The 110,742-nt window shown below is 41.1% G+C and overlaps 9 protein-coding genes and 1 long non-coding RNA gene across 17 annotated transcripts in view; 6 read left to right on the top strand and 4 right to left on the bottom strand.

Annotated features, from left to right (window-relative positions):
* The window catches only part of pcca (propionyl-CoA carboxylase subunit alpha), a 30,355-nt gene extending 26,004 nt beyond the window's left edge, over window positions 1–4,351 (bottom strand). The window contains exons 1-5 of the mRNA XM_062527487.1: window positions 4,231–4,351; window positions 3,235–3,312; window positions 2,159–2,206; window positions 1,777–1,845; window positions 225–338 (exon numbers count right to left, since the gene is read on the bottom strand). Coding sequence (XP_062383471.1) covers window positions 225–338; window positions 1,777–1,845; window positions 2,159–2,206; window positions 3,235–3,312; window positions 4,231–4,284 — 363 coding nt within the window. The 5' untranslated portion in view covers window positions 4,285–4,351. The remainder of the gene's footprint in view (window positions 1–224; window positions 339–1,776; window positions 1,846–2,158; window positions 2,207–3,234; window positions 3,313–4,230) is intronic.
* Window positions 4,352–5,293: 942 nt separating this feature from the next.
* On the bottom strand, window positions 5,294–7,346 carry LOC134071264 (zinc finger protein ZIC 2-like). Its single transcript, XM_062527910.1, has 3 exons — window positions 6,324–7,346; window positions 5,937–6,100; window positions 5,294–5,807 (listed from the first exon to the last, which is right to left on the bottom strand). The coding sequence occupies exons 1-3, from the start codon at window positions 7,219–7,221 to the stop codon at window positions 5,637–5,639; spliced, it is 1,233 nt and encodes a 410-aa protein (XP_062383894.1). The 5' UTR covers window positions 7,222–7,346; the 3' UTR covers window positions 5,294–5,636.
* A 12,571-nt stretch (window positions 7,347–19,917) lies between these two features.
* tm9sf2 (transmembrane 9 superfamily member 2) lies at window positions 19,918–43,307 on the bottom strand. Its single transcript, XM_062527607.1, has 17 exons — window positions 42,991–43,307; window positions 42,219–42,286; window positions 39,914–40,007; window positions 38,913–39,040; window positions 38,308–38,437; window positions 37,468–37,592; window positions 37,068–37,173; window positions 35,452–35,531; window positions 33,825–33,933; window positions 30,793–30,925; window positions 30,036–30,155; window positions 28,252–28,309; window positions 26,428–26,587; window positions 25,868–26,019; window positions 25,474–25,585; window positions 23,690–23,861; window positions 19,918–21,217 (listed from the first exon to the last, which is right to left on the bottom strand). Exons 1-17 carry the CDS (start codon window positions 43,141–43,143, stop codon window positions 21,150–21,152), a joined length of 1,968 nt encoding a protein of 655 aa, XP_062383591.1. The 5' UTR covers window positions 43,144–43,307; the 3' UTR covers window positions 19,918–21,149.
* Window positions 43,308–45,628: 2,321 nt separating this feature from the next.
* On the bottom strand, window positions 45,629–46,384 carry dleu7 (deleted in lymphocytic leukemia 7). Its single transcript, XM_062527608.1, has 2 exons — window positions 46,011–46,384; window positions 45,629–45,908 (listed from the first exon to the last, which is right to left on the bottom strand). Exons 1-2 carry the CDS (start codon window positions 46,314–46,316, stop codon window positions 45,699–45,701), a joined length of 516 nt encoding a protein of 171 aa, XP_062383592.1. The 5' UTR covers window positions 46,317–46,384; the 3' UTR covers window positions 45,629–45,698.
* Window positions 46,385–48,570: 2,186 nt separating this feature from the next.
* Window positions 48,571–54,513, top strand: LOC134070829 (uncharacterized). 3 transcript variants are annotated; one of them, XM_062527291.1, is made up of 7 exons: window positions 48,571–48,684; window positions 51,808–52,080; window positions 52,206–52,457; window positions 52,769–53,041; window positions 53,136–53,174; window positions 53,340–53,374; window positions 53,704–54,513. In XM_062527291.1, exons 1-6 carry the CDS (start codon window positions 48,624–48,626, stop codon window positions 53,360–53,362), a joined length of 921 nt encoding a protein of 306 aa, XP_062383275.1. In that variant the 5' UTR covers window positions 48,571–48,623; the 3' UTR covers window positions 53,363–53,374; window positions 53,704–54,513. The 3 variants fall into 3 exon arrangements, with proteins under 3 accessions (XP_062383275.1, XP_062383274.1, XP_062383276.1); XM_062527290.1 differs by having other exon boundaries at window positions 53,336–53,374; XM_062527292.1 differs by lacking the exon at window positions 52,769–53,041 and having other exon boundaries at window positions 53,336–53,374.
* A 4,126-nt stretch (window positions 54,514–58,639) lies between these two features.
* Window positions 58,640–62,006, top strand: LOC134070828 (uncharacterized). 4 transcript variants are annotated; one of them, XM_062527287.1, is made up of 7 exons: window positions 58,640–58,815; window positions 59,333–59,599; window positions 59,732–60,004; window positions 60,140–60,388; window positions 60,797–61,069; window positions 61,202–61,474; window positions 61,611–62,006. In XM_062527287.1, coding segments are annotated over exons 1-7 (1,401 nt in total). In that variant the 5' UTR covers window positions 58,640–58,751; the 3' UTR covers window positions 61,613–62,006. The 4 variants fall into 4 exon arrangements, with proteins under 4 accessions (XP_062383271.1, XP_062383270.1, XP_062383272.1 ...); XM_062527286.1 differs by having other exon boundaries at window positions 61,607–62,006; XM_062527288.1 differs by lacking the exon at window positions 59,732–60,004 and having other exon boundaries at window positions 61,607–62,006.
* Window positions 62,007–65,889: 3,883 nt separating this feature from the next.
* Window positions 65,890–67,415, top strand: LOC134070831 (uncharacterized). The gene is made up of 3 exons (XM_062527293.1): window positions 65,890–66,185; window positions 66,329–66,574; window positions 67,128–67,415. The coding sequence occupies exons 1-3, from the start codon at window positions 65,987–65,989 to the stop codon at window positions 67,316–67,318; spliced, it is 636 nt and encodes a 211-aa protein (XP_062383277.1). The 5' UTR covers window positions 65,890–65,986; the 3' UTR covers window positions 67,319–67,415.
* Window positions 67,416–79,350: 11,935 nt separating this feature from the next.
* On the top strand, window positions 79,351–82,405 carry LOC134070827 (T-cell surface antigen CD2-like). Its single transcript, XM_062527285.1, has 5 exons — window positions 79,351–79,490; window positions 79,955–80,230; window positions 80,355–80,603; window positions 80,834–80,986; window positions 81,295–82,405. Exons 1-5 carry the CDS (start codon window positions 79,427–79,429, stop codon window positions 81,369–81,371), a joined length of 819 nt encoding a protein of 272 aa, XP_062383269.1. The 5' UTR covers window positions 79,351–79,426; the 3' UTR covers window positions 81,372–82,405.
* Window positions 82,406–83,974: 1,569 nt separating this feature from the next.
* Window positions 83,975–92,997, top strand: LOC134070826 (uncharacterized). 3 transcript variants are annotated; one of them, XR_009936990.1, is made up of 12 exons: window positions 83,975–84,112; window positions 84,759–85,022; window positions 85,198–85,443; window positions 85,634–85,765; window positions 86,154–87,050; window positions 87,603–87,905; window positions 88,407–88,652; window positions 88,857–88,988; window positions 89,412–91,195; window positions 91,576–91,848; window positions 91,971–92,216; window positions 92,591–92,997. It is a non-coding gene; the product is annotated as an uncharacterized LOC134070826 (long non-coding RNA). The 3 variants fall into 3 exon arrangements; XR_009936991.1 differs by having other exon boundaries at window positions 86,154–87,905; window positions 88,449–88,652; XR_009936989.1 differs by having other exon boundaries at window positions 86,154–87,905.
* Window positions 92,998–96,725: 3,728 nt separating this feature from the next.
* Window positions 96,726–103,786, top strand: LOC134070825 (T-cell surface antigen CD2-like). Its single transcript, XM_062527284.1, has 5 exons — window positions 96,726–96,933; window positions 97,478–97,744; window positions 97,880–98,131; window positions 98,505–98,657; window positions 102,309–103,786. The coding sequence occupies exons 1-5, from the start codon at window positions 96,870–96,872 to the stop codon at window positions 102,584–102,586; spliced, it is 1,014 nt and encodes a 337-aa protein (XP_062383268.1). The 5' UTR covers window positions 96,726–96,869; the 3' UTR covers window positions 102,587–103,786.
* Window positions 103,787–110,742: the final 6,956 nt, after the last annotated feature.

The raw sequence follows: 110,742 nt of genomic DNA, 5'->3' as shown, positions 1-110,742 counted from the left end.
TACATGAGCATAATTTAATAGTAACACCATCACACATCACAGACACACTTGATTATAGGTTTAACAGGACCAAGAAGCCAATCGCAACAGAATAGAAGCTATTCCTTAGATTTTCACGTGACCAACTTCTCAAATGTCTCTTTGGGCCTCTAGTCTCTTGACATAACTTCCAAACTGTGTGTGTGTGTGTGTGTGTGGTGTGTCTCTCTCTCTCTCAGACTCACGGCCTGTGCTCCAGTCTGCCTGATAGCATCCATGATGGCGTCCATGTTGAGGTAACTTTGGTTGGTGGGGGCGGGACCAACGCACACGGCTTCATCAGCCATCTTTACGTGCACCTGGAGGAGTTTGGAAAAGAAAATCAATCAATCTATTAGATTTGGAAAAGAAGAACCTAATTTCATGTTCTTCGTGTGAGCAAGAGTGTATGTCATTATTTGTGTTTTTGTCTCCCTCACAGACACAGACCCTCACACTCACACACTCATACACAGACGTGTTGACAGACCAATCAATTAAGGATGAGACAGCACTGTGCTGAGGTGTTAAGGTCACCAACTGGATCAACATGAGGTGTATGAGTGTGTGTCTAGGCATAGGAGGCATTTAAGGATAATCAATGTTTTCTTACACTTAGTCCTCCATCTCACATATGTGTCAAGAGACAGCGTTTTGTTTTTTTAACACACTTTAAATAATGTCAACACACTCTTCATAAACACATTAACTCCTATAATTATCTAAATATCTAGTATTGAATTTAAAATAATATTTAGCTGAAATTGAAGAATCTGCAAATATGCAGCAACAGAGAGTCTAATAAATAATAATAAAAAAAAAACACCTAAACCCATTGTGTTGGTAGGCATAACCAAGCCGGAGGCTTTACCGCAACCAAGAGAGACATTCCAAAAATGTAAACACACAGACACATTGTCTACCAATGTAGCCAACCGTCTTTAGGAGAGCTTTTAAAACAATAATGAGGGCTCCACTGTCAAGAGCACTGCTCATATCTTCACACCATTTGTCACACGACACCAATAAACCCAGTCATCTGTCAGACTGTCACAGTAGACTGACAACCTTCCCACTAAACTTTAGAAAGCCAGGGGAGAATCAACCCGTCAATAAGACACTCAAAAACACTTTATGGTCCATGTAACATTTACAATTATAAATCTGTCATCTGTTTGTAGTATTACTGTCCAGTATGTATGACTGTTAAAGCTCACGGGATGATAGTAACATCAACCGACTACAATTAACTGATTGAGGTTCATTCAGGTATAGATAGATAGATAGATAGATACTTTATTGATCCCCAAGGGGAAATTCAAGGTATGAATTAAAAGGAAGTTTTAAATATATATGCAAACACGACTTCAAAAGATGAATAGCATTAACAGGAGCTTTGAGGGTAAGAAAAGAATCAGGAGAATTAAGTGATTGGTAGGGGGGTTGGCAAGAGGGCCATTTCAGCAGACCACCCCCACAATCCTCCACTCCTCCTCCTAGCTACCTCCCCCATCTTTCCATGCCTAAGCTGGCCAGGGCCTAGCACAGCAGGGCTACCTAACTAACCCCCTCCGGACCACCCCTCCCCTGCAGAGAGAGGGAATGAGGGGAGAGGGGAGGGAGGGATGGAGGGAGGGATGGATGGATGGAAGGGGGGATAACAGCACAGAGAGAAAAGAAGAACAAAGAAAAAAAAGCAGGAATGAAAACTCCATTAAAAAAGGTGAGGAAGGCTTAAGCGAGGCGGAAGGGGCTCACCGCGCTGGAGTCCACGTCGCTGTGCACCGCCACGGTCTTAATGCCCATTAGTTTACAGGTCTTCATCACCTGAGCAGAACACACAGGCCTTCATTATGCCATCATCAACACTGACAAAATACCATATGATTATGCAATCAAAGGATTAACAAGGCCATAGATCATTTCAAGTACAATACAGTAGCAGTCACTTGTCACTTGTCACTTGACAGCTATTTATATATATATTTTTTAAAATAGACATTATAATATTTCATTAGTCCAAAAAAAGAAGCTGCATCAGTACGTTAACTCATTGAGTGGGTATTTGTCCTGCTTAGTTTCACCTACGTGCACACATTCTCCTTGATGTGAGGACATGGTCCCATACACACACACTTACCCTGCAGGCGATCTCCCCTCTGTTTGCAATGAGGATCTTATCAAAGGTCTGAGCAGAAGGAAATGGAGACACAGAAAACACAAAAGGAGTGTTAGAATTTTGTTTTGTCAACAGGTAAGGGGCTTTTGTTTTCCAGGGATGTGTTCTGCGAGCTTGTATTGGTGAGCATAGACAGAACGCTTTCACTGACTTGATGGTATCTTTACATGCAAGCAGGAAAACACTTGTCTATGTGAAATTTAAGCAACTTATTTTTCATATCACATTTCTAGGGTCAGCAGTTTCACTTGGTTAATCTCAGAAGAACAGCCTGCATGAAATGAATAAATACCAAGGCTTGAACAAGTTCATGGAACAAAAAACAGAAACAATTGAATTGATAGATTGCTAGGAACAAAAACGGAACCAGAAACTTTATTTATTTTAATGTTCTGGAACAGAAACATGTATTTGAAATACCGGTAACCAGTTAATAATGTTATTTTTTAATTATTTTGTAATTACAATGATTAAAATATGTTCCGCTTGATGACTGGAGCAGAGTTTGCGCACGTCTGGATGGTGATCTTGCTGGCTACAGGTAGTGAACTGTGAACGGTCTCTATAAAGTTGACCAGAAAGTGAAATGTGTCTCCCTATCTACAACCAATAATAAGGTCATAAAGAGACCTTATTAATGTTGGTCTTAGACATCAACTCATTTAATGTTTGAGTCTATCATGTAACTGGAATTGATGTGGACCACCCCTCACTGAAAGCAGCTCACTATGTATTTCAAGGACATACACTACTCACAAAAAGTGACAGATATTCTGCATTTGGGTAAAAAAATTACTTTCTGCGCTGAAACATTAAAACTCACCCAAAACCAGATATCCCTAACTTTTTGTGAGTAGTGTATATGAGAGGGAAATAGACGCTCTGGAGGACAAGTCGCCAGAGAGGTGCTTCAGTTGTGTGGGACTATACTCTGCACATCTGAAAGTCAAGTTCAGGCAGCATGGCAACTTGTGAGAGAACCGTTTGTAGGTACAGCAGATTATAGGAACTCATAAACAGAATCACTGTGACCTTACCTTCTCATTGTGGTCAAAGGCAGTGGAGTACTGAACACGACTGAGGACGACACAGCAGCGCGAATGGAAGGATGCATGCTAAAACCAAAACAGAAATCTCAGTGGAAACTTGCAAATGTGATGGTGGCAATACAATCATATCCATTTACTTAGAATGAGGAGTAGATGGAAAGGAAGTGAACTGAGGTGAACTGTGTGTGGGAACCTTACTGATGATCTGGTCCAGTATGTCATTATAACAAATACAATCTCTTAATAAGCATATTTTTTTTTCACTGCCATCATGTTATCTATGTCTGTCTTCAGCGCAGTGTGTTGAGGGGGCGATACTTCTGCCACCAATTTCTATCATAGTGCTCACTTGTAATCTACTTCTGTGTTTGAATGACAGGTATGCATATGGATTTGTAACTATCTGCTGTCGTAACATTGTGTAGCATTGTAAGACCGTACGTCGGGCAAAAACCTCCACCAAAGGACTCAAAGTATTAGGATTGAGCGTGCAAAGATTGATGCAGACTGTAACTGATGGATGACTGGTAAAGAAACACAAACTAATGTTAGCAAGAAAAGTTATAGCTAGCATTATATATTCAGTGCTGTACGTTGTTGCAGCTACGTCTCGACAACCGATTTTTTGTACTTTGACATTGACAACGTTTCATATCCTGGGGAGAAGATAATAATGGTATGTTTTGCTAAATGGACAGATAACAGTATCACAAACGTTGTACAAGGCGACATACGCCCTTTAACACATCACCAAAGGACACTTAACCAGCTGGTTCTTCTCGCTTGCGCTGTTTAGCTAGCATAATTTGGCCAGCTATCTAAGCTATCAGTTAGTCTACTCTGTACTGCAACGTTAACGTATAAGTCTTCCGAAATAACACCTAAACTCACAAGAAAGGTGCCGCACTAAGTTGTTTTGAGATAAAGTTTTATGCCAGCTTTGACAGTCAAAACATATTCTCCCTGTCATGATACACCGCTCACCTTTACAGCGTGCAACAGTCTTTGCAGAGCTGGAGTGACTCTGTAGGCCGCCATGACAGTCGTAGAGTAAGGATACGGCGCTTGCGTAGTTACGTTTTGTGCAGAAAAGGGGGAGTATGCTCGGTCCTCCAATCACATCTCTGTGCGTCGGCTGAGAGTGTCCAAATGCAACTTTGAAGGAGATTCATTACGCAAATAGATACTGTCTGAAATCCAGTATTATAAACTTAAGAAAATTGCAACACAACATTTAGTGTTCACTAATGTAGACCTAGCCTCTTTCCTTTGTGTGTTTGTTTATTTGTTTGTTTGTCTGTTTGCTTGTTTGTTTAGACTATAATTGTAGCTTATATAGGACTAATTCACATACCTGTCCAATATTTTACCCTAAAAATGCATATTCTGAAGGGTTTTTTTTTATTATTATTCGGTTCTAGGCTTGTAGGTTCATGTAGCCTACATTTTAAAGCCTACTTTTTAAATCTTAAAAAATATTTCTCAAAAAGGTTCATCTCAAGCTAGCAATATGAGATTCATGAGTAGCCAAGGTTTACAGGCTTTCACCATTATTTTTTTGTTTGTTTGTTGTGGGCTCAATTCCCAGTTTCTATCATTGTGCACTTAACCAAGTTACTCCCAGGACAGTGGCCCTTGTAATCTAATTGTAAATTGCTTTGGATAGCAGCGTCTTCTTGATGAATAGATGTGAATGTAAAATGCCAGTTATAAAAAGCCAAGGGGGTAAACTAAACCAAGGATTCTACTTCCAGGTCAAGTTCCAACACTCTTAAACTGGCATTTGTGAACACAAGTAAAATATAAATCTGCAAAGTTTGTGTCGATTTTGTCTACACAAAAAGAAAGACATTGTGTAATTTAAACTTCTTCAATCAATTGCATAGATGGGACAGAGAAATGTTCAACATTGTTTGCAAATTGCAAAAACTTGCAAAATCTAATTTATTATCATCAAGACGTAAAGAAGATAGAAAGATGGAAGAAAGATTCATTTTATAAATATCTTTAATCTGTATCATATTAAATTACAAAACAAATAGGAGCATGATTTATTCTTACAATTCTGCAGTTTCATGGCATTATATCTGCAGGGCATTACCATCATCATTCAAAAATATACATTCACAAGATATAACTCTTTAACTTTGGTCTGGTCACACAATCATATGCATCAACAGTTATGAACAGATTTGAGACAGAGGCACAGAGATATACACCTGAGATTCACTGTACAGCAAAGCTGATGATTCAGAAAACAGTGTTTAAGACAAGCCACCAAAAGAGGCATCCATCTTATATTTGGTCCATAACCAGCATACATTTCTCCGCATAAAAAAAAGAGAAATTGGGTCCATCTCAGTGTCGCCATTGTGGGGAAAAGAACAGGCTCAGACTGGGACGTACCACTCGCTAAAGTTGCTTTGACCACTGAGGATAACAGAATCGGGCGACATGTTGCCATGCGAGGATGGGGACACCAAACTTGAGGGCGTGGATGAGTCGTAACCGGAGCTCTCAGTAGGGGATGCATCTGGTGCTGAGGACGAGGACTCGTGGACCTGAGGATGAGATGAAATCGTTAAGCATCGTCAGAAATCAGAGCTTCATACGTCCACATTATTCTAGTACAGAGGCGCATTTCCCTCCCATTGGCTAATCAAAAAAAAAAATATCAACAATATATTCACCTTCATGTGTTTCCTCAGGGAGCTGGGGTGGGTGTAGGATTTGTCGCACAGTTTGCACAGATATGGCTTGTCAGATGTGTGAACGTGCATGTGCTTCTTGCGGTCACTGCTGTTGGCAAAGCGGCGATCACAGCCGTCAAACTCACACATGAACGGCTTCTCTCCTGGAATTGCAAAAGGGATCATTAGAACTCATTGTTATACTCTCATTTTCTGTCAGCAAGGTGGAGCAGATGGGTAAAGTAACATATTTGAGATTAGGCCTAATAACCATAGCCGCTCTAATGACAGAAAACCTGGACGATTCAGCCATGTCACACTCATTTAGAAATACAAGACATAAAAAGAATGAATTATAGTCACACATAGCCTATTAAAAAAAAGTACCTGTATGTGTGCGTTTGTGGATCTTCAGGTTTTCTGATCGCGCAAACACTTTGCCACAGCCCGGGAATGGACATGGGAAAGGTTTCTCCCCCGTGTGCACGCGAATGTGGTTCACCAATTTGTATTTGGCTTTGAATGGCTTGCTCTCCCGTGGACAGTCGTCCCAGTAACACACGTGGTTACACTGCTCCGGGCCGCCAACGTGTTCTACGCTGACGTGCGTAACCAACTCGTGCATGGTGCTGAAAGTTTGGCAGCAACCTTTCTTGCGGTCTGTGTGCTTGTCCGGGTCGATCCATTTACAGACGAGCTCTTGTTTAATGCCCTGACGCATGTAACGGAAAAACGCGCCCGGGTGATGGTGCGGCGCCATGTTCATACTCATGTTCAGTCCCATTGACCCGTACTGGTTGTAGTGATCGGCCCGGGGGTTGGACACCTGGTGGTACTGGTCAGCCCTGCTGAACACTTCCCCCAACCCAAGTCGACCGTTGAGCATGTTTGGAGAGCTGTGGTGCGCCCCGTGTTGGTCGTGTATCCCTGGGAATAGTAGATGTCCCTGATTCTCTGCGTGAGAGTGATGGATCGAGCTCGCCGTTGGGTTGAAGATGGGGTGCTGCTGACCGCTGTTCGGGCTGGAATCTCCGAATCCTCGGCTTCGCAGGATGAAATCCCTGGAACTGAACGACGAATTGGCGTAGGACGCTGCGTGAGCAAGCGCAGCAGCGGAGTATCCCGGCGCCTGGGAGGCGAATGCCGCACTTTGGTCATGGCTCAGCTTGAACGCACCCATGTGTGCAGACTCCATGAAGCTTAAGTCTCTTTCTTGGCTTTCGTGGTGCCTGGCGAATGTACCAACACCTAAACTAGATAGTTGGTGGCCTGCATCCAGCAACATCACTGCGAATACTGTACGATCCCGCGGCGCGTAAAAGGGACTTCAGTTGCGCACAGCAGAAACACTGTGTACGCTGTCGAAAACGGCCTTAAGTAGAGCTTCTGGATTTCAAATAAGACTCCTTGAAAACATATTCGAAACTTGTCTGTGAAAACTTACAGTTGTTTAAAAAAACGTAGCTTTGAATAAATAAATGTTGACTCTTTGGGATCAAATGAATTTCACCGGTGGTAGTCCGCTAAACTCAGTTGTTCAACTCAAAGTAACAGTCAAGGGGGTCCTCGTCTGCGTTTATGTGTGGGGTGCTTCACACCCCCTTTTACAACCGCTGTCCCACGATTTACACACGGCAATTTCATTGGCTACAGCATCTCACCGATTCACCCTATTGGTCCAATCACACGGGTGCTTCTAATGGCTGTTGAATGTCCCATATGCAGGCCACTCAAGGGATATATTTTACAGGGAGGGAATGGTGTCTTTAACCATGAACGCTTGTTTTGTTGGATTTAAAGCAAACCAAAACGTGCATTTTCCTGTTTGTCTTAAAATTCGTAAATTGGTGAGCTGGTGATCAGTCTGGCCAGTCAAGGTTGATTTAATGAAAACGTGCCCAATAAATATTACCATAATGAAATTAGAAAATTGTCAGTTTATAGTGGCTGTCGCAGGACTTTTTTTTGTCACAAACACTCTCGGCTAAAGGACGACATTTTGCATATCTGCAATCTATTTATTGGACACAATGAGACAACACAAATTAAAGTAGATGCCGTATAATGAATTTATTTATTAACTCATTGTCAATTTGTCAGCTCTGAATTGTGAATGAAGTAGGAAGTAGCCTATAGGCCAATTTTAAAAATGAAAAGGCAAAGTGACAACGTGGGTTGACACTTTTGTTTTCCTTTTCCATCAAACATTGATCGAAATACGCTGTTCTTCTAAGAGACCCAAGGCCTAATCATGGACACAAACATAACTTTGACATAGGCCTACTTGTTGCTGGAGGACGCTTTATGGGAGAATAAGTTCACCACAGCGACATCGATGGCGCAGGCTTTTGATCATTTAATCTGGTCGATTAAACGTTTGGAAATGTCTTGTTTGGTTACGTTATATCTCACCTTTCCCACTACAACATATTTATTTAATTTATTTCTACAATGTAATTAATTGTAGACCGCAAACATGTAAAACATAAAGGCTTAGCCTATAGCCTACATGGGGCCGACAACAAATGAGTCTTATTCTGGTAGACAATGACACATTTCAGGTGTGTTTCCTATTTTGTTCACACCCCTGATTTGCTGTTAACAATGGTCAATCGACATTAATTGCTTTTTGGAAAGTCAAGTCTTCATGTAACCCTAGGACCTAGGCCTAATTCTCCATTTACCCGAGTAAGAGGAGAAATGCCTAAAAACGATATTCTTCAACTTTAGCATGATATTGATCGACTAAACAAGCATAGATATATGAACAATTGTGGCATTTGTGTGACCGTTTCATTATGCAAAAGTTTTTTATTATTATTATTTTTTTAAAAAAATGCAATTATTTTTCCATTAACATTTCCTGAAGTTTCATAAATCTACAGTTATATTCGTCATCTAAAAACACATATAGGCTATCAACAACACTTATGAAAGCTATGAAACAGAGGCCCATACAATTGTCTTATTCCTAAAACGTCACCTTACCTCAAAATTAATTAAGAAGACTGAAGGCTTCTGATGTTGCGTGTCAGTGGAAATTAGGGCCTAGGTGTTTTTTGTTAGTTTTACATCTCAGAGTTATAATGTCAGAGGTGCTACATTTACAACAATTGTGAAATTAGCCCCCCCTTGTCATCACAATCAGATAAAGATAGCTGTGAAATTATTTAGCAGCATGTTCATGCCCTCACTTTGCTCAATGTTTAAAGGCTATTTTCCCTGTATCTCAGGCTAGGCCTATATTTCCTTTTATTTTAGTTTTCACTTGTACTCATTAGGAAACCATCGTTAGGCTATTCTGTTCATCAAAATGATACCCATCCTTTCGTTGATAGAATAGAATGTTGACGAAATCCCTAAAATTCCATATGCTAGCCTACTGTCAGACTGGTTATTTAAGCATCGCTGACATTTTGAAGCAATACTCAAACGTTCAACCAAACACTTTAAAAACCAAAGCTTCTCTCAGCAAAATTCGACCTGAGCAACAGCGGAAATGCCCTGCTATAGGTTATCTAAAGTTATTATGTGGAAGCACACAAACGTGCACGCTTCACGGGATGCCTTAAGCTTTTCAAAGGAGAGTAAAGTTCAAGGAAAACGTGTAGCCTGGAAGTGAGTTCTGAGGCACGTTGTGAACGAATAAGATAATATGAGACATGTTTTTTAAAATCGACCGTGGGCCAAAAGTTCGTAATGTATATCCTACATTACATTTCTATTATTTTGTCTATCAATAATTTATCATAGCTTTAACATGTATTAAGACAGCTCCATTGTTATTGTGGAATTTCCCCAGTGGTCCACTAAGCCACCAGATGCATCTCTCCTGTTGGGAAGACACTGCCATGGCAACCAAAAAAGAGACGATCAGATTTGGCCCCTCATATCCTGCACATACCTGAGAGAAACAAACAGCAACAGAAAAATGAAAATAACATGTCAAACAGCTAGCATTTGCAACAGGCACATCTTCCCCAACTGGAAAAGAGTCCAACCCTCTCCCTCTGTTATTTTCACACACACATGGCCCATAATAACACAGCCCATCAGTGTGTTATCTGCCTCCCAGATAGCCAGCAATTCACACTGGAAACCATCTTTCCCTGGTCTATCAACCACTACCTTGATTTGTTCAGGAGTCAGATCCTGCATGTGGGCTATCAGAAAAGGCTATGCCCCTTCAGAACCCTCTTCAGTTTAGAGAAGGCTCTATTGGTGAACATTTCTTTGCATGGAAAAGATTATAATTATTCCACATTCTTAGAAAAAAAGTGCTACAAATGGTTCTATTGTATGCTGCATTGCACCCTTAAATGGTTATTTAAACCATTTTGAAGGAGTTAATCACAAAGGGACCCCTTAAATCCTCTATGGTTCTATATAGCACAGCAAGAACCTTTTTTTTTAAAGAGTGCATGTCTTGGTGGAACAGACATTTTGTTAGTGTTCTTGAGACACGACTTGGTTCATATCCACACATCAGAAACATAAGAACAACGACAGCTGTTAACCCTCACCTGGCTGCATCCCTGTGTGTTTGTGTGTGCCTGTGTGTTTGTGTATGTTTCAAAAGAGGGAGAGAAAGATGTTTGAAGATGATTGTTCCCTTGGTCCATCTGTTCGAGTAGGAACAGGTTAAAGTTTGCCCAAAAGCTGGAGTAAAACTCCTCCTGTTTTGCTAACAGCCAAAATAAAAACCAAAAGCCCCATACATACTCCTACCAAATTACCCATCCTGGGGCAAATAATGACGCATAACACAATTAGGGGTAAAAGTGTTGTGGCCCATCTTCTGCAACAGAACTATGAATAACATGTCTATTTACCAAATGCTCCTATCAACACATATGGAAATGCTGCATTCATGAGATGGAAATACCTGCTCATGGAGAACAGGCTGTGAAAATAAAGAGCGGGGTGGGGGGGGTGGAGAAGTGAACCAGCTTCAATTAAAGCTCTCAGCTGGAGAGGGAGGGGGGAGGGAGGGATGAAATGTTTCCGGATAGCTGAAGAGATCATTTCACAGTGGGGGGGTCAGTGGAGGTGGAGGAAAATGTGAGTGTGTGTGTGTGTGTGTGTGTGTGTGTGTGTGGGTGGCTGGGGGGTTATATAAAGCATTGAAAGGTTTTTTTCTGGTATAAAAAAACCTTCTTGAGTTATTTCAGAATTGTATGCATGAAGATGCAGAAACTCTCTCTGTCAAGCAGAGAAACTTTCAAATTTACCCCGCCAGGCTATGTGTTCTATACTCTGGGCCAGAAATGACAAATCATACCAACAAGTAATTGCACACAAACTGTTGATTAACCTTTGCAGTATGAGTCTGGTAGTAGGTTCATACTGCTTATTTCCACACTGAAACGAAGCACTGTCATTTAATTGTGAGAGAGCAGAACAGGGCCTCAAAGGCCGTCCTAACTATGGAGAGTTTAAAGAGAACTTTCCAGTGTTTTGTTGAGTTGATACATATTTGAGTAAAGTCCCTAACAACCCTGCATGGGGCATCCATTCAGAGCAGGAAAATGTTAATATTAGTGTGGCTCACACACACACTCACCACAAGTGTCCAGTGCCAGAGCTCTGGCAGAGGCTGGTGGTGAGAACATCAGTGTTGCGTCTCGTTATACACCAATAAGCCGCAACAAAAGCCACAACAAGCAGAGCCATCTTTTGGTGATAGTTCAGCCATGACTCTCTCTCCCGCTCTCTCTCTCTCCCTCCCTCTCTCTCCCTCTCTCTCTATCTTTCACTTAATCCTTCTCCTTCTCTAATTTGACGATAAAGACGGAGGGAATAAAGGGAAGGGCAGAAGAGGGAGAGAGAATGAGTGTGGGAGAAAAGGAGAGGGGAGTGAAAGAGGAATTTATGACTTTGAGCCCAGGAGGGGTTAATTAATCCCACAATCCTCCACCGCGGATCGGCTCTCGCACACAGCAGCCACAGCGCAGGGAAAAATCTGGAATGATGTATCAAATGGGCCAAGGCGCTCTCACTTTTCCGTGCCTTGATTCCCAGGATGGGATGGTGTGTGTGTGCGTGTGTGTGTGTGTGTGTGTGTGTGTGTGTGTGTGTCTGTGTGTGTGTGTGTGTCTGTGTGTGTGTGTGTGTGTGTGTGTGTGTGTGTGTGTGTGTCTGTTTGGATGGTGTTGTTAGGCTGAGCAGCCACTACCACCACCACCTCAGCAGAATAGAAAATAGAGTGAGTGAGGAAAGGGAGCACCTCCATCTCTGGCAAATGAAGGAGCTCCTGTTAATAGGTTCCATATATTACCCATAAAACAGCACTGAGCAGACCGGAGGTGGAGGTAAAGTGTGTGCGTGCACACACACACACACACACACACACACACACACACACACACACACACACACACATAGACACACACCCTTCTGAGGAGCCCATAAGGCCTTCATGTCTTATTATTCCAGCCATAAAAAGCCTCCAAACAATACGAGCTTGATTATGAGCCTTCCTGTTTGTGCAGAGGCTTTGATCCATGCTAATATTGGGGCAAAGGAAACATAGACCCCCCAGAACACACTCTCACACACACGCACACACACACACGTCAACACTTTCATACACCCACACACCCAGCCCCATCTGTGATGCGGACAAACACATACGAGTGCACACAGACACACACACACACACACACACACACACATTTCAGGTAATGCCCCCTCTCACCTTTGTGAAGTTTTTATCCCTCGTGACGACTAACTCAACCCACATAGAAGAGTGACAGATTAACCATATTTGGTGTGTCATATTAATTTTAGTAGTGTATTATTAATAGTAAGTAGTAATAATTCAATTCCCACTTTCAAACAAACAAACTACACTTTCACAGAGACTACATTCCTAAGGTGTCCACATTTTCCAAATGTGACAGACAAACAGGCAGCTGCCAGTTCCCACAGTGACACGTGGGTCGAGAAGACTGTTTGAAGAATGTTAGGAGATTTATAACGGCTGGTAATTAAGCCCCATCTGAGCTGTCCCCTTAGCTGCAGAGCTGTGCGCGTTAATGTGTGTCAGGGCCCTGCTATTGGGGGATAATGCCCATGTAAAGGCTGAGAAGACCCCATTGTGGCCTGGCACGATCACCTGTTGTCCACAGACGCCTGCGAGACGCAGGTTTTGATGGCAGCACCCAGACCAGCGCCCGGGGGCCAATGTGCCGTCCATCTCGGGCCTCGACCTCCGCATCCCCAGGCTTTGTGTCATGACCCCTGAGCCCCCTGCCCCCCCCCCCCCCCACCATGGAAACTTCTCTTTATTCTCATCCCTTCTTTATCACTACACACACACACACACACACAGATGTACAGACACACACACACACACACACACACACACACACACACACACACACACACACACACACACACACACACACACACACACACACACACACACACACACACACACACACACACACACACACACACACACACACACACACACACACACACACACAGGGGTTATGAGAAGGATGTCATGTGGAGTCCTGCTGTTTTGCCTTAATGGCTAGGCTGCGTTGCTGCAATACAAGGTGAAAAATTGGATTCCTCAAATATTATACATACTTCAAGGCTGAGGGTTAGTGAAACTGATGGCAGACACTGTCTGTTACGGAGAGAGGCTGTCACTGGTGCCCCTAAAAATTGACAAACATTTCACTCTAGGCAGGCTTCATAATTAGCGAGTCAGTTAAGCGAAACCTACTCTGTGACATTAAAGAATACAATGGGTATTGAACTCCTAAGAGGTGAAAGTCTGTTAAAACCACAAATGAAGTGACCTCTCTCTTTCTCTTGTCTTTGTCCTTTTCTCCCCTCTTTCTTTCTTTCTTTCTTGCATGTCTTCCTCTCTTTTAGTCTTTTGTTTTTGTGTTCCCACAAAGGGAGCTGCGGCCTCTGTGACGGGTTCCAATCCTGTCAGGCCCAGAGGCTGTAGGCTACTCGCCCTGCAGGCAGACACTGCTGTGTTAACGCTAGCGCACGTAATGGAGCACCTCCATTAAACAGCCACAGAGAATGAGAATTAACCACTGACTGACTAACACAGGGACTGCTGATAAAAATCAGCTAAGAGTAGCAGCCAGGATGAAGATCAGCTGTTGCTTAATGTCACAAAAAAAGTGTTCGAATGCCGATCGATACACCAGTGTTCAAAACAAAGAAAGAATGCCTAAGAGATGAGGATGATGACATTAATGATATCTTAGTAAATTAAAATAGAATGATGGCAAGTGGAAGTAAAGATACAATGAGATTTAGTTACAGAACACATTTATTTCAAATCCCCAACACATCCATGAAAAGATAACGTCCTGTCATTTAGCACCATTCTGAGCTAGAATCTCAGGTAATCCCACTACTGTCGTAGGAAATTTGCAAATATGGATAGAGTGAGATTGGGAAGAGGCAGAGGAGGATGACGAGAAGGGGGGAAGAGCCATTGTGAATTTGGGCTGCATGGGGGATACAGTACATCACCTTTTGTGTTGCCATAAGTAAGGAGTTCTATGACCATTCTAGGCCTCTATATAATACAGCACACATACAGTAGCCTACAACCAAGTGCCTGCCTGCCTGCCTCTTCTGCAAACAATGGAAGAGACTTTGAGGAGGGGTCAGTTCATGGTTGACACAGACTATGATCATTTCCAAGTCAGTTGGGAACTGAATTGCGAGATCAAATCGGCAAATCATTATACATGTCTTACAAAAACACAGTTTTCGCAAACTCTTCTCTCTCTTTTGAAGGTTTTTTTTTTTATTTTTTATGTCAAAACAGTTTACTCAACCATCATATGAATAAGTGAACAAAGCACCAACTATGCACTGAAGTAAATTAAAACGCCTGAAGCTTTTGTTTTGTTTTCTGTGGGTAGGGCATAGCAGTGTCATACAAGCAGTACCATAAACATGCAGATATCAATGTGTCTGGATGTTTACTTCAATATAAATAAGTGAAGTGGGGTCAAACAAAAATATTCCTTTTAGCTACAAATAAATGGACTAGATTTTAGATCCTCTAGGTCTGGGTGTGATATTTGATCTACATCACAGGCAATGCGTTTATGTGTTTTATCTTACCATATTCCATATTGCATAATACTGTAATATGTGAGTTTACAGTAAAATATTATTGTGTGACTATATATATATATATATATATATATATATAATTTATTTATTTTTAAGTAGTACATCCGTGTATTGCTGCTGATTTGAAAGAGTAATGTGTGTAGGCAAGAATTTTGAAAACAAAGCGTGAAACAAATTTCACTATGAAAGAGATGTGTTTATTTATCTCTAAGCTTCTTTGTTTTATTTGTGAACTAAATTTGACAAAACTAGTCGAATTATGTTAAAAGTATTAAAACAATCATTTAAATAGTAGTAAACCAAGTGATATTGAGAAGAGGAAGCCCGCATAAAGAATACATACAGCAGTAGAGTATCCAGATATTCATTACTCAGATGTAATGAGAGAAATCCAAAAATAATTTGTGATGTAATACAAATTATTGTACAGACTCGGTTTTGGTGTTGCTAATTTCCTTTTCTTTAAACCCTTCAGTCTGTTCTTCTTCTGCTTCTTGTGACACTTTACATTAAAAGTCAAGAAGTAAAGATCACGTTGAAAGAAGATGATATCCACATGAATAGCCAGTGGAGTATAAGCAGATGAAAAGCTCTCCACAGCATGAATCAGAGCTGGGGAATCGCTTCACTCAGACAGAAGCAACAGCTGTCACCCTATAGTTATTGGTATGGGAGGAGAACCCCACGGCAGGTGGAAGACTACTAACTGGCACATTTGGGATTTTATTTCAAATTTCAGATTTAGAATTTAGATCATTTTCTTTTGTCTTTCACATACTTTGGTTCTCTTGGTCATCATGCATCATAGGAGAATTAATTATGACTAGTTAGGATCAACACAGCAGCATACAGATTTAAACACCAAAATTCCTAATATTGTGAACCTAGAAAAAAACGATGAACATTCTTGCATTAATTGCATTTTGCTGCACAGGGTAAGATGCTGGTCAACTACGTTATCTTCCACCGTAATGGTTGTTTTGTAATCTAGTAATTAAGTGGATGGCTAAGCATACTACACTCTTTAATTCCTTTATTGAGAAGTTGTTGATAAGCTGTTCAGCTGCAAGTCCTTTTACATCACAAACAACACTCATTCGACTGCATGACAGGTTTTAGAAATCCTGGACCATCGTTATATCAGATTATACCCCTTTAATCCACACAATAAGATTAAGGCACTCTCCACGATTTACTTTAATCCCATTCAAATGAGTTTCTCCACTAGAAAAGTGCCCTATATGACTGACTCACACACTCAACTTAAAAACCTAAAGCACAGAGCAAACACTCAAACACTTTACACTGCTTACACAGTTGGAGAGGCAAACACTCCAAGGTCTCCTCTACATCTGCACCCATATGGCCTGGATCAGTTCTGTTTACAAAATGTCTTTGCTACTGTTCACGGGCCAGTTGTGTGCCCAAATTCATATTAAAATCCAATTACCATCACATTTCCCAACCTCCAGCACAAAACAAGGGTGTCTTCATGCAAGGCAGGTGAAAATGGGTGAATGGGGAGAATTCACAGTCAGTTAATTACCCCACCTCCATGGATAATGTCATTTTGCGAGGAAAAAAAATCCTTTGTGAAACACAAAAGGGCCCCAGCAAGACTCCAGAACTCTCCAGGCTGTGCTGCAGAAGGGCAAGAATGCATGACTCGAGTACTGGCCCCCGCATATGTCTTTCAAAGTAAAAGTCTACAATGTGTACTGTTATTTCTGTTACACAATGTTTAATCTGATCACAAATCAAATCAGGAATAATCACAAAATAAGTTTGATAGTCAGATGATTATTTATTTGCATAATGATTTCTATTTCTTCCCTATGTCCCACTGTTAACATGGAGAACAACAGAGAGGAGTATCATAAGTTAGTCAATATAGACCTGCCAGGAGCAGAGAATCCACACAAACACACACAGACACACACAAACACACACAAACACACAGATGTGGCAGTCTCAAGACTCCTGGTCAATCGGTAACCAAACTGCATCTGTGATTGAGTGAGAAGGAGTAAACAGCAACAAAAGGAAGGAGGAGAAACAAGTGTAAGGGAGGGGCGGGGGTGGTTTTGGGGAGGCGCAAGAGGTCACCTTTTCAAAAAAAGAAAAAAAGAAAAACTCCCAGCGTTTTTATTGACTCCCCGAAAGCCAAATAAGCAGCCTGCGCGATCCGTTACACACACCCCGGCCATTGTCCAAACCCGGCTATGGACACGCTGGCATTCGGGGCGGCCATTGTGACCCCGCTGAAAGGGGACAATGGGGCACCCCGCCGGTCGGAATCTGACAGGACACTGGGGCCCGGAGGGAATGGGATAGGGGGCGAACAACTGTTCCCCATCCAGGTGAAAGGGGTACAGGGGGAGGGAGCTGGGGGCGTCCGTCTGGAGAATGACGAGGGGGACAAAAGAGCCCATAAGGCCTCGCGGTTGGGGATGAGAGAGAGAGAGAGAGAGAGAGAGAGAACGAGGGAGAGTGAGAGAGAGAGAGAGAGAGAGAGAGAGAGAGAGAGAGAAAGGGGGGAGAGGGATGGAGGTATAAGAAGGAGGGAGGAGGAGGAGGGAGGAAAAGAGGAGAAAAAAAGAGGGAGTGACTGACAATAGCATTTACCGCGGTAATCCGGAAGATCTGAAAGACTGGACACGGGCTGTGTGTTTTCACAGTGACACACACGCACACACACACACACACACACACAAACACCCACAGACTCCTGAGGGGGCAGACAAACAGACTCTGGGGGAAGAAAAGGAGGAAAATGAGCCGGAGCGTGACCAATGCGTGGACAGGAGGCTACAGGCCTGATCTGAGAACAGCGTTATATGCTGTGATGAGAGTGTCATGGGTATCACATAAAAACTACAAAGATCTGAGAACAGCGTTATATGCTGTGATGAGAGTGTCATGGGTATCACATAAAAACTACAAAGAGGTTTGTCTTTCAGTCTTTCAGTTTTCCTCACCATTCTCTCTCCTACCCTCCATCAGTCTATCAGTACAGCCAACCATAGACTTCACCAACAACATTGCTTTCAGGGCAGTCAAACACTTCAACACTTAACCATTAAGCTTTTCCTATGCTTTGGTTATCAATGTGATAACATGGGCCTCCAGAAGAGGTCAAGACTGGACTAAAGAAGCAGGCAGCTGTCCTCTAAAAGCACATTATAGATAGGAAGAGGTCATACTTCCAGCCCTTTTCATCTTAATGTCAAAATGCTATCAGAATACCCGTAATTTCCCGACTATTAGCCGTGGCTTATACATTGATTTTGCAAAATTTCTTCAGCTATGAGGTTAATACAGGGGAGCAGTTAATATGGAGTTAATATGGTTTTGTTTCTTTTAACTTGCATAAAACACTGTCCTGCGGCTTATACACAATGCGGCCTATATGCAGGAAATTACTGTACTCATTTGAGGGCAGTAGTGGAAAATATTAGGCACTGACCAATTTAAATATCTCAAGACTGAAACAGGAAATCATCAAAAATGTATAAGAGGTCTTGGGGGAAAAAACTGTCTATATCATAGCGACGAGTGCAAAATCATAGGAGCCATAGTACATGAGGAATATGTAAGCATTACTTTAAAAAGGACAGGAACAGGTGACAGAATACCAGTAAGTCCGATTCAGCAATGACCACATCTGACTTGCCAAATGAGTCTACAAACCCTTTCCCAGGATCACAAGCACTTTCTTTTCCTTCATTAACAAAGGGGTGAGGTAAGCCGTTCAAACTCCGAACACTTGAGTCGGTGTGATGACTGTGCCTGTTCCATCTCCTTGAACCAACTGAACCCTCCTTCTTATTCTTCACAGGTATTTCAGATTAAAGACGCAACAACCACAGTTTCGGCCCCTTAACACACAAAAGAGAACTTCTGAGTCACCGAGGCGAACAAAACAAGTGAGTTTTCCCCCTCGAGAAGCGTAAGGGGGCAAGTGAATCAGTGGCCTTATAAAAGCCCTGCTGAGTCAGTCAGGGGAGAGAGAGAGAGGGGGCGATCACTCACTCTGGATGAATGTGGACGACAGGGACTGTCCACCCACCCATCTGAGCTGTCCTCCCACCAAACTAACCCCGTCTGGAGGAACGCTGGTAGCAGGACTCAGGGGAGTGGTGGTGTGGGTGAGCCATTTTAGCACTCAAATGCCAGGAGAGACGACATTCTCTCTTCATCTAAAGCAAATGAAGAGGTGGACAAAGAAGTGACGCAGGTCCAAGCAAATGGTGGCATCAAACACAAAGAATGAGGTAAATGAGACAAGCCTCATAGTAGGCTAAGTGAACTGTCACAGAATTATTCATCTTCAGATAAAAGACAAGTGGCTTCTTTGATTCATGGTGAATAGCAAACCATCAAACTGGACGTCAATTTAAATTTAACCTCATTCCTTACATATATCACAGGTATGCTTTGTGGCTTAATATTAGCATCTATCACTTAATCCGTGAAGTTATCGTAGCTCTGTGCCAGGGCAGAGACTTGTATGACTATATTTTACCAGAGTGCATGCTTCATCAGCCTCTCTCTGGTTACTCTGGCTGCAGTTTGTTTTTCCTAATCAACCACTCTCAGAGCAGAATCCTACCTACAGAATGAGATGGCCGTCTTAGAGACCGTTGAGGCACCCTCTTCTGGTCATCACTAGTAACTGCATTACTGCAAGTACACCAAACCTTTCGAAATCCGCCGATGTTCTATCCACATCAATGTCACTGTTGATCTACACCCAAGGAGTTCATGATGAACTGCTTACATTTAGGATGTCGTTCTCGTTCTTCTGCTAATTTCCATCCTAACTTCACAGGCAACAGACAAAGAAGAAAAAAGATTTTGGACAGAACATTTGGTTTTATTTTCCTACTGATTTCAAGGTATTTTGTTTATTTGCAATCCCATGGTATTTTTCAAAATCAGTGATGAGGAAAAGAAAAACAAAGCTAGAAGATGACAGAAATGAGGCCATCATAATTTATGTATGTGTGTATGTATGTATGTATGTAGTATGCATACCATACAGTCAACAACAGAAAAAAAAAACATCTTCTGCTCTCATCACTCTCTTGGGAGGCTCTCCCATCACCTGATCCTTCCTGGCTTTCAGTAAGAAAGTCAAACGTAACCAAACACCGGGACTGCATAACTGCTTGAATGAGGCACAGAAGAGTGTTGAGGCAACACAAAAGAGATAAATGGAAACAAATATAAAAAAAAAGGTAGTTAAATAAACACAAGTAGCTCAGTCGATTAATAAACACTCGAGCGTTTCTTTTCTTTATACAGCGAATGAAGGACAGAACAGGATAAAAACACAAAAGAGAAGGATGAGAAGACCAAGCATACACACTAATAACAACTCGAGTCAAGCTCTCCTGAAGAATGAATCACATCAACCTTTTCACCCCACCCCTCCATCAGTTCTTAACCTCGAACAGTACCAGATAGACCTCGGCCCAGTTTTCTCAGAATAAGAAAAGTTATTTACAATCAAGATTCTGATGCCTCTTATGTTGGTTTACCTAAGTGACATACCTCAGCTACCTACGTTGATGCTAGATGCATGTAATTTTTCGATTTTAAATGTTAGCAAAATGTAAGTAGTATGTACAAATGTTACCATTTAAGTTTACAATCTCCTTCTGCAGCCCACTGTCATGTAACGCAAAAGGGCTTATTCATATAGTATATTGCCTTGTGTTTGTGTATGTTTGTATGTTTGCAAGTGTCTGGGTGTTCATACTGACAAAATGTGAATCTATTGATGACCTGCAGAACTAGTGATGCTAGATGCATTCTACAAGTTCAGGTATGTACCTTTACACACACACACACACACACACACACCTATACATACAAACACACAGTGCACACACACTCATACATGTCTTAAAACTGTGTTGGTTGATGTCAGGCTTATGGAGTCAGGGTTGCAAAGCGAAGGGGCAGTCTTTAAACAGCGCGCAGATCCTTCTCTGTCTTTTTCTCTCTCTGTCCAGACGTGGTGACCAGTGTGACCAAGAGGGCGGAAAAGAAACAAGAGTCTCATCTTAGTGTCCGTGATGCTCAGTCCACCTTCACCACACTGTAGATCTTAGTGACGAACCAAAAGCACGCAAAGAATCCAATCGTTCCTATACCAAAACAAACACATGAGGAAAAACGTTAGTTTCACATATTTTGAAAGATGTGTTGTCATTTAATATAACATCATGTCTTTAAGATCTCAAACCCTAAAGCACTAGTCCAACTAGAGTACAGCCTGACAGTATGTGCCAGCGCTAGAGATTTCGGTTACATTGCTCCTTTGTCAAATATTAATAGCCCAATACAGACACTAAGGCTGTGTCTAAATTAAGGCAGGAAAACAGATATGCCTATTTGACGTGAAAATGATCTCCGTCCACATTGTCTTATTGCTTTTTAAAAAGTTTTGCATCTACATTAGAAGACAGAAACACCACAGAAGAGCTTGTTGTTGATGGTGTCTGGAACACAACATTTTATCAGTCATGACAACCGCACATTCTCTGAAGCTCTCGCTTTCCACTGTACACTACAGCGTGTTTTCAGTGCTACAATACACCGTTTCAATGTGAATGTGATGGGCTAAAGAGAGTAATAATAATGCATTTGTATATTTACTCAACTTAATGCAAATAGGACTTCACTAAGGACAAAATGTTTAAGGGTTTATTACTTGAAATATGACATACACAATGTAGTGCACTGTTCCAAACTTCAGCACCACTCTAACGGACTATAAACAATAAAAAGCAACTTATGAGGGTAAGGCCTGTTGTCACAAGTTTTGGGCAAGGTCCATTGGCTATATAGTTACAGTGCGAACACTTCCGGTGGATGCTTCTTTGTTGGTGTTCAGCGGTTTCTTCTTCCGGTCAGCGTACTGAGAATCGATACTAGGTATTGAAATTTAAACTTTTAAACGATTCCGGGTATATCGGAAAGCCGGTTCCGGTTCCAATCGATTCTCGATTCTCGATACCCAACCCTAGCGGCAACAATGGGATAGTCTATCCCGTATTAGTTACAGATCAGTGAGAACGAGCCTGGAGGACCGAGCATCGAGGATCAAGGAGAGAAGTTGAGAGGCACCCTATGGGTCTGTCCGAAAGCAGACGGCAGCTGTCTGCTGTCTCACTGCCTTCAGCTCTCCTCTCTAACCAGTCACTCGCCGTAGCAGACTAACATCAAGGTATCAGCTACTAACTTCGCTTCAGACAGCCTAGCAAGATAGCAACATAGAACACCGTTACCGTTTCAGGATACCAGAAAGCAGAATAACGCAACGTTCGACTTCAGCAATAGCTGCTCACAATACAATTTTAAATATAATTTTTGACGTTGAAGGCAGCATGAAGGATACATCTATGGTGTCTTCAAAATGAAGGCAGCATTTTATAGAAATATTTGATTGAGACATGCCGCAATGCCTGTTAAAAGGCATCTAAAAAGACAGTTGAAGACACAGCCTAAATCACACTGAAGAATTTCTGAAAATTGAGAGAAATAGTTTGAGGTATCTAAATTATATGCAACAGATGTGCCATACAATTCTCTTTCTAAGAGCCCATTACATCCTCATTCAATCAATTCTGTTCCGCCACTGAAGCACCTTCTGGAACCGAGAGTGATGCGTCTCAGTGCACACTAGAACATGTGCACGACGGGGTCAAAGTTCAAGAAGTTTCTGGTAGTGCAGTTCCCCATGCTGCTCAGAGAGAATCACTCCACTGATGTGAAAACAAACACGCTGGCTGGAGCTGTCAGCACCGCTTACAGAGGGGGCTGTCACACACACACACACACACACACACAGCTCACCAGGAACAGTGCACACACTCCTCAGCATGTGCGTGCATGTGTGAGTATGTGTGGTGTGTTTGTCTGTATCAACAAGTGAGAGTGTGTAGGTTAGTAATAAGTGATTGTATTTATGGAAATGTTTGTTGGCAGATGAGTGACTATGTGTATGTGTGAGCGATAGAGACAGACAGATACATAGAGAAACAAAGAAAATGCACGAGAGAGAGAGAGAGAGAGAGAACGAGAGAGAGAGAGAGAGAGAGAGAGAGAGAGAGAGAGAGGGAGAGAGAGAAAAAAAATAAAGCTTCAGTTTGAAACTCTGGAAACGGTCTTAATGGTCTTCTGGAGAAGCTCCCCACCCAGCCCCCCTCCCGACCAAAACCTGTTTGCTTCACTCCATTACCCTGCATTAATGAGCCAGCCTGGACACACAGACACATACACACCAGTGTGGCCTGCTTCACCCTAGTTACTCAAAACCAGACCCCCCCCCCCCCCCGCCCCCTCCCAACACACACACACACAAATGTGAGTTAGCCTCTGCAAATCTCCCTTGTTCCCTCACTCACACATTATGTAGGCTCTTTAAAACTTCAAATCACCATTTCCAAACTAGACACACACAATTACTCACTTATGAACACACACACACACACACACAGACTCACTCACAATTATTCACTTACTAATACACACAGACAGACAGACAGACAGACAGACAGACAGACAGACAGACAGACACACACACACACACACACACAAAGAGTGGTCAGACGTGCCTGTGAAGAGGAAGAAGATGAGGGCCATGATCATGGTGTAGCCGAAGTAGAGGATGGTGCTGGCCAGACCACTGATCTGAAGCTTGGAGAAGAAGTAGTGGACGGCGTACACCAGAAAGTAGATGGCCGTGAAGCCACTCGTCAGGAACGAGCGCCACTGCCAGTGGTAGTCCTGTGGACAGACATTTATTCGCTTATTTAGCAGACACTTTTGCCAAAGCAACTTACACATGTCAATTACATGACACACACACTTGTGCACAATTATGAGTCACACACACACACACACACACACACACACACACACACACACACACACACACGCGCGCACACACACACACACTTATGCACACTGTTAAACCAGTTACAGCAGAGCAGTGCAATTTGTCTTTTCTTTTTTTGAGTAGCCCATGGAAGTACACACATTAGTAAAGATAATGGTCATTTACAATTTGAACAGCTCTTTGACAAACCCAAATGTTTAGAGTACATTTGTCCCTTAATTGTTTCAACACTGTGCTTGTTGTGTGTCTCTGCTGTAATTCTTGCAGCAGTTTTCCTAGTGTCCAAAACAAATGTATCCGTGGGGAGACTAATAAAAAGATACGTTGTCTTTTGACTTTGATCGTGTGTGTCTGAATTGACGTCACAACTTCATGCGGGAAGACATGAAACAACAAAGATGTCTGAAGCAGAGTGCACTGGCTGGGCATGAAAGGAACGTCTGAACTCTATTGAGCTGTGTCCGGTTAGCCGTTAGCTGTGAGCTTGTGAGAGTGCTCCAAACCTGACTCACTGCTTTCAGTGCTGAGTCGGATCATAAAGCACATCCATGTGAATACACATAGAAATCACTTGCTAGAGGGATTCAAGTATTCAAGATGAACATTGCGAGGGCTGAGAAGCAAGCGGGCATAAGTGACATTTCACCAAACTTTACAGGAGAGCCAAAACAAATCTAACTGCTTCTGTATGTTCACAAAGACCTTTGGTTTTTGTTCAATAACTTAATCTATAAATATTTTACTTCTATAATTGTGTCAGTTAGAAAGAGCTCCTCAAGAGCTTTCAGGTGATATAACTAAATTTTGACCAAAATGTCAATTATGTCCTCTTGCTTCTCAGCCCTCGATTGTTTCCATCTTGTGTCAGCAGTAGTTATTTCTCCTGTTATCCCCACACTAATGAATTTCATTGACAGTCCCATCGGCTGTCATCGCTACATCTCCTGTCGGAGGCCCCGTACACACGTACACACTGTACACACTGCTTAAACGAAGGTATTTGTCTACGTTTGGACCGGTCATCCACATGACAACGCATATAAACGAATGTTTAAAAAAAAAATCAAAGTGTAGATCTGCGAATTCTCCGTTAATAAATTGGCGTGTAGCCAGAAATAACCGGAGATCTGCGGTTTCGAACGTCAGAATATGCGCCAAAACAACAACAAATCTGCTCTTGCTTCTCAGCCCTTGATTGTTTCAATCTTGTGTCACCAGTAGTTATTTCTCCTGCTATCCCCACACTAACGAATTTCATTAACAGTCCCATCGGCTGTCATCGCTACAGTTATTTCCTGCATATAAGCCACATTGGGTATAAGCCGCAGGACAGTGTTTTGTACAAGTTAAAAGAAACAAAACCATATTAACTGCGCCCCTGTATTAACCTCATAGCTGAAGACATTTTGTAAAATCATTGTATATAAGCCGCGGCTAATAGTAGGGAAATTAGGGTCCATCTCCTGTCTGAATGTGGCCTGTATTGAGCGAGCGTCTCACCTCAGCGCACAGGTGGAAGTAGCAGAGCAGGATGGTGGCCTCAGAGCAGGTGATCACCAGAATGATGAAGACCAGGAAGAGGAAGCCAAACATGTAGTACATCTGATGGGACCTGGGAGGAAGAACCACACAACAAAATGAACACGTGTATCAGTTTGTTTCTACAAGTAGTACACTGAATGTCATTAAATAGGCCTTAAAGGTGCCATCGTGACTTGTGTCTGGAAAAGTGAAACACTGACATTGTTATGATCTATGGGACATCAACCAATGAATTCATGAGAACAGTTCATGTTCATGACTTTTTCCCTCACGTGTCCATATATACACACGTACTGTACGCAAGCGCACACACGCGGATACGCACACTATGCTGTCTGGCTGAGCATCTTACCAGATGCTGTTGAGTATGAAGAACAGCTGGATGAAGATGCAACCAAATGGCAGGATTCCACCCATGACAATGCCGGGGAATGGCTTTGTGTAGAACGACTGCTCTGGAATCTGACGAGGGATCTGATTGGTCCGAACCGGATGCTCAATGGCCTGTAGTCAATAAAATGATCTTTTACATGATATGTTGCGTTCAACTTTTTTACATACACTTTTGTTTCAACAATAAAAAAACAAGATGGAAAAAAAAAACTAACCGTAGTACAAATTAAAATCTGTCAGTATTTAAATTCACATCCATGTATGACTGCATGCCTGTAGCTGTGGTATGAGAGGTTATGAAGTTAGTTGTGGAATGTGTTCATCATAGTAATATAAGGGAAAAGGGTTTAGTGATGGAAGAGAAAGACAGAAGGACAGAAAGTTAAAGAGGCTCGCGGAGAGAGAAACCGAGCGGTTCGCGTGAGGAAGCAACGGATGATAAAGGCAGGCAGATCATGAGGTCACAAGGTCACGGGAGGTCAGAGGTCAGTGGTGAGGTTGGGGTGGGGGTTCACTCACGCTCTTCTTGAAGCCGAAGTAGGCCCCGATGAAGGTGAGTGGCACGGAGATGCAGAACCACAGCGCCAGGATGGCCACCAGCGTGCCAAAGGGCATGGCCGCCGACGAGCCCTCGCCCCACAGGATCAGATTCATCAGGAAGAAGTCGGCAAACACCACGCTAGGGGGGGGACACAGGGCAGGGGTCAAGCGAGGGGACACAATCCCTTATTTTATGCTGTTGCTGTTTTTTTTTTTTTGGGGGGGGGGGGGGGCGGCTTTTAGGCATTTTAATCAGATAGGATCAGTGCTTGAAGTGGGAAAAAATAAGTGCAGGAACTCTAATTTTCCGACATTTGTGCGGTGAAAAAAAGTCTTTAGGATGTGTTGGTTCAAAAACACTTTCAAGCAATAACCTATAGGCCTAGACTACTTTTTTCTAATTCACAAATGAATACTGAAAAACCATTAGGCCTACTGTAAAACAACATGAACCACACCAGTGTGATAGCCTACTTGTAGGCCTAACAATAGACTGGGGCTAAAGTCCCAGTTGAAGAAAACTGTGAAATAGGCTGTAGCCTTGTTACGTTGATTTAATTAACAATAACATCTGGCCAAGAACAGAGATTCAAGGTAAAAAGTCAGAACAAAAGAGTGTGACTGTAAGTGTTCTTTCTATTACTATTTTGGGTTCTGAAATGGCATATCAAGCATCTGCCATCGCTATGACAAACAGGTGTTTGAATACAACTTCTGATTTGAAAAATAAATTCTTTTGAAGTGGGGGAAATGGGGAGGTATAAGAAAAATGCAGAAATTTGATGTGATTTCAAAAAAGGATATACAGAGACATTCTATACTCCATTGGAATCAGTAGGATCTCCTGTTTATTTTGACATGTAGTTTGCCATAGGGCAGTTTCGAAATCGTGAGCTATTTCACAGAGAAGAATGAGTATGACGCAAAACTGAAAGTGACATTATTTTTTGTCTGTAACTGTAATTTTCAACGCTAATTATCTCGCGAACCGTTCATCATAGAAACTAGCGGCTAGTGCCGTTGGAAAGGTCAGGTTCTGCAGTTTCATATGATATGCCTGTTAATTCTGTGCGACAATCTCGCGCAGCAATATGACTGAGAAGAATGGGTTCGGCCGCGGCCGCATGGTGCGTTTCAGAGAGGTTCGGCCGGCGGCCCGATGGTAGTAATCTTCCCGCGGCCAGGTACCGGTCCGTGACCCATAGATTGAGAAACAGTGTGATAGGGCACTGTCGTGGCTCGTGGGTAATGTAGTGTTTTATCAGTCTTGTGATATTGTCTATTAGTGGGCCACTGTCGCTGCGTCGGATCAGTTCAGTAAGTACCGGAACGCAGAAAAAAGTGGCGGAACCCAAAAGACGAAAATACAGAAGTTCCGGAACTGCGTTCCGCTGCGTTCCGGCCCACTTCAAGCACTGGATAGGATAGTGTGGTGGAGAGAGACAGGAAGTGAGTGGGAGAGAGTGTCAGGGTGGGGTCCGGAAAGGACCACGGGGCGGGAATCGAACCCGGGTCGCCGGCGTGTGGTGCAGGCTGGGGCCATGCTGTTGGTGTTTACTGATCATGATACCCTTGACATACACAGTGACCACACCATACCATTTTTTACATTCCTTGTTAAATGGTCGTTTTGACCGAAAGCCAGGCTGCCTATTTGATTCTCGGTTTTTGTTTGTCTGGCACCTTCGCTATTGTGAGTGCAGTCTAACTCCTTCAAAAGATATTCCCTGTAAAAACACCAATGACATACTGATGTGTGCTATCGATTATGTGCTACTAACGGAGTACTAATGAGGAGCTCACCCCGGGCACAGGAAAGCGGTGAGGAGAACGTTGGTCTTCCACTTCTCTCCTCCGAATGCTGCAGAGGGACACGAGGGAGACGAGAGAGCTCAGAACATGACACACACTTGAACACCGACGCTTGAACAAACTGGACCATGACTATATCACCACCAACATTCAATAACATGAATACATAACATCGGAATGCTCCACATGTCTTAATTCAATGAATGCTTATTCCAATTATGACCTTATTTGGATTAAGGCCATCAGAAAATGCTGTTTACATGCCAGAGTCTTATTCAGAATATTGTCTAAATTGGCTTAATTGGACCATGACTACATCACCCACCAACATTCACATTTGATATTTTTGAAGGATTTTGAAGACTTTTTCACTCTCTATTTCCACCCCACCCATCATCATTATCATCATCAATAGTTCTTCTATTGGGACATGCATGGAAATATCGCTTGCCCTTAACCATTGATGACAATGCCCTCTTGACTCTTGGCCTATGGATGGATTCAATCAGCACTCCGTCGAGACCCTATTGACTATGCTTACATGGACGTCAATATTACAGCTATTGACCTCATTCAGAATAAGACAATATTGAGATTATTAGGTTTCCATGACTTGTTGATGGACTATTCCATTCATATTCCTGTTTACAGGTAGCAAAGCATGGTCCGATTTTTACTAACAAAGACTCTGATTCTGTGAAAGTTTTTTCACTATAAATCGTAACAGCACATAAAGCGATTAAGGTGTATACATGCATACATTGTACCTCAATAACATGATTATTATTCTTTTTCATTATTATTTCCAGCTTTTTGCTTTGCCCTGTCTTGTTTCTTTTTGCTGTTGCTGTTGTTGTTGTTGTTGTTGTTGTCTTCATGAATGTATGTCTACTTTGTTTCCCCCAAATCTGTTATCCTTTGTGTCTTCTACCCTCTATATGGCATGTATGTGTTATTGTCTTATGTGTTCATCAAATAAAAATTAAAGTAACAAAAAAAGAACATGATCAGAATGCTCCACATGTCTTAATTCAATGAATGATTATTCCAATTATGACCTTATTTGGATTAAGGCCATCAGAAAATGCTGTTTACATGCCAGCGTCTTATCCGGAATATTGTCTAAATCGGCTTAATATCAGAATATTAATGTCCATGTAAACGTACCCACTGAGAATGACAGAGTTGTCTCAGTGGAGGTGGACTTTGTCTCTTGTCTTGTCAACAAGCCAATATCCAGCTCCACATCCATCTGTGAGTGTCAAACACCCTTTGAACTGGCCACCACACTCAGTAACCCTATTTTTATTCACTGTGACCTAATGCTGGCCTACTGCTGGACATCTGATCTATGCTGCAGTCTTTGCCAAGTTTTGTCACTGCTGTGTACTACTGTCATTGGCTGCGTTTCCCAGATTCGTTAAGAAGCTCTCACTCTTAGAGCGCTCGTAAGAAGCTCTTAGCACATTAGAGCTTCTTAACGAATTTGGAAAACCCGGCCATTGTGGTGTGCTGTATGTCATCTTGTCCCTGCTACATGTTGACGTGTTGTGTGTGTGTGTGTTTTTTTTTTTATATGTCTTTTTTTCCTGGAATTGCTCCATACGAATAAATTTTTGTGAACTGAATTGAACTGAACTATCGCCTTCATGAGTTCAGACAATAGGGCAGTAGCACTCTGCATCACGCTCCAGTGGCGCTTATGGCTCCTAATGAGCTTGACCTTGAGGGGTCAAAGGTTGGGCAGAGTCAGGCTAAGATTAGGGTCCACTCACACTTGTAGAAGCGGGCTGCCACGTAGCCGGCTGGCGTGCCCAGGAGGACCCACAGCACCACGGCACACGTCATCAGAGCGCCACGGTTGGCCGGAGATAGGAAGCCCAGGCAAGCGAAAACTAGATTGGGACACACACACACACACACACACACACACACACACACACACACACACACACACACACACACACACACACACACACACACACACACACACACACACACACACACACACACACACACACACACACACACACACACACACACACACACACACACACACACACACACACACACACACACGCGTGAGCAGTACATCTATGATCAAGTGCACATACATACACGTGATGATGACCTGACAGGCAGGCAAAGTCACACGCACACAAAGACACACTTGGACACATACACAAGCACAAAACTGGTCAAACAATCACAAAAAGTGTAGTAATTTACAGTGTATAAGACCCATTGTGCATAAACTGCATCAGTTTATGTGTTTTATGAAAAAAAAAAAAAGTTTATTAAACATTACTTTATTGTGTCACATTTCAAGCGGCTACTGACATCAACCTATCTGTGACATGTATCAAACCACTCAGTTGTGTGTTGAGTGCCCACAGGGTCCCCAATAGCCCAATGAATTACAATCAGTTTGAGCTTCAATCCAAAAGAAGAGTAAAGTAAGTAAGTAAATAAATTCATTTTCACGCAACTCGTGTATGAAGCTTGCAGCTGTGCTGCTGCTGCGGTACTCACAGAGTGTGACGAAGGTCATGATGAAGATCTGCGTGCCCGAGCCCAGGAACACGGACAGCAGCATGCCCTTCCGTGGCGGCCGGAACACGTCGCCGTGCACCAGCTTCCAGCCAAACTCCTCCTGGGCATCCTCCTGCAGGGCACATGGGCATAGGGCATTACATATAAACACACACACACCTCTCCTGGGCATCATCCTGCAGGACACATGGGCATAGGGCATTACATATAAACACACACACACACACACACACACACACACACACACACACACACACACACACACACACACACACACACACACACACACACACACACACACACACACACACACACACACACACACACACACACACACACACACACACACACACACACACACACACACACACTCCTGGGCATCCTCCTGCAGGGCACATGGGCAAAGGGCATTACATATAAATAAACACACACACACACACACTCCTGGGCATCGGGCATTACATAGGCACCCATAAACAAAAACATAAACACACACACTCCTCCTGGGCATCATCCTGCAGGACACATGGGCATAGGGCATTACATAGGCATCCATAAATATAAACACACACACTCCTCTGAGCGTCTTCCTAGAAACGAACAGTCTTCCTAAAAAGATCAGAATCATACTCGCACATGCTTGCGCGCACACGCGCGCGCACACACACACACACACACACACACACACACACACACACACACACACACACACACACACACACACACACACACACACACACACACACACACACACACACACAGTGGAGATGAGGTTGAGGTCAGTACGAGGTCATGAGCTGGACAGAGTGTGTGTGTGTGTGTAGGGCTGCTCAGTGCAATAACTCTGTCTGTCAGTTTGGGGTTAATGAGTCTGATCCAGATTGAAACGCTTGCAAGGGGGGGGCACTTCAAAGACGAGAAGGGGGGAGAGGGAGGGAGATGCAAAGGAGGAACGACAGGGAGGGAGGGAGGGGGGGGAGGGAGAGAGATAGTGTGAGTCAGTGTGTGTGTGAGTGGAAAACTTTTACAGTCATGCCAATAAAGGTCCCGAAATTTCAATTTGATAGAGACAGAGAGGTAAAGACAGGGACGGACGGACAGAGAGAGAGTGAGTGAGTGAGTGAGGGATGGATGTATGATGTCTGTCTTTATTTGATTTCCTTTATATACCACTAAGTGTCTGTTTAATTAGAAATGCTTTGGCAATGCAGCCTGTTTTCGTCATGCCAATAAAGCTCTATTGCATTGAATTGAATTGGGGGAGGGGGGCAGCGGCATTTATGGGTGAGTGACCTTGTGTAGCCTTAACGTACAGCGTATGCTGGGGTAACCGAAACCCCCAAACCATCATTGGTCCACCAGCTGCCCAACCAGACAACGGGAGGTGTGTGTGTGTGTGTGTGTGTGTGTGTGTGTGTGCTAGTGCAAGGGCCACGGGGGCTATGACACAGACTCGGACCCCAGTCACTCCTAATCAGTGTAAAACCATTGTCCAGGCCTCTGATCACCCTTAATTACATGCATGCATGTATGCGTGTGTGTGTGTGTGTGTACATGTGTGTGTGTGTGTGTGTGTGTGTGTGTGTGTATGTGTGTGTGCGCGTGCGTGCGTGCCCTGTCACTCAGCATCACACCAATACTGGTGTGCTCATCCCCGGTGCCCTGATCAGTTTTAAATGGGAGTGACATGCACATGCTATATGTAAACAAAGCCATACAGGGAACATCACACACATGCACACACACAGATAACGCTACAGCCATTGCATAATAGCTGATGAAGAATGAATAGTGAGCTTAAGGGCTAAACAATGGAACCCGAGGGCTATTTCATAAAAACAGAATTAAGAAATCCCACTCGCAAAGCAAGTGGTCAACGTATTCCGGCTATACGCGGTTCACGAGGGTCATCTCAGTTGTAAGTGATTCTGATAAATGTGGGTTCTTTGCGTTCTTCAAAAGACCTCATGGTTGAAATAGAAAAGCATGTCGCCCCGCATAGCCCATTTCACATTAAATCAGTAACAGCCGTTAGAAAACAGCATCCTAACACGGCGAGAAAAAGAGTGGCAGATTGACTGAATGCATAAGAAGACTACGCACATATGGAATATGTAGTCTATCCATACATGCATATGAGCTTGTCGTACGCACAAATAGTTGTAAAAGAAACATGAAACTGTACACATATTTCATTACCTTTTCCATGTGTGCAACACTACTGTTATGAAACTGAGTAAAGGCTAAATTCAGCCAGGAACACTATAACAAAAATCAGCAGATTAAGCTGGGATTTGCTTGAGGAACACGTCAACTTTGGGGTGGACATTTGCTTATTTACTCGCTTAGCATAATTCAGGGACTGATACTAGTTTAGATGTTCCTGTATCCTGTATGCTCATTGAGCTCAATGCAAATCAGACAGGCTAATAGGCTCACTGGAAAAAACACCAAGCCAATCTCTAGCTATGGTGAAGGGTATGTGATGATGTGGGGCTATTCTAATTCCAAAGGCCAAGGGAACTTTATCAGGATGCATAATATCCTGGATCCATGAAATAGCTGGCATTAAGGCATTAAGATCAATTGTCAAATGATGACTTTATATTCCTCTTTTTAGGCAACTTGCATGGTATCAAATACATGGGGGGAAAAGGGGTAGAACATGGAGCATGGAGGGGCCATGATTCCAGGGCATGCTCTTCTGGGAAAAAATGGCAACATTTACTTTACATGTTAGTTTCTAGTTATAAATACTTGCAGTGTCCTTTTCGCGAAAAAAAAGAAAAGAAAAAAAAGAGCTGTCTACCTCTCAGAACAAGTTCTGAGGCTTTTCCCAATGGGATTTTTTTTTTTTTTTTTTTTTTAGCAGAATGTGGATGGGGAGAAAAGCAGTACAGAGGGACTTCTGTACTGTAAGGACGTCTGTTTGCGTAGTACATGAGGGCTACTGCTCACACTGGTGCATCCTAGAGCAAATCATGTGATCTCTCGTGCGTCAAGATACTCACCACTGAGTCGATCTGGTTGTAGCGGGCAATGTCCTTATGGAGCGTCCGTAACATGATCATGGCCACCATGCCAGATAAGAACAGCACGATGACCAGCGAGTTCATGATGCTGTAGACCAGAAAGAGAAGAACAGGTTAACTACTTACAAAACTAATTCAGAAAGATGCTAGACAGAAACATCTATTTATCTTTGCATTTCAGGAATGACCGGCACACCAACACTAACCCTAACAAGCTGTTTGCTCTGTGTGTGTGTGTGTGTGTGTGTTTGTGTGCGTGCGCAAGAGAGCGAGAGTTTTTTTTAAATCAACAAATACCATACTTATACATTTTCTTACAAATACGTTGTTGTCCATGATTGTATAAGTATATAAGTATAAATGCTCTTTTGATCCTGTGAGGGAAATTTGGTCTCTGCATCTATCCCTATCCGTGAACTAGTGAACACACACAGCACACGGTGAACACTCAGTGAGGTGAAGCACACACTAACCCGGAGCAGTGAGCTGCCTGCTCAACAGCGGCAGTCGGGGAGCAGTGAGGGGTTAGGTGCCTTGCTCAAGGGGAGCAGTGAGGGGTTAGGTGCCTTGCTCAAGGGCACTTCAGCCGTGGATGTGGGCATGGCAGTGCTCAACCACTTTCCCCGCCCACATTTTTCCTACTGATCAGGGATTAAACCGGCAACCATTGGTTACAATCCCGACGCCCTAACCAGTAGGCCACGGCTGCCCCATGAATGTGTGTGTGTGTGTGTGTGTGTGTGTGTGTGTGTGTGTGATGATTGTACACACCAGATATGAATCGAAAATGGGTTGCAAAAAAGTAGGTCCCTGCAAGACAGGGTGAATGATAGACTGTAATGACAATAATATGGCTGGCAATCCAACCCATCACTGGCCTCTGCTACAGGATGCCTGTAGTCCAAATACAAATGAAATGCACTTGCATACATTTAATAGCTTTCCCTTCATTTGTATTGCATAACGTATCTTGTTTGGCAACAAAAAAGGAACCATTCCAAGGCTGCTGTGTGACTGCATGAAACAAGATAAAATGCTGTTTCTAGTCAATATTAGGCCCCAGCTGTGGCGCAACTGGCTGGGGCACCTACACCGTATGCTGGCGACCCGGGTTCGATTCCCGCCCCGTGGTCCTTTCCGGATCCCACCCCTACTCTCTCTCCCATTCACGTTCTGTCTCTTTACACTGTCTCTGTCATTAATGCAATACATTAAAGGCATAAAAAGTAAAAAAAAAAAAAAAACATTATACACACGCACTGTAAGTTGAAGAATCATGGAGTACCCATTTAGTCAGAGGTCTACCTATGTTGTTGCCTTCTGGTTAAATGGGCTACTGTACATTGGCTTCTGTAACATGTCTTCTGCGTATGTTCTCATGACAAAAGCAATGGTTCGGAAAACAGTTGAAGTATTCAGTGTGTGCTGCTAGCATACACTTTGCAACACTGCTGTAAAGGTGTTAACTAAATTTTGACAACTTTAATACATCCACTTAACTCTATTGTACATTATTATGTATTAATGGGATGTATATATGTGCACTGGTGACTATCAGTTTGATAATGTATGTGTCCAAGCACGTGTGTGTGTGTGTGTAGCTCACCTGAACCATTGAATATTGGTGTGAGGCATGGACTCCAGGATGTAGTCCCAACGGGATGCCCAGCGGATGTGCTGATCCTCCTGAGACACACACACACACACACACACAGCAGGGTAAGCAGGCTTTAGAATGCACCGCAGCCATCACACAAACTGCAAAACCCCAAACCACATACTGCCCTTGACACTCACCGGCCAGATTTGATTCTTACAGTAGACATCACAGCACTGAGACTAGCATATAGTCATGCTAAAATGTCCTGTGTATTAGCCACACTGTGTATAAGCCACAGGACAGTGCTTTTATGCAAGTTAAAAGAAACAAAACCATATTAATACCATATTAACTGTCCCTGTGTATTAACATCATACCTGAAGAAATTTTGCACAATCAATGTATAAGCTGCGGCTAATAGTTGGGAAATTACGGTACACCATCCAGCGGAGCCGTTCACCAAGTTACTAAATGAAGGGCCGTCCCAAAAGTGTGCTGCCTCTTATCTTTGGATTTGTGCACCGTAATTTCCCAACTATTAGCCGCTGCTTATACATTGATTTTGCAACATTTCTTCAGCTATGAGGTTAATACAGGGGGGCAGTTAATATGGTGTTGATATAGTTTTGTTTCTATTAACTTGCATATAACACTGTCCTGCGGTTTACACACAATGCGGCTTATATGCGGGAAATTACTGCAGTATAGCTTTAGTGGCGAGCACGGACTGCTTTCTGGAGTGGGGAGTGGGACATGCCAACGGATAGTTCAAAACAAAACAAACAGGCCTAAAGTTCCAATATTTTGCTTTGAAAATGCTGCATGTGGTCTCGCAGATTTCACTTCGATATAATAGTGTGATGCATTATGCTGCAGGGAAGGGTAGTGTATGTAACCCATAATCAGCTGGGGTTTACACTCCTGAGGGGAAAAAGGGACACAAAACAAAACATCCAAATCTTCCCCACGGCCCTTATGATTAGCCCTCTGGGTAACATGAATAACATAAGAAAGGGTTAGGATAAATACACTCAGGGGGGCTAGCAAAGTGCGCCCTCAAGTGGTAGACACTGAAAAAACAACCCAGACTTGAACTGGTGAAGTGATGGGATGTAGCTCACTGTGAGTCCTCAGCAGCGTGAGAATCTGCTCCCTGCACTATTCCGTGCTATTATCTTTAGTGGACTGAAATGGCAATAATTAAAGCAACACTAAAGCACCTTTCCTCTGGCACACGCACGCCATTTGTTTATCCAGCAAACAACGATGTCCACAGACAAGGTAGAGTATGTTGCATGATTCTGTGAAAGTATAATGTATTGTGACATTGATTGAAGCAAGTCAAATGTATAGTTTCTTATGTCTCATTCCATCGAACTATCCGCTACCCGATCTGGTAAACTTCTAAAGTGTGGACTGCGACGCGATTGCAGAGGTGCCGTTCAACCTGTTACAAGTTGATGAACCACTGAAATGATTTTGGAAACATCATTCTAATACAAATACAACAATATAATAGATACAAAAAAAAACCTCTTTAGTGTTCGCTTTGGACAAAGGCGTCTGCTAAATAACCATAACCATAACCATAACCATAACCAAGAGCTAGTATGAGAACTCACCAGAAACTGCACAGAGTAAGTATAGTCAATCTTGAGCTCTCCAGAAAACTTGTTGCTCAGGTCCATGGGGCCACCAGTGCAGTCCAGGTTCTCCTTGTGCTTGAAGCTTTAGGACAGCGATAGCCAAATCACGGCATGTTAGCATTCAACTAACAATACAGGACAACACGGAGAGGACTACAGTAATTTCCCGCATATTAGCCGCATTGTGTATAAGCCTCAGGACAGTGTTTCATGCCAGTTAAAAGAAACAAAACCATATTAACACCATATTAAATGCCCCACCTGTATTAACCTCATAGCTGAAGAAATTTGCAAAATCAATGTATAAGCCGTAGCTAATAGTGGGGAAATTACGGTAGACTTCCGAACTATGGTGGTGATGACCGAACACCCTCACCTCTTGGGCTCCATCTTAGCGGCGACTAGCCGGGCACCAGCGGCCTCGTTCTCCACCACATGGTAGTAGATGGTGATGTCCACATGGTTGAAGATGTAGAATGTGTCCTTCTCGTTAAATTCAGACTGGACAGAGCGACGGAGAGAAAGAAAGAAAGAAAGAAAGAGAGAGAGAATGAAACAGAGTGAGAGAGGAACACGTGGACATGTGTTAGTTAAAAAGTGACAAGATGTCCTAGGATCAGGGTTTGACAGAGAGGAGAGGCAAGAGGTAGGACTGGTGACCTCACTTTCATGAGCATTCACTGTAAGAAGTCATGGAGAGGTAACTCAATTCTTAGTCAGCACTAAACTGGGTAAACCCAGTCCGATCTGCCGGCGAATGGATTTCACCCTGCAGCTCAGGCTGGAAACCTGCACATTTACCTCCCCTGCTTCTTGTCCACGTTTGCTGGAGCCAATCACAAACTGGCTTATCCACCAGGCACACCGGGATCATTGGTCTGATTGGTTGAAGGACCAATCCAAGTGTAGAGTCATTTGAACTATGCCCATTGATCAAGCCTCTTGGGCAGTAGAGATACAGCACAGACTCCCCAGACTAATGTTCAATCTTAAAAGATTGAGCTTAGTCTGGTGATAGCCAGCACTACAACAGAATACATATCCCTCAACGGCCATGCACACTGCACTAAACACATGAAGAGAGAACTGTATGTATTTGTACAGAATACATACACTCACAAAGACCACCTACCTCACCACCCCACATTCAGACATATTTACATCGACACACACAGCTATATGCGACACACAGAATTGCTTTCTGCCTCAGACTCACGTTGACAACGCAGGCATCTTTGGGGCGACCGGATTCGGTCACGTAGCAACCGATGGGGAATCCCGGATTGCAGAACTTCTGACCGTCCTCCACGTCATAGCACCACGTGACTGGCATGTTGTCAACGATCCTGCAGACCACAACATACATTACAGGGCCTGTCTCTACACCCAAAACACTTAACATGTGTTAATGCCTGTGTATGTGTGTGTGTGTGTTTGACCATGCGCTTGTACACAAACAGGGTGCAAAGAGCATCACCGCCCACACCACACGGTTCAGAGAACGTTTCTTTCCGCAAGCTGTCAGAATACTGAATGGACATGTCACATACCAATAAGGCTTATTTGTGCTCTAAGTATAGTGGTTGTGTGTGTGTGTGTGAAATGACTGTATAATGTGTTGTACATATATGGATAGTTTGGCTATGTGTGGTACTTTACAATCCTATTACTGCAAAGTATATGTGACAATAAATAACTTGAACTTGAATAGCTTGGTGCGCTTTTTCATCAGCTCGCAGCTAAACAAAGGTGAGGGAGAGAACATGGCAGAGGAAGTGAAAGAATGAGAGAGAGAGAGAGAGAAGGAGAGAAATTCCTTACCAGTGGTGCTGGTAGTTGAGCAGCATGCCTTTCTTGAGGAAGTCCACGATGGCCTTGTCATTGGCCTTGCCTGTGTCATACTTTTTGGTGCACACATGCTTGCACTCCTCCTTCTTTTTGAACTCAAACTGGAACACAAAGACAGGCACACACACACGTTTAGGGAGAGGGCCGAAAGCTCTGCAAATAAAGCCATTCGTTCTGGGAAAAAACGGCAAGTCATGATAAATGTCTGCTTCACGAATGATTAGTTGTATACTTCCAGCCTTATTGACCAAACCATTGGCTACCAGCCCTCTGTCAATAGACTAATGCTAGTATTACTTTCTGTCATGTTTCACATGAACTGGATGGCATTAGACATTAAGATTGGCATATTGTTGCAAACATTGTAGCCTTGAAGTACAGCAAGTGCCAGACCAATTATTTATTGTATGCTGACGTGAACTTTCAAGCACTACCACAAATGCAAAACAAACATTGCAAAGAAATTGCCTGCAGGGCATTCTTATCGAAGTTCTTAAGTGGGAAAACAAAGAAGTTCCTAAGAAATACGACAATTCTTTAGAAAATATTGGTGAATAGCATTTAAAAACAATTTTTTTTTTTGAAAGATTCTTTTATTTGGCTTTTTATGCCTTTAATTGGACAGGACAGTGGAGAGAATGACAGGAAGTGAGTGGGAGAGAGAGTCGGGGTAGGATCCGGAAAGGACCACGGGGCGGGAATCGAACTCGGGTCGCCGGCGTGTGGTGCAGGTGCCCCAGCCAGTCGCACCACGGCTGGGGCCATTTAAGAACAATCTTAAGGACTTCTTATTAATTTTCTTAGGAATCAACTTAAGATTTAACTTAAGATTGTTTTTGTGAATCCGGCCCCAGGGTTTGACCGAGGAGAGGCAAGAGGTAGGACTGGTGACTACTCACTATTCGCAATTCAACTAATACATGACAATGAACCAAACATTCTGTGGATGTACATATGTGTTGAAATCTACTCACTTTATAAGGGGAGGGTTCAATTCTTTCTCCAAACAGAACCTGTCCCAGATTTTCAGAAGGACGGTTTTCTTTATCACTGGAGCAGAAGTCAAATCTGTAGGAGACAGGAAGAGTACGGTCAATAATCAGGACAACAACATTTTATCAGTAAACTAAATGTCAAAGTCTTGAATTGTCCTACAGCTAAACACAATAAACCTGATTATTATTACTTCTAACAAATAGGTATGTATGGGGCCTCCCAAAATGACTTCTAAAAGTTTGTTGTATCACACTGATGTTCCATAAATCACAACATGCATACACTGAAGGTGAAAAAACATGTAGGCCCACTCCTTTCTATAAGCTATCACACGGTGATAGTTAAAAAAAGAAAAAAAAAGAAAATGGATTTCTGGGAGGACACCATGATAAACTTCCAAGGACAGACCTGGCGAGATTGGTTAACTGAAACACTAGTCACTGAAGAATCAAAATAAGACAAATCAAGATAACTGAAGCTGATAACTGATAAACTGACGGGCACACTCGCAGACTGGGTGTCTAGGACGAGCAAAATGACCGTCATGAAAAAAAATAAAATAAAAAGATATACAAAACAAATATGTAGGTGATGGCTTGTCAGTCTGTCAGTAACACAATGTACTTCTTTTATCTTAAAATAATGGCTGCAAACTCATTTTGATGACACACTGACTGAATAAGGAGTATGTCTCTGACATTATAGATGCAAGCCTGGAAGGCCGCACTATACCCTCCTGTTGTTGTTGGTAGAAACATGATCCTTTTTGACAGTTTTAATGGCTAATGGGCATCCACCCAGTGCCTTGATGGGAAATGGGAAATTATGAAAAAGGGAATTCCTACATCATTTTACCTCGAGTTTCCGACCTTAAACAATTTGGCTTGTATTCAGAAAAGATGTTGTATTATTCAAATACTGAGCTGATATTTTAGACAAAGCAAACAGATCTAAACAATCAAGAGCACATTAGAGCATTCTCTGACCAAACAGGATCTGTGGTATATCTTTTATTTGTCCACCACCCCTGACATGGCTCCACGGTCCCTACACTACACTACCAATTACCTCTTAAGAACGCATGTGGACACAAGAATAAGCAGCAACAGACAGCTGAAAAGAGAAGTTTGGAAAGGCAGGGTCACATGAAACTCCTCTGGTTCTTCATTAGTTGTCTAGGCTATGTGATCTACAGAAGCCAATGCGATTCTCCTTTCCCATCAGTCAGTTTGGTTTTTTGAGGGTTTTTTTTGGTTTAGGATGCTCTGTAGACGATTGTGCCTTTGCTTATGTAGTCCTATACAAAATTATACTATACCTACCTAATTATGCAAAGTTTAGCTTATATTTAAAAGTAAACATTTTCTTTTATGAATATTTCAATACTTTGAAACAGAAGAGCACATTATCGAGAAAAAAAAAACAGTTTATTAGCAGAAGGTGTTAGTAACGGTCTTGCTTTCAGTAATTTCCTATAGCGGGATGGAAAATCTACATTGGCTTCTAAGCCCTCTGTATTATTTGCAGCTTCGGTGACGGTGACATACTTTCATAAACCCAGGGCTCTGTTCTCTCACCCAGTGGTCTACTAACTTTATCATTTGCGTTGCTTATGACAGCGATTTCTTTGAAATACTTCCCATAAACATGAAAGACAGAAAAAGCACACCGCCAGTGCATTAGAAGTATAACAGACAAACTATTTTAAGCCCTCCCTTTTTTCTAGCAGTTCCCAATCAGAACCCCGACTAGGCCCTGCAGGGCTAGGCCTGCCGTGAAAAGAGTCACTGTTGCTACCTGAACAATTCCTCCTCAGTGCAGAAAGCAGACATGGCTGACTGCACATTTCCCTACCGCAGCTACACAACATGACTGACAGTATGAACTGTGTGTGTGTGTGTGTGTGTGTGTGTGTGTGTGTGTGTGTGTGTGTGTGTGTGTGTGTGAGAGAGAGAGAGAGAGAGAGAGAGAGAGAGAGAGAAGCTCGTAGGATATGTATGTTACTTTGTACATGGGATCTGAATGTAAAGTTGTCTACACCTGTAGGAGGCGTATGTGTCAAGTATGAAGTATGTGTAGAGAACGCATTCTGAGTGAGTGATTGGCATGCTGTTGCAGCATCATACATAGTTACACGTACACAATGTAATTAGACAGGTTTAATCAGACCTTTAGCAAAGTGACACCTGACTTGCAAGTGTGAGTGTGCACCTAGTCTGGAACACACGATCTATGTGCTTCATGTAAAGACTATCAAATCCAAGAGGGTCGGTGTTTACTTACGCAGTGTACTCATATGGCAAAACGGACTCCACTGAATCCAGCCTATTCACAAACAGCTCAATGGTTGACTGAAAATGAAACATATGGACGCGTTAGTTTCCAAGCTCGTTGTTTCTTTTCTGTTTCTCTGACAAATCAATTAAACAGGGTGACTGACAGTGTTCTCTAAATGCTGTCTAAGTCCAACTGATTTGCAACGTTATCACAACACCGGTGAGGACTTGCTAGCATGACAAAGTCGCAGTCTGTCGCTCCAAATGTCAACATTCGTACGACAACGAGCTGAATTGGACATCTGAACAATTACTATACAGTAAATTACCACCTCACTTTATCTAATGACGAACATCAGCCAGCCATTGAGCTAGTAAACTGTCAGAGGGCGTTCAAAAACAGCTAACGTTACCTTACCATTAGCTTTGTAGATAGCTAGCAAGTTAGCTAAGCCATGGGTGTAAGCCTCACTGTAAGCAGTTAAGGTTAACCAATATCATTTGGCAGTAACCACCCGAACTGACAAATATGGCAAGGAAGTTAAAGAGTCATAGTTATATGTTTTAAGTTTAGAGAAGTAATGGGTGTCGTGCAAGAAAATATGACTTGATTGGCGATTGGTAGCACTAGCTAGCGTTAACATTCACGTTACCTGCTAAGCCATGTTAACGTTAGGACAGCCAGAGACTGGTAATGGCTTGACTGACGTTCGCTCAAAACCGAATTTATGCAATCTGCGTAAACATAAACACTACGATTGTCATTAAAAAACACCTACCTTGCAGTCAGGTACTTCATTCTCTTTCCCCGAATCTTTCTCACAAAAATTAACAGGGGCCAAACCCGGAAGATAGAAACTTGTCGCGTACTGCAGGACCCCGGCCACAAAAAAAACGCTTAGAAAAGTGTGAGAGGGGCGAAAGATGCACATTTTTGTGCAGTTGACTGCCTATTTGCTTCTTCAGGAGTATCTACATGCAAAACCACGTCCTACTGGCAATTCCAAGTCATTTGTGATGATAAGGCGGAACAGTTACCATAAGGAGACTGCTTGCTTGCCAGCGTAACCCACTTTCTTCTCTGACAGACACGTCATCTGGTATACGTCGAACGTGCTTTCTGTGGGGATTCTGGGACATTGGAGGATCACTGAAGCAGGCTGCTTGGACAACCCACCCTGGGACAACCCACCCATTCATAGTGGGGGAAAAGCCCACAAGACAGAGACAGACTGTAACCTTTGGGCATTTCTTTCTGTTAAACTACATCACTCTTTGGTCAGAGCACTTAAGCTACAGTACCAATCCCCAGTAGCCTACATTCATGTGCATCTTTATCTTTAGTATATTTTTACTGTTCTTAATCATGTTGATTTATTGATTGATCTGTCTGTCTGTCTGTCTGTCTATCTATTTATCGTAGCCTACTTGTATCTTCTTGTATTGCACAGACTGTACAGTCGGTAGCACATCCCTATAACTGCAGTTTGTTTGTGTTGTTAACTCTGTTTTAGGTGTCTCTCTGTTTGACCTAACCTAACGAATTCTGATCCTGATGTGTGTCTGTGTGTAAATGTCAAAAAAGCAAATTCAGACATAGGGGCCTAAGCTATAGGCTATTGTAGGTGTGATTAAAAATAGATGCATGTCGATTTTTGAACCTTTGCATCTCATCACAAAGAGATGTCTCTGTGTTTTCCTCATACCTAAATTACTCTTTGCTGTGTTATGTTGTTAATTAATTTTAACCAAAATAATATTTGATGTGATGAACAAACTGAGTCTCTCAAGTAATTGCTCACACATGGATGAATGGATGGATGGATGGATGCTCTCCTGTTGCACAGTGCGCCGCATCACACCACGCCATGCCACATTATGCCATCAGGTGGCGCCAGGTGGATAAGCCAGTGTGTGATTGGTTCCTGCAGATTTGTAATGGAAGCAGGATAGAAAAGGTTTCCAGCCTGAGCTGCAGGGTGAAATTCAATCAGATACTGTCCACTGTGGCTGTCCACTGTCTCAGAGTCCCCTTCCTAATTGTGGATGGTGTCTCTCACAGAGAACACTGTACCATCTGCTGTACACTTGTCTGCCAGATCCCACAACTTCCTCCTCTGCAGGGGCCTACTGGCACCCTTACACCTGCCCAGGCAGCTACACCTGCTACACCTACAACTATACACCTTATGCGCCTACATACCGTTACCAGTCGTGCGTGTTGGTCCCACTGGCACAGAATGTCTTGGACACATTGTGAGGTTTTGCAACACTCTTTTTAATTTAGTCTCAAATGAAAATTTACACTCATCATCTTTAAATGGGTGAACTTTTACCAAATATTTTGTTGTAAACAAAGTTGTATATGCAGTTGTGTAACTCCACTCATCAGAAAATACATGTAGCCTATTTATGTTTTACTGATGCCATCAATGCAGCCATTGGTTGTGTTAAATCACACTTCTTTACTTGTTATCATAAAGTCCCATAAAGTAGCCTATACTGGAGTGGATAAGTATACTGTAGGCCTAGGTTTTTGGTGATTCATAAACTGACTTAAATGAAAGGACCTTCAGATGGACCTGCAAAGCATGTCATAATATGCTAACTGGTTCGACTCTGGGTTCACCTAGGCAAGACATTTGGCCTAACAGTCAGACATTTTGGACATTATACATTCATTCAAACAACGTAGGCTATTACAAGTGATAAATTCAGTGTTTTCATGTGTGTATTTTAATGTTAATCAAATGGAAATCAAATACGTTTCCCAACACAATATTTTCACTAACTCTGTCTTCTAGTCTACAGTGTGTCCCACCAATTTCACTTTCAATTAATGGGCTCTCCTGCAACAAACAACACTTTTATTTGGCAAAGTTGCCAACCGGAAAATCTGAAAGGCAGAATGAATGACAGCTGATCTCATGCAAAACCTGCCTCACAAACAGAACCGGATCCCCACATCAAAAATCTTGTAAAGCCTGTTGAGCGACGTGAGTAAGAACTGTAAATCACCCCTTAGCATACACTTTCAACATATATTGAGTAGGCCTACATCTTTAGAATAGTTTTGGATATGATGGCGGTTTCGAGGAAAGTCTACCAGACCGCTCTGCTTGTTTTTAAGACGAAAGGAAGTAGCCTGCTGCGTCTAAAATTGTCAATAAGGGTCATCTTCTGGGCCAAGGTTAAATACTGAATCCTCAAATCGTCTGATCGAGCCTTAATCATCATTGACGGTGTATCATTTCAGGTTGTAAAAAATACACCAAGAGCGTAGAAACTTTCAAAGGGTGAGCTGTCCGATGCGAACGTTATTTCTGTGCTCTCAATCACTGTAGTTTTATTCACCACAAGATTATTCTTCACCCCTCAGGTTCTATGTAGTCTCTCGATTCCTAAATCTGCGCTCGTTTTCATTATACTGTAGGCTACGCGCTCGCATATGAGGCAGATAAGTTAACGTGGAATACCATCATCTGGATCACCACATTTCTGGGAAATCGTCACAGATCTGTTTGAGCTTCAGGATCACAAAAGTACTAGAGGCTTCGTTTTCATTACACAGAGACAACAGCTTTTCAGCAATGCTTTTCAAACATCCCTGTAGGTCACGTAGATCTCTGTCGCTCGGAGAAATCCCAGAGTCATCTTCAGCCATTCGCAGACAAATGTTCTTCAGGTCAATGCTGTCCTAACGTACGAGAGCAGAGGGAAAGGCAAGAATGAGACCAACAGCGGAGCATGACTACGGGCCAATTCTCTAATAGTGTAGCCCATTGGGTAGCCTACATACCTTTGGAAATATGAATAGTGTATGTGACGCATACATATCCTCCTCTACAGCGATGATATGGGAGAGAGTGTCCATTAAGCGCAACAGCACGCTTCCGCGCGCCCTTTCAGCGATTGTCAAACCCCTTCGAGGTGCAAGAGTTTGCGTCGAGATGCCGTGGCACACCCGGGTGACCGGGAGACTCATCTCCACGTTGTCTTCGTGAGCGGACGGGAGTATCCTTTTGCTTTGGATGTTGTTGCGAGAGCGCACCTGATGCAGGAGAGCCAAGGCTTCCATCTGCCACGCACGGTACCGGCTATGCATCCTGCGCCCAACTTGGAACCAGAGACGCGCACTAGTGTGACTCACTTGTGTGTTTGTATAGCCCGATCTGCCGGTTAAAGGGCCGTGAATTGTGAGTTGAGACGTACCCAATTGACTGCTAAACAACACCTTAACTGTCTGGGTGTGGTTAGCCTTAAGTTTCAACTGTTAACAAACATGCCTGAGCTGACATCACCTGGAAACAATAGGTCAAACTTAGGAAGTTTCATAAACGTTAACCCCACCATAAAAAAATGCCGTTTTGGCAATGGCAAACAACTGAAGGCAAAAGCATTCATGACAGATGTATGCTTGTTGCACGTTTGTAAATACAAGAACCTTTGGAAAAAAAAACATATTTCACGAATAAAGGTGACGTTGACGGTTCTTTAAACCATTTAGGCCCTATCATTGAAGGAATCATAAGGGTTATTTAAAGCCTTTATAGCACCCCGAGAACCGTTTTTTAGGAGTGTAGCCTACATGAAAAGATGCCGAGAAAACCTAAAGGTAGCATATTCTGAGACTTTAAAAATAGTGAAACGGGAGATGAAGATAAAACTGTGGTGGCTTTGCGCTCTATCTTTGGGCAGGCCTGGGTAAGTGGTCAGATGGGGGCTGGGAAAGTCACACATTCAGAAGTAAGCAGGATTCAGAGAGTCTGGCAATCAGCGATACAGTGAGACCTCATGCATAATAAAAGGTCCTGTTCATACCTCTTTAAGGCCCATTGATTTTGTAAACATTGTAACAGGTCTGTAACTGGGGAAAGTATGTCATATTTTCATAAGATGGGCCACGGAATTGGTCCAGTTAGCCAAAACTTTATAAATGCCTGTCATTCAAAATCTACAGTTGATTAAAATGAGGGGTTATTTCTTGGATCCAGTTTTAGACCATAGTAGGGAGCATTGGGCAGTTCTTATTTTACACTACAGCGCACATCTAAAGCAGGGTTGGTAGACATTTGGAGAACATTGAATCCCAGTTATTTGGCAAATTGGAGGTTTATTATAAAATAAATGGGGGGGGGGGGGGGGGGGGGGCTGTCTGGAAGAGGACAATGCACTAAATGAATATGTAAGGAGACACATTCTTTATTCTTTATTCCTGTTTGTGTATTTTATTTTTCATTTATCCTAACTACAGTTAATACACATTCACAAGCAATGTGTGTGCCTTATTGTTTATACATTTACTATTATTATTTATTGGTTATTCGTTTGTCTAATCATAGTGTATACTCATATGTCTTAATGAAGGTATACAGTTATACAGTATATTTGATAAGGAATACATTGAGGTACTGATTTGCTGTGTGCAAATTTGAAATGAAAATTGTTAATCACACACACAAAAACAATAAATATAATATAGTCTTAATGTCCGTGGGCGGCTCTGGGGAGCACTGCTGTGTGCCACTTTGCTCGACTTCAAGAGAGACTTTAGCTTCAACCTTTTTCCTAAAAACACCAGCCTATGTGCCGTGGCTGCACAAAATAGTGGAAGGATTTTCGGTGAGCACACAATTTGTAACTGAACCACTCTTCTTCAAGTGCTTGTTGACAGTGATGCCAATGAACAGGAAACTGGTTCGCTGAGTAAGCTAGGAGACACCGAGACAGAGCTCATATCTGAAAAGCAGAAAAGGAAAGTATACAATTTAACAAACAAAACAATCCAATGGAGTACAATACAATTGTACTGTTTTGGGAATTCTAATTTTGGGAGTCTATGACCCAGGAAATGGCACATGGCTAATGGTTGAATACCTGGACATTTAGGTGAACTAAGATTTGAGATACATGTAAATAATGCTGTAGACTTGTAGTAGTAATAAAATGATAATAAGTCAATATCATCAAAATACGTCATTTGTTTCTCACTTAGCATCACTAGGTGTCAGTAGTAACTCAAAAATTGGTGGCAGCAACTCTCACATACACGCACACACACGCACACACACACACACACACACACACACACACACACACACACATGAAACATAAAGTCACTCCATCTTTGAGGTATAGTATCACCTAACCACCACCACACAAATAAAAAGAAGCAGTGAAGTTATTATAGGGGCAATATTTTAGTTATCGCTGACAATGACTGATTCATTTCCTCTTACCATCAAAGGCATTGCACACATACACCAGCATGCATACACACACACACACACACACACACACACACACACACACACACACACACACACACACACACACACACACACACACATACACTTGCACGTATACACATTTACACAGGAAACTCTTTCTCTCAGCTAAGGGACGTTGCAAGATGAACTTCCAACTTGCTCTGGGTTTTTTGTGTCTCTACATTGGTTTAACTGCATCGCAAGGTGAGTAATCATTTGTTAGATCTGTATCAAAAAGCTATATTTCAGTTTTAATGATTCACTAATTTAGGCTTTGTGTGGTGTGATCAGTTTCTTATGTTAATGTATTATAAAGGGTTATACAAAGTATATCCCTCTAACCTGCAGTCTAATTAAATTCAATGAAACGTTGGCATATCAAGCCTCATCATGCTCATGTCATTTGTAAACCAGTATACTAACTTAATCTGTATCAAGATACAGGGCTGTCATCTAAAGTATCACAGAAATTGTTCATATAATGGCAGAAACTTAGTAGGAGAAACCAACGCACACCAGTGTTTTTTTTACGAGGTGCTGGTCACAGGATGCGTATATCATAGATGAACTGAAGGAGACCGCACCCTCTTTTTCCGATGGCAGTTCATCTATAGACTCTAGCACGAAATCACAAATAGCACAACATTTCACTGCTTAGTGCCCTGCTTAGTTTTATTTCTAACATTATTCTATCAACATAATTGATAGTCTGACATTATAATTTATTTGCCTCGGGTGAACTGTGGAGTGGGTAAGACTGTACTTAGTGACACCCTATCACATACTGCTTGGCAAGGCTGCTTGGACTGTACCCTGTGGGAGGAGTTTGTCAATTCCTCTCGGGACATTGATGAACTGACTGAAGTGGTCAGCTCATGGGTTGCCTATTGTGAGGACACTGTAATTCCTAAAAAAGTTGTCAGAATCTACCCCAACAACAAGCCATGGGTGAGAAAACAACTTAAAGACCTGTTGAAAAAGAAAAAGCTGGCATTCAGTCAAAATAACCTTCAGGAATTGCACAGCATCCAAAAGGAGATCAAATGTGAAATCAAGAGGGCGAAATGGGATTATAAACTCAAAGTGGAGCACAAACTGAGCAATAACCTCCTAGGCTCAGCTTGGGACAGCATCAAAACAATGGTCGGTCAAAACGACAAAACAAAGAGAAAGGTGGCACTGAAAGACTTCCCTTCAGACATATCCCTGGCCCAAGAACTAAATCATTTTTACTCAAGATTTGACAAACATGATTTCAGCAACGAAATTGCTGGCCATAGACAATCTTTACTGTCCCCGTCCCAATCAGCTGTCTGTTTCTCTGCACAGAGTGTTGTGAACACCTTTAAACACTGCAAAGCCAAAACAAGTCCTGGCCCAGACAACATTGGCAGCCGCGTTCTCTCCTGTTGTGCAGAACAGTTAGGCCCAATTTTTAATTATATTTTTAACCAATCTATGTCCCAACAGAAGGTCCCTGACTTATGGAAACTTTCAACTATAGTCCCCGTTGCTAAGAATAGCCATCCAAAAACTTTAAATGACTATAGACCCATAGCCCTCACATCACTTGTGATGAAGTCCTTTGAAAAACTGGTCAAAAGAGAACTGACACTCAGGACGGAGAGCCTCCTCGACCCACTACAGTTTGCATATAGACTCAACAGGGGGGTTCAGGATGCAACTGTAACAGTACTCAACCTCATCCTTAAACATCTTGAGGGAAACAAAAAACACGCCAGACTACTGTTTGTGGACTTCTCGTCAGCCTTTAACACCATCCAGCCCCATCTGCTGGTTGAGAAGCTCTTGCATCAGTTCAAACTGGAGGCTAACCTTGCGGGCTGGATATTAGACTTTCTCACAAATAGATCCCAGCGAGTGAGAGTAAATGGACATCTCTCTGACTTGGCCCTCACATCAACTGGTTCTCCTCAGGGGTGTGTGCTCTCCCCCCTCCTCTACATTCTGTATACAAATGACTGTCGCTCTGGGACTGAAAACCGACACTTTGTGAAGTTTGCTGATGACACGGTTATTGTCAGCTTACTGAACAATGAAGAACATTCACACGGTCCGGTCATTGACCATTTTTTAACATGGTGTCAGGATGCCTTTCTTGAATTGAATGCCTCAAAGACTAAGGACATGTGTATTGACTTTAGGCATAATGTCTGTAACACTGTCAAGACGTGCATAAAAGGCCAGGATATAGAGGTTGTTAAAGAGTACAAGTACTTAGGGTCTATCATTGATGATAAACTGTGTTTTGAGCCAAATACTACTCTGCTCTGCAAGAAAGGCCAGCAGCGCCTGCATTGCCTTAGGAAGCTGGCCAAATTTAATGTGGACAAGACTCTAATGACACTTTTTTATAGGTCCTTTGTTGAGTCAGTTGTCACCTTCTCCTTAGTCTGCTGGTATGGGTCTATCTCTGTGAAGCAAAAAAACTCCCTTTCCAAGATCATTAAGACGAGCAGCAGTATCATAGGTTCCAAGCAGAAAGGCCTGGAGGAACTCTATCAGAAGCAGGTTCTGAGAAAGGTTGATTCTATCCTTTCAGGTAGTTTTCATCCCTTACTGACTGAATTTCAGATGTTGCCATCTGGATTACGCTTCAAACTCCCCAACTTCAAAACAAACAGATATAAACATTCTTTTGTTCCATCAGCCATTTTACTTCTAAACTCAAAAAAACATAGGTAACCCCCCCCCCCTCCCCTCCCACTCATACTTTTGATATGATGAGCCTTTTATTTATTTATTTATTTTATCTTATTTTTTATTGTTTTTAACTATGGCTGCAATATAGGCAACCTCTTAAACTGTGTGTGTTTGTTGTTTGTGTGTGTGATTGTATGTGATCCGTACCGTACTTGCTGCACAACAAATTGCCCCATTGGGGGACAAATAAAGTTACTTACTTACTTACTTACTGTTGACTAGCGCTACAGCACCAGCAAACTCTGCAATAAGGACTGGATGAAATGCGCTGAAAACGGTCTCAAATTAAAAAATAAATAAATAAATAAATATCACACTGACTAACTTGGAAATTAGGTCCTATGTCCAAAGTTCCAAACTACCCCTTTAAACATGGTCTTAGTGATCTAATTTTTATTTATCAGTTAAAATGAAGTGTCCATATAATAGTTAATAAACTTACTTGTCAGTGAATGTATGGAGTTCACAAGAATGTGCTGGTTCATTTCCCTTTTCATTAAATGGACAAAAAAGGTATACATTTTTAATGTGCTTCATAAAATGAAATCCCTGTGTATTTTTGGTCACTGATTTTGATGATGATTTGTCCTTCTCTCAACACAGAACCTGAATGTGTATACACATATGTAGGGGATTCCTATAAGATTATATTGAATTCACCTCAACAAGATGGAGATACGCTGCTCTGGAAATGTGATGACAAGATCATTTATCAACGGAGGAGGGGAAAGGTTGATCCAGCTGCAATTGTGGATGTCCAAGGCTCCCTTACTCTGACAAATATTTCCAAGTCAATGGCTTGTACATATAAAGCTGAACACCATAATAAAAATGGGAAATTAATTAAAGTACACTCTGAGAGTATTTGTGTGTTCTGTAAGTAAAACAAAAAGTAAAATGGCCCAACAGTGACTTTGTTTAGAAAGTTGAACATGAACTATCCAATCTTGCCATGTTTGTATTGACAGAACCTAAATAATGTGTGAATTCATCTGTTCTAGCCAGGATTCCAGACCCAAAGTTGGAGGTGGAATGTTCCCCATCAGGTGTGGTGACCCTCCAGTGTGGTCCTAAGAACCTTCCTGAGGGCATCACACTGACATGGTTCCACAACGACACTGAGATGAAAAATGAGAAGTCTAATCCTCTAAAACCTCTGAGGCCTGGAGTAAAGGATCGCTACAAATGTAGTTTAAGTAATAGTCACGACACGGAAGACAGTAAAGAAGAAACAGTATCATGTGAAGTCCCTGGTAAGTGTAAGATTCTAAGCATAGTTAACTCATGAACAATTCTGGTCATTTGCTCATGCATATGCGAATGTGTGTGTGTGTGTGTGTGTGTGTGTGTGTGTGTGTGTGTGTGTGTGTGTGTGTGTGTGTGTGTGTGTGTGTGTGTGTGTGTGTGTGTGTGTGTGTGTGTGTGTGTGTGTGTGTGTGGCATAAACAAATTCCTTGTACAAAATGAAATATGTCAGGTAATCACATTAGAGATTTTTAAGAATATTCATTCACGGTGCACTTTCTGTCACTGGTCTCATGATCTGTTCATTCTCTCAACACAGAACCTGAATGTGTAAACAAATATGTAGGGGAATCCTATACGATTATATTGAATTCACCTCAACAAGATGGAGATATGCTGCTCTGGAAATGTGATGACATGGTCATTTATAAACGGATGAAGGGAACGATTGATCCAGCTGCAGATGTGGATGACCAAGGCTCCCTTACTCTGACAAATATCTCCATGTCAATGGCCTGTACATACAAAGCTGAACATCAGGATGGCAATGGAAAGCTACTTGAAAGACATGTTGCAAGACTCTGTGTCTTCTGTAAGTACAACAAAATCAAAATGATCTATCCAGTCTTACCATGTTTGTAATGATAAGACCCAAGTAATGTGTGAATTACTGTAATGTGTTCTAGCCAGGACTCCAGAACCAAAGGAAGTGGAATATTCATCAGGTGAGGCGACCCTTTGTGGTCCTAAGAGCTTTTCTAACACATTGAAAATTCTGGTCATATCCTTGCATATGTGTGTGTGTGTGCGTGTGTGTGTGTGTGTGTGTGTGTGTGTGTATATTTTAGTGTGTAAACAATCGTAAAAAAACTGTAATGTGTTCTAGCCAGGACTCCAGACCCAAAGGAAGTGAAATATTCATCAGGTGAGGCGACCCTTTAGTGTGGTCCTAAGAGCTTTCCTTACCACATTCTGGTCATATCCTTGCATATGTGTGTGTGTGTGTGTGTGTGTGTGTGTGTGTGTGTGTGTGTGTGTGTGTGTGTGTGTGTGTGTGTGTGTGTGTGTGTGTGTACGTGTACGTGTACGTGTGCGTGTGCGTGTGCGTGTGCGTGTGCGTGTGCGTATGCGTGTGTGTGTGTGTGTGTGTGTGTAATGTATATCATTTTGTGTATTGTTCTCTATTGCTCTGATATATCATTACTGCAACTGGAATTGTTATATTGTGGCATACCCATGCTTTCTCTCTCCTAGGTTCCGACACTTCGGATAACAAGTTGATCTGCTTTACTATACTGGCTGTTGTGGGCTTTCTGCTACTGGTTTGAACTCTGTTGCTGGTGGTCCGCTGCAAGAACTGTCTCCGGCAAAAGAGGAAACGTGATGAGCGCAGGCCTGTAGCCTGCTTTGAGGTCAGCGAGGTGCAGACCTCTGAAAATTGCTGAGATTTAGATCAAATGGGAAGCTAAATGGTAAACAAAATAATAATAATAATAATAATAATAATAATAATAATAAAGATGTTGAAAATGTATCAGTGGCAAGTACATTCTAGCTTAGTTCAATAGGGTTTATGTGGAACTTTCTTCCGGGTTCTACAAAACATAATGATCGAATTCCGGTCGTTCGTTAACGCAGCGTGTTATGCTACCTTGTACAGCCGGTGTTTACAGGAGCTATCATTAATAACTATTTCAGATGTATATCGTATTGCCAAAACAGACGTCCATAGCTCCGGGTACTTTTTACAAATATATTGTACTTTATTGTATACTTTTCCGAGTTTATTCATAATTATGAAGGTATGTAGCATATGTAACTAACGTTTTCTCCTACCATTATTAATGTCTGCTGTATGCACGTTTGTGTGTGAGTGTGTGTGTGTGTGTGTGTCAGTATGAGCATAAGCACTCAGTTTTATTGACAGAGGCTCAACTCATAAGCGCACTTCAGTGAAAGCAATTGGGATTTATACAGATGGTGTGCTTATGATGCAGTGTGAGAGAGTTGAATGGCAGCTTTATTGTAAAATGAAATGGAAGTTTAATAAACACATTTTCTTCATTGAAATGATTTGTGTCTGTTTGTCCTTTGTGGCCTAGACTTGAGAGATAATAAGTCACGTTATTCTCTGTGTTACTTTTTAATCTGCAAAATGTCCTATTGTCATATTTATTGTCATTCTTTTATGTAATGACAGAACTGTTAGGCTATTTTTAAGATTTAATTGAAATGTTAATCTTGTTTAAATTTTAAAAAGTATTGACAAAAAAAAGCTTTAAAAATAGCACTGAGTGAATGAGTGCTTGCTGTGCCAGAACTCGGCTCCAGCACTGTGAGAACAGAATCTGGCCAACTCGGGCCAACTCTTAGTCACTGAATCACTCTTAAATCATCTTATCACTTGAGCAGGAGCATATGCAACTGCAAGATCTATTCCTGATGCACTGACCACGAGCATCTGCAACTGCAAGCAACTGCAAGCGCTGTCTTGCTGCATTGACCCCAAGCGTTGCAACTGCAAGCTCTCTTCCCCTGCACTGACCCAGAGCATCTGCAACTGCAAGCTCATTGGACAGCGTGTCTGCTTGTTTGTCTGCATGTATGTTTGTTTTTCTGCCTTGGCGTAGATTGTCATCTTTATGTGTACCTTTTGTGGTGTCCATGTTTTGTCTTTTTTGTTGTCTATTATCTTTTTTAGATATGTTTTTTACCTGCCAGGGGACTACAGATGAAAAGTAGTCATTTGACTAATTCTGGCATATTTACATGGGTGTATTTTTCTATACAACAATGTTCATACTGTAAATATGCATGGTTCCTACCAAATAAACCAATAAACAAAAGCATGTCATGTTAGTTTGCTTCACCCTGTAACTTAGAAATGAGCAACAGCCCTGTTCACTTAGTTTATCACTGGCCTATGTCACAGGATATATATTTCAGTCTAGCTCAGGAGATCTGCAACTCTTCAACCTTTCAGTTGTCTTTTATCGTCAACTTCCTTTTACACTGTCTTGCTTTCTCTGATTCACCTCCCAGGTTCAACGGTATTATATGACATGCACAGAACGGATGACCTGGACCCAGGACTGGGCCTAGACTCTCATTGTTGCTTATGTCTATTGTGAATCCTTTGCTGGATTAAAACATGTGTTAACTTGCATTGTGCCCCGTCAAGTATTTCTGTAGAAATTGAAATTGGGGCAATAATGGATGGTATGGTAGGGACTTAGAATTGTCCCCACCACTATTTTGATATCAAATTAATGTATTTAATGTAATTGCGGACTGACCATGAAATTCACACCCAGTTATCTTGGCTGAATTGCTCACAGAATTGTAATCACACAGATATCACATGCAATCGACTGGTAATCCGGAAGTCCAGAAATTTGGTTGTTGTGTTCATTCCCAGATAGAGAACATAATGCAGTGACATGGCTGGTGACCATCTGACATGTACCAACAAGAGTTTTTAACATTACAGCTGCATTACAACTAAGAGGCATCGAGCTCCCAAAAATGAGCACTAAAGACATCTCAGAAAATCAGCTGGGAAGTGCTACAGCTGCTGTGAACTAGATCAATTATCTGCCTGCTATCTGCTCTATTTCTCCTGTGTCTTTCTTGCGCTCTTTTTCTGCACCAATAACAAGTTACTAGTTTGTTCTGCAAAATACTGCCTGCATTTGGCTAGATACTGTACATGGCAGCTCTAATGTCAAATACTCTTGTTGCTATTATATATTATATTGTATATTGTATATATTCTGTATATGCAACAAACTACTTCATGTTCCTTTTACTGTAAAATAGCACAACACATCAGAGCATAGGATCAGGGCAGGTTGGTCTCAATTGTTTTGCAAGTAGCTTTTGTTAAATAGTGTGTGTGTGTGTGTGTGTGTGTGTGTGTGTGTGTGTGTGTGTGTGTGTGTGTGTGTGTGTGTGTGTGTGTGTGTGTGTGTTTATTTATTTTTGTTTTACTTACAGTATATCCAACTGTGCAGTACCACAATTCTACTGTTCCTTCCTCCTCCTATACTAACAGAAACAACAGTATGCTCTGTTTTTTGTTTGTTGATGAGATGGCTAGTTTGTGCACTAGATTCACATAACCAGGCAAGAGATACCAGTTGGGGTCTGGTTGAGCTCTGTTGAAAAAAAATTTGTGTGGTACAGGTCTAATTTAAGAGTTTGAGTTTTCAGCTGAAAGATTTGAAACGGAAAAATAACATGTTTAAGTCCTTAAGAGCCAACAGACAGACCACCCTTCATTTAAATGAATGAGTACAACTGAAATGTAGTTATTTTATTTACAGATCTGAGACAAATTAGTACTCACTTTGGGATGCATTTGAATCAAGAACATAAAGGCACAAAAAAACCTAGAGCAATTTGGAAGTTCATCTTCTCACCTGCCTTAGAAGCGAAAATAAGGTCAAACTGAGAGATATAGTTTCCTGTGTGTGGGTGGGTGGGTGGGTGGGTGTATGCATGCTGGTGGATGGGTGAGTGTGTGCGTGCGTGTGTGTGTGTGTGTGTGTGTGTGTGTGTGTGTGTGTGTGTGTGTGTGTGTGCGTCGTGCGTGCGTGCGTGCGTGCGTGCGTGCGTGCGTGCGTGCGTGCGTGCGTGCGTGCGTGCGTGCGTGTGTGTGCGTGCATCCCTGTGCATAGGTGAGTGTGCATGTGTGAGTGCATACTGGTACAGTATGCAGAAGAACAAACCTCTCCACTCACGACCACAAACAAACTCTGCTAATACAGAGACCAATGTCCCTTACATGCTGAGACCTCTGGCAGGCTCGGGTCTTAAACGCAGGCAGCTGGAGTGCTACACAGACTATTTAACCATTAGGCATTAAGACTGAAAGAGACATAAATGCAGAGCAGTAAAAGTTCAATTAAATGTATTCCAGGTAACAGAAGTACAAAGCCCAAGCTTCTGTGTGACTGATGATCTGCTGTTGACTTCTGGATATTAGCACACCAAAGATGCTGAGGGTTGATGGTGGGCAAATCAACTCAGAGATCATATCTGCCCTTTGGTGGTATTTCCAGTAATTTCCTGTGTATTAGTCGCATTGTGTCGCATTGTGTCGCATTGTTACCTAGTCTGCCCCCTCTAGTGGGCAGATTAGGTAAATTTGCTCATTCGTAAGCAGGTGATTCAAAGTGGTTTACAAACATGAGCAGATAAAAGGATATAGAGAGAAATAAGATATTACCAGTTACAGGAAACATCAAGGAACAGTATGTAGACTTTGTAAAAGTCTAACATTGGTGTTGGATCCCACATACAGTATCCAGATCTCCCTTCCATCCATATGGAAACAAGAGATGAGCTGCAGAGGTCGAGAGGAAGACAAATATCTGAAGAGAGTAGAACACGAGAGTAGGCTACACATATCTGAAGAGGAGAAAAAGGGAGGGTATAGATATTTGAAGAGATGACAGAATGAGGGTATGCTATTTTCCTATTCATTTAGGAGAAACAAATAAGGCAATCCAATGAAGTGGTGAGGTATACAGATACAAATTTGCTGTCCTGTCCTGGAGAGTGAGTCTATGACCTGGACATAAGCAGCCAAATTGCCCCAACTGGTAAGTTCCAAATGGCAAATGGCTTAATGGAGTTAGACCTATTGTTTTGCTTCCACTTTTAAGATATGGGAAGTTTCAATTTGTGATGTATAAATAATGTAGTGAACGTTCCACACTGGTCACTAGGTGTCAGTAGTAACTCAAAGACTGGTGGCGGTAACTCATACTACACACACTCCAGATTGCTCCTGCCTATTTAAAATAACTTAAACTCATTTACTGTATGTCCAATGAGGCGTTTACTGTATGAGGCATTTAGCCATGTGGAAATTTGGTGAAAATTGCAAGAGAAATATTGCTTTGCTGTAGACCTTTTCCATTCAGCGGTAAACATGGTCATTTTTTTTAGTTACAGTGGTATCTTATCAATTTGGAAAAAGTATGTTTGCATGACAGCAAATTAACATGAGGATGTTTGTTGGTTTGGAGTTTCAGATTGCAGACTGAGAGCCTAAAGATGACAAGAGGAGAAGGAAGATTGTTTGTGTTCTGATGATCTCTGATCATACTGACAGATTCATTTCCTCTTTATTTGAACCATCAACACTCAGAAACACTCACACACATGCACAGTCACCCATACACAGGCATACATACAGTGACACACACTCACACACATACACTGCACGTATACACACTCACACACAGCTCTCTCTCCGCTAACCTAGCATTTGTGCTTCTAATGGACATTAGAAGATGAATCTCCACATTGCTTTGAGTTTTTTGTGTCTTTGTATTCTTGGTTTAACTGCATCCCAAGGTGAGTAATGATTTGCTAGATCTATATGAAATAACTATATTTCAGTTTAAATTATTAATTAATTTAGGCTTTGTGAATTTCTTATTTTAATGTGTTTGAATATCTCTCTAACTTGCTTGCAGTCTAATTAAATTCCATTAAACATTGACATATCAAGCATAATCATGCACATGTCATTTGTCATTAACACTTAATCTATGTCAAAATAGTACTATCCCACAGAAATTGTTCATATAATGGCAGAAAATAACACAAACCCACAAACATCATTACAGTGCACTGCTAAAGCTGGTCTTGGTAATGATCTATACAATTCTGATTTATCAGTTCAAATGTGTCCATATATTAGTCAGTGAATAAACTTGTCAGTGAATTTACTGAATTCACAAGAATGTGCTGATCCATTTCCCTTTTCATGAATTGGTCAAAAAGTATATATTTTCAATGTGATTCATCAAATGAAATTCTTGTGTATTTGCAGTTACTGATCTCATGATTTGTCCTTCTCTCAACACAGAATGTGTAAACAAATATGTAGGGGAATCCTATACGATTACATTGAATTCACCTCAACAAGATGGAGATATGCTGGTCTGGAAATGTGATGACATGATCATTTATAAACGGAGGAAGGGAAGGGTTGATCCAGCTGCAAATGTGGATGACCAAGGCTCCCTTACTCTGAAAAACCTTTCCAAGTCAATGACCTGTACATACAAGGCTGAACATCATGATAGAGATGGGAAAGCACTTAAAACACACTCTGAGAGTCTCTGTGTGTTCCGTAAGTAATACAAAACCAAAATGGCCCAACAGTGGCTTTGTTTAGAAAATTTGTCAAACTTCTCATGAAACATCCAATCTTGCCTTGTTTGTATTGACAGAACCCAAATAATGTGTCCCTCTCTCAACACAGAACCTGAATGTGTAAACAAATATGTAGGGGAATCTTATACGATTGCATTGAATTCACCTCAACAAGATGGAGATATGCTGGTCTGGAAATGTGATGACACAGTCATTTATAAACGGAGGAGGGGAAAGGTTGATCCAGCTGCAAATGTGGATGACCAAGGCTCCCTTACTCTCACAAATATCTCTAAGTCAATGGCTTGTACATACAAAGCTGAACACCATGATGATAGTGGGAGATTAATTATAGAACACTCTGAGAGTATTTGTGTGTTCTGTAAGTAAAACAAAACCAAAGTAACCCAACAATGCCTTTGTTTAGAGCATTGTCCAACTTCCCATGAACTATCCAGTCTTACGATGTTTGTATTGATAAAACCCAAAAAATAATATGTGAATTCATCTGTTCTAGCCAGGATTCCAGACCCAAAGTTGGAGGTGGAATGTTCCCCATCAGGTTTGGCGACCCTCCAGTGTGGTCCTAAGAACCTTCCTGAGGGCATCACACTGATGTGGTTCCACAACGACATTGAAATGAAGAATGAGACGTCTAATCCTCTAGAACTTCAGAATTACGGGATAAAGAATCGCTACAAATGTAGACTTAGTTATGGTCACGACATGGAAGACAGTAAAGAAGAAACCATATGTGAAGTCTCCGGTAAATATCTGTAACAAAGATTCTAACACATTTAGAATTCTGGTCATTTGCATACAGTATGAGTGTGTGTGTGTGTGTGTGTGTGTGTGTGTGTGTGTGTGTGTGTGTGTGTGTGTGTGTGTGTGTGTGTGTGTGTGTGTGTGTGTGTGTGTGTGTGTGTGTGTGCGAATCATTTTGTGTATTGCTCTCTGTTAAGCTTTTCTATATCTAATATAGAATCATAATGCAACTGCAATCATTATGTTTATGGCATTTAGTTGCCCAGTGCAGATTATTGTGCTAGACACTAAGTCACCACTTAAATAATCTGCATTCAAATCTCTCTCTCTCTAATAATTTTTAGTTTGCCATAGAGCATTTTTTCCCTTCTTTCTCATGATCTCATGATTTGTCCTTCTCTCAACACAGAACCTACATGTGTAAACAAATATGTAGGGGAATCCTATACGATTACATTGAATTCACCTCAACAAGATGGAGATATGCTGGTCTGGAAATGTGATGACAAGGTCATTTATCAACGGAGGAAGGGAAAGGTTGATCCAGCTGCAAATGTGGATGACCAAGGCTCCCTTACTCTCACAAATATCTCCAAGTCAATGACCTGTACATACAAGGCTGAACACCATGATAGAGATGGGAAAGCACTTAAAACACACTCTGAGAGTCTCTGTGTGTTCCGTAAGTAATACAAAACTAAAATGGCCCAACAGTGGCTTTGTTTAGAATATTTGTCAAACTTCTCATGAAACATCCAATCTTGCCTTCTTTGTATTGACAGAACCCAAATAATGTGTCCCTCTCTCAACACAGAACCTAAATGTGTAAACAAATATGTAGGGGAATCCTATACGATTACATTGAATTCACCTCAACAAGATGGAGATATGCTGGTCTGGAAATGTGATGACACGATCATTCATAAACGGAGGAGGGGAAAGGTTGATCCAGCTGCAAATGTGGATGACCAAGGCTCCCTTACGCTGACAAATATTTCCATGACAATGGCTTGTACATACAAAGCTGAACACCATGATAAAAATGGGAGATTAATTAAAGAAATACAAGACAGTATTTGTGTGTTCTGTAAGTAAAACGAAACCAAAATATCCCAACATTGGCTTTGTTTAGAAAATTGTCAAACTTCTCATGAACTATCCAGTCTTACCATGTTTGTAATGACAAAATCCAAATAATATGCAAATTCATCTGTTCTAGCCAGGATTCCAGACCCAAAGCTGGAGGTGGAGCTTTCCTGAGGGCATCACACTGAGATGGTTCCACAACAACATTGAGATGAAGAATGAGAAGTCTAATCCTCTAGAATATCAGAATCATGGGATCACGGAAGTAATGGTCACGACGCGGAAGACAGTATAGAAGAAACCGTATAATGTGAAATCTAAATATCTAACAAATCTAACAAAGATTCTTAGCATATGTGGTAGAAATGTTGGCGTTACTAACAAATCTTAGCAATAGAAATGATTACTAATACAGTATGTTTATAAATATTAGAAGTGAATTCTAATTTACATTTATTACATAGAGGTGATTAATATTACAGTTTCATATATTATGTGCATGCTTTTCTAAACATTAAATAATGTGCATCAGCTTTGTTTTGTCTGTCATTTGCTCTCTCCATTTCACTATAAAGGTTACGCGACCCCCTTTTGTCACGAGTTAAGGGTATTCTGCCTGAGAATATCCTGACAGAGAACATGCTACGACAAGAAAATGCTGCAGGATCTATTGACTGATTATCTAACTTACTTGGAGTAGCCACATGACTTGCGGCGCACGGATCACATGCTATGCCCAAGAAGTGTCCATGTATTGTTATATTTTTGCATGTATGAGGAGTAGACCATTGTACTCATGTGATTTGTTAGCCTGGATGCCAGACCGAAGTTTAGCCCCGCCTACATCCTTTTTCTGCAGGGAACTTCGAATTGAGTATGACGTCGTCAGGCTAGTGATTTGTATTACCACAACACAAATGTAGGGCCCAATGTATAAGATTGGCCTTACCCTAGAGAACTTTGTGTTACTGGAAGAGTGTTACTGGAACACATTGTTGCTAGGGACCTGCTCCCGGTATCGCGAATAAACCTGCAGTGATTTCTCACACCTGAGTGTGCCTGGAGATCTTTGACCACAATTGTTAACAATTGTGTTTGATCACATTTAAAATTCTGGTCATTTTGTGTGTCTCTGATCTCTCCAAAGGCATCAGGCTGGTAGTGCATAAGAATGGTTTCACATCACTATCAAAATATGCTGAGCCTTGACTGGCCCTGGCGGGAAAAAAGCCCCAGGAACACCAGTAATACGTCGGAAGCTGAACCTCATTCCAAAATTGCATAATAAGCACAGTTCTTGTTTTTGTTTTTGTCACAGAAAGTAGAAAACTGAACCATTTCCAAGATCACTTCAGCAAAAGTGGTCAGGCCAAACAGACAGCTCCTGTGCCCCACATGACAGCTACTGGAAAAATCCAGATCTCCTCTTAAAGAGAAATAATTATGTATGCGGTTAAATAACCTTTCAGACCTGTTTGAGTAGCCATGCAGCCCTAGCAATCTTGCATTAAAAGAACACTCTTTCACCCCCCCCCCCATTCTATATTCTATGTTGGTGTACTTAGGCCACAGGATATTTCTCATCTCATGCTAGTCAGATAGGTGTGAGTAGGTGTGTCTGATAATAAGGACATGGAGAACCGATCACATTGCTTCTTTTCTCCCACCATTGCTCTTTGTTTAACTCACACTAAAGTGCTGAAACTGCATTGTTTGTCAGAAGAAGGAGAACTAGAACTGAAAGAGATAGATTGATTTTTGTAGCAGAAGGAGATGCAAGTGAGGCCATGGTCTTGGTCCCAAGCCAAGCCCATGGCCTCTTCAGACTATACAGCTCATTTTTACCCTCTCTGCTTGTGATAGAATAAAACCTGATTCCTGAGTTTGCAGTTTGCCAGTCTACGTTAATATCAAGTGGTATTACAATTGAATAACGCCTTCACGTTAAACCATTATATTAGTTACCTCGCTCAAGTCCATATGTCATCAAGTGATATATGTTACATGTCATGAAGCACATGATAAGTTATCAACCAGCTTTACATGAAACCAAACTGAAGTCAACATTACTGACCATGTTTGCGTGATCAGCAGGTTCACTTCCTTGTCTATCCTGTGTCTTTGATGGTGCAAAACGTGTTAGCCTTTGACTGCATTCGTTTTCTGTAGCTCAAATAAAATGCTACTAACACAAAAAAAGAGTGGATGCAAACTTTGCGTCAGAGCCAGGCAGACAGCAATTATGGACTGCCACAAATGTTTTACACCTTACCACTTTCAAGCCAACCGTGCTTGTGGTAGTGATGTGGTAAATTTCATTAGGCTATATAATGGCTCTATTTATCCAATAATGGCCAAGTTATTGAGAACATACATGCCTTCAATTACAAATATCATTGATGATCATTAAAACAGTTATTCAATTTGCGCAATCCCCCCCCCCCCCTTAAAAATGTCTAATGTCATCAGGAAAAAATATATATGCTGAAAATGATGAGAAAAAAAACATGTATATTAATTTCAGATACTGTATGATATAAGTAATATAGTAAACATGTTGTAATACTAAAATAATGATGGTAAGTCAATAACAAATGTATTGCAGTTTTTTCTCACTTGTCATAAGGTCACTAGATGTCAGTAACTCCACACTCGAGGTTGCTTCAGCCTGTTTAAAATGAAACATAAACTCACATACTTTATGTCCATTCATAAGGAATTGTATCACCTCATGATAAATGCTCGTATACTTTCAGTGAAATATGGCCATTATTACTTTGGCTCTTCGTTATTCTTAAGCACACCAAGCTTTAAACATGTTTATTGTAAGTAACCACCACATAATATATATCAGTTTTAAATAGGAGTTACTTTGAGTAAAAAATTCAATGTCAAGATGTCGGTTTGGAAAAGCCCTAGGCTATGACAGCAAATGAAGGGCTCAGGGCAGTGCGCTAATCGCGGGTAATTACATCGACTGCAACCTATGTCACAGCGCCCCCACACCAATCGAGCTTAAGGGAACCGGATAACCTCCTGCCTAGTTTCTGTTGCTTTCATGACTTCCTTTTAAACGTTGCTTATATTAAATAGGAGATACACAGTGACATGCCAGCTGGAATCTGCCACTCAATTTGCCCCTCTCTTGCACGGACAAGATGTTTTACCTATTATGTGGAGTAGGTGGTAGGCTAAAGTTAGATTTACTACGTGGTGGAGATGGAAAGGGTCACTCTTGCATGCAACGTGGTGCATTTTGACACTGTAAACGTTATCGTGGAACGTTATCGAGTGATCGACTGAAACGCAATTTGCGGTAAAGTTAATATTTACTGGCTAAAAGGGTGTCCCCTGGCCCTACGCACAGTGCACAGTATGTTCGCGGTGGGGGCGGAAGATGTTTGATCTTCTGGATTTTGCGGGCAGACTGCAATCTAAAGATGACAGAGGGAAAGGACCAATATTTTAGATATCGCTGACATTGACCGATTAATTTAATCTTTGTTGTATATTACCATCAAAGGCACTCACCGATACGTGCACCAGCATGCATACCCCACCCACATACACACACACACACACACACACACACACACACACACACACACGTGCACGTTTACACACTCACCTAAACACACACACACACTTGCATGTCCTACTCACTCACCCACAGGAAACAATCTTTCTCAGTTAACCTGACATTTGCCTTCTAAGGGAGGTGAGAAGATGAACTTCCAAATTGCTTTGGGGGTTTTGTGTCTTTATGTTCTTAGTTTAACTGCATCCCGAGGTGAGTAATGATTTGTTTAGATTTGTATCAAGTAGCTGTATTTCAGTTTTAATGATACATTAATTTAGGATATATGTGGTTTGATTAATTTCTTGTGTTAATGTGTTTTAATAGGCTAGGCTACTGCACAACGTCATTTGAATATCCCTCTAAGCTGCTTGAGAGTTTAATTAAATAACATTAGCAGGGACACATAAAGCCAAATCATAGGCCTATACATTCTTAGAAAAAAAGGTGCTATATACAACCAAAAATGCTTCTATTGCCTGCTTCATATCTGGCACCCATTTTGAAGAGTTCATAAAAGGAACCGGGTTCTGTAAAGCCTGCATGGTTCTATATAGCACCCCATCCTTTTTTAAGAGTGTACCCATGTTGTTTGTAGACCTGTAGTAAGATTAAGATACTGTCAAACACCACAGAAATTGTTTATATAAAGTGTCAGAAATGCAAAATTGCAAACAGCGGTTTTGATAACAATCAAAAACATTTTTATTCATCAGTTTAGATGATGTGCCCATATATTAATAAGTGAGTAAATATGTCAGTGAATTTACTGAATTCACAAGGATGTGATGGTTTTTAATGTCCGTCATCAAATTAAATCCTTGTGTATTTGCAGTCACTGATCTCATTGTTCTCAACACAGAACCTAAATGTGTAAACACATATGTAGGGGAATCCTATACGATTATATTGAATTCACCTCAACAAGATGGAGATATGCTGGTCTGGAAATGTGATGACACAGTCATTTATAAACGGAGGAAGGGAAAGATTGATCCAAATGCAGATGTGGATGTCCAAGGCTCCCTTATCTTGAACAATATCTCCAAGTCAATGGCTTGTGCATACAAAGCTGAACATCATGATAGAGATGGGAAAAAACTTAAAACACACTCTCTGAGACTTTGTGTCTTCTGTAAGTACAACAAAATCAAAATGGTGCAGCAGTGGCTGATTGCCCAGGAAGTTGTCACACTTTACTTATGAAAAATGAAATATCCAGTCTTGCCATGTTGTAATGATAAAAACCCAAATAATGTGTACATTTATCTGTTGTAGCCAGGGCTCCGACCCCAAAATTGGCCGTGAATTGTTCAACAGGTGTTGCAATCCTCTGGTGTGAGCCTGAGAGCTTTCCTGAGGACCTCACATTGTCCTGGGTCCACAACAACAGGGTGATAAAGGAGAAGAGTAACCCTCTACAGCTTGGGAAGGACGGGGAAAGTAGTCGCTACCGGTGTAGACTAAGCAATAGTCTTGAAACGAAAGACAGTAATGAAGAAACCGCATTGTGTGAAGTCTCTGGTAAATATCTCTAACCAGTGCCGGTGCTGACCATTTCGGTGCCCTATAAGTGGAATTACTGCCACACTGCCACATGCCAAAAGGTCATAAAACTATATGGTACCAGTGCCCCAGCCAGAGCCCAGACCTCAGACCTCAATCCTTAAAAAAGTGAGCACAAGGCCAGAGTGATGGCTAAGAATCGTTCCTGCTAAAAAGGTGCGGCTTGATAGGTATTATAAGAAACATTTCCAAAAATGTTTCCACTGATTATTCTAAAAGGGCATGAATGAGTTTGGTAATTTTTCACAAAAAATCGAAAAATACTTATTTTTCTGATATAGGGCCTACATCATCTTACAAACTTTCAGCATTTGGCAGTGTCATTTTCAGTCAAAACGATTATAACGGTTAAGAGAACCCCAACATTAAATCAGTATTTGGGGTATGAATAATTTTGCTCCTAACTATATGTATGGCGCAGTGTACATTATTGTAGTACAAGATATTCAGTCACTGCTGAAATGAACTATGAGGCCTTCACACACTTGCCCACACTTTCACTCTCTTGTAGGTTCCTACACATCAGATAACAAGTTGATCTGCCTTTTTAAACTGGTTGTTGTGGGATTGCTGTCACTGGTTTGGACTGTGTTGCTGGTTGTCCGCTGCAAGAGTTGTCTCCGGCAAAAGAGGAAACATGGTGAGCGCAGGCCTGTAGCCAGCTATGAGGTCAGGAAGGTGCAGACCTCTGTACATTTCTAAGATTTAAATTAAATTGGAAGCTATATGGTCAATATTTTGATCATTCATGTGGTTCTTTGTTTTATTATTTAATTTTGCTAGTATATTTTACTGCTCATTTTAGTCATGTGGATTTGTTATCTATCTATTTATCTATCTATCTATCTATCTATCTATCTAATAAAAATAGATGTTGAAAATGTATCAGTGAACTACATTGATTATGTCTGCTGTATGAGCGTTTGTATGTATGTGTGTGTGTGTGTGTGTGTGTGTGTGTCAGTGTGAGCAAAAGCATTCAGTTTTAATGATAGAGGCTCAACTCATAAGCGAACCTTAGTGAACACAGCACACACACAGTGAGGTGAATCACACACTAACCCAGAGCAGTGAGCTGCCTGCCCAACCAGCGGCGCTCGGGGAGCAGTGAGGGATTAGGTGCCTTGCTCAAGGGCACTTCAGCCGTGGTGGACTGGTCGGGGATTGAACCAGCAACCCTCCGGTTACAAGCCCCCTGGGGTTCTGGGGCTTGGGAGGGTATCGTACGTGGACCGGATCACTAAACTTAGCTTTGCTTGGGGCACATTCCACAGGTCAGCCCACGTGATGGTTCTGTGAATGACAGTTTCCCAGGTTATCCATCTAACTTGCTGGGATTGGTTCACAGCTCTCCTCATCCTCTCTCATGACTTCCGAGATCACCAGATTTTTCCCTCTCCATTCTTGTGGCTTTAGATCACATCTTGGGTGGTGTTCCCCACCATCCCCACAACCTCCTGGTGTTTCAAATGGGTCATGGCCTGGTGTACTGCCTTAGATGCATCCCATTTTCTTTGGTGTGAATTTGGGCCTTGGCATTTTGTACCAGGCGAGTCTCTCAGCTCAAGCAACAGCATCACCTTTTCCAGTCTGTAACCTAAGCTGATGTTTTTATTGGAAGCCTTTCTCCCAAACAGAGCTGGAGTTGGACAGGCATTAGGGAAGGCTACTTTCGGATATAGTTATTTACCTTTGTGTCTATCTTCAAGGCTGTCGATGAGGTGCTGTTGCAGAATTTGAGGGGCCACATCAAATGATGGAACAGGGTGAACTGGTAACACCAGACCTCGAATTTTCTTTAGAACATCATTGAGCTGTAGGTCTGCAGTATAGAGCCTTCAATGGCTTTTCAGTGGTTGGTCTGCTAAGCGTGGAGTCTCCTCACCATTCACTGAGAAGAAGTTGTCCCTCCTGACTCCTTTGTGGATCCAGAGACTGCAGGGGTACCTCTCATTTGGTCTTTTATACACCCTCCCTTCCTTCCTCGATCCTCGTTCTCACTGATCTAGATAAAGAATGATGGGGCGGCAACAATGGGATAGTCTATCCAGTGTTAGTTATGGATCAGTGGGAAAGCCCCTTGAGGACCGAGGATCGAGGATCGAGGAGAGAGTTTGAGAGCCACCCCAGGACTTGGATGGCTTTCTCTTCATCCTCGGCCAAATCAGCAGCTCTTCAAGCCTTTTCAGAAGCCTGTTGGTGCATGCCGCAGTCTGAAGGAGTGTGGTGATCTCATCTATGAAGACCCGTAGTGCAGGGAGTCTCTCACCTGATGGGGACGTGACTCCTTTGACCGTCTATTATGCTGCTTATGTAAGTAATATTTATGTAAGTAATACCTGGCTCCACCTTCCTACATACTTCCGTTCAGTTTTCATTTCACTTCATACGTACGTCTGGGTCTGCGGTATATTCACAGTTTTCTCAAGACAAAAATGCATGGTCCAGTCAGCGAACTGAGGGAGTAGCTGAGTGGCTCTGGGCATATCCAAAGTTTCAAACATCAACAGAGTATCCGCATTCAATTTAAGGAAGTTCACGCTTGGCAATGGAAAGTGGCCAGACTCTCTGTACATTATGAATGTACGAGAGTATGGTAGGACCAGGCTAATAATATTACACTGTACGTATATCACTTATATTCAAAGCAAAGCTACTGTAGAGCAGTACCAGAATACATGTTTTTCTGTTTCTTTCTTCTCCTGACCGAAGCCACAGTATGCCCTGTTTTCTTCTTCTATTTTTTTATGTTTTAGATCTCTATTTATAGAGGTGGCTAGTTTGTGTGTTAGATTCACACGTCCATGCATGAGATATACCAGTGGGGTTCTGTGTGGTAGAGGCTCTGTTAAACAGGATGTTGTAGCACAGGTCTAATTTAAGAGTTGTGCACACATTAACCAAGACTTGCAGACAGACCAGGCCTCTCTCTGTGTATGTTTGACCATTTTATTAAGTCACAAAAGTATTGATTCCAGTTACTGATACAGTTTTAATAGAGCCACACAATTTATTACAGGAAACAAAGCTACTTCATATAAATTTTAAGCATTTGAAAGGAGTATATGTATTTGTGTTAACACACTGTTATCATCATTTAAGAAGTGGCCATACCATCATACACAGTGAATGCACAGATTGTATAGACTTTATTTCAAATGGAACCACACAACATTCAAATTAGTGAAACTGAAATGTAGTTATTTTATTGTGTACAGATCTAAACCAATCATTATTCAACTTTGGATACATTTAAATCAAGAACATGAAGACACACAAAAAAAAATGCAATTTGGAAGTCCATACTCACGTACCTTAGAAGTGAAAATAAGGTCAGCTGAGGGAGGTCATTTCCTGAGTATATGGTCAAGTGTGTATATGTGTGTGTGTGTGTGTGTTTGTGTGTGTGTGTGTGTGTGTGTGTGTGTGTGTGTGATTGTGTGTGTGCATGCTGGTGCATGGGCGAGTGTGTATCTATAAGTGCAGACAAAGAGAAAGCTAATGTTCAAATAAAGAGAAAGCTAATATGTCAGTATTAGAGATAACTAGAGATGTAATTCCAAGGAAATTACGAGTGCATGAAAATGCAAAAATGGTGAGGACTTTTATTTTGAAACAGTTGTGGGTAGAGGAAACAGTTGAACAGGATATGTACTCTTTAAGAGAGCCAGAAAGCCTGAGACAGAGAGTTGCTGCCAGGTGGCTTTGAACACCTGGCTTAAGATTCTAATTGCTTAACGACTTCATTGTGATGTCATAATCCAATGTTAAGTCTATGGGAGAAAAAATGTTTTTAAAAATTCATATAAAATAAACGATAAAGTTTTCAAAGATGAAATTTACATAGCTGAAGTCACCTAAGTAAGACCTACGCAGCGCAGTTTGAATGAAGTCTCTACGTCGAACGGTTGAAGCTGAATTGAACGCACAAAAAGTGTGGAAGAAGAATAATATCGATAACTAGAAATGCAATTCCAAGGAATTACCAGTGCATGAAAATGCAAAAATAGATAGATAATGTAGATATGGTTACTAAGGTGTAGCTAGGGTAAACATGGTGGTTGCATAGTTTACAGAGAGTTGATAGTGTGAAGGTAGACTGTTTAAAGATGAAACATTCCAGTTCTAACTTAACTAATGATTTCTATTCATGTTAAAATGTTGATTAGCTAACTTAGCTAATGATTTCTAACAGTTACGCTAAAAATGCTAATTATGCTAGCAATGCTAACTTTACTAACAATGCTAACCAGGTTGATTAGCTAACTTAACCAATGATTTCTAGCAGCAATGCTAAAAATGCTAACTATGCTAACAATGCTAAATTTGCTAACAATGCTAACCAGGTTGATTAGCTAACTTAGTTGATGATTTTTTGCAGTTATGCTAAAAATGCTAACTATGCTAACAATGCTAACCATGCTAACTAGCTAACTTGCTAGTGAGGACTTTTATTTTGAAACATTTGTTGCTAGGGTATCCATGGTGGCCACTATCAGGAAACAAGAAGTTACTGCAGTATAATCATGTTGGTTGCTATGGAAACGGTCATAAACGCTTAATTTTAATGGTTGCTATGTTGGTTGCTAGGTACATGGAGGTTTCATGTAGTTGACTGGAGGCATAGTGGATGATAACTGACAGTTGGAATGGTTGAACAGTTCAATAGTTGAGTAGTTTCAATGGTTAAATGATTTAATAGTGTATTATTGCAGTGAGGACTTTTATTTTGAAACAGTTGTGGACAGAGTAAACAGTTAACAGGATATGTAGTCTTCTGAGAGACTGTATGCTTAAAGCCAGAGAAACTGACAGTTGGTGCCCAGGTGGCCGGCCACCTGGCCTAAGATTCTAATTGCTGCCGTGATGTCATAATGAGCAATGTTAAGTCTATGGGGGAAATTGTAATAGTTTTTAACTAATAGTTTAAAAAGTATAAAAGTTACAAAGTTGAAAAATACAAAGCAGGCATGGCATAAGCAAGACCTACGCAACAACGTTTGAATGAAGTTTCTACGTTAAACGGTTGAAGCTGAATTGCGTGCGTTAGAAGAAGAATAATAATAAGAAGAAGAAGAAGAAGACCGAGGAAGAACAGTACAGTGCATTTTCATGCACTGTAATAAGAATAAACAGTATAACAGTAGAGTGCATTTTCATGCACTCTAATTACAAGACAACATAATTACTCCTTCCGCTGTCATCTTCAGACACTCAATGTGTCTGTAAAATCCTGAAGAACAAACATCTCCACTTGTGACCACAAACCAACTGTGCTAATAGAGAGACCAATGTCACTTACATGCTGAGACTTCTGGCAACTGGAGTGGTACGCAGACTATTAAAATAGGAGATTGAGAGAGACTGTGAGAGATGGCCCCAGCTGTGGCGCAACTGGCTGGGGCACCTGCACAGTACGCCGGCAACCCGGGTTCGAGTCCCGCCTCGTGGTCTTTTCAGGATGCTACCCCTGCTCTCTCTCCCATTCACTTCTTGTCATTCTTCACTGTATCTATTATTAAAGGCATTAAAAAAGCCCAAAAAACATACTTAAAAAAAAAAAAAGACTGAGAGAGCTGTGAATGCAGAGCAGTAAAAGATTAAAAGTTCAACAGAATGTATTCCAGGTAACAGAAGCACAAAGCCCAAGCCTTTTCATGAATGAGGATCTGCTGTTGACTTCTGGATATTAACTCGGCAAAGATGCTGAGGGTTCATGGTGGGCAAATCAACTCAGAAATCATAGAGCCGATGACGGGAAGAAGCATTGTTTGTGTTCTGATTATCACTGATCGTACTGACATTCATTTCCTCTTTATTTCAACCATTACCACTCAAAGGTGCTCACACATGCGTACTCACCCAGCATGCATACACCCCCCCCCCCCCCACACACACACACACACACACACTTGTACGTATACACACTCACACACAGGAAACTCTCTCAGCTAACCTGATATTTGCGCTTCTAAAGGACGTGAGAAGATGAACTTCCAAATTGCTTCGGGTTTTTTGAGTCTTTATATTCTTGCTTTAACGGCATCCCGAGGTGAGTAAGGATTTGTTAAATCTGTTTAGAATAAGCAAATGTTAGTTTTAATAATTCACTATCATAGGCTTTCTGTGGTTTTACGTTAGTGTGTTTTAATAGGCTACATAAAGTACTGTGAATATCTCTCTGCTTGACATTTTAAATTCTATGAAAAATTGACACATCAAGCCTAATCATTTGTAAACCAGTAACTTAATTTGACAAGATACAGTGCTGTCACCTAAGGGACATTGTTCATATTCAACCATAACAGTTCACTGCTTGGTGATCTATACAATTTTGATTGATCAGTTTAAATGATGTGTCCATATAGTTAGTGAATAAACTTGTTTCATGAATTGGTCAAATGTTAATGTGCTTCATCAAATGAAATTCTTGTGTATTTGCGGTCACTGATTTCATGACCTTGTCCTTGTTCTCTCAACACAGACCTTAAATGTGTAACAAACAAATATGTAGGGGAATCCTATATGATTACATTGAATTCACCTCAACAAGATGGAGATTTGCTGGTCTGGATATGTAATGACAAGATCATTTATAAACGGAGAAAGGGAAAGATTGATCCAGCTGCATATGTGGATGACCAAGGCTCCCTTATGCTGACAAATATTTCCAAGTCAATGGCCTGTACATACAAAGCTGAACACCATGATAAAAATGGGAAATCACTTAAATCATACTCTGAGAGTCTCTGTGTGTTCTGTAAGTAAGACCAAACCAAAATAGCTCAACAGTGTCTTTGTTAAGAAAATTGTCAAAATTCTCATGAACTATTCAGTCTTACCATGTTTGTATTGACAGAGCCTAAATAATGTGTAAATTCATCTGTTCTAGCCAGGATTCCAGACCCAAAGTTGGAGGTGGAATGTTCCCCATCAGGTGTGGTGACCCTCCAGTGTGGTCCTAAGAACCTTCCTGAGGGCATCACACTGACATGGTTCCACAACGACACTGAGATGAAAAATGAGAAGTCTAATCCTCTAAAACCTCAGAGGCCTGGAGTAAAGGATCGCTACAAATGTAGTTTAAGTAATAGTCACGATACGGAAGACAGTAAAGAAGAAACCGTATCTTGTGAAGTCCCTGGTAAGATTCTAAGCATAGTTAACACATTTACTGTGTGTTCACACCGCCGGCGACTTGAGCTTCCAAAGATTCCGGAAGTCATTCATTTTCAATGGAAGCCGGCTTCTCTCAGCTGCCAGCAGCGACCAATCCTTCGGCGTCGCGTTTTGGGCGTCTTGAGCGACTAGAGAAAGTTGAAAGTGGTTTAACTTTATGGTAATGAGCTATGACGCGGTTCAGCGACCAAACAACTTTCAACGAACATAAAATGCTACTACGTCAGAGCGGCCAAAGGATCCAAGCTGATCCCAGCTTCCCACAGCGTCCTTTACTGGGCGTCCTGAGCGATTTTGGAAGCTCAAGTCGCCGGCGTTGTGAACACACAGTTACAATTCTGGTCATTTGATTCTATGCATATGCGAATGTGTGTGTGTGTGTGTGTGTGTGTGTGTGTGTGTGTATGTGTGTGTGTGTGTGTGTGTGTGTGTGTGTGTGTGCGTGTGTGTGTGTGTGTGTGTGTGTGTGTGTGTGTGTGATGTATATCATTTTGTGTATTGTTCTCTATTGCTCTGATATACTGTATCATTACTGCAACTGGAATTGTTATATTGTGGCAGACCCATGCTTTCTCTCTCCTAGGTTCAGACACTTCAGATAACAAGTTGATCTGCTTTTTTAAACTGGTTGTTGTGGGATTGCTGTCACTGGTTTGGACTCTGTTGCTGGTTGTCCGCTGCAAGAACTGTCTCCGGCAAAAGAGGAAACATGGTGAACGCAGGCCTGTAGCCTATGAGGTCAGGAAGGTGCAGACCTCTGTACATTTCTAAGATTTAACTTAAATTGGAAGCTAAGTGGTCAATATTTTGATCATTCATGTGGTTCTTTGTTTTGTTTTTTTACTGCTCAGTTTAGTCATGTGGATTTGTTATTTATCTATCTATCTATTTATCTATCTATATATGTATCTATCTATCTATCTACAGTATCTATCTATCTATCTATCTAATAAAAATGTTGAAAATGTGTCAGTGACAACTACATTCAAATTTAGTTCAGTTTTTTGCCATTATGTTCGCTTTGTGCGTGTGTACAGTATGTGTAAGTGTGTCTGTCAGTGTGAGCAAAAGCATTCAGTTTTAATGATAGAGGCTCAACTCATAAGCGCACCTTAGTGAACACAGCACACACACAGTGAGGTGAATCACACACTAACCCAGAGCAGTGAGCTGCCTGCCCAACCAGCAGCGCTCGGGGAGCAGTGAGGGATTAGGTGCCTTGCTCAAGGGCACTTCAGCCGTGGTGGACTGGTCGGGGATTGAACCAGCAACCCTCCGGTTACAAGCCCCCTGGGGTTCTGGGGCTTGGGAGGGTATCGTACGTGGACCGGATCACTAAACTTAGCTTTGCTTGGGGCACATTCCACAGGTCAGCCCACGTGATGGTCCTGTGAATGACAGTTTCCCAGGTTCTCCATCTAACTTGCTGGGATTGGTCCACAGCTCTCCTCATCCTCTCTCATGACTTCCGAGATCACCAGATTTTTCCTCTCCATTCTTGTGGCTTTAGATCACATCTTGGGTGGTGTTTCCCACCATCCCCACAACCTCCTGGTGTTTCAGACGGGTTATGGCCTGGTGTACTGCCTAACTGAGATGCATCCCGTTTTCTTCTGGTGTGAACTTGGGCCTTGCCATTTTGTACCACTGGGTCAGGCCAGTCTCTCAGCTCAAGCAACAGCATCACTTTTTCCAGTCTGTAACCTAAGATGATGTTTTTATTGGAAGCCTCAGGATGTTTCTCCCAAACAGAGCTGAAGTTGGACAGGCATCATGGAAGGCCATACTACTTTCGGATATAGTTATTTACCTTTGTGTCTATCTTCAAGGCTGTCGATGAGGTGATGTTGCAGAATTTGAGGGGCCACATCAAATGATGGAACAGGGTGAACTGGTAACACCAGACCTTGAATTTTCTTTAGAACATCATCGAGCTGAGAGGTTACGAAACAGACATGTGCTTGTCTGATATAGGTCTGCAGTATAGAGCCTTCAATGGCTTTTCAGTGGTTGGTCTGCTAAGCGTGGAGTCTCCTCACCATTCACTGAGAAGAAGTTGTCCCTCCTGACTCCTTTGTGGATCGAGAGACTGCAGGGGTACCTCTCATTTGGTCTTTTATACACCCTCCCTTCCTTCCTCGATCCTCGTCCTCACTGATCTAGATAAAGAATGATGGGGCGGCAACAATGGAATAGTCTATCCAGTGTTAGTTATGGATCAGTGGGAATGCCCCTCGAGGACCGAGCATCGAGGAGAGAGTTTGAGAGAGTTTGAGAGCCACCCCAGGACTTGGATGGCTTTCTCTTCATCCTCGGCCAAATCAGCAGCTCTTCAAGCCTTTCCAGAAGCCTGTTGGTGCATGCCGCAGTCTGAAGGAGTGTGGTGATCTCATCTATGAAGACCCGTAGTGCAGGGAGTCTCTCACCTGATGGGGACGTGACTCCTTTGACCATCTATTATGCTGCGTATGTAAGTAATATTTCTGTAAGTAATACCTGGCTCCACCTTCCTACATACTTCCGTTCAGTTTTCATTTCACTTCATACGTACGTCTGGGTCTGCGGTATATTCGCAGTTTTCTCAAGACAAAAATGCATGGTCCAATCAGCGAACAGAGGGAGTAGCTGAGTGGCTCTGGGCAGATCCAATAGTTTCAAACATCAACAGAGTATCCGCATTCAAGGAAGTTCACGCTTGGCAATGGAAAGTGGCCAGACTCTCTGTACATTATGAATGTACTAGAGTATGGTAGGACCAGGCTAATAATATTATATATACAGTATATATCACTTATATTCAAAACAAAGCAACTGTAGAGAAGACCAGTATATGTGTTTTTCTGTTTCTTTCTTCTGCTGACAGAAACCACAGTATGCCCTGTTTGTTTGGGGGGGGGGGGGGGGGGTTGGTAATGTGTTAGGTCTCTATTCATAGAGGGGGCTAGTTTGTGTGTTAGATTCACACGTCCATGCATGAGATGCCAGTGGGGGTCCGTGTGGTAGAGAGGCTCTGTTAAACAGGATGTTGTAGCACAGGTCTAATTTAAGAGTTGTGCACACATTAACCAAGACTTGCAGACAGACCAGGCCTCTCTCTGTGTATGTTTGACCATTTTATTTTAAGTCGCAAAAGTATTGATTCCAGTTACTGATACAGTTTTAATAGAGCCACACAATTTATTACAGGAAACAAAGCTACTTCATATACATTTTAAGCATTTGAAAGGAGTATATGTATTTGTGTTAACACACTGTTATCATCATTTAAGAAGTGGCCATACCATCATACACAGTGAATACACAGATTGTATAGACTTTATTTCAAATGGAACCACACAACATTCAAATTTAGTGAAACTGAAATGTAGTTATTGTATTGTGTACAGATCTAAACCAATCATTATTCAACTTTGGATACATCTAAATCAAGAACATGAAGATACACAAAAAAAAACGCAATTTGGAAGTCCATAGTCACGTACCTTAGAAGTGAAAATAAGGTCAGCTGAGGGAGGTCATTTCCTGAGTATATGGTCAAGTGTGTATGTGTGTGTGTGTGTGTGTGTGTGTGTGTGTGTGTGTGTGTGTGTGTGTGTGTGTGTGTGTGTGACTGTGTGTGTGCATGCTGGTGCATGGGCGAGTGTGTATCTGTGAGTGCAGATTCTGGTTCAAATAAAGAGAAAGCTAATATGTCAGTATTAGAGATAATTACAGGACAACATGATTACTCCTTCCGCTGTCATCTTCAGACTCTCAATGTGTCTGTAAAATCCAGAAGAACAAACGTCTCCACTTGTGACCACAAACCAATTGTGCTTATAGAGAGACCAATGTCCCTTACATGCTGAGACTTCTGGCAGGCTCAGGTCTTAAACACAGGCAACTGGAGTGGTACGCAGACTATTTAAGTAGGCATTAAGACTGAGAGAGATGTGAATGCAGAGCAGTAAAAGTTTAAAAGTTCAACAGAATGTATTCCAGGTAACAGAAGCACAAAGCCCAAGCCTTTTCATGAATGAGGATGTTGACTTCTGGATATTACAGTTTTTCTCGATTGTTAACACACATTTCCTGAAAACATGCCTCATACTCTCAGAACTCTACACACAAATCCAAAACAACACACACAATGGGCAAAACCCTGCAATTCTCCTGCCAAATGACACTTTACCTTCAAAATAATGTAATTTCTCCTCAAAATGCTCTTTTGTTCTCAAGAGACACACACAAACCATCATATATCAAGACATTTATAAGGACCAGTTGAACACTGATGTGCTCAGTGTAAAACACTGCAATGAATTGAAAACACTTCTTCTCCATTCATCATAATGACTTGGGCCTTTTTTTGTTCAGTGTTACCCTACAAACAGTACAAACAGTAGATAAGCTGATACAGGTTGATATGCTTACCCTATCAATATTTTTAAATATCTCATTGTTTTCTATTATTTTTCTTTGTATTTGCCGTAATGTTATGCCGTTTTCTTCTAGGACAATGCTCATGATTTCAGTTTCCTGTTCAGGAGACAGAAGCCCTTGTGTTGGTAATCCTTCAGCTGCCAAACAAATAGTAAAATACTGTAAACTGTGTAGGAATACAAAGTAGGAATACTTTCCCCAAATACTTGAAACATACTTTATTTTTACAGTCCTACAGAACAGCCCACAGGCAATACTGTATTACTGTGCTCATTGAGCTTGTACTGTACGGTACTGTACTGTATTGATACGCAGCACTGCAATGTTCTAGTGGCTCGGATCTCATCGGAGATTACGGTCCTTGGCCTCCCCGTCCTCCTCCTCTTACTCTCACTCCTCTGGCTCTGCCTCTGCCTGTACTACTACTGTATACTGAAGCTGTGATTGATAAGTGTAAAACTGTGTGACAGGTGTTTGCCCATGTGATGAGTCAGTGTGCATGGTAGGGCAGTTAGCTTTAGAATTTGAATGGCAGTGTGTTCTTTGTGAAAACAAGAGATTTACTTCATGAAAATTGCACAGAATTGTGTGTAGTGTTTTGAAAACAGTGTGTTTTAGAACGGCAATTTGAGTGTAAAGCAGAAATTGTGCTTATAGTTCAGCAGAATTGGTTCAGGAGGTTGGTGCATGAGCTACACATTATTGGAATTGTGTCTCAAGTACCATAAATTGTGTGTAAACAATTGAGAAAAACTGTAACTAGGCAAAGATGCTGAGGGTTCATGGTGGGCAAATCAACTCAGAAATCATATCTGCCCCCTGGTGGTATTTAGCGCTATTATTCATCTGAATGTTATAGACTGGTGGCTGCATAAGACTTTGGAATATGATACACCCCCCCCCCCCCCCCAAATTAGCAAATTAATGTTTGTTGTTTCGGAGTTTCCAGACAGATTGCAGCAGACTGAGAGCCTAAAGATGACCTGAGGGGAAGAAGCATTGTCTGTGTTCTGATTATCACTGATCATACTGACATTCATTTCCTCTTTATTTGAACCATTACCACTCAAAGGCGCTTACCCAGCATGCATACACCCACACACACACACACACACACACACACACACACACACTTGTACGTATACACACTCACACACAGGAAACTCTCTCAGCTAACCTGATATTTGCGCTTCTAAAGGACGTGAGAAGATGAACTTCCAAATTGCTTTGGGTTTTTTGAGTCTTTATATTCTTGCTTTAACGGCATCCCGAGGTGAGAAAGGATTCGTCAAATCTGTATAAAATAAGCAAATTTTAGTTTTAATAATTCACTATAATAGGTTTTCTGTGGTTTTACGTTAGTGTGATTTAATAGGCCACATAAAGTATTGTGAATATCTCTCTGCTTGACATTCTAATTAAATTCTATTAAAAATTGACATATCAAGCCTAATCATTTGTAAACCAGTAACTTAATTTGACAAGATACAGTGCTGTCACCTAAGGGACATTGTTCATATTCAACCATAACAGTTCACTGCTTGGTGATCTATACAATTTTGATCGATCAGTTTAAATGATGTGTCCATATAGTTGGTGAATAAACTTGTCAGTGAATTCACAAGATTCACATTTCCTTTTCATGAATTGGTCAAATGTTAATGTGCTTCATCAAATTAAATTCTTGTGTATTTGCGGTCACTGATTTCATGATTTGTCCTTGTTCTCTCAACACAGAACTTAAATGTGTAACAAACAAATATGTAGGGGGATCCTATACGATTACATTGAATTCACCCCAACAAAATGGAGATTTGCTGGTCTGGAAATGTAATGACAAGATCATTTATAAACGGAGGAGGGGAAAGGTTGATCCAGCTGCAAATGTGGATGACCTAGGCTCCCTTACTCTCACAAATATTTCCAAGTCAATGGCCTGTACATACAAAGCTGAACACCATGATAGGGATGGGAGATTACTTAAAGAATACTCTGAGAGTCTCTGTGTGTTCTGTAAGTAAAACAAAACTGCCCTAGACTGGCTTTGTTTAGAAAAAAACTTTTTCATGAAATATCCAATATTGCCACATGTTTGTAATGACAGAACCCAAATAATGTGTGAATTCATCTGTTCTAGCCAGGATTCCAGACCCAAAGCTGGAGGTGGAATGTTCCCCATCAGGTGTGGCGACCCTCCAGTGTGGTCCTAAGAACCTTCCTGAGGGCATCACACTGGCATGGTTCCAAAACAAAAAAGAGATGAAAATGAAGTCTAATCCTCTAACACTTCAAAAGCGTGGGAGAAAAGATCTCTACAAATGTAGACTTAGTAATGGTCTCGATTCAGGCAGAGAAAGTAAAGAAGAAATGTTATGTGAAGTCTCTGGTAAATATCTGTAACAAAGAATCTATCTGTCAATTTATGTGTGAAGGTGGGGAGGATGGTCAGATTATTTTTAACATGAATCTGCTCTGTAAGCTCTGTGAAGGTTTTTGCTTGTAACTTGTGGGTGTCTGTAACAATGTCTTTATTGTGTGGTGGTTAAACACCTCATATTGTTTCAATAAAGGTCTGTTGAGCCTCTATCGCACTCTCTCTTGCACTCTCTCGCCTAGGAGGTGTTTCAAATAATAACCTGCTGTTTGGCTATAACAAGTGGGTGATGATTGGAATCATTACTGGTGGAGGATTTCTGCTGCTGGTCCTGATCATCTCTCTGATCGCCATCTGCTGCAAGAACCATCGCAGAAGGAAAATGAGGCAACGAGGTAAACTCTCTCTCTCTCTCTCTTTCTCTCTCTCTTTCTCTCTCCCTCTCTCTCTGATCTCTCCAAAGGCATCAGGCTGGTAGTGCATTAGAATGGTTCCACATCACTATTGTCTAACATGTGACATAAGTCACTCAAAGAGGGAAGAGAAAAATATCTTTATCTTTCTCTTAATCACACTATACACACACGCGCACACACATACACACACACACACACACACACACACACACACACACACAGACACACACACACACACACACACTAATCTTGGCTTGCCTAGATTGTCACTTTTTTATTTATCCCAGACAATGAGGAGCCAAGACTTTGTTACCGCAAAGACACCAGCACGGATCCTCGGCAACTGAAACAAGCTGCTTTTTAGGAGCAGAGCAACATCCGGGCCCCAGAGATGGACCCTCCCAGCCGCCTGTCAGCCCAGTTCTGAGCCTCAGCTATCGGGGAAAAAGCCCCAGGGACACCGGGAGCACCGGGAGCACTGGGAGCACTAGTAACACCAGTAACACGTCGGAAGCTGAACCTCTATCCAAAATCCAGGACTCTGCCAGCTCAGATTGCATATGAACAGTTCTTGTGTTTGTCTGTGTGTGGAACTGAAAGTAGAAAACTCAACCATTTCAAAGATCACTTCAGCAAAAGTGGTCAAGCCAAACAGACAGCTTCTGTGCCCCACGTGACATACCACCGGACCCTGCAGACCCTACAGTGCACCTACTGGGCAAACCTCCCCTTAAAGAGGAATAATGATGTATGTGCAAATAGCCTTTACAATTCAGTTTCTCTATGGATATTACCTCACCAAGTCCACATGTCATCAAGTGATATGTTAGGCTACTTGTTATATTTGAAGCACATGATGAGTTCACTTCCAGCTTTGCATAAACCAAATTGAAGTTAAACGTTTCAGACTATGTTTGCATGAATCAGAAGATTCAGTTCCTTGTCTATCCTGTGTCTTTGTTGGTGCATCGTGATTTGTTAGCCTTTGACTTTATTTGTTTTCAGCAAGTTCAAATGAAATACAACCACAGATAAAGAAAGTGGGTGCAAGCGTCATGTCAGATTCAGACAACCATGCATATGGACTGGTACAAATGCAGTTCTACACCTTACCACTTTCAAGCCAACTTTTGTTTTCACACCACTTAATGTCAATACTTTATAGATCTGCTGTAGACTAACATGCCAAAGATACTGACGGTTCATAGTGGGCAAATCAACTCAGAAATCATACTGACATCTGGCTTGTGGTATTTAGTGCTACTAATAATCCCTCTATTATAGATGTATGCTGCATGATGTAAAATCCCACATGAAATGTATAATCTGAGTCCTCATACTGTATTTCTGACAACAGAATTTCTTATCTTGAGTCGACATTAAAATCCCTGGCAAATGGCTGATGGCTTGATACATGGAAATTTAGGACTATATACAGTATAGGCCTATACTTTCGCTTCCCCCTTTAACATATGGAGTTTCAATACAATGTTTTACTGCAATATAGTAAGTAATGAAGTAGAAATGCTGTAATAACAAACTGATGATGGTAGTCAATAACATATTTAGTTCAGCTGTTTTTCACTTGTCATAGTGTCACTAGGTGTCAGTAGTAGACTAACTCAAAGATTATACACACTCCAGGCTGCTTCTGCCTGTTTGATGAAACATAAACTCCCTCATTTTTTACGAATTCATTTTTTTAGGCATTTTAGTATGACCTTGAGGAATTAAGAAAACATATGTACTGTAGTGTCAATAGGACCAATAGGAAATGTCAAAATCAAGATGCTTAGCGTCTTATCGATTTGGAAAAATTAGGTCGCATGACAGCACATTAATGTGGGTGGGAGTTTGTTTTGTTTTGTGTGCAAAGGAGTTTTGCAGCTGCAGTGGGGTCGTGTAGTTCCGTTCCGTACTGACTGTGATGCACCACAAACTTTGATGGCTGGTGAGACTGAATGAGACAGCAATGATACCCCTATTGCCTACATGTTCCATCAATTCAATGTATACTTTTACATCACAAAATTTTCTTAAGCAGCATTAAGTAGAAAGTCTAAGACAGAATGTTATTTTCAGCATGTTAGATATTTCCAATACCAAGATTTTCTGACCTGGTGTCATGGGACACAGCAATGAATGAAGACATAGTGACAGATTTAAAGCCTAGCAAATACAGCCAAGATATAACAAACGAAGACCTTTGTAGACTGTTATAAGGAGCTGAATGAAATAAACATTCTAACTGCCTGTTTTTCATGAAAAGCACTTTTGTATTAAAAGCCTGTAAAAGGAAGCAAAAGTGAAGAATTTATGGCAGCCATGCTACGAGCATACTAGTATGCTCATAGACTACTGCTTATGGACTACTTTGACCTTTTTTGACATTTTCTGATAAAATGTCTGTACTTCTATTAAAGTGTGTGTTTCAGATGCTTTATACAACTCTGTGTAACAGTGGAGTCATTTAGTTTGATAAAATATTTCTGTGCCTTACTGTACATAAAGGTTTGAGTTTTTGGTCTGGTTATAAGTTTCAACATTTTAGTATCCTGTTTAAATAAATGCAGACAAGATGTCTGTCATGTTATGATGGTGTTGGCCTATGCCTAAATAAAGAATATTTGATTGAAAATATAGTTATATATTGAATAAAGTTATTTTGGATATTGATAAGGTTATTGTCCAGGGACACTTTAAATATTTGAGCTATTTTGCCTTACCTCTGAATAGACTTCAATAAAATGCTGAATTAAAAATATTCTGTAATAGTTTTGCCCATTACAAAAAGGAGCATGTTTTGATCATGCTGACAGATTCATTTCTTCCATAGTTGAACCATTACCACTGAAAAGCATCCGCAACCACACTCACCCATACACCAGCATACGTACACACAGACGATGTTGGGGGCTTCAAACACCAAGTAACCACTCATACACACACACACTCACACACACACACACTTGCAGGTATATCACACTCACATGCAGGAAACAGTCTCTCTCAGCTAACCTGACATTTTCACTTGTTAGAATATGAACCTCCAAATTGCTTTGGGTTTCTTGTACCTTTATCTTCTTGTTTTAAATGCTTCCAAAGGTGAGTAATGATTTGTTTAGGTCTATATCAAATATTTTTGTTTTATTGATTAACTAATTTAGGCTATGAGGTTTAAATCATTTCTTGTGTTAATGTCTTTTAATAGGCTATAGAATACAAAGTGTAATATTCCTGTATAATTGAATTACATTAAACATTGATACATCGAGCCAAATCATTCTCGTCATTTACAGACCAGTACTAACTTAATCTGTGTCAAGATACTGTCACCTAAGGTATCACAGAAATGGTTGATATGAAATGCCAGAAAACAACACAAAACTGTAAACAGCAAAAAAGTGTTACTGCTTAAACATGGCCTTGTAATGATCTGTAAGAATCTGATGCATCTACAGTATATATAATTGACATAAGATGACAAAAAACACAAAATCACAAACAGCATGACAGATCATTGCAATTGCACATTCCTGGTGATCTGTAAAACATCCGTTCATCAGTTTAAATGATATGTCCACATATTTTGTAAGTGAATAAACTTGTTATTGAATTCACGGAATACACAAGGATGCGTTGACCATTTCCTATTTTTAAGAATTGGTTACAACATTTTAACATGATTTATCAATTGAAATCTTTACATTTTCTGTCACTAATCGAATGATTTGTCCTTCTCTCAACACAGAGCTTCCATGTGTAAACAAATTAGAAGGGGATTCTCATATCATTACCTTGAATCTACCTAGAAAATATAGAGTTTATGATCATCTGATCTGGACATGTGATGGCAAGAGCATTTTCTATCGTCAGTCATGGGAATATAAAAATTCGGACATTTATGTGGATGACTGGGGCTCCCTTAATCTGAAAAACATTTCCAAGTCAATGGCTTGTACATACAGAGCTGAATATTATGAGGAACAAAGACCTGAGAGACTCTGTGTTTTCTGTAAGTATAACCATGCACTGTAAACCCTGATAAGTTGAGTTTACTCGAAATCAAAATGGCACAACAGTGGCTGATTGTCTAGGATGGTGTCACACTTTATTCATGAAATATCCCAACTTGCCATGTTAGTAATGACAAAACCCAGATCATATAATGTGTGATTCATCTGTTGTAGCCAGGGCTCCGGTTCCTAAGTTGGAAGTGGATTGTTCAACAGGTGTGCCAATCCTCTGGTGTGAGCCTGAGAGCTTTCCTGAGGACCTCATATTGTCCTGGGTCCACAACAACAGGGTGATAAAGGAGAAGAGTAACCCTCTACAGCTACAGAAACATGAGAGAAATGATCGCTACAAATGTAGACTAAGTAACAGTCTCAACAAGCAAGACAGTAATGAAGAAATCGTGTCATGTGGAGACTCTGGTAAATATCTATAACAAAGAATATGCATAGTTGAAAATCGGGTAATTTGCGTGTATGTGTATGTGAGTGTGCGAGCGCGAGCTCGCACCGCACACGTGTGTGTCTGCATGTGTTTGCATGTGTGTGTGTGTGTGTGTGTGTTTGTCGGTGTTTCTCTATGAGTGGATAATTGTGAGTATTAATCCTCCAGATGAGTTGATCTGCATGAACAAACAGATGATGCTGGGTATCCTGACTGGATTTCTGTTACTGGTTTTGACTCTGTCACTTGTGGTTGTAATCTGCAAGAACCGTGCCCTTAAAAAGGAAACATGGAAACATGGTGAGTGATTTCTCTTCTCTAGTTACACAATCACACAGGAAATGTCCCCCAAGAAGGAATGAAGTGTTTTGGCACTGCTTTCCTGCCAACATCACTATTGTGTAACATGTGACATACCTGAACAAGTCTCTCAGAGGGGGAAAGGGAAAGTCATGGAAATGGAAGAACAACTTGATCTTTCTCACATTCACATTATATTAATACATAACACAGAGAGAGAGAGAGAGAGAGAGAGAGAGAGAACACACATACACACACACACACACACACACACACACACACACACACACACACACACACACACACACACACACACACACACACACACACACACACACAGTTGCATTTAATCTTGGCTTGCCTTGTCACTCCTTCATTAACTCCCCAGACAATGAGGAGCTGAGCCTCTACTACCTCAGGAACGCCAGCACGGATCCTCAGCAAGTGCAACAAGCTGCTCGTGAGAACCAGGGCCACATCCGGAACCAAGAAATGGACTTAAATGAGTATCATAACTCTGACATTTGTTTGTGACTTCAGTTTAATTTTAGTTTCTTTTCCATGTGCAAAAGTGGTATAGTTTAGTTTCAGTTTTGCAGAATGTGCAATTGTGAATTGTGGTGCACTCATAGACTGTAGAAAATAGGGTGCACCACAGTCAGAAACGAAACTACATAATCCCACAGCAGCTGCAAAAATCCTTTGCAAACAAAAAAAACCTACTTTTTGAGCATTTAATGTTCCAACATGCTTTAATATTCCACCGTTTGGGGAATCAAGCTCATTTTTCACCTCCCCTCTAGCAAAACAATTGATATTTACCTTTTTCCCGTTCATTCAGCTGTTCTGTAAGTCTGACTTTTAGCTCCAGCCTAGCATAGATCATTGAATCAGTTGAATTAGCATATTCCCCCCCTAGTGGTCATACTTGAAAAGCACATTTGCTCACGTAGCATAATACCAGACACAGAATTGATTTAAAAAAAAAAAAAAAAAAAAAGTTTAATGTAAAAAGAAAGTTTTAGTTTTAGTTGCAGTTTTGGTTGTGTAGCTGAATGTTTCATATATAAACATATATTTAATGTGCACATCTATAAATATTTTTCAATACAGAAGTCACCTAATAAAGTTTAGGTTTGTAGTGTGACACACACAAACTTGACACTCACACGCAGGAAACAGTCTCTCTCAGCTAACCTGACATTTTCCCTTTGTTAGAATATGAACCTCCAAATTGCTTTGGGTTTCTTGTACCTTTATCTTCTTGTTTTAAATGCATCCAGGGGTGAGTGATGATTTGTTTATGTGTATATTACTGTAAATATTTTTGGTTTTTTGTTCACTAATTTAGGCTATGTGAGGTTTAAGTCATTTCTGATGTTAATATCTTTTAAAGGCTATAGAATATAAAGTGAAATATCCCTGTATACCGATTGACAGTCTAACTAAATTACTTAACTTAAACTACATTAAACATTGATACATCAAGCCAAATTCTCATGTCATTTATAGACCAGTACTAGCTTAATTAATCTGTGTCAAGATATAGGTATCACAGAAATCATTGATATGAAATGCCAGAAAACAACACAAAACTGTAAACAACAAAAAAGTGTTACTGCCTAAACATGGTCTTGGTAATGATCTGTAAGAATCTGATGCATCCGCTTAAATGATGTGTCCACATGCTGTATTTGTACGTGAATGAACTTGCCAGTACACGTTGGCCATGTCCTTTTTCAAGAATTGGACAAAAAAATATACATGGACAGGATAAAATGAAATCCTTGTGTATTTTCTGTCACTAATCTAATGTCTTGTTCTTCTCTCAACACAGAGCATCCATGTGTTAACAAATTAGAAGGGGATTCTCATATCATTAGGCCTACCTTGAATTCACCTCAATATCGTTCTAATAGTCTGACCTGGACATGTGATGGCAAGACAATTTATGAAAAGTGGAGGAAATGGAATTATCCAACAGCACATGTGGATGCCTTTGAGGGCTCCCTTATTCGGATCAATATTTCCAAGTCAATGGCTTGAACATACAAAGCTGCATATGATCACGATGGTTCTATGCAATATGGTTATTATGGGGAACCACAATCTTAGAGATCTGAGAGACTCTGTGTTTTCTGTAAGTATAACCATGGCTGTAGTGGAGGTTAAACACAAGTAAATACAGTTTATCCACCTCTGAAATTTCAGAAATAGAGATTATCCACCTCTTATCAGAGTTTATCCTCTCAAAATTGTGTATTAACCAATTGCAACCTTTAACATTTAAAAATTCGCACTGTATTATCCACATTCACAATATGTACACTCATCAACACTCTGAACAATTTAATTACAATGGTATTGTTATTGGACAGTAACCTCCTCCACCATCATAAAACATGTTCTGGATGCATTTTTAAACAATACAATATCACATGGCACAGTCCACCTTACTGTGATCACAGAATTTACCCACCCCTTATTTTAGCACCACACCCCTGAGTATAACGAAATCAAAATGGCATAACAGTGGCTGATTGTCTAGGATGGTGTCACACTTTATTCATGAAATATCCCAACTTGCCATGTTAGTAATGACAAAACCCAGATCATATAATGTGTGATTCATCTGTTGTAGCCAGGGCTCCGGTTCCTAAGTTGGAAGTGGATTGTTCAACAGGTGTTGCAATCCTCTGGTGTGAGCCTGAGAGCTTTCCTGAGGACCTCACATTGTCCTGGGTCCACAACAACAGGGTGATAAAGGAGAAGAGTAACCCTCTACAGCTACAGAAACATGAGGGAAATGATCGCTACAAATGTAGACTAAGTAACAGTCTCAACAAGCAAGACAGTAATGAAGAAATCGTGTCATGTGGAGACTCTGGTAAATATCTAAAACAAAGAATATGCATAGTTAAAAATCGGGTAATTTGCGTGTGTGTGTGTGTGTGTGTGTGTGTGTGTGTGTGAGTGTGCGAGCGCGAGCTCGCACCGCACACGTGTGTGTCTGCATGTGTTTGCATGTGTGTGTGTGTGTGTCTGTCGGTGTTTCTCTATGAGTGGATAATTGTGAGTATTAATCCTCCAGATGAGTTGATCTGCATGAACAAACAGATGATGCTGGGTATCCTGACTGGATTTCTGTTACTGGTTTTGACTCTGTCACTTGTGGTTGTAATCTGCAAGAACCGTGCCCTTAAAAAGGAAACATGGAAACATGGTGAGTGATTTCTCTTCTCTAGTTACACAATCACACAGGAAATGTCCCCCAAGAAGGAATGAAGTGTTTTGGCACTGCTTTCCTGCCAACATCACTATTGTGTAACATGTGACATACCTGAACAAGTCTCTCAGAGGGGGAAAGGGAAAGTCATGGAAATGGAAGAACAACTTGATCTTTCTCACATTCACATTATATTAATACATAACACAGAGAGAGAGAGAGAGAGAGAGAGAGAGAGAGAGAGAGAGAACACACATACACACACACACACACACACACACACACACACACACACACACACACACACACACACACACACACACACACACACACACACACACACACCACACACACACACACACACACACACAGTTGCATTTAATCTTGGCTTGCCTTGTCACTCCTTCATTAACTCCCCAGACAATGAGGAGCTGAGCCTCTACTACCTCAGGAACGCCAGCACGGATCCTCAGCAACTGCAACAAGCTGCTCGTGAGAACCAGGGCCACATCCGGAACCAAGAAATGGACTTAAATGAGTATCATAACTCTGACATTTGTTTGTGACTTCAGTTTAATTTTAGTTTCTTTTCCATGTGCAAAAGTGGTATAGTTTAGTTTCAGTTTTGCAGAATGTGCAATTGTGAATTGTGGTGCACTCATAGACTGTAGAAAATAGGGTGCACCACAGTCAGAAACGAAACTACATAATCCCACAGCAGCTGCAAAAATCCTTTGCAAACAAAAAAACCTACTTTTTGAGCATTTAATGTTCCAACATGCTTTAAAGGGATATTCCACCGTTTGGGGAATCAAGCTCATTTTTCACCTCCCCTCTAGCAAAACAATTGATATTTACCTTTTTCCCGTTCATCCAGCTGTTCTGTGAGTCTGGCAATACAACTTTTAGCTCCAGCCTAGCATAGATCATTGAATCGGTTGAATTAGCATATTCCCCCCTAGTGGTCATACTTGAAAAGCACATTTGCTCATGTAGAATAATACCAGAGACAGAATTGATTTTAAAAAAATAAAATAAATACATAAATAAAAAAGTTTAATGTAAAAAGAAAGTTGCAGTTGCAGTTTTGGTTGTGTAGCTGAATGTTTCATATATAAACATATATTTAATGTGCACATCTATAAATATTATTCAATACAGAAGTCACCTAATAAAGTTTAGGTTAGTGTGAAATGCTCAGCTAACCTGACATGTTCACTTTGTTAGAACATGAACCTCCAAATTGCTTTGGGTTTCTTGTACCTTTATCTTCTTGTTTTAAATGCATCCAGAGGTGAGTAATGATTATTAATGATATATTAAATATTTATGGGTTTTTTGTATTCAATAATTTAGGCTATGTGAGGTATAAGTCATTTCTGATGTTAATATATTTTAAAGGCTATAGAATATAAAGTGAAATATCCCTGTATACCGATTGACAGTCTAACTAAATTACTTAACTTAAACTATTAAACATTGATACATCAAGCCAAATCATTCTCATGTCATTTATAGACCAGTACTAACTTAATTAATCTGTGTCAAGATACTGTTGCCTGAGGTATCACAGAAATCATTGATATGAAATGCCAGAAAACAACACAAAACTGTAAACAACAAAAAAGTGTTACTGCCTAAACATGGTCTTGGTAATGATCTGTAAGAATCTGATGCATCCGTTTAAATGATGTGTCCACATGCTGTATTTGTACCTGAATGAACTTGCCAGTACACGGTGGCCATGTCCTTTTTCAAGAATTGGACAATAAAGTATACATATCAATGAAATGAAATCCTTGTGTATTTTCTGTCACTAATCTAATGACTTGTTCTTCTCTCAACACAGAGCATCCATGTGTTAACAAATTAGAAGGGGATTCTCATATCATTAGGCCTACCTTGAATTCACCTCAATATCGTTCTAATAGTCTGACCTGGACATGTGATGGCAAGAACATTTATGAAAAGTGGAGGAAATGGGATTATCCAACAGCACATGTGGATGCCATTGAGGGCTCCCTTATTCTGATCAATATTTCCAAGTCAATGGCTTGAACATACAAAGCTGCATATCATTAAGCAATAAGCCCCGAGAGGCTGTGGGTTATACTGTATAATCGAACAGCTAAGGGGCGTTGTTAGGCACAATGGTTATTATGGGGAACCACAATCTGAGAGATCTGAGAGACTCTGTGTTTTCTGTAAGTATAACCATGGCTGTAGTGGAGGTTAAACACAAGTAAATACAAACTTTGCAAACTAGGCTGGTTTTCATGAAAATACTCAACACAATTCATAAAACCACACACCCAAACTGCAAAATACCTCCTATATCCTACAAAATTAATATCAAAATCAAACAGCATACAGCATACAGTTCACTGTTTAAGCACAGTATTGGTAATGATCTGTGACATTTTGATTAATCAATTTAAATTATGTGTCCATATATTTGTTAGTGAATAAGTTTGTTGTCAGGGAATTTACTGATCCAGGCTGGATCCAGTCCATTTCCCTTTTTATGAATTGGCCAAAAAAGTGTACATCTCAATTTGATTCACTTGTCCTTCTCCCAACACAGAACTTCCATGTGTAAACAAATTGGAAGGGGAATCCTATGCCATAACATTGAATTCACCTGGAAAAGACAGAGATATGCTGTCCTGGAAATGTGAAGACAAAGTCATTTATAAATGGAGAAAGGGAAAGATTGACCCATTGGCGAATGTGGATGAACATGGCTCTCTTATTCTGAACAATATTTCCAAGTCAATGGCTTGTACGTACAAAGCTGAACATCATGATAGCGATGGGAAAGCACTTAAAATATATACTGTGAAACTCTGTGTGTTCTGTAAGTATACAACAAAGTCAAACTGGCATAGCATGTAGTTAACTGACTAAGAAGTTGACAGACTACTCATGAAGTATCCAGTCAGACAAAGCCCAAATAATGTGGTTATTCATCTGTTCTAGCCAAAGCTCCAGTTCCAAAGTTGGCCGTGGATTGTTCAACAGGTGTGCCAATCCTCTGGTGTGAGCCTGAGAGCTTCCCTGAGGACCTCACATTGTCTTGGGTCCACAACAACAGGGTGATAAAGGAGAAGAGTAACCCTCTACAGCTACAGAAACATGAGGGAAATGATAGCTACAAATGTAGACTAAGTGACAGTCTCAACAAGCAAGACAGTAATGAAGAAATCGTATCATGTGGAGACTCTGGTAAATATATGCAACAGAGAATCTATAAGTGCATAGGACCATTGTTTCAAAATGTCATAGAACTGCAATCATTACATTATGTTTGTACCATTAAATGCATTGGCACAGTGTTGTATAATTGTTGCAAAAATAGAGTAATATACAGTCACTGCTGAAATGAACTGCCGGACCATCAAATACTTTTTCTCTCCCTCTCTCTCTCTCTCTCTTTCTCTCTCTCGTGCACACATGACAAACCACAACTCCAATATGGCCATGCCCCTCCCCCCCTCTCTCTCTCTCTCTCTCTCTCTCTCTCTCTCTCTCTCTCTCTCTCTCTCTCTCTCTCTCTCTTTCTCTCTCTCTCACTCACTCTTTCTCTCTCTCTCTCCTAGGTTCAGACAGTTCAGATGATGAGCTGATTTTCTTTATTAAGCTGGCCAGTGTGGGATTTCTCCTCCTGGTGTTCACTCTGTCGCTGGTAGTTGTCCTCTGCAAGAATCATCACCTACAAAAGAGGAGACATGGTGAGCTCGTAGCCAGCTATGATGTCACCCAGGTCCAAACCTCAGTAAAGTTTTAAGAGATTAAAATGAAATTTGAAGCTAAATATATCACCTGAAAAAAATACATGTTGAAACTGTCCCCGTATCAAGTGCATTCTTAATTTAGTTTTTAATGTGTGGCCGGAATTACTGTCAAGAGTATTTAACATTACAGCTGCATTGGAACTACTGTTCAACGTTTCCAGCCCTGGAAATGGATTAACTAGAAGTGACCTAAATAAACCACTGAAGTAAAAGCTGAGAGAAAAAAAGAGTCTGTCTATACTTTATTTGCGTACTCTATATTGCCCCGTTTTTTGCTAATGTGTTAAGTGTCTATTTACAGAGGTTGTTCGCTTCTGAACTAGATTCGTTACTTCATGCAGTGCTCTGAAAAACAGGATATTGGGGCACAGGTCTAATTTAAGAGTTAGAGTTAATATACATATACCAAAAATTGGTTTAGTGACCTAAAACTCAACATGCAGACAGAACAGGCTTCTATCTCTGGATGTGTGACTATTTTATAGGTCACAAAAGTGATGATTCCAGTTACAAATAGTTTTGATGGAGCCACACATTATATTACAGTAAACATAGAAAGGTGCCTCATAGAGACAATACATATAGACATTAACCAACTACTTCAACAACCTTCAAGTCTACCAGCCCACCATGGAAATTACAACTGGATGGCACCAGGTGGAGAAAGGAATAGTAACAGGCAGAGCCATAGAGAGAGAGTTGCGACACGCTTTGATGTCGCCGCCACACGATCAAAAGTTCCAAAAGACCTGCGCTGAATGGCGGAATTGGAGGGGGGTTGGGTTGTACTTCTAGATGCTGGAAGGTGTAATCAATTAACTCATTAACTACTGACCAAGAGATTGGCTGTAAACAGTTCCAAAAGTCCCATAACGAGGAAATAGCCTGGAAAAAGCGCTGCCATTTTTTCCTATGGAGGTCTATGGGAGTGTCGCCACTCTGTTTTATCTACCGCTCTGGTAACAGGGTGCTCCATCTCTCCTTTACTCGTCACAGCAGCAGTTGAGGTCAGAAAGTGGAAAACGGATGGTCAGGTGGAGGAGTCAGGTCCCCGTCAGGTGAGAGACTCCCTGCAATTACAGGGCAACATGGATGATGTCACTCAGAGGTGGACATCCCGGGTACAGAAAAAGTCCTGCCAAGTAGGCTACTTGATCCAACCATTTAGTGAACCATCTCCTAACTAGCTGCCAGGTAGATTAGATAATTAGTGATATCACCTGTGTTAAATGCACTCGTAGAAAGAATATATGGCATATATTTTAATCTTTGGAACCAGGAATGTCCGCCTCTGATGTCACTACACTCCTTCAGACTGTGGCATGCGCACTAACAGGCTTCTGAAAAGGCTTTGAAGAGCTGCTGATTTGAGCCAGGATGAAGAGAAGCCATCAAAGTCCCAAAGTCTTTCGATCCACAAAGGAGCCAGGACGGACAACATCTCATTCTCAGTGAACAGTGAGAAGATTCCACCCTTGGTAGACCAACCAGTGAAAAGCCAGTGAAGGGTCTACACTGCAGACCTATCAGTCTCAGACAAGAACACGGTGTTACCAGTTCACCCTGTTCGTCTGAACTGCATCCATCCAGAAGAAGCTTGGCCTTCCCCAATGCCTGTCTAGCTCTGTTTGGGAGAAACACCCTGATGCTTCTGACAAAAACCATCAGCTTAGGCAACAAATGGGAAGGTGAAGCTGTTGCTTGAGCTGAAAGACTCGCCTGAGCCAGTGGTATAAAATGGCAAGGCCCAGGTTCATAGCAGAAGAAAATGAGATGCAGCTCAGGCAGTACACCAGGCCATAACCCATCTGAAGCACCAGGAGGTTGTGGGGATGGTGCAGCATGGCAGGGCAGGCTTGGGATGGGGAACACACCACCCAAGAGGTGGTCTAAAGCCTCAAGAATGGAGAGAAAAAAGCTGGTGATTTGGCAGCGTTTAAGCTGGTGATTTGGCAGCGTTTAAGATCAAAAGTCATTTGAAGTCTACTTATCCACTAGGACACTGAGACTGAGAGAGATTCAAATGCAGAGAAACAATAGAGTTCATCTGAATTTATTCTAGCTGTAAAAACACAAAGCAAACAAGTCTGGATGCAAACAGTCAGATTCAGACAGCAATGTATATGAACTGGTAAGCATTTAGTTTTACACCTTACCACTTTCAAGCCAACTGTGGCCACAGTTTAAGGTCAATGAGGATCTGCTGTTGACATAATATGCCAAAGATGCTGAGGGTTCATTGTGGGCAAATCAACTCATAACTCATATCTGCCCCCTGGTGGTATTTAGTGCTATGATTCATCTTTGGGTGCCTCTCATTTGGGCTTTTATACACCCTCCCTTCCTTCCTCGATCCTCGTCCTCACTGATCTACATAAAGAATGATGGGGCGGCAACAATGGGATAGTCTATCCAGTGTTAGTTATAAATCAGTGGGAACGCCCCTCGAGGATCGATCGACCATCGAGGAGAGATGTTGAGAGGCACCCTTTGTGTTAGACTGATGGCTGTATAAGGCTCAACTTTAAAATATAACATCCCCCTCTAGTGGGCATACTTGAAAGGTTAATTTGCTCACAATTCATACACAGGTGATTCAAAGTGCTTTACAAATATGAGCAGATGAAAGAACATAGGGGAAAAAGAGAAGGGCAAAGGAAAGCTTAGGAAAAGTTGGTAGTCGATCAAGCGTTCGACCTACAGTACAGAGATGAGCTGCAGAGGCCAGAGGACATACTGTATTTCTGAACAGAGGAGAACATGAGAGTAGGCTACACATATCTGAAGAGGAGGAAAAGGGAGGCTATACATATTTGAAGAGAAAACAAAATGAGGGTACGCTATTTTACTATTCATTTAAGAGAAACAAATAAAGCAATCCAATGAAGTTGTGAGATTTACAACTCTGCTGTTTTTGTCCATGGAAGTGGGTCTATGACCTGGATCGGGGCAGCCGTGGCCTACTGGTTAGGGCTTCGGTCTTGTAACCTGAGGGTTGCCGGTTCAATCCTCAACCAGTCCACGGCTGAAGTACCCTTGAGCAAGGCACATAACCCCTCACTGCTCCCCGCACGCCGCTGGTTGGGCAGGCAGGTCACTGCTCTGGGTTGTGTGATTCACCTCGCTGTGTGTTCACTAATTCGGTTAAATTGGGTTAAATGCAGAGAACTAAATTTCCCTCACGGGATCAAAAAAGTATATATTCTATTCTTCTATTCTACAGTAAGCAGATAGGTTGGCCTACCTGTTAAGCCCCAGGAACTGGCACATGGCGGATGGTTTAATAGATGGAAATTTAGATGACCTTCTTAGGTAGGCCTATAGTTTATCTACCTTTCACATTTAACACATGAGAAGTTTCAATATCATTTTAGATACAATGTATAGATAATGTAGTAAACATTCCACATTCTTGTTATAGCGTCACTAGGTGTCAGTAGTAACTCAGATTGGTCGCGGCAACTCATACACATGTGCTTCTGCCGATTTAAATGAACTTGAACTCATTTATTTGATGTCCATTTCTGAGCCATTTTAGCCATGTAGAAAATTCTCATATATTTAGTGAAACAATATTGCTTTGTTGTAGTTCTTTTCAATTCTAAGGCATGGCAAGATTTAAACATGGCCATTGTTTTAGGTACAGCCACCAGACAGATCAAATTTAGCTGAACGGTGTTTAAAATAAGCCATGTATATAGTGGGCTTGAGCCTAACTGTCAAAATCAAGATGCCTGATCAATTTGGAAAAAGTATGTTGCATGACAGCAAATCAAGGTGAGTGTGAGATGAGGGTGTGTGTTGTTTTGGAGTTTAAGGACAGATTGCAGACGGAGAGAGCCGAAAGATGACCTGAGGGGAAGCATTGTTTGTGTTCTGATTATCACTGATCATACCGACATTCATTTCCTCTTTATTTGAGCCATTACCACTCAAAGGCACTCACACATGCATACTCACCCATACACCAGCCAGCATGCATACACCCCCACGCACACACACACACACTTGCACGTATACTCACACACAGGAAACTCTCTCTCTCAGCTAACCTGACATTTGCGCTTCTAAGGGACGTGAGAAGATGAACTTCCAAATTGCTTCGGGTTTTTTGTGTCTTTATATTCTTGGTTTAACTGCATCCGAAGGTGAGTAATGATTTGTTAGATCTGTATCAAATAACTGTATTTCAGTTTTTAGGATTCATTAATTTAGGCTTTGTGTGGTTGGATTAATTTCTTATGTTAATGCATTTTGATAGGCTACATACAAAGTAATAAGTGGAAGTGAATATCCATCTAACCTGCTTGACAGTCTAATTAAATTCCATTAAATGTTGACATAATATGAAGCTTAGTCTTGCTCATGTCATTTGTAAACCAGTACTTATGTGTCAAGAAACAGGACTGTCATCTAAGGTACCACAGAAATTGGTCATGTATAATGACAATACATCATAACAAAAGACCAAACATCATAACAGTTCGCTAATATGACATGGACTGGTGATTTTCTCAAATTTGATTGATCAGTTTAAATGATGCGTCCATTAGTTAGTGAATAAATATGTTAGTGAACTTACTGAATTCACAAGAATTTGCTGGTCCATTTGTATCTTGATGTGCTTAATGAATTGAAATCCTTGTGTATTTGCGGTTAGTGATCTCATGATTTGTCCTTCTCTCAACACAGAATGTGTAAACAAATATGTAGGAGAATCCTATACGTTTAAATTAAATTCACCTCAACAAGATGGAGATATGCTGATCTGGAAATGTGAAGACAAGATCATTTATAAACGGAGGAGGGGAAAGGCTGAACCAAAAGCAAATGTGGATGTCCAAGGCTCCCTTACACTGACAAATATTTCCAAGTCAATGAATTGTACATACAAAGCTGAACACCACGATAGTGATGGGAAAGCACTTAAAACACGCTCCGAGAGTCTCTGTGTGTTCTGTAAGTACAACAAAACCAAAATGGTCCAACAGTGGCTTTGTTAAGAAAGTTGTCAGTTTTCTCATGAAATGTCCAATCTTGCTATGTTTGTATTATTGACTGAACCCACGTAAAACGTGAATTAATCTGTTCTAGCCAAGATTCCAGACCCAAAGTTGGAAGTGAAATGTTCATCAGGTATGGTGGCCCTGCAGTGTGGTCCTAGCCTTCCTGAGGGCATCACACTGACATGGTTAAAAAATAACAATGAGATGAAAAATGAGAAATCTAACCCTCTAAAACCTCAGAAGCCTGGAGTAAAGGATCGCTACAAATGTAGACTAAGTAATGGTCTCGACAAAGACACGCGACATAGTAAAGAAGAAGCCGCATCATGTGCAGTCTCCGGTAAATATCTGTAGCAAACAAGCACTTTATCACATTTAAAATCTTGGTCGTGTGTGTGTGTGTGTGTGTGTGTGTGTGTGTGTGTGTGTGTGTGTGTGTGTGTGTGTGCGTGTGTGCGTGTGTGCGTGTGTGCGTGTGTGCGTGTGTGCGTGTGTGTGTGTGTGTGTGTGTGTGTGTGTGTGTTCGTGTGTGTTCATTTCTTGCATTGTTAAGGTATTCAAAATCTAGATATAGTGCAGCAATCATGATATGTATGTGGCATATAGTGTAGATTATTGTAGTACAAGACATTTAGAAACAGTTGAAATAGCTGAAACAGCTGAAAAGCCTTTAAAAACTTCTCTCTCTCTTTCTCTCTCTCTCTCTGGCCTAGGAGGTGTTTCAAATAATAACCTGCTGTTTGGCTATAACAAGTGGGTGATGATTGGAATCATTGCTGGTGGAGGATTTCTGCTGCTGGTCCTGATCGTGTCTCTGATCGCCATCTGCTGCAAGAACCATCGCAGAAGTAAAAGGAAGCAACGGGGTAAACTATATCTCTCTTTCTCTCCCTCTCTTTTTCTCTCTCTAGTCACCCTCTCTGTCATTGTCTATTCACATCCTGTTGTGCAGACCACATGAGCGTTGTGATGCTACAGCCTCTTCACCCACATCAGACACAGTGTCCTGAACTGTCTTTTCACCAGGGAGGAAACCTCTGTTAGGTTGCACTAATCACAGACATTTTATGTAATTTTTCAATGTTTCCCTTTTCTCTAACCCTAGTACTAACATTATTATATAACAACAGATTTTTTTCTCATCTTCCATATGACTGATTTTGCTGTCCATTATATCGCACTCTGACAGTTAATTAGGTTGTGTTTGTTTCCTGGTTGACAGTTAAAGAAAATATATCGCCTGGAACACCTACAGTAGGCCTATATTGCAGAGTAACTTTGCTGTACCAGGATGTGACCAATGCAGTGGCAATGGCAAAGGCGTATGGTGAAAAATGGGCCTTGCAGCCAGGCTTGTGCACAATTCCGAATTTTAGAATTGGCCTCCATTCAATTCATGAATTGGAATTTGAATTGAATTGGTCCCACCCCACAGGAAGTTCAATTGGAATTTGAATTGGAATGACAGGAAGTGGAATTCATGGCCATTCAAAAACAATTCAGTCACATAACAGGAAGAATGTGTTGAATCTCACATACATTCAGTTTTGGGAAGGTTACTTTGGAAATTGATCACTGTTTTCAATTACAAGTTGTGTGCTTGTTGCGATAATATCTGACATATTTTAAGAAACTTTATTGTTAAACACTACCCTTAAATTATGTATATGAATTTCTTTGAATTTCTTTGAATTTCATTTCTACTTCCTTTAATTCAAATTCGAATTGTATAATTATTTTTGACCTCAATTCAAATTCAATTCAAACTCAAGAATTGAATTGGAATTTAGGAGTCATTCTCAATTCAATTCTGAATTTTGCACAAGCCTGCTTGCAGCTCACGTACACACAAGGTGACAGCTACAAGGACACACTGAGGTTGGATGGCGATGGGGTGAAGACGCAGCAGACAGCAAACGTGGATTGTGGTGAAAAGTGCAGATTTGTTTACAGTGTTATAAAACAAGTTATCTGACACACAGCCAATCAAAAATCAGAAGAAGAAAAAAATGAACCAACCATAAAAACAACAAACTGTTCCAGCAAATCACAGACATGCGTTTCGGAGAGTTTCAATTGCACGAGAGGGAGGGGGAGGGAGAAGCGAGCTAGCTCTGTTTTGTTTGAACACTAACAGAAGTGATGTTACCCAGCATCGCTTAGAGCGCCTTTAATTCAATAGCACAATTCACATTTCAAATAATATCATGTATACAACCTCTCAGCAAGCAGACACTCTCCAGACGCCCACTTCTGACACCAACTGTGGAAAAAGGTGATGACAAGGACACATCCACGTTGGCTGCTTGCTGTGTCTTCACTCCATCACCACCTCAGTGTGTCCTTGTCGCCACCATCTTGTGTGGACGTGGGCTGCAGGGCCCATTTTGTATCTATATTCAGTACTTTGAAAATTTACATTAAAGGTGGGGTAGGAGATCTTTGGAGAATGCTCTCTGGAGCATTTTTTAAAGAGACCCTATGCAACTTTCTGCAGGAGACGATCGCTCCTTGTTTACATCTGGAAGTCTGAGACGAAGAACCACGCATGCAATTTATATATTTAAATATAGCCTATATGTATAAATATACACGCTAAAGCTGTCGGGGAAGCTCTGCAGAGAAAATGCAAGCATAAAACGAGCGAAAACGAAAAATGAAACCGAAACCAGAGATGAAATCGCCAATCCTGCATAGTTCCTCTTTAACATATTGTTTGAAATCTTCACACCCCCATTGCAACCAATTAATTAAAAGTTTTGACACAAAAAAAGTTTTAGTGGCCACTAGAACGAACAATCCAGGAAAAACACTCTCCAATCATACTGAGCGGACTGTTAACAATTATTGGATTCTGATGCATCTATATATCAAACGGCAATCTGCTCCTCCCTCCCGCTCGTGAACAAGCATTACACGTTCCTGTACTCTGGAGGCGTGGCTTCAGGGGGAGGTCTAAAGAAAGGGGTTGGGACTTTTGATCTGTGTATTTTCAAAATGCAGCTTTGCTGGAATCATTTTCCAGGATCTCCTACCCTACCTTTAAGGTATAAATACCAATTGTTAAGTTTGGTCCGTTACTTTGAAAATGAGTCTGGTATTGTTGGTACCTACAGTACTGGTAGCGCTTTGTCATGACAGTTATCCTGTTGCTGTTCGTATTCAGTACTCATATCTTGGGTTACAGGTACAGAGAGTTGTCTGACACAGCCTATAGTCCAAAAACACTGACATATTAACTATTCAATATGGCAAATGTGTGATCATTTTGAACTTCCTGAAACAAAGTCTCTAGTTCCATCTGAAACCTTTTCTGGATTGCATTTCCTGAAAATGTAGACTACTTCAGCAGACATTATGCTGCTGAGAATATCCAATATGTCCCTGAATCATTTACAGTTTTATCGTGTATCTCTGTATCAACAACTTTGGTAACCGTTCAACAACACTTTCCAAAAAAAAAACCCTAGGGCACTACGATGCAGTTTGCTGTTGCTTTGCCAGAAATCATGATCTGTATTTGCTGATACCAGCTTCTGATTCGTCTATAAGTCAGGTTTCATATCACAATTACTTGAAACATAAGCAAATTTGTCAGCAGTGTATTTGCTTGTAATACCTCAATTCTCAATTGATCACAGACAATCCTCAAAGCAACAAAAGACACTCTCCCTGTGAACAGATGAGTTATGTAATTTCTTTGTTGATTGGATATTTAGCTAGTACATTGGCTGAAAAAGCTCTTCTCACATTTTAGGGGTTTTGGACTATAGCAAAACTCATACTGTAAGCATCTGGTCCATGTCTGTACTATTTCTTTGTATTCCATCGTGTCTATTCCCATGCTACCATGTTGACCTTCATTGTGGCAATGACAATTATATTACCACCAACCACAAATGGTGCAGGTGTGTATTATCATGCTGCAAGAATTACATTTTGGAAAAGGATTGTTACTTGCCGATTGCAAGTTTCACTTTCACATAGATGTGAGTCTTTTAACTCCAAGTGCTATGTTTTATGTGGGTTGTGTGTAGAGTGTATAGAGAAACACTGAGCCAAATGCACAAAAAGTGTGTAAGCAATTGACAAAAACTGTAAAACACAAGCATACATTTAAAATATATGATACATTAGGTTTATTCTTAGTAGACATTCAAGATGAAAGATTGAAATTCAAGCTCAGTCTTTAAAATTCTTTTTGAATATTTCTTTTTTTAACTACTGACTGTCACTGAATACCACCTTAACCAAACCAAACCCATAACCCATAACCTTAACCATAAATGGTTGTTAACAGAATGTCAACAGATGCTCAGCCTATACCAGATGTGTGATAATCGGAGAATCTGTAGATAGTCTATAGAAGACCATCCAAGTAAAAAGTGTGACCAAATCACCTTGGCTGTCCACAGTCCAAAATACATGCTCCTTTTCTCTCTCAAGTCTCACTGCCTATTACAGCTAACCACATTCAGTATGTTTTTCAAGCGCACATTTTTCTTTAATCTCCCCAGATGAGCAGGAGCTGCGTCTGGCCAACCTCCAGTACACCGGCACCAATCCACGAGCGCGACCAAAACAGACTGCCCGGGGTCAACCAGTACCCCCGACTCCTGACGAGGAGGGTTACCTCCAGGGTCCAATAGGGGAGCACAGCCCGAGCCCAGCAGCCCCTCAAGCTGCGAGACAGCCCAGGCCTCGGGCCCCGGCGCCCCCTATGGAGGATGACGATGAGGCGGTACCACCATTACCACAGCCCAGGAAGAAGGGGCCCCGACACCCGGATTACTAAGACTCATTTTATTCGGCTCTCATTTCACCACAACTCAGGTTGTACGATGGCACTTTGCGTATATTTGAATATTGCAGGGGAGCATGTCCATTGCTTCAAACTCTTTTCGATGGTGAACAGACTCATAATAAGTAGGACGGCATCTCGGTCATCGCCGGTGCATGATATTGCCGATAATGGCCGGGTTTCCCAGATTCATTAAGAAGCTCTTAAGTGCTATGAACTTCTTAGGAGCATTCTTAGAACGTTCTTAGAGCGCTCCTAAGAAGATCTTAGCACTTAAGAGCTTTTTAACGAATCTGGGAAACCCGGCCCATGTCATTGCTGTTGCATACCAATATATATATATATATATATATATATATATATATACACAGTATACTGTATATATATATTTTAATGTCCTTGCATTGAATTGGTACATTATTGAAGATTATGCTATAATTCTGACTAGGTTTATACATTGATTTTGCCCAATTTCTTCAGCTTGAGGGTTGGGCTACAGATGGGGATGCATTTCTTTTCTTCATTCTTCTGTACGATTGAAGCACCAATCAGATCCATTGGGCTTTATGTTACACCAGTACATCCAGGAACTTTGAATTGGCTACACATCCCTGCCTCATTTTCTGCGAAAGCACACTGTGACTGCTAACGTCTTTCCCATTGGAATCAATGATATAATGCTAGCTTGCCTTCCCCCCAAAAAAGAGGCAGATTGGGTATATTGGGCACTGCAGTTAATACAAGATGGCAGTTAATGCAGGATTTATGATTAATGAAAAATAGTATATTCTGGCTTTCTGGGGTTTATACATTGCAATTCACAGTATATTACTGTATTCAAAGTAAGTCATAGTTTATCAACATTGAAAAGATGTTAACATTTTTGATCATGTCCAAACTAATAAGCAGAATTGTGTCTCTACCAGTGCTGTCGCATGCTCAAAACTATTATTTTGTGTATACCCCACCAGTATTTTAGTCAAAATATGAAACCTGTGAGTTCCTTTTTATGATTTCTATCTGATGCCGAATTATATTACGGTCATGTTCTTACATGAATAGCAGAAATGCTGTACAATTACCACATCAAATACATTATTATCTTCAACAGAAGCGCTTTAGGTTTGACAGGAAATGGAGTGTGAATATGTTTATAGATATTTAATAAATAAATATCATTCATCAATTGTAAAAGCTCTCGTTTGTGGCTTTATGGTCTTATTTTTAATATTTTTATCCTAACACCTGACATTATATTTTCCTAACCCCTATAAGGTGTTCATATATTTTACTCAGCCAATGTTCTCGAGTGTGCTGGACCCACCACATTGATAGGCTTATCAGTACAGCCAAAACTATTTTTTGCAAGAATCAGTTGATTGCTTTAGCTCATTTACCAATGATAGACATCATTTACGGTTCATATTATGTGTGTAATCATTCAGAGCCTTGGTTTGGTGTGCATGCAGGGGTCAGAAAAATGGTTAAGACATTTAACATGAACTTATTCAGCTGTCTTTATTCAGTGCAATCAATAATAGTATATATATATATATATAGTATATATAGTATAATTATTGATATTGTATCAATAATTAGATATAGTATTATCTAAGTATTATCTAAGGTTAAGCTAATTGTAAAAAGTATATGAACAAACTGCATAGACAATACATATCAATGGATGTTGATATGCAGACTGCAGGTCCTGTCTGCACGCCTACTTTCACATGGCTACTGTAAGCTGTTTGCACATTGGGTTACCACAGCTACTGACCCTATTGCTCAAACCAAATAGTAGGCCTGAAGTCAAGCACGTTTGATGTGGCCAGCTGTTGAAAGTGCAAAATTATTGGCCTTGCTGCAGTGCCCCTGTGCGTTAAAACGTTTCTTCAGTTCAAAATGTGTCAGTTAAAAAGACGGTGATGTGCGGAACATAATGCTTCATTATTTCCACAAGGTGCCAAATAGAGTAGAATTAACATTTCCATTGTACTCAACGCCAACACTGTTACCACGAATGTCCATATTAGTCCTTAGTTCTGTTTAAGGAATCTGACAAGACATGAATAGCAACTTTTCACACTTGTATGTTTAAAGGAAGTGATGTATATGTGTATGCAAGCCCCAACCCCCTCTTTCTCCCTCCAACTCAATCTCTCTGTTTCTCTCACTCGTCTTTGCTGTCATTCTGTGTCTCTCACACACGGACACACACATTTGCAGGCACAGGCACGCACACACACACACACACACATACACACACGCACACAGCCACACATGGTGACTTATCTGCCAAAGGGATGTGGTTTAAGGTGTTGTTTTGTGTGTCACATACTGTCAGCTCTATTGTGCTTTTGTTTCGGTCGTGTCTTTTCCTGTGATGAAAAAAATGGGGAGAAGGCATGCATCTGTGAATCCTTCTGCAAAGTAGGCTAAGTATGGTAAGTAAGTGCATGCCTTTTACAGATAGACAGACTCTGACTGAGCCAGTGTCATCACAGCAGTCAACACACCCTGACTAATGTGTTAAAAACAACTCAAGATGTGTGAACTGTTTGTCACTCATATCTACAGTATGTCCACATAGGGACAACACAGTTTGTGTAGTTTCTTTCACATTTGTTTTAAGAGTGCTGATCAAATCATTAAAAAAAAACCTGAAAAGCATCACACATTTTGGGCCTGTGACATGTCCACAAACATATGGCATTCATAGGCAAATGTAAATGTCTTACAACTCTGTGAGGAAACGTATAGCTTACCTTTATTCAGTGTGCTTTACTTATGCAAAAGCAAACAGTAGGCTAATAACAAATAAAAACAATTGTTAAAAAGAGAGAAAAGATGTACTTGTACTTTAAAGGCCTAATCTAGAGGTGTGTGATTTGTTTAGCATTGACATAAGTTATTCAATATTTCTTAACTTTTCATTCAACATCCAAAGAAAGGTTGTTTATGTGTTTAAACTTGCGATCGATGCTTTTGTACTTTTGCAAATACACTGATTTCATCATCACCTTGCCATTTCCGTTCATCAAAAAGCTGTCACACACTCATCTTGCACCAATCTGTCAAGCAGGAGGACATTTCAAACTGGGATCAAGCTACAGTCGTAACTGAATTTGTTGGCTTCTATCAGTGGTCATCAGAGGGAAAACTAAGAACTCGTCAAATCAAATTTAGCCTACAACAAACAGAGAGAAAACAGCATTGTTCAACTGTTGTCCCTTCACAATGCTGACATCTAAATGATTTCGTCATCTTCTCAATCACTTATTTCTCTGATTACGACTGTACTTGTGGTCAAAACTGAAGACAACAACACAGCTAATGTTCCACCGGAAATGTATCAGCCGGCTTATTGTCGCGGACGTTCTAAAGAATGTGTATGCCTTCCATGCATAAACCACACCAATGAAAGAATGTATTCCTACCTTAAAACTGATACATTTCAAAGCATTTTTCTCATGTAAAGCTATATGAGAAGTTTGAAAAGATATAGCCTACATGCAGTCATTTGTTGTTGGTTTTCTAAAGTGGTCCAGACAGATTTGATAGCCATTAGTAGGATAGGACAGATGTATTTTATTGTGTATTCAGTTATTTCAGCCAACTTAAGGCGAGAAAAGTTGTCACTCTCCAGTTTTCATCAATGTGTGCACATAAAATGAACATGAACCAGACCAATAAAAGGAAAGCATACTGCCTTAGGTGAGAAAGAAAATTATATACCAGTACATGCATGTTAATAGTGAAGGGCATCCAAACATGTCTGAGGTAAAGGGTGTCGGAACATCCAAGCACCTTGATGTTCCTTCAACAGTTCAAATCATTTGATCGCGGCCCTCTATCAGCTATAACCGCACATATCGGGTAGCGGACTGTAGTTCGATGGAATGAGACATAGGAAAGTAGAAATTTGACTTACCTTAATGTTGCAATACATTATGCTCATAATCATAAAATCATGTAACATACTCTACCTTGTCTGTGGACATCGTTATTTGCTGGATAAACAAATATGCGTGCAACAGAGGAAAGTGCTTCAGTGTTGCTTTAAAGTGCATAAGACTACCAATCTCACTGGATGTGGTTGCCCTTGGTTGAACAGACAGACTGCCTGAAAGACAGAGAGCCAAATAAAACGTCCAAGGTGAACTCCAAGGTCAAGGTCAGTGCTTGATCACACCATTTGTCACTTTTTGGACAAAAAAGGCTCCGAGAACTAGTGTTAATAGAAAAACATTAAAATTAAAAAAAAGCTGGAATTGGCTAAAATGTGTATTGTCAAGTCACAATCTGGAGAAATGCCCTTTGGACTGATGAGACAACATATCCAGGAGAAGACCAAAGATATCTTAGGCTACTAATAGCAAGCATGTCCAAAAGAACCAGTGAGCCACAAGTAGGCACTTCTTTAGCCAGACATGCATATGCCGATAATGCGGGCTCTATAACCAAGTCTCAATAAGTACCCATACTTTGGTCAAAAAAACAAAACAAATCTCTCACTGTGTTTTTGGTGTGTTTAATTTGACATTTTGATCATCCTAAATTCAATCTATAGACCCTTTTCACGCTAACGTCAGACACTTTCCGCTTTGAAGCTTTGCTGGGTATCAGTTCATCCGGCGTAAGCAAAAGCTATGGTGATACGGTTACAGTACTTGAGGTAAGATTAATATTTCACGTGTATTTATTATCTTCCTTGTTATCGTTGCCGATCATTGCCGTCACGTAGCTGCCTTGATTTGAGAGTAAAGTCAGTAGCCTAATCCTTAATATATAGCAGCAACTTCAGCTAGCTTCACGTTGGTTTGATAGTGGAGATTCAAAATAAGGAACGGCCTTTCATTGAGTCTCCGAATATCCAATATCAAACCAACTTAATATGTTAGCTAGCTGAAGTTGCTGCTATGTATAGCACGGGTCTCCTAACGTTAGGACTAACTTTATGTTCAGTTATCGTTTGCAATCATTGCTCTCGTAGCTGCATTGATTTGAGAGTAAAGTTAAATGACGTTATGACTGTATATTACTGCTACCGGACGAACTGATACCCAGCTGCTGACATCACGTGAAAAGGGTCTATTGAGGGTGCTCTAAGCGATGTTGGGTAACATCACATCTGTTAAAACAAACAAACAAAAAAGCAGAGAGCTAGCTCGCTACTCTAGTTTGCCCTCCTCCTCCCTTCCATGCATGTGATTGGCCAGAACAGTTTTTTATGTTTATATGGTCCAGGCTGGACCAAGTTAGACATACCTGGGCTATCGAGACATATTGAGACTAAAGCCTTAGCGGTATAAGTTAAGTGATACTACGGTAGCAATTATATTAGGCTATATATTTGTAAAACTGGTTTTCAGCTCAGATCTGTGCGCATTGTCTGTGTATGATGTTGGCCAACCACGAAACGTGGAGATGCACAAGACAGCCTATTAAGAAAACGATTACCTCCGCATCTATGAGCGATAACGTAATCTAGGGTGGTCATTTTTAGTGTCTATAAGATCAAATAAATCGTTGGTTATCGGATGTTCTATGGTATGCATGTCGTCCATAGCAGTGGGCATAGCATGCATAACACTGTTAAAGAACCTGCAAGATCCAAAATGTTTGGAGAAGCTCAACATGTAGCCTAAAATATATGACAGAAGCTTAATTTTTCAAGATAACAAGACACTTTTTAAGTGTCACAGAATACCCTGGCTTTGAGTGCAGCATACCTCGCTAAACCCACTAATCAAGATTGAGATCAGAGCCACTGGGCTGTCCACAGACACCGCGTTTGGTGAGGTGATGTTTTCTGTAAGTGACAAAATAAAATGTTTGCTTAGAAACTGCGTAACATCGCTCAGAGCTCCTTAAGATTGCATTGTTTCACTCAAGTGCATTGTTTTACCTCATCAGATGTAGGCTAGAGAGCAGAGCAGATCAGATGTAAACGTTAAAATGTATTTCAAATAATATATTCATACAGAATCAGTTGTCACATGGAAAAACAACTGATACCATATTTTGGTGTCGAGTTACTGACTGAGCGAAATTAAAGTCATTGTTTCCTGCTGGTGTGCTGTGTGTGTGTGTGTGTGTGTGTGTGTGTGTGTGTGTGTGTGTGTGTGTGTGTGTGTGTGTGTGTGTGTGAGAGAGAGAGAGAGAGAGAGGATTTACACATTGAAGTTTTCAAACCAAGAACACTGAAGATGAGATAAACTCAAAACATTTGTATCCCAGTCTTTGTCCTTCTAAGGCCTTATATGGCTTAAATGGTTTAAACAGTTTGTTTCGGCTTAAACTTGTATGCAACACTTTTGAAGCAGCAACTGTGAGTGTGGTTTCCTTCGTTCCACTACAGATGTCACAGATAGTATGACGTTCCTGATAAAGCAAAGTAGGCCAAAGTGCTCTTCAACGGGCAAACTGTTCTCAGAGGAACTAGACAAACTAGGCAAACATGTCAAGTGGTTTAGGTGCACGTTTTGTTTTCACATCTCACAAATGCTTATTGAGGGTGCGAATTTGACACCTTATTTTGCCGGCACTATCAGATCCATGACGTGGGCAGAGTCAGGATGGAGTTAATTGATACACGATAGATGGATATGGATCAGAATTTATAGTTTTTTCTCAGTTTCTTTGGTGCATTTCTCGAATGATATTTGCACAACAGTTAGTGCATTTCTCAAAACAATTAGTGCAAATTGCACCGCATGGAAGATTACCTGTGAAAACACATATTTCGCTCAAAATGCTTTGTTTATGTCTCAAAAGCAAAAAATGGACTTGACTTGAACAATGAAACTGTCAGGGCAATCAAACGACCTCTTGTCCTTACATTGTTTAGACAAACTGCTATAAATATGACAGTATACTCTGTAAGTATTTTCTAACGAACAATGTGTGTGGATGATTGCAAGAGAGAGGATATGCTTTTACTGTTGACGATTGTGACAGTAGCCTATAAAACAAAGGCTTTTTTACAACATTGTGAAAATGAAAAATTACCAGTAAAAAGTAAAAGGGTGGAGCTTCGCACCACTATACATCTCTCTGTACATCTCACTGTACATCTCACCTGGACGTTGCTCTCAGGTCACATATATGTACAGTATATGCAGACAGACTAGTTATGACACAACCGATGAAATAAGGCCAATTTTTAAGGGGTGTTTGTATTGCTATCTTGTGCCCCCTGGTGGCAGCATTTGGAGTAGATTGATGCTGTATACACAGTATCTATTACAAACCTGAAGCCCACGTGTCTTTGATGTCTATAATGCTTGACAATTAACTGGTAACTTCTAAAATAATATTACATGGTAATGTACTGCAGCAGTATATTGAAAATCTCAAATGTCATAACAAAACGAATTTGATCCAATGAGGTTGTGCATTGAACCCAGCCTGGTCTGAATCACAGACCAAGAACAGCCTGCAGTTTCAGATTACACTGAAATCCAAAATCCAATGTAAACAAAATGCACAATTACCAGGGTTATGTAATGTTAGACTTCTGACTAAGTGTGTATTAGTGTAGACATAGAAAAATCTAAAACAGAGGAAATAAATAGAGGATCAGAGATACGCATCCTGACGACTTCTGTGGTCACCAGGCTTCGCAGACAATGGTCAGGTCAGCTCAGAGCATCACAATGATTCAACTTCCAACCATCCATGACCTGTACAGTCAGCACAGAAGGAGGATGGATACAGTAAGTGGTAAGTAAGTAATAAGTGAAACATATGTTATAGCACATTTATACACAGCTTGCTGACCATGGTGTTGTTTTCAAAAAAGGAAAAAAGGAAATAAATAAATAAATAGAATAAACACAGAAAACAAGGGCAGATTACAAATTAGAGGGCAAAGGAGGCCAGATTATAAGCAGTGATGGCGGCGCGGTGCTTATATCAGGTGGCAGCTGATTCCACAAGCGCGGAGGAGCGACTGCGAAGGCTCTGTTGCCTTCTTGCCATAGCCGAGACCGGGGGATATGGAGAAGATCTTTGTTGCCAGATATAAGAGACCTGGGGCTGAATGGGGGTGTGTTAGGTCAGCGATGTTAATTGGGGCCAGCCCATTTTGTGCTTTTAAAACCATTAGCAGAATCTTAAATTGGATCCTGAAATGGACTGGAAGCCAG

Source organism: Sardina pilchardus, chromosome 23 (genome assembly GCF_963854185.1).
Source record: "Sardina pilchardus chromosome 23, fSarPil1.1, whole genome shotgun sequence".
In the NCBI taxonomy this organism is placed as follows: Eukaryota; Metazoa; Chordata; class Actinopteri; order Clupeiformes; family Clupeidae; genus Sardina; species Sardina pilchardus.
The sequence above is the reverse complement of the archived record's forward strand: the minus strand, read 5'-3'. Positions and strand labels throughout refer to the sequence as shown.

Excerpts from the sequence above, each read along its gene's own strand:
- LOC134071264 (XM_062527910.1), bottom strand. The coding sequence starts at position 7,221 with ATGTTGCTGGATGCAGGCCACCAACTATCTAGTTTAGGTGTTGGTACA. Across the intron at positions 6,101-6,323 it reads CCACAAACGCACACATACAG|GAGAGAAGCCGTTCATGTGT; the intron begins GTACTTTTTTTT and ends TTGCAATTCCAG. Across the intron at positions 5,808-5,936 it reads CCCTGAGGAAACACATGAAG|GTCCACGAGTCCTCGTCCTC; the intron begins GTGAATATATTG and ends TCTCATCCTCAG.
- tm9sf2 (XM_062527607.1), bottom strand. The coding sequence starts at position 43,143 with ATGTGCATCTTTCGCCCCTCTCACACTTTTCTAAGCGTTTTTTTTGTG. Across the intron at positions 39,041-39,913 it reads TTGAACCCTCCCCTTATAAA|TTTGAGTTCAAAAAGAAGGA; the intron begins GTGAGTAGATTT and ends TTTGTGTTCCAG. Across the intron at positions 38,438-38,912 it reads CTCAACTACCAGCACCACTG|GATCGTTGACAACATGCCAG; the intron begins GTAAGGAATTTC and ends TGTGGTCTGCAG.
- dleu7 (XM_062527608.1), bottom strand. The coding sequence starts at position 46,316 with ATGCATAGCCGGTACCGTGCGTGGCAGATGGAAGCCTTGGCTCTCCTG. Across the intron at positions 45,909-46,010 it reads CACTATTCATATTTCCAAAG|GACAGCATTGACCTGAAGAA; the intron begins GTATGTAGGCTA and ends CTCGTACGTTAG.
- LOC134070829 (XM_062527290.1), top strand. The coding sequence starts at position 48,624 with ATGAACTTCCAACTTGCTCTGGGTTTTTTGTGTCTCTACATTGGTTTA. Across the intron at positions 52,458-52,768 it reads AGTATCATGTGAAGTCCCTG|AACCTGAATGTGTAAACAAA; the intron begins GTAAGTGTAAGA and ends CTCTCAACACAG. Across the intron at positions 53,175-53,335 it reads GGAAGTGGAATATTCATCAG|CCAGGACTCCAGACCCAAAG; the intron begins GTGAGGCGACCC and ends AATGTGTTCTAG.
- LOC134070828 (XM_062527286.1), top strand. The coding sequence starts at position 58,752 with ATGAATCTCCACATTGCTTTGAGTTTTTTGTGTCTTTGTATTCTTGGT. Across the intron at positions 60,389-60,796 it reads AACCATATGTGAAGTCTCCG|AACCTACATGTGTAAACAAA; the intron begins GTAAATATCTGT and ends CTCTCAACACAG. Across the intron at positions 61,475-61,606 it reads AGACAGTATTTGTGTGTTCT|CCAGGATTCCAGACCCAAAG; the intron begins GTAAGTAAAACG and ends CATCTGTTCTAG.
- LOC134070831 (XM_062527293.1), top strand. The coding sequence starts at position 65,987 with ATGCTGGTCTGGAAATGTGATGACACAGTCATTTATAAACGGAGGAAG. Across the intron at positions 66,186-66,328 it reads TCTGAGACTTTGTGTCTTCT|CCAGGGCTCCGACCCCAAAA; the intron begins GTAAGTACAACA and ends TATCTGTTGTAG. Across the intron at positions 66,575-67,127 it reads CGCATTGTGTGAAGTCTCTG|GTTCCTACACATCAGATAAC; the intron begins GTAAATATCTCT and ends ACTCTCTTGTAG.
- LOC134070827 (XM_062527285.1), top strand. The coding sequence starts at position 79,427 with ATGAACTTCCAAATTGCTTTGGGTTTTTTGAGTCTTTATATTCTTGCT. Across the intron at positions 79,491-79,954 it reads TGCTTTAACGGCATCCCGAG|AACTTAAATGTGTAACAAAC; the intron begins GTGAGAAAGGAT and ends CTCTCAACACAG. Across the intron at positions 80,231-80,354 it reads TGAGAGTCTCTGTGTGTTCT|CCAGGATTCCAGACCCAAAG; the intron begins GTAAGTAAAACA and ends CATCTGTTCTAG.
- LOC134070825 (XM_062527284.1), top strand. The coding sequence starts at position 96,870 with ATGAACTTCCAAATTGCTTCGGGTTTTTTGTGTCTTTATATTCTTGGT. Across the intron at positions 98,132-98,504 it reads CGCATCATGTGCAGTCTCCG|GAGGTGTTTCAAATAATAAC; the intron begins GTAAATATCTGT and ends TCTCTGGCCTAG. Across the intron at positions 98,658-102,308 it reads AAGTAAAAGGAAGCAACGGG|ATGAGCAGGAGCTGCGTCTG; the intron begins GTAAACTATATC and ends TAATCTCCCCAG.